The sequence below is a fragment of the Salmo salar genome, chromosome 12, assembly GCF_965601325.2.
Source record: "Salmo salar chromosome 12, fSalSal1, whole genome shotgun sequence".
Lineage (NCBI taxonomy): Eukaryota > Metazoa > Chordata > Actinopteri > Salmoniformes > Salmonidae > Salmo > Salmo salar.
In genome coordinates this window covers 74,844,680-74,971,440 of record NC_138302.1, presented here as the reverse complement: position 1 = coordinate 74,971,440, position 126,761 = coordinate 74,844,680, and the positions used below count along the sequence as shown (strand labels likewise).

Sequence of the window (126,761 nt, the reverse complement as noted above, 5' to 3'; positions counted from 1 at the left end):
TCCCCTCACTGTCCCTGCCATTCAATGAGATGTTGTGTAGTGAGGTGTACAGTATAGGAGTGGGAGTGATAGTTTTATAGTCACAGTAGGCCTATATGGATGTTTAGGTAATGAGTTGTGTTACAGTGTGTACCACGTGAAGCTGTGTGGTGTACATTGTTTTGAGTGATGAGCAGTAGTTCATCAGAAGCCAAGCCGGCTGTAAATTTCCCAGCATTGTATAGTACTGCGAGGATTCAGACTCTGCAATCAGTCAGTCAGCCAGCCAGCCATGCTGTTTTTGACAAACAGAACCACTCCACTTCACTCCACCATTTCATTTCCATCTGTATGCTATCACTGGGCTGTCAGCGGCCGGATTGGCCTGTAGTTCGCAGGATGAAAGGGGGGAGATCCTGTTGAGTGAATAATCTTGCCAGTTTACAGAAGAGAGTGGATGTCGACTTGATAGGCTGTGGGTTGGTTGCACACAGATTTGGGATTCATGGGCAATCCCATAGTCCCTTTAAGTCTGGACGTGTGAATGTGAAATCAATGGTACATCCATACAACAGTTTGTTTGCTGGGCTCTGAGACGCTTTGAGATGAAAATAAAAGTCATGGATCTTCACCTTAAGGCTTGAGGACATGGAAGAGAGAACCTTAACATAGCATTTAAGCATTGAATATTCCGTTCTCTCCAACCATATGTGGAATTTTCCTGTACTATTTAAATCTTTCTGTATTTTATAAAACAATACAATTAAACTAATAATTGTATACTTTTTTTGTTTATGGTTGTTGGCATAAAAGTACATGTAAAGTGGACCTCAGACAATACAACATACAGTGCATTCGGAAAGTATTCAGACCCCTTGACCTTTTCCACATTTTGTTATGCTACAGCCTTATTCTAAAATGGCCCCATAATGACAAAGCGAAAAAAAAAATGTGAAAGTTTTGCTCATTTATAACAAATAAAAAACAGAAATACCTTATTTCCACAAGTATTCAGACCCTTTGCTATGAGACTCGAAATTGAGCTCAGGTGCATCCTGTTTCCATTGATCAACCTTGAGATGTTTCTACAACTTGATTGGAGTCCACCTGTGGTAAATTCAAGTGATTGGACATGTCAATGTGTGTACAGTACAGCCGTCTAGTTTTGCTAAGGCTCCCCATATTATGCTTCTGTTTACTTTATATGCAAAGTAGGTCTGCAGTCTGTTGTGCTCCATGATCCCTGTTTAAAGTACTTTACTCTGAACATAACCCAAAGTGGCAGCAGCAGGATCAAGGCCAGGAGCGAGGTGGCTCTCTGTAATGTATAATACACTTAACTACTCTCCCTATTGATTGTCTGCATTATCTGCAAACAAACAGGAGGCAACGCAAATAGGGATGCTACTTTTCATTACAGTTAAACAGTGACAACATCAGAACAAGTCTTTCATTACTGTGTAAGTGGCCCTCCCATTCACATCAAGGTGTAAGCAGAACAGAATTGATGACTACTTACAGTGGTTATATTATTTTTTGAAACTTAGTTGTACTGCATTTAACTGCAATTGAATATCAATAGAGGTGGGGGGATCAATATACTGAAATCTGACTCATGAAATCTGAATTATGAATATATATGTTGACTGTTAAGACGGATACATTTAACCTTCCACCACACCCTCCACAACACTGCCTTAAGCCCAGTACGGTCCTCTTTCTTCCCAGAGTGCACCAGTGCAGCTCCAGGCCCTCTCCAGCCAGCAGTCCATGCCACAGCAAAGCGCTTGGAGGAGAGCATTATTAAATTGGCTCTGTGTAGGGCCTCCAGGTAGCTCCCAAGACCAGACGCAGAGAGAGTGGGAGGGGGCTGTTTAGTTGCTTATTATTAAGATGGATGGAGACTTAAGCCCCAATACGGAGCTTCAGCTCTTTTCCCAGACAGGGGCCCTATTCCCTTTTCCCCATCTCTCTCTCTCTCTCTCTCTCTCTCTCTCTCTCTCTCTCTCTCTCTCTCTCTCTCTCTCTCTCTCTCTCTCTCTCTCTCTCTCTCTCTGTCTCTATCTCTCTCGCTGTCTCTATCTCTCTCTCTCTCTCTCTCTCTCTCTCTCTCTCTCTCTCTCTTTCTGTCTCTGTCTCTGTCTCTCTCTCTCTCTCTCTCTCTCTCTTTCTGTCTCTGTCTCTGTCTCTCTCTCTCTCTGTCTCTCTCTCTCTCTCTCTCTCTCTCTCTCTGTCTCTCTGTCTCTCTCTCTCTCTCTCTCTTTCTTTCTTTCTCTCTCTCTCTCTCTCTCTCTATCTCTGTCTCTCTGTCTCTGTCTCTCTCTCTCGGTCTCTCTGTCTCTCTCTCTCTCTCTTTCTTTCTCTCTCTCTCTCTCTCTCTCTCTCTCTCTCTCTCTCTGTCTCTCTGTCTCTCTGTCTCTATCTCTGTCTCTCTGTCTCTCTCTCTGTCTGTCTCTCTGTTTCTCGCTTCACCCAGCTCGCAGCAGGCCTATATCAAAACCCTGGCCGCTCACTCACAGACATGCAGCACAAGCCCACATATTCTTTTTTTCACTTGGCTCAGCTTTCGCCATCTCAAAATACAGAGCCTGCATGCTGGAATTCTACAATTTCCTTTATCTTCCGTTATCATCATCAACAAGCCTATTTGTAGTTGGCTGAACCAATAATCAATGATAGTCATTAATAATCATTAATAATCATTACCACTGGAAAGCAGTGTGACAAATTACTAGAAAAACGTTTTGTGTGCGTGCGTGCGTGCTTTTATGTTGCGCATACATATGCGTATCTGCGTCTGTCTGTGAATGTATGTGTGGGCTCAAGTGTGTCCCACCCAAGGTTTAGGAATAAGAGGAAAATGTGCAACAACAAAAGGAGTAATGGTTACACCTCGAGCAGCTCACACACTTTCTCACAGTTGTGTATATTGGAGCCAGCTGTCCCTTGATGACATAACTTCGTCCTCCAGCAGTAATGGTACAGTGACAGTAACATGTGTAGGCTTGCTTTTACACTGACACTGGAACACACAACATCTGCTCTCAACAAAGGAAATGAAATCAGGAAGAAAGACCCACAAACCCCCAAATATCACTTAACTCTGGCTACCAATGTTAACCTCACACCTTTCTGAAACTCTCCACCACCTCAACAGTAGAACATCACAGATGGGACTATTATGAATTGAGCAACTTAACAGGCATTCGTACAAAGGTGCTTTCTATGAGGTGCTACATGCTTTAAAGGTATAGTACCTTCATACTAATCTTGGCACCCAGAACCAAATCTTGTATGCTGACTGGCCAGCTAGTTGATTCATATGTTACGAGAGGCTACCTTTACACTGACAGTACTGGACCTGTAAAAAGTATGTAGGCACCTCAGAGAACGTTCTGTCTCGAAGAATGCCTCTCAACTTTCTTGTTTCAAAATGGTCTCATCTGCCTGTAGGGCTGTGCTGTGTCAAACCCCTGATGTCACAACGGCAAAGCTATACCCACCTGGCATGGCATCACTCCTACTTCTGTCTCAAACATGTGGGAAATACAGAGCTGGCACTGGGCATTGAGAGAGAGAGAGAGCGAGAAAGAGAAAGAGAGAGAGAGAGAGAGAGAGAGAGAGAGAGAGAGAGAGAGAGAGAGAGAGAGAGAGAGAGAGAGAGGCAAGAATGGAGGGAGTAGAGTGGAGAGAGAGGGAGAGAGAGAGAGAGAGGCAAGAATGGAGGGAGTAGAGTGGAGAGAGAGGGAGAGAGAGAGAGAGAGAGAAGAATGGAGGGAGTAGAGTAGAGAGACCCAGCTGTTGTGCTGTCAGAACCCTGGGAAAATCTTCCCTCTCTCTCTCGTCTTGCCATGCAGGTCCAGATACTGTAGTTTTTCATGTATAGTGAACAGTAACACCTCCCTCCTACACCAGCCTGAATACTTCCTAACACCCATGTTAACAGGCGGAGAACAAGGGAGAGGAGGGACATGGCAGTTCTCTCCTCGTTGCCAAAATGGCTATCTCATATAATTGGCAATGGTTGCATGTGAAGTACTGTAATACCACAGATAACTTTTAATGGCCTAGGTAAAATATAAATAAAATAAACAACAACACAATAATATTTATCCATGATTCAATCCAAATGTGTGACATAAGCTTTCAGTTAACTGAAAATTATGGTTTATTGCAATATACTGATAAAAATAATGTTCAATGTTGTAGCATTACAAATCTCTCCTAAGGTTTTCTAAGGTGCAAAGCAGGGGGGGCAAAATATTATATACAGGCTTCTCAATTTCATTAATGTTTCATTGAATAAAACAAACACTCGAGACTACTCGATCTACTTCTGTCCCTAACGTCTGAAATGAGACTTTATGTATCATACCAACAGCATCTCGGTTCCACCAATAATCCTGCAAATGAAATCGATTTCCCCTCTCGCTCTTCCAATTCTGATCACAGCTGGGTTTCCCATATGGTATTAATGGGGTGGAGCAGCCAGCTCTGATCTAAAGCCGGGGTATTCTGGGCACATCACTACATCAAATCCCACTGTAATTACCTTCATGTAAACACAGGGCCCTCTCCTACACAATATAGGTTTGAATAAATGGAATTTGTGGCCATTGTCTTGATGGTAAAATAAATCTTGAAAATAGTTTGATGCAGTTTGTAACATACTGTTGCAATGTGCAATATTCACTTGGATTAAGGTAGACCACCAACCACGATTTGTGCTGGCAAGGCATGCCTTGAGAAAGCTAAAAAAAACAAGCAGTAAAAAATCTTTGTGAGTCCTGTAAATTCCAATTATAGAGATGTAAATGCAATTGGTTTAGTTTTTTGCTGGACATGAAATTCTTCAAATCGGAGGTGAAACTAATTTTCTCCATAAAGATAGGTTAGCCATGGGATCTTTCCAATGAGTTTTTGTGTGTATTTTGAGCCCAATGTTGGCACAGTGAATGAAATGCTTTTTTGTTGTAACATTGGTCAGTTTATATTAGATTAGGCTGGCTAACGTACAACTATTGTTTGAGTGGCCTCAGGCACCAGTGGAGAAAAATCACTAAATATGTGGAGGGTGAGACTATATCCTGTCTTACAGACTTCCACATGTCATCTCTATCCCACCATCCCATCCATCCCATCCATCCCATCCATCCCATCCATCACACCATCCCACCATCCCATCCATCCCACCATCCCACCATCCCATCCATCCCACCATCCCATCCATCCCATCATCCCACCATCCCATCCATCCCATCCACCCCACCATCCCATCCATCCCACCATCCCACCATCCCATCCATCCCACCATCCCATCCACCCCACCATCCCATCCATCCCACCATCCCACCATCCCATCCATCCCATCATCCCACCATCCCATCCATCCCACCATCCCATACATCCCACCATCCCATCCATCCCACCATCCCATCCACCCCACCATCCCATCCATCCCACCATCCCATCCATCCCACCATCCCATCCATCCCATCCATCCCACCATCCCACCATCCCATCCATCACACCATCCCACCATCCCATCCATCCCACCATCCCACCATCCCATCCATCCCACCATCCCATCCACCCCACCATCCCATCCATCCCACCATCCCATACATCCCACCATCCCATCCATCCCACCATCCCATCCATCCCACCATCCCATCCATCCCACCATCCCACCATCCCATCCATCCCACCATCCCATCCACCCCACCATCCCACCATCCCATCCATCCCACCATCCCACCATCCCATCCATCCCATCCATCCCACCATCCCATCCATCCCACCATCCCACCATCCCACCATCCCATCCATCCCATCCATCCCACCATCCCATCCATCACACCATCCCACCATCCCATCCATCCCACCATCCCACCATCCCATCCATCCCACCATCCCATCCATCCCATCCACCCCACCATCCCATCCATCCCACCATCCCATCCATCCCACCATCCCATCCATCCCACCATCCCATCCATCCCACCATCCCACCATCCCATCCATCCCACCATCCCATCCATCCCACCATCCCACCATCCCATCCATCCCATCCATCCCACCATCCCATCCATCCCACCATCCCATCCATCCCACCATCCCATCATCCCACCATCCCATCCATCCCACCATCCCATCCATCCCACCATCCCACCATCCCACCATCCCACCATCCCATCCATCCCATCCATCCCATCCATCCCACCATCCCATCCATCCCATCCATCCCACCATCCCATCCATCCCATCCATCCCACCATCCCATCCATCCCATCCATCCCATCCATCCCACCATCCCATCCATCCCATCCATCCCACCATCCCACCATCCCATCCATCCCACCATCCCATCCATCCCACCATCCCATCCATCCCATCCATCCCATCCACCCCACCATCCCATCCATCCCACCATCCCATCCATCCCACCATCCCACCATCCCATCCATCCCACCATCCCATCCATCCCACCATCCCACCATCCCATCCATCCCATCCATCCCACCATCCCACCATCCCACCATCCCACCATCCCAACCGTCTCTGTCTCTCCAGCAGGTGGGGGTGGTCATGCACTACGCAACAGGACCACGGTGGCTAATCTGCATCTTGAAATTACGACTTCCTCTGTCTGTCACACTAACTTACTGGAAGAGAGATGAGTTGGTTCATTCAGGTACTGTAATTTAAACAAACTGAATAGGCCAAATATTTGAGTCTGAATTATTCAGAAGTCAGAATTATTCAATAGAGTCCTGACCTTTTTTTCATCACTTCCATGGCCATTCTATTCACCATAGGTTAGTGTTTCTGTATTTGAGACGGAAAATATTCTTACGGCTAATGTGAGTGTTGCAGCGAGAGAGATAAAGAGAGAGAGAGTTTGTGCGTGCATGCGTTTCACCTGCAGTATATCTTTGCAGTCTTGTCCGTAGTAAAGTGTCTGACCTGGTCTTCTGCTCCGGGGTCTCAGGTGTGTGTTATCTCTGTCTGAGCCCCTGGGAACAAACCATCCACAGATATGCCTGTCAGTCAGCCCAGCCAGGGTTGAACTGCCTTGTAAATGACTCACTAAACAGCCCTACACTGGATTCTGCATTTGGAGGAAAATCAATTATTTTACACACCCCCATACATTTCACAGTCCATTTGGAGCATGCTAGGCCCAATTACACCCCAGCAGAAAGACCAGTTTTTATACCATTCCCACAATGACCACCATCTAGCAGCGCCAGACGGAGCACTGCTAATGCCCACGTTACTAACCTTTGGGCCAATGAGGAGCGTGCTAATGCCCTGGTTACCAACACTTTAGCCACACAATGGACACAGCAGTGGAGAGCACTGGACAGCGCTGCCTCATGCCGCTCGTCCGCTGTAGTGTCTTGGGGCTGGGAGGTGATCGCCCCGTGTCCAGTGGCGGTGTGCGAACGCCGTTGACGCTTTGACAGGCCTAATGAAAGCTGATTACCAGGAGGCATCTATTAATTTGTCACTAATCATGACAAAGAGAGTTGCTGGCTAACAGCTGTGAAATGGCAGCCGCCGCAAGGAAATGAGGCAGGGGGAAAGGCCGGGGACGAGGGGTTAGGGCCTGCGTCGTCATCACCGCCTGCCATTGTGTGTGCTCGCTCAGAGCTTAGCTACAGGTAACTCAGTAAGCGAACACGCAGGGGACTTTATACCAGGTCTTTGTGAGGGACCATCCTGGAGGATTCTAGACGGCTGGGGAGAGAAAGAGAGGGGATCGGTTTGCATGGCCTGAGTAGGGGCTCTTATGATCCAGGTGAGAAGCTGACTGTAACAGGTTTAAGCCCTCCTCCTTTATCTGCTGAGAGTAAGGGATTTGTCATGGACTCCGTTCTCAACTGAATGTACTGAGGAAGCCAGTCAGTGTGGAGTGTGAGGTAGAAGACTGACCTTTGGGCAGAAGGTTAGAGGGCTACTGTTAACAACCACATGTTGAGTCAAAGCTTCTTATGGGCAATTCATTAACCTCAGAAGAAGATAGGTTTAAATGAATTTCCTAATATCCAGAATTGAATAATGATGTAAATTAGGATTGTGCCTGACAATAAAAAATGTATATCTCGGCCTACATATCCCATGAACGGTATATCTAGACATCACCAAGTGCTAAGTAGCATGTTAATGGAGTTATTCCATTCATACATGCTGAAGTGTGTGTTTAATAAGTCTCCAAGTCTATGCTCGACTCTCCTAGCGACCAGACCACTCATACAGAACATTTTCCCATCCCTCATTCACAGATGCACTGCAGTTTGGTGTTCAGGGGAGGTCTCCTCACATAAGCCTAAATCAGCTGCCTGGCTAGTGGCTAATGTGGTTTATAGGACCGTAGGGAAGCCCTTTTCCATGGCTGTCATTTAAGGCCTGCGATCTTACAACACACAGAGCGTTTAACCAACACTGAGCATTTCTCATTCTCCTCCTGATCTTCTTATTGTGCCTGTTGGCCAAGTAGAGAAGAGTTGGCCAAGCCATTGGCTCCTCTCTCTCTCTCTCTCTCTCACACACACACACACGCACACACACGCACACGCGCACACGCGCACGCGCACACGCACGCACGCGCACGCACGCGCACGCACGCGCACACGCACATACACACACATAAACACACACTCACCGCTAAATACACTCATGGTCCCGGGCACAGCAGAGGGGAGGGGGTGGATATCCCCCCCCGGCAGAGACTGGCAGCCACAGCACAGAGCACAGTTACCTTCCATTATGGGCATAATTAGGGACCTGGGGTGCCAGGCTGCTGAAAAGAGGCTTTTGAAGTTGTCCCCTCTTAGTGTAGCGAGGGAGGGTGGGAATCCAATACCAGGAGGAAATCACTCCCAAGTGCTACAACATCTGAGAGTGTTGGAAACATCCTCCCACATTTAGGTAGAAGTAAGAGATGTGCATAAATAGTATTTAGCCTTGGGAGTTATTTTACTGTAAGGCTACATATTACAGTAACAAAATTATGTTTGAGCCAAAAGGTGTTAATAATTGTATGACCAATCGGCAATCCTTCTATTACGCCACAGTTATCTCTTTCGCTTTGGACAATTACTTGTATGTACCAACATACCTGTAATGGTAACACACCTACAATAAATACCGTTTTTTAAATCGCTTTGGTGCTATTTTCAGTACAAAACTGGTCACAATTCAAAACCTGTCATCGTGCATTCCTTTGGATTGTAAACATCTCTCACCATACAACTATTGATTAAAAATATAAGTTTATTCTTAAATGTTATGAGAACATTGGTTTACTCACCAAAACACAACTTAATTATATATTTTAAATTTAGTAGTTTTAACTACCAGTTCATCCAATAGCAAACAATGCAAGATACGTGTTTCAAATCGCCCTTAGAAGTGCTGAAAGTAATATGCTACAGTACTGTAAATTACAGTAGAGTTTTCACAATACCCAATACACTTACATTACCCAACAAAATGTACAGAAAATCTATAATTTCCGTGATACTGTATCTAACCAATGTGTAATCAAAGGTGTGATCAATGAACACGTCCTCTACAATCATTCATGCAAAAAAAGACATTAGATTTTTCAGATAATTGCTACATAGGTGTACTGTATGTAATCAAATGTAAGAAATTAAATGAAACAAATTAAATCAATGAAAACAAACATAATGTTTAGCATGCATTCATTTGCATCAAGCCTGTCTTGAGCATTTGGCCATACATTTTCATCCACATCACAGTGAATGTCCTCATTCATGCATCACGGGAAAAAGCTTTTGACATGGCGAATCCAAGCTTGACATTGGTCTGCGTTGATGTCATCGCATGCCTCATCCATGGCCAGAAGGAGGGTGGCACGCTCATGGGGATGGCGATATTAGGAGGCAGAAAATAAAATATGGGGGCAGAATCAGGGATGGGCCCGAAACAATGCCTGAACCATCTATGCATGGTGGATGTCATTCCTGGCCCTCATCATTTCCACCAATGCCCAGTCCTGCTGGTTGGTCAGCACACGACCACAGCCACCACCATGGGGTATAATATATCATACTGTAAGAATACTGTAACATGTTTGGTCAAATTGCATGCATTACAAAATGTAATTTACTGTAAATGTAATGGTAAAGCATAGTGCATATTCTTGGCGAAATGTTCTCATGATCGAATTGACATGGTAAACTACGATGGCCTGGACTTCATCAGACAGTTCCCTGCCGTCTGCCTCCCGCTCTCTGATGTCCACTTCTTTGACGGGGCCCGTGCCCACCTCTTTGAACTCTTTGATGGGGCCCATGCCTACCTCTTTGACCTCTCTGACGGGCCCCTTGTCCACAAGCTCTTTGAGTTCTTCCTCTCCCTTGCTGTCTATCCTGCTCCATGTTGAAAGAAATTTCAAGTTTCCACACCCCCCCTTTTATATGGTGACCAATTGTGGTTACCACTATGTGAAATGAATTAGACATTTTTTATTTTATTTTAACCTTTATTTAACTAGGCAAGTCTGTTAAGAACAAATTCTTATTTACAATGACGGCCTACACCGGCCAAAACCTGGGCCAATTGTGGGCCGCCCTATGGGACTCCCAATCACGTCCGGTTGTGATACAGCCTGCTAGTCATAACAAGTAGTCATTATTAATGGTTATCATGTATTATACATGTAATTTAGATTTTTATACTTTACAAACAAACATTTTATTTCTGTAGTTCTCAAAATCCATACACAGTAGACAAACCAGTTTAAATATATAGGTTCACCAGGTTAAACACTGATTAGGTTTAGTGAAAAAAGTTATTGTGATATTTTGTGTGTTGTACTTAGTCAATTGCAAATGTGCTTAAAGTTTTGAAAAAACAGTATTTTTGATGATCTGTTTTTAGTTTTGTATTAAGTATTGTGAACATTTTACCACATACCTATGAAAATAGTACCAAAGCAATAAAAAAAAAAACTGTAATATGACTTTTGTTTTGGATTTAATTTGACAGGTTATTTTGCAAAGTACCTTTATTTGTACTTTTATTCTCTATACTGTATACTGTATCAGCGTACCTTTTATAGAAGGTGTTTGGAGGGCCATACATGGATATGATGGTGTAAGAATATGTAGAAAATAAATACACAACACAGAGACAGAGGACGAGAGGACGAGAGGCTGAGCGTACCTGTATGTTTTACAGAAGGTGTTTGGAGGGCCATACATGGATATGATGGCCAGGCCTGCCCTACAGTATTCCATGCATGTCTGCATGTTAGGCAAGACAGGATGTTGATAATATTCTAACTTAAGTGGGTTATCTGATAATCATATGTTCACGTTAACAATCTCATCCTAATCTCTCCCTGGTAGTATTTCAAATAGTTGCAATTACCAGATAATCTACTCTAAGAAATTATGTTTCCTTCAGTGGTCTTATAACATTCTTCAATTAGCAACTCTTAGGTAGGAGTCTTCTTGATTCATCCTAAACTTGATTTAACAAATTAGTGCTTTCCAGAAATACTTCATGTAGACAGTCGCAGAGCCAGAAAATATGAAATAGCTGGGGAGGAGAGTGCAGAGCTGGGCTGTAATATGACAAACAAGGCAGAACATTTGGTTTGGCGTCATATGAATTAATCAGTCAAAATGGCAGACATGTTGAGCAAACAGTAATTTGAGTCTCTGCTGAGACGCTGATGGGGCCACTGATTTAATTAGAGGGCCCTTAAGACTCAACCAACAGGTCTTCTAGGCTGGGAGGGCCGGGGAGGGGACAACAATATGCAGCTGGCTACCAGGGGAACCTAATGCAGACTGACAGGCGAGGAGCACCATACTGTACGTTCCAGGACACTCGCTGCATATCACTTATTATATGATTGTTGATAGCAGCAGGAGCTGCATATCACTTATTATATGATTGTTGATAGCAGCAGGAGCTGCATATCACTTATTATATGATTGTTGATAGCAGCAGGAGCTGCATATCACTTATTATATGATTGTTGATAGCAGCAGGAGCTGCATATCACTTATTATATGATTGTTGATAGCAGCAGGAGCTGCATATCACTTATTATATGATTGTTGATAGCAGCATGAGCTGCATATCACTTATTATATGATTGTTGATAGCAGCAGGAGCTGCATATCACTTATTATATGATTGTTGATAGCAGCAGGAGCTGCATATCACTTATTATATGATTGTTGATAGCAGCAGGAGCTGCATATCACTTATTATATGATTGTTGATAGCAGCAGGAGCTGCATATCACTTATTATATGATTGTTGATAGCAGCAGGAGCTGCATATCACTTATTATATGATTGTTGATAGCAGCAGGAGCTGCATATCACTTATTATATGATTGTTGATAGCAGCAGGAGCTGCATATCACTTATTATATGATTGTTGATAGCAGCAGGAGCTGCATATGCTTTACCATTTTAAATGAAATAACATTGGGCTTAATTATGAATTCATTACTGGTTCATATCATGAAATTATAAATAAAACACATAATGATGTATTGGTGGATAAAGACTGCCCAGTGTGTACACCAAGTCAATTAAATGTCGAAATGGGGGTAATATTTGGTAGAGAAGTTGATCAATAATATTTCAACCTTTATCAACCCGCTCAAAAAGACAGCCAGAAGTTTGTTGAATTCCCAATGCAACTATGTATGCTTTCAACCATCTACTATAAAAGCACAACCAAAGTGGAAAAACAATGTCTGCTTTTTGGTTTAGCTGTTACCTGAATGTGTTACCACTGCTTTCAACTATTTAAAAGCACAACAAAGTTCAAATGGGAATACAATGTCAGATATGTTGTATTTATACAACAACTTAATGTATTATCACAGTGCTTCATATAATAGCACAACCAAATGACCTGGATTGCGGTTGAGATTACATTAAAAGTACATAGTGCAAGTGATCAATGCCGTTTGAGAGCCGGCACAGATTATTCTAAGAAATTGTGAAGATCTTTGTGAAGCTCTCCACAGACCTGTGACATTTGCATGCTATCTTGAACATGCACTCTTTCTATGATGACATTACAATATGTGTATAGTCACTGTAGGCTAACCTGTGGCCATGGATGTGTTACTCATTTTAAGGTTGAATAAATACTGTGACATTAGTATGTAAAATAGTCTTAACTTTAGGCTATTTACTGTATTACAAAAGTAATATTGAATTGTGTTTGGTTGTCAATTCAACCAAATATAAACATTTAAAGGATATCTAATGCTTGGATAGTTTCATCTGAGCCACTGGCTTAATCCTATTCTTTAACTTTAAAGTTGGTTTAGTTGGAGACTTGAATCCAACCTATCATTTGTTAATAGGCTATTTACTCTATTGCAAAAGTGATATTAAACTGTGTTTGGTTGTCAACGCAACCAAATATCAACATTTGAAGGAGATATATATTTTGTGCCCTTGACTTTAATTCCAGTTTGTCTTCAAAGTAATAATTCATTTTTTATAACCTTTATTTAACTATGCAATTAAGTTAAGAACAAATTCTTATTTTCAATGTCAGCCTAGGAACAGTGAGTTAGCTGCCTTGTTCAGTGGCAGAATGACAGATGACATTGTCAGCTCGGGGATTTGAATGACATTGTCAGCTCGGGGATTTGATCTTGCGACCTTTTGGTTACTAGTCCAATGCTCTAACCACTAGGTTACCTGCCACAAATTTTATCTGAAGTGCATTTCAAGTTTGATTTGATTTAGTCCTATTCTTTAACTTATATTTTTGGTTCAGATGGAGACATGAATCCAAGTTATTAATTATTAACTTGAAAATTAAAAGTATAATCAAACAAAGCTTGAAACCCTAGGCCCATATCTATTGTCCATTTTTAGTTTAATTGGGTTCAATTGAAACAAAAACTGTTGATGACTTTGCAAATGCTATTTAGGCCCAAATAGCATAATTTATGATAGATCACTTATAAGGTATGGTTACATTTCATTTGCTCTGTTAAACATACCCTTAAGAATGATAGCAACAGGGAATATATTTTGTCATATCCGCGGCAAGTAGGGGTGCTGAGGGTGCTGCAGCAAGACTTAACAAGTCACATAATAAGTTGCATGGACTCACTCTGTGTGCAATAATAGTGTTTAACATGATTTTTGAATGACTACCTCATCTCTGTACCGCACACATACAATTCATTATCTGTAAGTTTCCTCAGTCAAGCAGTGAATTTCAAACACAGTTCAACCACAAAGACCAAGGAGGTTTTCCAATACCTCACAAAGGAGGGTAGATGGGTAAACAAAAACAAAAAAACAGACATTGAATATCCCTTAGAGCATGGTAAAGTTATTAATTACACTTTGTGTGGTGTATCAATACATCCAGTCACTACAAAGATGCAGGCGTCCTTCCTAACTTAGTTTCCGGAGAGGAAGGAAACCGTTCAGGGATTTCACAGTTACAGAGTTTAACAGTTACAGAGTTTAATGGCTGTGATAGGAGAAAACTGAGGATGGATCAACAACATTGTAGTTATGCCACAATACTAACTAATTACAGAGTGAAAGGAAGGAAGACAGTACAGAAGACAAGACAATACAAAAAGTCTGGGTAGCCATTTGATTAGCTGTTCAGGAGTCTAATGGCTTGGGGGTAGAAGCTGTTAAGAAGCCTTTTTGGCCTAGACTTGGCACTCTGGTACTGCTTGCCGTGCGGTAGCAGAGAGAACAATCTATGACTGATATTGTACAATCTAGGTGTACAAAGCTCTTAGAGACTTACTCAGAAAGACTCACAGCTGTAATCGCTGCCAAAGGTGATTCTAACATGTATTGACTCAGGGATGTGAATACTTATGTAAATTAGATATTTCTGTACTTCATTGTCAACAAATGTACAAACATTTATAAAAACATGTTTTCACTTTGTCATTATAGGTTATTGTATGTAGATGGGTGAGATTTTTATTTTACATTATCCATTTTGAATTCAGGCTGTAACACATACGTCAAGGGGTGTGAATACTTTCTGAAGGCACTGTGTCTGTGTATTGTCCATTACTTAATTTCTGTTATGTCTCATTGATTATTTCCACATGTCATGTCCACTTTCTTAGCATTTTGACATTATTTCACAGTTTTTATAAGAAAACAATCATGTAATGCAGCTTTGGATAGAGAACTTGATCTGGTGTAACATTTCCCTTTTACTGATGTGGGTAATATTTGTTATCAGATTCTACAATATCTGCATTCTACTATTTTCTGAAAATGTATTCAAATTGCATTCACTAGCTGTGAGGATGTCAAGCGTCCGTCAGAAGATAATATTAACATGGCCTGATGCACCATTTCTCATAAGTGCACCTTAAAAGACTCTTAAGCACCGTTACCATGGCAGCCACACAGCTTTCTCAATGCAGCACTGCTTGTGTAACAGAAGTTGGAGTAGGCATTTAACAGTCTTAATTAGATCATTACAATAGCATACATCCTGGCTGCTGTTAAACACTGGGCCAGGAGGCCTACTTACATAAGTTAATGACAAGTGCACCAGTTTATTGACACATTGTTATAACCTGTGAAGAACAGATTTGGTGATAAAAATGTCACAATACACATCTTAAATAAATCTAAAAAGTGCCTGATGAATCTTTAGTAATAAAGTATTTTGATATACTACATGATGGAGGTAGTTATGTGCCATTTGTAGGTTATATCACTGTGCATATTGACGTTGGATTGTCAAATGATGGAATGTTGTGTGATGAGGTGGGTTGGGGGACATCATCTTTGGGGGGGATTCTCTGGTGCTGCCCTTCTCATTCAAAAGAGGAGGCTCTCCTCCCATGCTAAGTTCGCAGAGTCCAATTTCCAGTTAATATGTAGGTCGTGACAGCGGGTGCACAGGGCCTGGTAGGACATAATGGCTATGGGATTGTAAATATTAGTTTTAGAGAGACACAAATGGGGGGCAGGCGGAGGTAAATTTCCATTGAATATGTGCCGGCATCACTGGAGGCCCCAGTGCAGCGGAATAGATTTTCCATTTTCTAGTGTGTCACATTAGATTTTCAGAGGTGCTTGGTGGCAGGTACATGTCATTAGTAACACTTTAGCGCGGTAATGAACCTTTTATTTATCCGGTGCTTCTCTCATGAATGAATAAGGAACCGCTCTCCAGCTGTGCCCAGTCGGGAGCAGTGAGGAGCAGACAGGGGGAGGCAGAGAGACAGCCAGGGCTGGGAAACCAGAGGAGAGGAGAGGACAGACAGAGGGAGGCAGAGAGACAGCCAGGGCTGGGAAACCAGAGGAGAGGAGAGGACAGACAGAGGGAGGCAGAGAGACAGCCAGGACTGGGAAACCAGAGGAGAGGAGAGGACAGACAGAGGGAGGCAGAGAGACAGCCAGGACTGGGAAACCAGAGGAGAGGAGAGGACAGACAGAGGGAGGCAGAGAGACAGCCAGGGCTGGGAAACCAGAGGAGAGGAGAGGACAGACAGAGGGAGGCAGAGAGACAGCCAGGACTGGGAAACCAGAGGAGAGGAGAGGACAGACAGAGGGAGGCAGAGAGACAGCCAGGACTGGGAAACCAGAGGAGAGGAGAGGACAGACAGAGGGAGGCAGAGAGACAGCCAGGGCTGGGAAACCAGAGGAGAGGAGAGGACAGACAGAGGGAGGCAGAGAGACAGCCAGGACTGGGAAACCAGAGGAGAGGAGAGGACAGACAGAGGGAGGCAGAGAGACAGCCAGGACTGGGAAACCAGAGGAGAGGAGAGGACAGACAGAGGGAGGCAGAGAGACAGCCAGGGCTGGGAAACCAGAGGAGAGGAGAGGACAGACAGAGGGAGGCAGAGAGACAGCCAGGACTGGGAAACCAGAGGAGAGGAGAGGACAGACAGAGGGAGGCAGAGAGACAGCCAGGGCTGGGAAACCAGAGGAGAGGAGAGGACAGACAGAGGGAGGCAGAGAGACAGCCAGGGCTGGGAAACCAGAGGAGAGGAGAGGACAGACAGAGGGGCAGAGGGCTCTTGGGACTGGTGAGGTGGGTTGAACAGTCATTACACACACACACACACACACACACACACACACACACACACACACACACACACACACACACACACACACACTCTCTCCTCCGCTTTGTTCCCTGGGGTGCTGATCTGACACTCTATTTGCACACTTTCCCCCCTCCTTCATGAACCTGACAGCCACTTAGCAATACATTAGTCAGAGGAGCTCAAACCCAGAGGCTGGGTAACCAAACTGTCATCATCGTCTCTGTGTTCATTCACAAAACTGACACATGAAGCACATTCACACTCAAAACAGATAACATACATTTTTATAATTATAACATACAAATTCTTACATTTTGATTTAATGTTTTTTATTTCTTATTATTGTTTATATTACAGACATAGAAAAATAGACATTTTTTGATGCCCAGGAGCTGTGACATTGAGAAGTGATACAGCTACACCTTCACTGATACGGTGGGTCTTTTAAAGCAACACGTCAGTCTAACTCTCAATTAGACCCTGGCTGTGCTGAGTGGGGCTTGTAGCTTTCCACCTTTGGGGTCAGTTTGTCAGTAGCTGGGATTGTAAGTCAGTTCCTTGTCCCTCTAGTGTTTTTTTGCGGGATCAGAGGGCAGTTGGGTGCCAGTGTTTCAGGTGTGTGCCCCTGTACCACTCTCTCTATACACCCTGTCCTGCCCAGTCTAGCTTGGTGAAGAGATCAGAGTGGCGTCCACTGGCGTGGTCAGGGTTCCATGTCACCCCCAGCATCCTCACTGTTCATTTCCCTTCCATCTTGAGTGTGAAATTGCTGCCGGTGCGGCGCTGACCCCAGCATTAAGAGGTCAACTATTTCAATCTGATGTGTGCCTTTCTGGCTGAGGGAGTCTAAGAGATGGAGGGGAAAAGGAGAGATGGATGGAGAAAAAGGTGATCACTGTCTGAGCCTGGACTGGCCAGGGAGGGGAAGGACAGAATTTATTTTGAAGTGAACTTCTCTAGGGCTGGGGTCTTCCACCCTATCCTACAAATAGGGAACAATAGGCTTGATTGACCCCAATGGAGCCATCACTTACTTCCACATCCAAGTAAGTTTGAGAACACATTATAATCTACAGCAACAAGCTAGGAAATAGTTATAGGGGAGAGGAAGGGGGATGAATGAGCCAATTAGAAGCTGGGGATGATTAGGTGGTCATGATGGTCAGATTGGGAATTTAGCCAGAACACCAGGATTAACACCCCTACTCTTACCATAAGTGCAATGGGATCTTTAGTGATCACAGAGTCTGGTCACCCATTTAACATCCCATCTGAAAGACGGCACCCTATACAGGGCAATGTCCCCAATCACTGCACTGGGGCACTGGGATAATTTTTTATACCGGAGGAAAGAGTGCTTCCTACTGGCCCTCCAACACCACTTCCAACAGCATCTGGTCTCCCATCCAGGACCAACCCTAATTAGCTTCTGAGGCAATCCATCAGTGGGATGCAGGGTGGTATGCTGCTGGCTGAAAGATGTACCACAACGGTTTGCAAAAATTAAACCCTGGCTCTCACTACCATCAAAATAATAACACTCAGTCTGCAACATACAATGCCCAGTTGTATAGGGATTTTTTTTACAAATAAAATCATAAACTTTGTTTCTCAACTTCTTAATCTATTCTCAATTGAACGCTCAATCTTTGTATGAATCCTGTAAGAAAGCACTTATATGATACAAACATCATAACAGTCTAAGGTCTTGTCTCATATTTCCCATGGGTTAGACTTTCATCCCCCCCCCCCCTCTCTCTCTCTCTCTCTCTCTCTCTCTCTCTCTATTTTCCTCCCCAGACCACTTCCAGCACCACTGCCCAAATAAGGTGCTTGTTCCATGCAACACCCTCGTCTCTCAAGAATCTCTTGAGTTCAGAATCTACCGAAACTTTGGATCTCAAACACAAAACATATTTTATTCAAAGGGTGTCCGTAATCACAAATAAACAGCATTTGTGGCAATGAACGCAGAGCAGAGCTGGAGGAGAGAGAGAGACAGAGAGAGAGAGAGAGAGGAGCCTATCTCATGCAGGAGCAGATAGCTAGTAGATATGATTCCCTTGATAAGGAGCCGTAATTTGGCTTTTAGAGATAGCTCCGGGGGCCGCTGTGCAGAGCCACACCACTGACTTACTGTGTACCCATGTGTGTATGTTTTTATCTCTGGTGTTGAAGAGCTTTTCATCTCTGATGATTTTCGCTCTTTTTTATGTATTTCCCCCAGAAGGTGAGATCACAAACCCACAGAAGGCAGAGTTGCATGTTTTAAAGCGATGGACAAAATACAAATATTTCAAAATGTATTTCATGGTAATTATGTCAAGTTTCATGGCCCTGGCACAGTACTGAGGCACAGCCTCGATGCCTTAATTTGTATAGAAATTGTAATCATTTGTTCATTTCAAGGTGAAAATTGCATTTTTTAATTTAAATTGTATCCTGCGTGATAGGCTATTATCTAGAAAAATTGTCTCTGTCTATGGCGGTCTGTGCCCAGGCGTCACGCCTGTTAGGAGCCCACTTCTCCTGAGAAAGGACTTATGTATATATCTCCTGACTGAATGAACCGAGTTTGTTCTTTACTTAGGGGCCGCCACTGTCTGCACTCATTTCCATTTTTGTTATTAATATTAATTAGTCTGAGAGCACAGCACAGATTTGAAATGTAAATCAAGCTGGGCTTCACAGTGATTTTATCTCACTCTCTTAGATTTACAACTTCACTTGGCCTTTTTTTCTCCCTCATCTCCCTTTCAAACTCCTTCAGGGGGGAGGTGTGTGTGTGTGTGTGTGTGTGTGTGTGTGTGTGTGTGTGTGTGTGTGTGTGTGTGTGTGTGTGTGTGTGTGTGTGTGTGTGTGTGTGTGTGTGTGTGTGTGTAGGCGGGGGGATCCTAGAGGTGTCGAGCAGAAAGCTGCGGCTCAGGTACACAGCCTATGCTGGAATAATTACAGGATTTGGGGGATTATTATACTGTAAGTGCATTCATGGCGACAGCTGGGAGCTTTTTTAGTCCATATGACACATAAGCTCAAAGAATAAAACCCTGTCTTCCTAAAGCCTGTCTTAATCATTCCTCAGCATGTACATGCACACTGCTTTGAACCCCTGCAGAGAATACTATTAGAATACTATTAGCATATTCCAGATTCATCACTTATCATTGTGGAGTTTTTAAATGCCCCCCAACGTCTTATTACTATATATTTGGATGATGTTTTGATGATTATTTTGGTCCCATAAACTTTTAGAGTTATTACAGGCAGAAGGTTTCCTCATGAGGGAGAACTCTCACTGGTTGTTTCCTTCCTACCTTTCCTCCTCATTCTCCACGCCTCTCAATCGCCCACTCTTCAATTGCAGGTCTTACATTACAGCATGGCCAAGGTCCTCAATAAGATCTGAATCACAGCCTTTATGACTCACTCTGGAAGTGTGTGGCTGGCTGGTTGGCTGTACTGTAGCACTGACTTCTCCATCTGTCCATCCCTGCCTCCTGAGTGATAGGGCCCCTTGGTCTTCTCGCTCCACTCTGAGGCTCAGGAGTTTCATTTCCATCCCTGTGATCTAAACAAACCCATTACCTCCAGCAGCCACGTAGCTCTGCACCAGGCAGAACACAAGCCCTGGGCCCAGGACTGACTCGCTGAATGACTGACACAGCCCAGAGCTAAGCCACCGTGGCACACCGCACAGCCACCTTCAATGGCCCTACGTCCGTATAGGAGAGCTATATAGACAGGCCCTCTGCACTTTATCTAAACCATTCCAGAGAGGCGAGGGGAATCGGCTCTTGTGGGCTCTGTTCATCCCCTGCTCCTGTAGTCAATCAATTAGGGGATCAAAGGAGGAGAAGAGTGAAGTGTCACAAAGCTGCACCCATACACCGCTGGCTGGGGCTGCCACCTCGACCCTCGTCCCTGTCTGAGTGACAGCAGAGGAAAACAACAGTCCCAGGCTGGGGCTTCAGGACCACGTCAGACCAGAGAGGACAACTAGAACACATGCATGGGTTTGATCTGGACATCCACACACACTTTAGAAGGATCTGGTTTACCATGACACACTGAGGAAAGATCCTGATCACAATGCACATTGGAACAATGTCAGGACAAAGCCACAAAGGTCCGTTGGCATATATGACAATTAGGGTTGGTGTCAGTTCTTTTAAAAAATCAACACAAGAATACAGTTTTGTAGTGAATTGCCATGAACAAAAAAAATGAAGTATGGAACAGTCTCAACAGCCAATTATTGCAGAATATCAAAGAACATGCAGTAACAACATCCACCAGTATTTCATTTCTCAAATCATAGCACCATTTTCTCACACAACTCTTTTCAATCCAATTACATTAGATGATTTTAGATTTTAACAAATTCTATCAGATCATTTAAAACATAATTTCCAATTCCTCTACCAATTCCTTCAATTCTCTCACTTCAGAGTCAAACTCTTTTTCTGAAATAGATTTTGAAATGGACAATATTTGGTCCCAATGACATACCGTTATTTATACCTTATTTACTGTGCAGAAATCTCCAAGCTGATACATTGTTAGCGTTTGAAATAATATTTTTTATTGTTTGATGACAACCAAGATATGAAGGATAAGTATGTGTTTTAATTGCAAATAAATAAATAAAATACACAGGATTCCAGCTGAGTATAAATACCTGTAGAATTCCTCAATTCGTCATCCATTGCATCATTCATTTCATGGTTTGCATAAATGACAGTATGATGTATTATAAATAAGTAGGCAATTGTATGCTGTATTTCTAAAAAACAAAATCACTTTGTTAATGTATGATCAGTAGGATGATTTAAGTACACTGCAACTGCTTTACCCAGATGAGATGTTAATGCCTTTGGGAAAAAGTGTAGTGGACAGTTCATTTTCAATCAATATAATAAACGTGTTGTATAGGAGAGTTTGATGTAGTGTTTGCACTGCCAGTTAGAGATCACATATTACCCCGGGAGACAAAGGTTCAATCCCAGAGTTCATCACTTTACTCACTACAGTATGTCCCTCTCATTGCCCCTGTCATTCTTTTCCCATCTGTCTCCATCAATACAACTATATAATACATTACGGTAATGGACTGCTGAAATTTGTAAGTGTTTTAAAATGAATGTATTTCATTGTGGACATACCTAAAGTGCTATCCCCATGCCATTTAACAGTGGGAATGGTAAGAGGAGCTTTGCTACTGTAATATACAGCACAGATGACAGTCCCAATGCCACACTGGACGGATTCCTCAATGCTCTTGGCATACCACTGAGATTTGCTGTGACTGTGTGCAAACATTAACAGACACCATTCCAGAGCACATGGGCCCTAGCCAGACCCAGACAGACAGACAGACAGACAGACAGACAGACAGACAGACAGACAGACAGACAGACAGACAGACAGACAGACAGACAGACAGACAGACAGACAGACAGACAGACAGACAGACAGACAGACAGACAGACAGACAGACAGACAGACAGACAGACAGCTGTAGAGGAGATCATTGCTGGACAATGTACAGAATGAATGACTTCCTACAGCTGTGCTCTGCAACAGTCCTGTGCAGCTCCCCCAGCGTGTACCTCTTTCTGGGACTGCTCAGCTCTCTCTTGCTCTCTCTCTCAGACAATGCTCACTGTGATGGAAACAGACGTGTTCCCTGAAGCTCATAGAATGTAATACACATGTGCGCGTGTCCATTTATGCACACGTGTGTACTACACTACACAGAGCAAGTGGGCATTGTAGGGAAAAGAGAGGTGAAAAGTTCAGATGAATCCCATCAGGCTGAATACTCATGATACACATTTTTCTTACATAAAAAAGGACTATTTTGACTGATACACATTTTTCTTACATAACAAATGACTACTATGACTGATACACATTTTTCTTACATAACAAATGACTACTATGACTGATACACATTTTTCTTACATAACAAATGACTACTATGACTGATTTGGACTCTATGTGGCTTTATACTGTATTATTGTATTTTGATAGGAAACCTCAAAAAGGACAAAGCACAGCGCTGGATCTGTTTTAGAGCTTTAATTGATAACAGTTACGCCAGTGTTACAGTAAACACACCAACAGGCTGAAGGTAGTAAATACCAATACAAGTTCCCACTACTCTAATACTTCATACAGCAGAATAAATTATACCATGGTAATATCCACACATGCGGAACAGGAAGGGAATAAAGAAAAACACAGATGCCATAAAGCAAGTAAATAGGTTAGGGGTCAGAGGGAAGGTGGGGAGAGGAAGAGTCATAATGATTTAAATATCCAAATGTCGATTAACGCAGGTGTTAGAAATGGATTTGATACACTAAAAGCATTTTAAAAAACCTTTTTTTTTTATATACACAATAATGGGGCATTTTTTAAACAGATATTTTAGACCAGCTGGGTTCAGTGCTTCAGAGTCATTACTTTCAGTGAGGCGTTCTCCACTGGAGCCTGGCTGTACACACACATAGCCAGAGAACACACTGGTCGGTCCACCGTTCTATTCTAACCTCTTTCCCAGAAAGGAGAGGTCACCATCCTTCATGGCATCAAAGCTGTGCTGCTGAGCCCCTCGACAATGTTTCACACTGAGAGGTCAGAGGTCAGATAGATATGTATGGTCCATGGTAAGGTCTGCACTCAGATCATGAGTCCATAAGATCAAGTGCTGGAATACACCTTCCAATGCTCCTGGCTGCACAGGTGTGGCATAATAGGCTCCATCTGGTCACCATCAAAACGCATTGGTCCGAGACTCTCTCTCTCTGTCTACTAACTTAAATCCACTCAGTTGAGTTTCAACCTCTTTTATACAATTATTAAATTGAGGAAATTTATTGGAATTTTTTCCTAATTTAATATACAGAATTCCTTACTTAGCTGGGCGCAAACACTGCATTTTGTTGAAAGAAAGCAATACAATATAACACAACCAAAAACAACAGAAGGAAACCAGTAAATCAAAAATACACTGACTTCCGCAGATCTCTTGCCTTAACTACCACTGAACATTGTTCTTGTTTTAGTATAAAACATACTTTTTATAATCAAACAATTCACAATCTACCCGTCTACTGTATCATGTCCATCTATATGCGACTAAGGACCAAATCCTGACTTGAAATATGCATACTTAACTCACTCCAACTTTTGCAAAACAATCACACACTGATGTCAATGGGAGTTATGCACACGTACCTCAAGTTAGAATTCAGCCCCAAATAGATTGTGTCAAAAGTCAACTATGAGTGCTACACAAATGTTTCATATTTGCTATTCTAAAAAAATGGTTTGTTTTAGTACATTTCTGTGAGTGTGTCGGTCAAAGCAGGAGTTGAATGTCCAGGGGACTAGGAGGGGGGCGTATCCAGTCAAAGCCAGAGAGGGGGCCAGCCAGGGCTGTTACCTGTGCCCTTTCACAATTGACTGGATTATTTAATTTGCCAAAGTGCATGTGACTGGCACAGCTTGTGTACTCTTAATCTCATCATGAGCAGAAAAGGAATGTGACTGAGTTATTCAACCATCCTGGAGGAATGTTTCACAGGAATGCGGACTTGGTCCAAACCAAAGTGGTAAACAGCTGCATGTGCCTTTAGAAAATGTCTTAATTACCCTAAGAGAATATAAAAGGTGGCTGGTAATGAGAACGGTAATTTTGAATTAGCTTTGACAGTAAGTTTGTGTCATTTAATCTCCTTTACCCTCTTAAAGTCACATAGAGTTCTGTGGTGGATGGGGTTTGGGGGATAGGGGGTTTAGTCCTCATTGGCATGGTCCATATTTCTAAACAAAAAAACATGAATTTCCCCCAATCCTGTTTTTACAAACAATGCCCTCCTCCCGATGAAGTACAGCTAAGGATGGGATAGATGTTGGGAGGGGGGAAGCCATTGGCCGCCAAACCGCTGCCAATTCCCAGTAGAATCCGCCCAGCCAGACTTCCCACAGAGTGGCCAAGTTCTTTAGGAATGTCAAGTTGTATATGAAAGTGAGAAGGTCAAAACGCTTACTAAGATTAGAGCTCAGGGAACAGGCAGAGGAACAGCAGTCTGGGAAACAATCAGGTATTGTATACTATGATAAAAATACTATAGTATTCACTGTAGGGTTTTTGTGGACTTTACTGTAGCATCTACTGTAACATTTACTGAAGTATACTGTAGGAATTACAGATAACTATAGTACTGTAGTAAGAAAAAAAGTATATACTATATGAATAAATGTTATGTTTTTGGGAACTGTAGTATACTGTATAGTTTAGAAGTGGAAGCTTTCTCCTTGTAGGTAGGTAGGTAGGTAGGTAGATCTGGGGTCTGAGCAGTAGTTCAGAGAGTCTGCTCTCTTCTATAACCTGTAGGGGACATAACATATGTTCTATACTTGGCATGTAGGTTTTCACTTATGGGTGGCACAAATTACGATGTGGGGGGGGGGTGGATGGGCAGGGCATATGCAAATTAAATACTATCGTTTTTACTAAAGTTAAAAAAGTGTAGTGATTTTGCAGACTGTAGTGTTTTTCCTGACATTACTGTAGTATATACTACAATTTTTTTTTAAGATAATACTGTAGTATCTCCAATAGTGTTCTACAGTATACTACAACATTCTATAGTAAGTACTACACATGGTCGAGGGATACTACAGTGTGTAGTATAGTATTCTACAGTATACTACAATTTACTATAGAATTCGTTAGTAAGTACTGTATTATTCTATAGTAAACTGTAGTATTTTCTCATGTGGGAGCTTTTCTCTCTGACTGGGCCGCCACACGCATGAACGTACGCACACACACACACACACACACACACACACACACACACACACACACACACACACACACACACACACACACACACACACACACACACACACACACACACACACACACACACACACACACACACACACACACAGACACACTCTGCACCACACTACACTGTATCCCCTCAGTCATCTGCTAGCATTTCACACTGACACAAAAAAGAGCCATGAAGGGAATAATAAACAAAATCACATGAATCATAATCATAACAGCAATAATAATATAAACAATATTGATATAAAACAAGAGGGATTATCATTTGAATGACATTGGCTTAGTGAACTACTATAAACAACAAGGTCAATGTACATTTGGAAATGGCTCTGAGTGTGGACTGGACTGCAGCCAGGGGGCGTGTTCTCCATGCTGGCTGGAGCCAATGTCTCTGGGATGTCTGGACAGAGCCAATCAGGGGTGAGGATGGCACAGGGGAGGGGCAGAGCCAACGTTTACACAGCCTGACTGCCTGCTGGGGGGAGAGAGAGTGTGCTGGTGCAGTGGTTGGGCTGCAGGGTGGGGAGCAGCAGTAGGGTGGTTCATGTACTGTAGGGGGGTGTTGAGTTTAGACTGGGTGGAGCCAGGCGGAGGCTGGGTGTTTCAGTAGGCCTGTCCCGTCTCCACCTGCAGTAGTCCCAGGACAGCAGAGTGGTCTCCCAGCTTCATCCTCCTCTGGGTGGACAGACTCACGTTCTTAGCCAGGTAGTCAACTGCAGCTGGAGAGAACAGACACACAAAGAGTCACACATTTGCATGTGAGGGATACACACACACACATAAACACACACAACACACGGCCAACCCTTATGTCCTTGTTGGTCACTGTTGTTCATTTCATTTCATCTCTCTGTTTCTGACTCTGTTCTAAATGAGTTCTGACAGAACCAAGTGGAGTAAAATGAGAAATAATTTGAAAACAAAACAATCTCTTTCCCATGCCATGTTTGAGGTTGGCATAGACTTGGCACGGGCATGTGCCACCTCATAGTGTCTCCATGCTGTCACTCAGCATGGTCCCAGGGTGTATTGTGTATGCCAGTCTTCATTACACTTGGCATCTCTGATTTCATGCCCTCCACACTTCCCTTCCCCGATCATTTTCATCAGTAGACAGCAGCTCTCTCTTCTCTCCTCCATTCATTAGCCAGCCACTGTGCTCAATCACTGTCTTAATTAACCACAGATCAGATCACATCCACACGGCCATCAGTCTCTCTGCTCTGCAAGCTGGCTGCAGATAACACTACTGTCACACACCACACACACACACACACACACACACACACACACACACACACACACACACACACACACACACACACACACACACACACACACACATAAACAAACACGCACAGGTATACACATGGGACCAAAGGAGGCTGGCTGGGGAAGTGTGCTACAGTTTACCCCTTATGAAGGGTTGTGACAGCATCAGTCAATAATTATGCTAATCTAATAGATCAGCCTGTTTCCTGCCCCGAGGTGTGTGTGTGTGTGTTTGTGTGTGTGTGTGTGTGTGTGTTAGATAGAAAGAGAGAGAAAGGGGTGGCTAAGAGGACAGTGTGGCCCCTCAGGGTGTGTTAGTGCCTTTGAAGTGGCCCTCTCCTCATTCCCAGCCAAGCAGAGTAGAGCATAGTGTGACTAAGCTAGGTAGCACCGAATGGGAATCAGAGGCCTTTATCAGGAGCACGTGTCTGCTCTGACAGACCAGGAGTCAAAGGTCAAGGGGCAGCCCGACCTGGGAGGTGGTGGTGGCAGCACCATTTCCTCTAACTACCACTGGTCCCATGTAATATGAGATGGAAGACATGCAGGAGACTTGGAAGGAGGTCAGATGGGAAAGGCAAAAGACATCCACTCATATACAAACACACGCACTCACTTTCTCACATTCACACATAAATGCAGATGCAGTACTTACTCTGTCCATACTGGCTGTACTGGTATCCGGCGGTGACGGGGTCCACACTGTAGCTGGTGGCGCTGTAGGTGGGGGGGCAGTAGGACTGGGAGGAAGCCAGGCTGTCCACCCCCTTGATGGAGTCAGAGCGCTGGCTGCAGCTGGCTGAGATGGGGTTGGAGGACTCCAGGCTGCCATGGAGGGGGGAGATGGAGAAGTCATGCTGGGACTGGGAGGGCACCGCGTTGGGGTTACTCAGGATGCTCATCACCTGGGGAGGGAGGGCAGAGGGGAGACAGAGGGGGAGTTAGAAAGGCTGAGGTCCTAAATAACACATGGATGAGATTGAGTGACTGCACTATTGAGTTGTACAGAGGCATCTTAAAAAACAGTCTTTTAACTTTGAAACATGGACCAACAAAAAAAGGGAAAAAAAGGAAAGTGGCGAGGGAGATGTAGATGTAGGGAGATGGGGTGAGAGAGGGAGATGGGGTGAGGGAGGGAGATGGGGTGAGAGAGGGAGATGGGGTGAGAGAGGGAGATGGGGTGAGAGAGGGAGATGGGGTGAGGGAGGGAGATGTAGGGATGTAGGGAGATGGGGTGAGGGAGGGAGATGGGGTGAGAGAGGGAGATGGGGTGAGGGAGGGAGATGTAGGGATGTAGGGAGATGGGGTGAGGGAGGGAGATGGGGTGAGGGAGGGAGATGGGGTGAGAGAGGGAGATGGGGTGAGAGAGGGAGATGGGGTGAGGGAGGGAGATGTAGGGATGTAGGGAGATGGGGTGAGGGAGGGAGATGGGGTGAGAGAGGGAGATGGGGTGAGGGAGGGAGATGGGGTGAGAGAGGGAGATGGGGTGAGAGAGGGAGATGGGGTGAGGGAGGGAGATGTAGGGATGTAGGGAGATGGGGTGAGGGAGGGAGATGGGGTGAGAGAGGGAGATGGGGTGAGGGAGGGAGATGGGGTGAGAGAGGGAGATGGGGTGAGAGAGGGAGATGGGGTGAGAGAGGGAGATGGGGTGAGGGAGGGAGATGTAGGGATGTAGGGAGATGGGGTGAGAGAGGGAGATGGGGTGAGAGAGGGAGATGGGGTGAGGGAGGGAGATGGTGTGAGGGAGGGAGATGGTGTGAGGGAGGGAGATGGGGTGAGAGAGGGAGATGGGGTGAGGGAGGGAGATGGGGTGAGGGAGGGAGATGGGGTGAGGGAGGGCGAAGAGGTGAGGGAGGGAGGGAGGGAGATGGGGTGAGGGAGGGAGATGGGGTGAGGGAGGGAGATGAGGTGAGGGAGGGAGGGAGATGGGGTGAGGGAGGGAGATGAGGTGAGGGAGGGAGATGGGGTGAGGGAGGGAGATGGGGTGAGGGAGGGAGATGGGGTGAGAGAGGGAGATGGGGTGAGGGAGGGAGATGGGGTGAGGGAGGGAGATGAGGTGAGGGAGGGAGGGAGATGGGGTGAGGGAGGGAGATGGGGTGAGGGAGGGAGATGGGGTGAGAGAGGGAGATGGGGTGAGGGAGAGAGATGAGGTGAGGGAGGGAGATGGGGTGAGAGAGGGAGATGGAGTGAGAGAGGGAGATGGGGTGAGGGAGGGAGATGGGGTGAGAGAGGGAGATGGGGTGAGGGAGGGAGATGGGGTGAGAGAGGGAGATGGGGTGAGAGAGGGAGATGGGGTGAGAGAGGGAGATGGGGTGAGGGAGGGAGATGTAGGGATGTAGGGAGATGGGGTGAGAGAGGGAGATGGGGTGAGAGAGGGAGATGGGGTGAGGGAGGGAGATGGTGTGAGGGAGGGAGATGGTGTGAGGGAGGGAGATGGGGTGAGAGAGGGAGATGGGGTGAGGGAGGGAGATGGGGTGAGGGAGGGCGATGAGGTGAGGGAGGGAGGGAGGGAGATGGGGTGAGGGAGGGAGATGGGGTGAGGGAGGGAGATGAGGTGAGGGAGGGAGGGAGATGGGGTGAGGGAGGGAGATGGGGTGAGGGAGGGAGATGGGGTGAGGGAGGGAGATGGGGTGAGGGAGGGAGATGGGGTGAGAGAGGGAGATGGGGTGAGGGAGGGAGATGGGGTGAGGGAGGGAGATGAGGTGAGGGAGGGAGGGAGATGGGGTGAGGGAGGGAGATGGGGTGAGAGAGGGAGATGGGGTGAGGGAGGGAGATGGGGTGAGAGAGGGAGATGGGGTGAGAGAGGGAGATGGGGTGAGAGAGGGAGATGGGGTGAGGGATGGGGATGTAGATGTAGGGAGATGGGGTGAGGGAGGGAGATGGGGTGAGAGAGGGAGATGGGGTGAGGGAGGGAGATGGGGTGAGAGAGGGAGATGGGGTGAGAGAGGGAGATGGGGTGAGGGAGGGAGATGTAGGGATGTAGGGAGATGGGGTGAGAGAGGGAGATGGGGTGAGAGAGGGAGATGGGGTGAGGGAGGGAGATGGGGTGAGGGAGGGAGATGGGGTGAGGGAGGGCGATGAGGTGAGGGAGGGAGGGAGGGAGATGGGGTGAGGGAGGGAGATGGGGTGAGGGAGGGAGATGAGGTGAGGGAGGGAGGGAGATGGGGTGAGGGAGGGAGATGGGGTGAGGGAGGGAGATGGGGTGAGGGAGGGAGATGGGGTGAGGGAGGGAGATGGGGTGAGAGAGGGAGATGGGGTGAGGGAGGGAGATGGGGTGAGGGAGGGAGATGAGGTGAGGGAGGGAGGGAGATGGGGTGAGGGAGGGAGATGGGGTGAGGGAGGGAGATGGGGTGAGAGAGGGAGATGGGGTGAGGGAGAGAGATGAGGTGAGGGAGGGAGATGGGGTGAGAGAGGGAGATGGAGTGAGAGAGGGAGATGGGGTGAGGGAGGGAGATGGGGTGAGAGAGGGAGATGGGGTGAGGGAGGGAGATGGGGTGAGAGAGGGAGATGGGGTGAGAGAGGGAGATGGGGTGAGAGAGGGAGATGGGGTGAGGGAGGGAGATGTAGGGATGTAGGGAGATGGGGTGAGAGAGGGAGATGGGGTGAGAGAGGGAGATGGGGTGAGGGAGGGAGATGGTGTGAGGGAGGGAGATGGTGTGAGGGAGGGAGATGGGGTGAGAGAGGGAGATGGGGTGAGGGAGGGAGATGGGGTGAGGGAGGGAGATGGGGTGAGGGAGGGCGATGAGGTGAGGGAGGGAGGGAGGGAGATGGGGTGAGGGAGGGAGATGGGGTGAGGGAGGGAGATGAGGTGAGGGAGGGAGGGAGATGGGGTGAGGAGGGAGATGGGGTGAGGGAGGGAGATGGGGTGAGGGAGGGAGATGGGGTGAGGGAGGGAGATGGGGTGAGAGGGGAGATGGGGTGAGGGAGGGAGATGGGGTGAGGGAGGGAGATGAGGTGAGGGAGGGAGGGAGATGGGGTGAGGGAGGGAGATGGGGTGAGGGAGGGAGATGGGGTGAGAGAGGGAGATGGGGTGAGGGAGAGAGATGAGGTGAGGGAGGGAGATGGGGTGAGAGAGGGAGATGGAGTGAGAGAGGGAGATGGGGTGAGGGAGGGAGATGGGGTGAGGGAGGGAGATGGGGTGAGAGAGGGAGATGGGGTGAGAGAGAGAGATGGGGTGAGAGAGGGAGATGGGGTGAGGGAGGGGGGAGATGGGGTGAGGGAGGGAGGGAGATGGGGTGAGAGAGGGAGATGGGGTGAGGGAGATGGGGTGAGGGAGGGAGATGGGGTGAGAGAGGGAGATGGGGTGAGGGAGGGAGATGGGGTGAGGGAGGGAGATGGGGTGAGGGAGGGAGATGGGGTGAGGGAGGGAGATGAGGTGAGGGAGGGAGATGGGGTGAGGGAGGGAGATGGGGTGAGAGAGGGAGATGGGGTGAGAGAGGGAGATGGGGTGAGGGAGGGAGATGGGGTGAGGGAGGGAGATGGGGTGAGAGAGGGAGATGGGGTGAGGGAGGGAGATGGGGTGAGGGAGGGAGATGGGGTGAGGGAGGGCGATGGGGTGAGGGAGATGGGGTGAGGGAGGGAGATGGGGTGAGGGAGGGAGATGAGGTGAGGGAGGGAGATGGGGTGAGGGAGGGAGATGGGGTGAGGGAGAGAGATGAGGTGAGGGAGGGAGATGGGGTGAGAGAGGGAGATGGGGTGAGGGAGGGAGGGAGATGGGGTGAGAGAGGGAGATGGGGTGAGAGAGGGAGATGGGGTGAGGGAGAGAGATGAGGTGAGGGAGGGAGATGGGGTGAGAGAGGGAGATGGGGTGAGAGAGAGAGATGGGGTGAGAGAGGGAGATGGGGTGAGGGAGGGAGGGAGATGGGGTGAGGGAGGGAGGGAGATGGGGTGAGAGAGGGAGATGGGGTGAGGGAGATGGGGTGAGGGAGGGAGATGGGGTGAGAGAGGGAGATGGGGTGAGGGAGGGAGATGGGGTGAGGGAGGGAGATGGGGTGAGGGAGGGAGATGGGGTGAGGGAGGGAGATGAGGTGAGGGAGGGAGATGGGGTGAGGGAGGGAGATGGGGTGAGAGAGGGAGATGGGGTGAGAGAGGGAGATGGGGTGAGGGAGGGAGATGGGGTGAGGGAGGGAGATGGGGTGAGAGAGGGAGATGGGGTGAGGGAGGGAGATGGGGTGAGGGAGGGAGATGGGGTGAGGGAGGGCGATGGGGTGAGGGAGATGGGGTGAGGGAGGGAGATGGGGTGAGGGAGGGAGATGAGGTGAGGGAGGGAGATGGGGTGAGGGAGGGAGATGGGGTGAGGGAGGGAGATGGGGTGAGGGAGAGAGATGAGGTGAGGGAGGGAGATGGGGTGAGAGAGGGAGATGGGGTGAGAGAGGGAGATGGAGTGAGGGAGGGAGATGGGGTGAGGGAGGGAGATGGGGTGAGAGAGGGAGATGGGGTGAGAGAGGGAGATGGGGTGAGGGAGGGAGATGAGGTGAGGGAGGGAGATGGGGTGAGGGAGGGAGGGAGATGGGGTGAGGGAGGGAGGGAGATGGGGTGAGAGAGGGAGATGGGGTGAGGGAGGGAGATGGGGTGAGGGAGGGAGATGGGGTGAGAGAGGGAGATGGGGTGAGAGAGGGAGATGGGGTGAGGGAGATGGGGTGAGAGAGGGAGATGGAGTGAGGGAGGGAGATGGGGTGAGGGAGGGAGATGGGGTGAGAGAGGGAGATGGGGTGAGAGAGAGAGATGGGGTGAGAGAGGGAGATGAGGTGAGGGAGGGAGATGGGGTGAGGGGGGGAGGGAGATGGGGTGAGGGAGGGAGGGAGATGGGGTGAGAGAGGGAGATGGGGTGAGGGAGATGGGGTGAGAGAGGGAGATGGGGTGAGAGAGGGAGATGGGGTGAGGGAGATGGGGTGAGGGAGGGAGATGGGGTGAGAGAGGGAGATGGGGTGAAGGAGGGAGATGGGGTGAGAGAGGGAGATGGGGTGAAGGAGGGAGATGGGGTGAGAGAGGGAGATGGGGTGAGGGAGGGAGATGAGGTGAGGGAGGGAGATGGGGTGAGGGAGGGAGGGAGATGGGGTGAGGGAGGGAGGGAGATGGGGTGAGAGAGGGAGATGGGGTGAGGGAGATGGGGTGAGGGAGGGAGATGGGGTGAGAGAGGGAGATGGGGTGAAGGAGGGAGATGGGGTGAGAGAGGGAGGGAGATGGGGTGAGGGAGGGAGGGAGATGGGGTGAGAGAGGGAGATGGGGTGAGAGAGGGAGATGGGGTGAAGGAGGGAGATGGGGTGAGAGAGGGAGGGAGATGGGGTGAGGGAGGGAGGGAGATGGGGTGAGAGAGGGAGGGAGATGGGGTGAGGGAGGGAGGGAGATGGGGTGAGAGAGGGAGAGAGATGGGGTGAGGGAGGGAGGGAGATGGGGTGAGAGAGGGAGATGGGGTGAGAGAGGGAGATGGGGTGAGAGAGGGAGATGGGGTGAGGGAGGGAGGGAGATGGGGTGAGAGAGGGAGATGGGGTGAGAGAGGGAGGGAGATGGGGTGAGGGAGGGAGGGAGATGGGGTGAGAGAGGGAGATGGGGTGAGAGAGGGGAAGAAACAGAAAGACTGTTCTATTAGTGGTGCCAGTGAGTTCAGCGTTAAATGCAGGGACAGTGTGGGGACAGTGTGGGGACAGTTTGGGGACAGTGTGGGGACAGTATGGGGACAGTTTGGGGACAGTGTGGGGACAGTGTTGGGACAGTGTGGGGACAGTATGGGGACAGTGCGGGGACAGTGTGGGGACAGTGTGGGGACAGTATGGGGACAGTGTGGGGACAGTGTGGGGACAGTATGGGGACAGTGTGGGGACAGTGTGGGGACAGTGTTGGGACAGTGTGGGGACAGTATGGGGACAGTGTAGGGACAGTGTGGGGACAGTGTGGGGACAGTGTGGGGACAGAAGGGTCTTAGGGTGATAATAGAGCCACTGACAGACAGACCCTGTTTGTTCCAGAGCCTGGGGGCTGGAGGAGGCCTGAGGCCTACATCACAACAAGCACTGAGGGACTCCCTAATCCCCAGCCCCTAGCCTAGCCATCTCATGAATAGTAATGAAGTTGGAAGTAGTAAACGATCCTCTTAGATCAGATCCCCACAGAAATAGTCTCCACTAGCCTCACTGAAGGGCCTACTGCTAGTATGAGTTAGGGTTATGGCTAGGGTAAGTATTAGGAGTGTTATTTATACAGCATGAGTGCATTTATTTCAATACTCTGTAATCTCATCTAATATACAATGATGAGTTAACAGATAATACACTTGTGGTATGGATATGATTATCTCCATTAGACTGGAGGCACAGACCATCGCCGCAATGCAGATGGAGGTTTCTACTGAGCTTCTGGCCTAAACTGAAATGTTAGAATTGGACTATAATGTCCCTTTTATAAAACTAGAAAGGGCCGGGGAGATTGTGAATGGGGGAGAATGGTCCCACACATGCTTCCTCCCCAACATCAGGTTCACGTTGTGTCTCGTTACGCTGGGCTGGCCTTTGGCGCTTTGGCTGCTAAACCAATTAGCCCATCATGGAGGTGGTTAAACACACACACACACACACACACACACACACACACACACACACACACACACACACACACACACACACACACACACACACACACACACACACACACACACACACACACACACACACACACACACAAAAGGTTTAAACACAGTTCACAGAGCCGATGCTGTGGTGCAAAATATCCTACAGAAGGACAGGGCTCCAGTCAATCTCCAGAGTGGACATCCAAGCAACCTTTATACTGTAGAACCTCTTCACCGCATACATACGGAGCCCTACTGCTCAGCAATACAGCCAGACACACACACCGGATAGGGAAAATGTATCTTATTCCACAAATTAATCCTATTCTGCAGAAACTGTCTCTGAGGAAATATGAAGCACTTGAGGCACATCAGAGACATAAAGGCTGGTTAGTGATTTCCTCATGTTAATTCTATCAGGATGGAAACCCCCACCATCCACCAGCCCCACAACTTATTCAGACAGAACATGTGACATGTATCCATAAGAGGGAGATTTATGGCTCTCTGCATGCAGGACACATGGGACGCTCTCTCCCATATGGATTGGAGCTGGAAAACAGACTCCTTCTCAGTGTGAAACCTCCTATACCCTGCTGTGCTGGGCTGTGCTGTACTGTGCTGTGCTGGGCTGTGTTGTGGTGTACTGTGCTGTGCTGGTCATGTGACTGGGTGTGAGGAAGTGCTAGTTGGGGGTCCAGGGAGACAGCTGGAGGGGGTGGTGCCAGATATAGTCATCAGTTAATTGAAGCTTGATTACATCGCTTCCTTATTTAAACATGAAATAATAAAACGGCCAGCAACCAGGGGCTGTGCTAAATTGAGCCTAATTACTATTCATAGATTTCACCAGTTCCTCAACAGAGATGGCCACTTTTCATGGACAATGTTATAATTTCATTTTTTCCCCAAGATTGCAAAAAAGTTAGTAAAAAAGAAAGTATTGTCTGGAGCGTTGTATCCTTGAGATGCCCTTCCTGAAATGGTTCTGAAGGTTTTGGTTAACTGATGCTGGAGGGGGGAAAGGTAAGCTCCTCGATTGAGCCTGGGTTCATATTAGCTATCTGTAATGTCCTACTGCTTTCACACAGCTAAATAAAAATCAATGCCATTTCACCACTTCCCCCTATTATCTGATGTGGGTGGAGATATGGCTGATGCTGAGTATCAGCTGCAGGGTGTAAAACACACCCTCAACAGGCCTTTAGACCTGCTCTGCTCCAGAACAACACCACTCAATACACACTTAACACCCTCACTCCCTTTCAGAACAGTCCTCCACTACAGCCCTTCCTCCCTCTCCCTCTGTCTCTCCGTACAGCGTCCTCAGTGTTTGTTTGTTGTTTGACTTTGTGCTAGGGCTGTTGGAGGAGATAATGTGAGCCAGGACCAGTTTAAAGGACACTGCTCCAGGGCGTCCCCTGCCTCGCTCTATACAGATAGATTACTTTATAAATAATAATAAAAAACTAATTAATTCTCTCAACTTCTGAGCCCTCCAGCACTGCGGCAGAGTGAACAGGGAACTGTAAGTTGATACAATGTCAATCCTTTCAGAAAAATAAATTGAGCATTTGCAACACAAAAATACATTCTTTTATACCCTGCTAATTTCCTTAACAGTCAAATTATATTTTTTTGTCTACTTAAATGTTTGACGAGCCTTTGCTCTTTGTTGGATTTGCTTCCTGAATAAAATAACTTGACTTACTGTGAGGAAGTTGACTGACTGAGAAAGCGGAAGGCAATATTTTCAAAAATGGAAAAAAGTGCATCATTTTCTTACATACAATACTCGCTAAATTCCCTACAGTGACATATTCAAGCCACAGTTTCAAAGAGATGCCTTACGTCACAATGTTATTTATTAACCTTTATTTTCACTATATATGGTCATGTAATGTGCTATGCTCATCTTAATCCTTGAATGACCACATCAGGTCAGCGTGCACCTCACTGCTCACCCAGTGCCACGCACTAGTGATGGAAATGTTCACTATACGTTTTTTCATGTTCACAAAAATATTTCAGAGACAAAGTTTTTGCATCTGAAAGAAAGTGATACAGCATAAGGAAAATAAAAAAGAGAGTATATAGATATAAAGAGGGGGAAGGAAAGAGGAGCGAGAAGAGAGAAAGAGAGAGTGAGAGTGTGAGAGAGAGGCTTTGGGAAGTACAAAGACTCCTGTAGGACTGAGTTGGCCTGAGGGCCAGCCTGCCTGGAGAGCTGATAGGACAGCCCTGTGTTCCATTCTCGGCGCCAGCGCCCTCGCCAACACACCCCACTCCACAAACACTTCTCTTAATCTGCGCAAGACTGGATTAGCTCCCCTGTCACCGATAGCTCCCGTTCTGCCCAAATCAAATGCCCCCAAGACATACCTTTAAGTTCGGTAGAGGTCACTGGGGCAGAGAGGAGAAAATAAGCACTCCAAATGTCTGGAAGTTATCTGAGCGGCGCAGAATAACATCACGCACCTTGGCAGATCTGCCTGGCTGATACACACCTCACCTGGGAATGACTTAAGATCAGGGATGACGATGACACCAAATTTGGGTAGATGTTTTTTTTTCAATGTCAGTCCTGGGGTGTGATTACAGAGAGTAAATGTTGAATTTACTGACCTATAAGTTAAGAAGTATGAGTACACTGAATGGTATTTCTTGGTTGATTGGAAATAATTCAAACATGCGCAACGGCTAAAATTGGGTGCAATATTCCATATAAAATATTGAATATTTACAAATTATTTCTGAGAACTGATAAAAAAAACATGTGATGCACATATTTCTCAAAATCTAGTAGAAACATTTTACTGATACTGTACATTGAAGAATGCAGGGTAAAATGATTATGCACAAATCAAATAAACAACAGCATCAATTTCTTCATTTTGAAAACAACTAGGAAAGAGAAATAAAAAAGAAAAGATGAAGGAGTTTTTCTAAAGAGTCAATGGAGCAGTGCAACCCCAAGTCCACCCACCCTCCCCTCAGCCCTCCTTCTCACATGAGAGGAACAGCCCAGCGGGCACTAAGGCCCCTCATCTGAGCAGACATAATGACTATTTAAAAATAACAGCGATTGCATAAATTGAATTAGAGCGTTTTGGTCACGGTGGAGGTGATGGCAGTGGTAGGGGAGCTGTGTGGGGCCACGCCGCAGACTGACGTGAGGGTGGCAGGCAGCAGATGACGGGCCCTGGCCTGTGAGTCAGTGCATTAATTGGCCGCGGCACGTTAATCAAAAGTGAAAAGTGTCTTCCGCCACCAATGCTATGGGACGAGGAGAGACAGAGACAGGATGAAGAGAGGGTGAGAGGGAGGATGGGAACTGCAGAGAGAGAAATAGGTTTTTGAAGCATGTGGGTTGTGGGTTGTACGGGCGGAGGGGGGGGGGGGGGGTTAATTGTGTTCAATTAAGTGCCTGATTGGCACTGACAGAATCTGGGCATTGACAAGCTAGGCACAGATGAGGACGATTAGCGGGCATTGGAACAAGCTGTCACTTCTCACAACATGTTAGCCATACTACCACAGTGTCCCCCAGTCTCTCAACTCTGCTCTCTAACACCACTCCCCACAATCACTGAGCTGCACTATTTTATCTAACAGCTAAACTCGAGACCTAAACACACACAATATCAAATGAAATTCCACATGATCTTAAATAAATACTAATTCCGAAATGTTTCATAAAATGTAATTGGAGAATAATAGTTTTGACAAAATGCATTTTCTTCCCTGACTCCTTCCCCGGCCCCCACCCGTCTTCTCTAACCCTGTGTTCAATGGAGCACAGCTGCCTGCTACTAGCCAGAGAAAGGTCTCCCTCCCTCCTAAACATCCAACAGTGCGTGCAGGGCCCCTCACTAAACAGAGGTTAATATGCCGTCTATTGGGCTGCAATTGGAGAACGTGTGGGGAGCAATCCTCTATTCTCTGCTAGTGATATGCTTGAGTTACTGTGGGATGGATTCAGCCACCAGGAACAAGAGCAACCCCCTCCAATACGCAAACACACACACGCACGCACGCACGCACACACACACACACACACACACACACACACACACACACACACACACACACACTCTCACACACACACACACACACACACACACACACACACACACACACACACACACACACACACACACACACACACACACACACACACACACACACACACACACACACACACACACACACACACACACACACACACACACACACACACACACACACACTGCAACTCTCCTCACCTCGCACCACCGTCTCTGCCAAATTAAACGGCAGATTTTCTGATTCCAGCAGAGTGGTTTCAGTGAGGCAGGGCTGTGTGTATGAGGGAGGGTGCAGCTCGGAGAGGACAGAGAGGCGTATCGGGGAGCGGGGAAGTCGGGGGGAGCTGGGGGGGGTTTGTTTGCTAAAAACAGCAGGGGCCAGGCCTAGTGAAAAATGTCAGGTCAAATTGTTCTTGACAGTGTTAATGTTTGCACCTCATAGCCATAATTACATGTAAATAAATAGTGAAATAGCTCTCAGCTGGAGACTGAGAGGAGTGGGCTGCAGCTCCAGACAACCAGCTGGGGACCAAACCACATCACACATTCTCATTTTACTGGCCCACGAGAAAGAGGAAGAGAGAGCAAGGGAGAAAGAGAGGGAGAGGAAGAGCGAGAGAGAGAGCGAGTGAGAGAGAGAGAGAAAGAGAGAGAGTGAGCGAGAGAGAGAGAAACATTCTATGTCATGATTACAGACATATCTTAAGTAACAAAATTATATTTTTGTTTTTAGCTTGAAAAGAATATGCTTTAATGTCCAAGGTTATCAGAACAATGTTCTAAAGATGCTGTAAAATATAACACTGAGCAATACTGGGCTCCATTTCACTTTGGTGGGAAGCTGAGATATGTGGGTGGTGTGTTGGATTAGGTCTATCTCTCCACTGTGCACCATAGGGTTAGACGGGGGGAGGGGGAGGGGAGGGGAGGGGGAGGGGGAGGGGGAGGGGAGCAACAGGGATAGTGTGCCAATGAAGGACTCAGAAAGAGAGAGAGGAAGAAAGAGAAAGAGAGGGAGGGAGAGAGAGAGAGAGATGACCAGAGAGGTATTAATCACGTCCATGCACCTGTCAGAGTGGCATCTGGAACTAACAGGAAACACATGCAGCCAGACAACATCCCAAACCTCCAGACGGACAGCTAGCAGGGCAGGTTGACTGCAGCCCTGCCCTGCTGCGACTCTGCCACCCCCTGACCCCTCCCACAGAGGTCACACTGCGCATGCCTCACACACCACACACTTCACCTGCCTCCTTTCCTGCCCCAACAAATGAGACTGCATAATACTAATAATAAATAATAATAATAATAATAATTATAATAACAAATAAAATATTGATGATGATGATGATGCCGATAATAATAATGATAATCATAATAATCATAATAATAAGTAGAGGAAGCAAAAAACATTGTCAAGCGATGGAAAATAATGCAACAAATCTATGGAATAAAAACGTCTTGAGCATGTTTCACAGTGTACGCCTGTGTGTAATTGGTATTGAAGATAGGATTGATGTATGTGCCTATACTTTAATAAAGGCAATACCATTCTCAATCTTATAGGCATTTTGTCTGCGTGGGACACAGCATGTGAATCAGTCTCAGTCATTTCCTACTTAAATCTTCTAGGATTTACTGAAATGTATATTGGCTGCCTCTGCAAGATAAATGTAAATCGCATTCCCTTATATTTACTATTTATCAGGATGCAGCAGCTCACTTTCTGCAGGAAATATCTTTTACCCGCACACAAACACCATTGCATTTAAATAGCATTTTTATTGTCGCCATAGCCTTTCATCTGGGCGTGGGGAGTAGAGCTGCCTCACCAGGGGGAGAGAGAGTGACGGAGAGAAAGAGAGAGCGAGGGAGAGAGACAGCCAGAGAGCGAGAGAGAGCGAGAGAGAGAGACCTAGTATTAGCAGGAGTTGCAACAAAAAAAAGAAGGGGGACACTTTGGTAGGTGAAAAATAGATAAAAACCACATCCAGAGATATTTATGTTAAACAAGAAGGCAAAGAGTGTATTGGTTTAACTTAGCTGTTCTAGTGGGGTTAGAGGTTGAGCTATAGAGAACACAGGCATGGAACCAACCACAGAGAGCCCACTAACTGGTTAATAAATCTAAAGCCTGTTTAGTAAAAACTTTTGCCCTTGCATAATTTAACATACCCACACTAAAGGCACCTAAAACCCTATTCAATCTTGGCAGACAAAAAAAATACTATTTAAATTAGATACATATAGTCAAAAGCCCCATATTGCCAATGTGTGTATGTTTGTGACACCATCCTTTCCTCTGAGTTCAGAAGTGTTAAACAGACAGCAAGCCCTAATAATCTATGCAGAAACATATAGCCAGTGGATATGATTTACACTCCCTTGATTTTCTTGGCAGCTGCCAAGAGAAGGTCTTATTTGTTGTATTTTTTTTGAAAGCCACTTATATATTTTTTTATACTTGCCAAATTGAAACAGTATTTGTTTTAATGGAAGTTCTAATTAACGTCTATGTATTCCCCCTCTTGCTCTGCGAGAAGCTGAGCTATGAATGCAGGCTATGTGTTCATCCCCTTTGATTAGTTGTCAGTAGAGCTTGCCAGCTGACATGGTGCCCGGTGAGAGGCTTAATGCCCAACTTTTAATAATGTGGGGGACTACATGAATCTCCCTCTCTCATTGGTATTCAGGTGCAGGATGTGTTGTTAGAAGTCAGAGAGGGGGGAGGAATGGAGCCAGAGCCTCTAGATTGTTCCTATATTTTCCCTCTCCCTCTCTCTCCCTCTTTTTGGCAACGACTAGTGTTGGTGTCTTAAATAGAATTCATCCCGTTTTTTAAAGAAGCGTCAGTGCTCGCTAATGGAAGAGAAGAGCGGCAGTGGCAGTTTGGAGTCTCCCCTGGCTTATCTATGTCAGACAGTTGTGGGGAGTCGCTAGCGAAGCGAGCATAGCGTGGTGTCAGCGTGCGTGGTGCGGTGCAGAGCAGCGCGGGTAGCCAGGCAGGCCTGGGGACACGGATCAAAGGGAGGCAGGGGTGAGAGCAGCTCTGCCTGTCTCTGATCCCCTGTGTGTGTGTGTGTGTGTGTGTGTGTGTGTGTGTGTGTGTGTGTGTGTGTGTGTGTGTGTGTGTGTGTGTGTGTGTGTGTGTGTGTGTGTGTGTGTGTGTGTGTGTGTGTGTGTGTGTGTGTGTGTGTGTGTGTGTGTGTGTGTGTGTGTGTGTAGGCCCAGCCCACTTCCACAGCACCACAGGCTCTCCTAACACATGGCATCCATGGTCCCTCGCACTCCAAAACACACATCCCTTCCAGGACAGAGAAAAATGGAGAGCTAACTTACTACCATGATTTATTATCCAACATCCAGCACCAGTCAAAAGTTTGGACACACCTACTCATTCCAAGGTTTTTCTTATTTTCTATTTTCTACATTGTAGAATAATAGTGAAGACATCAAAACTATGAAATAACATATATGTTATAATGTAGTAACCAAAAAGAGTTTAAACAAATCAAAATATATTTTATATTTGAGATTCCTCAAAGTAGCCACCCATTGCCTTGATGACAACTTTGCACACGCTTGGCATTCTCTCAACCAGCTTCATGAGGTAGTCACTTGGAATGCATTTCAGTTAACAGGTGTGCCTTCTTAAAAGTTAATTTGTGCAATTTCTTTCCTTCTTAATGTGTATGAGCCAATCAGTTGTGTTGTGACAAGGTAGGGGTGGTATACAGAATAAACCACATCCATATTATGGCAAGAACAGCTCAAATAAGCAAAGAGAAATGACAGTCCATCATTACTTCATGAAGGTCAGTCAATATGGAAAATGTCAAGAACTTTGAAAGTTTCTTCAAGTGTAGTCGCAAAAACCATCAAGCACTATGATGAAACTGGCTCTCATGAGAACCACGACAGGAAAGAAAGGCCCAGAGTTAACTCTGCTGCAGAGGATAAGTTCATACCAGTCTCAGAAATTGCAGCCCAAGTAACACACACATCTCAACATTAACTGAGTCCAAATTTGGGATTTTTGGTTCCTACCGCTGTGTCTTTGTGAGACGCAGAGTGAACGGATGATCTCCGCATGTGTGGTTCCCACCGTGAAGCAGGGCGGAGGAGGTGTGATAGTGTGGGGGAGCTTTGCTGGTGACACTGTGAGTGATTTATTTAGAATTCAAGGCAGACTTAACAGCATTCGGCAACGATATGCCATCCCATCTGGTTTGCGCTTAGTGGGACTATTATTTGTTTTTCAACAGGACATTGACCCAACACACCTTTAGGCTGTGTAAGGGCTATTTGACCAAAAAGGAGAGCGATGGAGTGCTGCATCAGATGACCTGGCCCCACAATCACCCAACCTCAACCCAAGTGAGATGGTTTGGGATGAGTTGGACCGCAGAATGAAGGAAAAGCAGCCAACAAGTGCTCAGCATATGTGGGAACTCCTTGAAGACTGTTGGATAAGCATTCCAGGTGAAGCTGGTTGAGAGAATGCCAAGAATGTGCAAAGCTGTTATCAAGGCAAAAGGTGGCTACTTTGAATAATCTAAAATATATTTAGATTTGTTTAACACTTTTTTGGTTACTACATGATTCCATATGTGCTATTTCATAGTTCTGATGTCTTCACTATTATTCTACAATGTAGAAAATAGTAAAATAAAGAAAAACCCTGGAATGAGTAGGTGTGTCCAAAACTTTGACTGGTACTGTAGGTTCTTTTTTTCAAGCTATTGCTCAGACTCCTTCCTAACACATAGAAGCCTTGAGTTTTAGGTAATGTTTAATAGTTTTCCTTTGCCCTAATTAGTCCTCTTGTGTGTGGACCTGTTTGATCCATTGCAGGTTTAATCAAAAAGGTCCAATATGTCTATTCATCATTTATTCACAGTAATAATTGTTGGAGGTACAGAAATGTGGTTTTAAGATGTGCTGTGATCAACAGCCCAGTACACCTGAGTGTGGGTGATAGACTGACTTGTAGCAGTATTTTACTACATGGATTTATGTTATTTCACTCCGAGACAATGCATCGTGTCCCTCTGTATGTTATCCTCAACTTCAATATCCCTGGGATTTGTCTAAAAACATTGCAATGTTTGTATTTCATTACAGAGGGCTTCTTCCCTTGTAAGGTTTGAACACAAACTCTAACTCTAGCTCTTGGTACTGCTGGAGCCTCATGAGCAGCAGTTGTTTTCTCCCCTCTCCCAGCAGGTGTCCCTGTCATGCAATAAAGAGGAATTTAGCCAAAACGGCTGCCAAAGAACACATCTCCCAAGAATAACTAGGGCTTCAAAGGCTTATTTGAAGATAGTGGCCATAGAGTTGTATATGACCTGACATTGTTTCTGGGGAGGATGTAGACCACCTCAGCTTTGGATATGTTTCCTTTTACAGTGCTGCTGTTTCACCATGCCATAACCAGGTACAGCAGGCTCTGTAAATACAATGCAACTACCTGTGCTTAAAATGTGTAACAGATAAAAAGTTCGAAATTGGAACAATTAGAACAAATGCAAGGCTACATTTTATTAGGACAAATGTACAATTGTATTTATTGTGCTCTAAGTAATTTCATTTTTAAGGAATGGAGAGCAGAGAGAAGGACGTGTCGAGCTAAATTGTTGTTAATGAGTTCTTCAATCGCATGCCTTAACTATTTGCTCAATTACTTCCTGGTAATTAAGGCACTGTAAAAGGAATCACAACAGAAGCTTTCGTCACAGCATGGAAAACTTGGTTACGGAGACAAAAGCACAGATTTGTATATTTATCTTGAAACAACTAGTTGTTTATATGTCACTATCCAGGTTTCCCTCCAACAGTTTTATGCAAGTAATGTAGATGACAAATAAAAATAATCTTGCCCTTTTTTCCATAATAATAATCTGATCAGGTGCTCTCTAGCCAACAGTGTGCAGATAAAGCTGTTGGCTAGAGTGCACGTGCTAATAGAAGAGTATACACACTTGCTATATAACGCAAAAAAAATTGTGAGTTGAAAATGTGATGGAAACCCATTTAACTTGCATTTTTTATTAGATCCATGGGAATTTAAAGGCAAAAGGTATTATTTGTGCACTTCGTAATCACGAACAGTTTTTCATCTGCTACAATTTAATTTGAGGGAAAATGCTGATTTTTAGATATAAATGATTTAAGAATATTCACCAATTGGATGGAAACCTAGCTATTGTGGGCATTTAGGGTCATTTAGACTTCAAAAATATAATGTTTCAGAAATGATTTTGGGAAATATTTGTTGTGAAAGAAATCCTATCAGGCCTTCAAACCAAAAGAGTGCCAGTTGATTGACACACAAAAATATTTCTCCATCAAAAAAGCAATAATAATGTTTTCAGCCACTGCTGATATTTCTGCTCCCTGCCTCCACCTCATACTCCTGGCCTTTCCTCTATCCAACACCTGCTGTGACACTAGATGAAACAGGACCAACACAACATCTCTGTGCTCATACCTCTAGCCCAGCCAAGCACAGCTTAACCCACCTCCCCACCCCTGATATAGCTAGCGCCTCTCTCTCGCAAACCAACCAAATTTATATCCCACACGACAACAACCCCAGTGCATGTGCGGATGGCTTTTCCAGTGGCTGTAATGGGAAAATGTGCGCTGTCGGGAAAGGTTATGGGATTGGGATGGGTGCGAGGACCTGTCGGCAATGCTGAACGCAGCAGGATTCCATTATAAACTTGGCAGTTGGCCACCGCAGCCCATTTACTGGGAATCACAGAATTTTTGTCAATCTTTACCAGTAACGGGTAGCCCATCAATACCAGACACTAGAGAAAATAGCTCACACATACCAACACACAGGCATATCTCTTCCGGACAGATGCTGTCTGAAAAACCACAATATAAAATTCTCATTTCCATCACGATGGAGAGTCTATTTGTATAGTTTTCCATTACATAGAGGAGAGGAAGACAGGATAGTGAAAACATACAGTATATAAACAACCTAATAAAAAATCACAGTCTCAATCTATGTCAAACTAAATCTATGTCAACAACAAATCTCTAACATTCCAGATGAGTGGATGAACTGGACATCTGTTTAACTACAGATAGATAGAGTTAGACAGGCTGAGTTGTGTGTTTGTATGTGTGTGTGGTGGTAGGTGCGTTTGTTTGTGTGTGAGTGTGTGTATGTGTGTGTGTATGTGTGTGAGCACCTACTACAGCAGCAGGACATTGAGGGAGTGTGAACTCTGATTCCTCTGTCAGAGAACATCCATCTCTCCACAGTGAAAGAGTGATAGAAAAGCCACATGTTTTCCTGTTTTAAACATCACTGCTACATACTATTTACTTTACCACAAATATGACAACTAATACAATATATTAACTCACATTTAGCTTAAAATTAACTACCAAAAAAATATTTTCTTCTGGTTCAATATTTAAAAAAATTCAGATCCACTTTATAGACTAATTGAATATTGAAAATCCTGTTTCTACGATTATCCAAGGTCCTAATCCCCAGTGCTAAACAGGAAACATGTATTATCCAAACACATAGTGGAATGCCTAGGAAGAAAGGGAGAGAGCTGCTGTATCGTCAGCCCGTATTAAGTACTGGAGAGCCATTAATGGAAAAAGCATTCCATGTTCCTGGTGTTTTCTGCAGGTCTGCAGTGAGAGCATTAGCACTTAAAGCCCCTGTGCCATGATTAACAATCAAACACGCTGTGAGCCTCCATGTTATCCTCCGACGCTCCAGCAGGAGAGAAAATCTCTGTTTTGTCACCAAAATCCTTAATTATTTATTCTCTGAAGAAAGAGGGGTAATACCAAGAATGTTTCCAATCTGCTTTGAGAAATATTTGAAGAAGAAAAAAATCCTAATAAAACACGTCTGAACGAGGGGGTAATTGTGGACAAATGCAGCATTGAAATTCATTTTCAACTCTTTACACACCATTTCAATCTTATTTTCTGCTTGTTAACCACATCTTATTGGTGAGGGTGGGCAAGACTGGCCAGTATTGATGGGTAATTGTGCATAATTCACTTCTCAGACACAATTTACATCAATACAAATGTTTTTCCATTCTGTGCTACTTAAGGCTCAACCCCTTCCATAGAGTAGTGTTTTAAATGCTTATTAATGGAGGTGCCCAAAGAGGATAACATGGAATCCCCAGTTTTTCACAAACACACCAAACACACGTTTGTTTTACTATCCTTTTAGGGACAAAACAATTGATTCCCATTAAAAAAATCCTATTTTTACTAACCCCTAACCCTAACCCTAACCCTAAACTTTAACCCTAACCTTAACCGCTAACCGCTAACCTAACTCCTAACCCTAACTCCTAACCCTAACTCCTAACCCCTAAGCCTAAAATTGCCTTTTTCCTTGTGGGGACTGGCGAAATGTGCCCACAAATGTTCCTTGTTTTACTATCTTTGTGAGGATTTCTGGTCCCCACAAGGATATTAAAACCAAACACACACACACACACACACACACACACACACACACACACACAGACACACACACACACACACACACACACACACACACACACACACACACACACACACACACACACACACACACACACACACACACACACACAGGGGCAAAGCAATTGCATTTTATATGACAGAAGAGGATTGCTCGGTTAGAGGGGAATCTAATGCCTCCTATTGATTCAAACCCCAATTAGGACAGCAGCGCATCTAATTACTCTGCCTAATGCTCCACAGTATTTTCACTGTGTGTGGAGGGCCGAGCAGAGAGGAGAGGAGAGGAGGGAAGGGGAAGCAGCATGACTGGGAGGGTTAGGAGGCCATGGAGGGCAGCAGAGTAGCCCTACACAGCCACCCATATATTTACAGCCCCTCCTCTACAAGCCTACTGTAGCTCTGTAGCTACAGATAGACACAGTCCAGGCTGGGAGCTGAAGAACAGTGGTACAAGATGAATGGAATAACATAGTACTAAGACATACCAACTCCAAACAATTACTTGAAGAAGATTAAGCGCCTACATTTCTAAGCTTTAGCTAATTATTTCATTCACATGTGTTTCTCATGTTCTGAGTAAGATTTTGGTGTCCCAGGAAAGAGGAAACTGCTGTTTCGGAGCAGATGTGCCTCTATCAAGATTCATTTTAATTTGTTGATGTTAATCCAATTGTTTTAAAATTGTAGCAATTTACATGAGCCAATGAAAACCCAGAGCTTTAGAAGCTAGAAGAAAAGACCATGGATCGACATACAGTATTACTTATTAGTTGCTTTTGGTTCAGCAAATTGCAATTATATACATAATTTAAACCTTGGGTCATTGAATCATTTAAATGGTCAGATGGTAATACCATGTCTATATCAGATTTTTTGTTGTTGTAAAAATGTAACTTTATGTAGCTTACAGCAAAGCCTCAGGAAGTGAGGGTGCTGAGGGTGCTGCAACACCCCCTGATAAAAATAAAGAAATACAATTTTAAGTGAAAGAATTATGAAAATAACAATATACCACAAAATTTGTGAACTGGGCCTGTATTAGTCCTGTATTAGTGGAGATAAATACTCCTCAGCACCCCAACCCAAAACATCTTCCCACGGCCATGGCTTATGGTACACATCAATTATTGTTTCTGCTTGGATAACCTAAACTACTAAAATGTATGGATTTTTTTCACCCATTATTTTCACACTGCACAGAACACCGGAAGAATTATCAATGTGAATTATCACTATGAATCATTGTAATGTTTGTTTATGTGTCAATTAATCCCGTAAGGGAAGGGTTGCCAACTGCTGATTTTATAGACAAAGAAAATGTAATTCGATCATTCATTCATCAAAAGAGGTGATACGGAAGAAATAGGGAGACGTGCCCTTGGCCTTGAACTGACCTGTGGGGAGAGGCCATTGCTGACGGGGTTCATGTGATTGCTGGCCGCTGATTGGCTCATGAAGCTGTCTGAGTAGCTGGAGAAGCTGTGGCGATTGGACGAGAGGCCGTAGGCGGAGCTGCCGTCAGAGAGTCCTCCCTGGTGCATTGAGGACGGAGGCAGGGGCTGGGGCCGATGCAGCGTACTGCTGCCATCTGAACCAATAACAACAACACTGAGTGAGGATGTGAGCCAAGAGAACCACAACCAAATACACTGCACACATAAAGTTCAGCCTTGTTCACAACCCTGAAAAATGATTTACACACCCCAGCCTTTAGAGACTTATGTCCCAAAACTAACCACTAAAAGAGATACAAATGTTGTATTAGAAAAATGCTCAAAAAAGAATTTAAAATTGTAATGTTTTAGTGGCTTGTGCCTCAGACACCATGTGAATCTTTTTCATGTGCTTTATGTAGGTTAGAAATATTCTGCTCATGTAATTGGTAGCAAACTCCGTCAAAACCTTAGGCTGTTTCCCTGTCATCATGTAACAAAGACTTGGCTGTATGCTTAACAACTGCCTGTATGAATGCTATATGTAGCATATAAATGCTACATGATATAATATTCTGCTAAATGTCTAGCAGATATACCTTAGATATTTGTAGCTCAAGTGCTACCTAGATTAGATGAAAACACAACCATATATACAAACATTTGAGCCTGAAACATAGCCTCTGGAATAAGCAGATGTGGAGGCTTGTGTGTGAGTGTGTGCGAATGTGTGTGTGCATGCGTGTGTACGGGTCTTACCCTGTGACAGTGTAGTGCCGGGGTACGAGGACTCAGGTAGCTGGTAGGTAGGTAGGCTGGGCATCCCTGTGGGCGGGAAGCCTCCAGGTAACAGGTGGTTGAAGGCAGCCAGCTGATTGGCTCCTGCCTGCTTGCGCCATCTGGCCCTTCTGTTGCTGAACCACACCTGGAGGGAAAAACACAGATGAGGACGATGGAGAGGACAAACTACAGAACGAGAAAGAGAGAGAGAGAGAGAGAGAGAGAGAGAGAGAGGTACTTCCCCTCAGGCTTGCTCCTCTATGATAAACCGTCTGTAAGAGCTAAGCACTCTCTCTCAGCAACCCCTAGGTTGTGCATACTAGAATATCCATTCTCTTCCATTCATTCTAACACAATTCATCTATTACCAAATGGATATATGATTCTCAGAATGCTCCAAATGAATTTACTGTGTGGTCCTGCCAGCTGTGATTCATCTGCCTGTTGCTGTGAGAAGTGGTGGTGGTGGTGGTGGAGAAGCTAGCTAGTCCCTGTGGGAGCCAGAGCCAGAGTCGGTATGGAGGCTCAGTGGTCTGTCCCTGTTTTTCTTCTTAAGTGGCTGAAGCTGTGATCTGTGTCAACAGGCTGCCCTAAGCCCTCTTCAGAGGGAAGAAGTCATTAAGGGGTCAGAGGTAGGGGCCACAAGCAGCAGCATCAGACATCTCAAGTATGTTTGTGAACCTATCAGACACTTGGAGGGAGGCCATAAAGAATGCCACTACAACAGTACACACACACTCTTACTCTCTCTCTCTCTCTCTATCTCTGTCTCTTTATCTCTCTCTCTTTTAATCAGATACATGCAATTGCAAATATATACCAAGTGAATTATTTCAATTATATTATAAAAGGTGGATGGATTTAGCAGTTTATTTGTAATCGACAAAAACCATAAATACATATTCCTTTGCACAGTCTAGCATGTAAATAGCTCATCCTGTAGATCTTAGTCTTCTTAAGATATCTAAATCAAATGTAGAATTGTACCGAAATGCACACAAAATGTCCATCCCCATGATCAACTTTCAACCACGAATGCACAATGTCAACTCCCTGAATGGGAGAGACTAAAGAGGCTCCTTTTAAACTGCAGTGATTTACACATTTTAAAAAGGCTTCTGCTTCAACAAAACATGAATATAATCAGGCCTTTTGAAAAGAGCAGCCATACAGCCAGCAACCTGTTCCATTTAACCAAGACAAGGCCTGGGCCCAGTATGTGCTAAAGGTTGAAGGACACTGATCTATGCCTCGCACTGGCAATTCATCAGAGTTTAATACACTGTCAGCGCAGTTCATCTGCTGTTGTGTTTCAAACGGCCTGGCCTATTGTGAAGCCAGATGAAAGGATTGGACAAAAGGGCTTCCATACGCCAGGCAGAACACTGGGCACAAAGAGGGGGCGTCCCTTTTAAACAGCTCTTAAAGAGCCTAACTTTCAAGGGAGTAACACAGGGACACACTCACTGCTATTGGGGCCTCTCCTTCTCCTGAACACAAACATATGCTACACATAAACTCACATACACAGAGATCTCTCAATCACAAAAAGAGAGATCTCGGTTTGAATTGTGTGTTATACTACAGAGTCAACGCACTGTATCTCTTAGGCCTTAATCATGTCTGCATCTAGTTTCAATTTCATCAAGAGCGTCTCATGTGATAAAAAAGTGACTGAGATGTCAAAATACCCCACTGTACAAGCACTCGCAAGAATCAAGCCTCACAACTTCTAACCCTAACCCCAACCAACAGGGAGCCTCTTCTGGAAGCAGATCATTTCCTCACACTTTCCATTCAACAAACAACCTCTTCCAGACCAAATAAAGCACTGCGAGGGCTCAGGGCTCTCCTAGTGCCCCCACTGATATGGCTGCTATTGGGATGTAGTGGAGCGTGGTGCTGGTTCTGAGCTGGAGCTGCTGATTTCCCGCTGGGCCCAGACAAACAGCTGCATGCTTCCCGGGATGGGCATGGGGATACACCCCTTCCTTCCAGAGACGCCCAATCACCTGGCCCTGCATTGCCACCCTCACCTCTGACCTCTGAAGCTCACCCCACCCCTCTTTAAACTTGCTTATTTTTATGTCAGCCAAGCCACAGGCAGGAGGTGTTCCATCATGCCATATACAAAACACACAGAAATGCTTTTGCCACTTTCTCTTGTTCCTTCACTTCACTTTTCTCTTTCTAATACTCTGTTTTGTTCTCTCTTTTCCCATCTTGCTCTCTCACCAAAACACATTACCAAACTCTTGTCATATGAAATCCTCAGATACATAATTCACACAATTTCCTGATAGAATGTCCCTCCCCTCCTCATGTCAGTATATAATGACATAATAGGATGTAGTTCAGAGTGGTGTATGGAGATGTCTCAACATCTCACTCCCTGCCCTGTGGTCTCCATAGCCACCCTTCTACCTTAATGAGAGGGCAGCCTGGGAAGAGCATCTGTCTAAGTGAATTTAATCTGAGGCTTTGAACGAGCCCGCCGCGACGCCGATCTACTCAAGTCAACTAAAATGCCAAAGGCTGCAGCCCTATCGAGTTAAAGCTGGCAAACATTGGGCCCAATGTGCCCAGGTCAATACCGTATTGTTGGGCGAGAAGGGGCCATGCGTCACTGCTGCTTTAGAGGAGATGGAATGTTTTACTTCAGCAGCCATGGGTTTTACAAAGACATTTGGAAGTAAGCATTTAAATATTTCCTATTTGAAAAGACAAGTCGTTAAATATTGGAATGTATTTGAAAAAACTCAAATACACTGACTCAAATATACTCCCATGCATTTAACCCAGGTATTTGAAAATACTCAAATAGTAGACTATTTAAAGACAATTATTTGAAAATACTTCCAATAGAGGTAGTTGATTTGGGCCACATTATTTGAAAATACTCAAATACACAGAAAATGTAGGGACAGATCAACATTGACTGGGGGGGATGGGCTGGTCCAACTCCAGGTGTCATAAAAAATTCAATACAAATTCACATGACCCTCCCCTTGTACTGAAAAATATACACCCTCCCCCATAGAATGAACTCAAAATAATGTTTAGGACCAAAAATAACAATAACTGTAGCGACCATGTGTTTATAAACGTGGATACCGACTTCGCCACTTCAGCATGCTTTTGTGGCACAGTCGCTGTCACGCAGGGCTACGGCCAGAAGGTTGAGGGTTTGCTGACCACAACAGACAAGCTCACTCTCCCTGCCTGTTTCAATACACTACGATCAGAGCCGGCTGCAGACAATGATGAGGTAGGGGGGAATCAGATACTCAACATTTTGATGCTATATTGATAATTATTTCAAATATACGCAACGAATACCCCTCCAACAGGTTTCTGTGCCAAAGCACCACACAACCAATAAACAAAGCATACCAACTTCAGGCCCTTCAATGTCATGGTTTGTGTTTTCAACACCACAATAAATAGACTATGTCAATCTCCACAAACAGAAAATACAACTCTCCCTGCCCTTTAGGCTTCTCCAGTATCAAAGGCTTGGCTTGACAATCTCTGAATGTCATTAAAGTTTTTAGTGTTTTGTAACAGATGTCTCTTTCCATTCATCAATTGGCCGCTGCACAATTTGGATTGATTGATTGATTTTATTTGTCAGTTAAAAAATACATATATACTCAAATCACTTTTTAAGTGACCGGGATTGTACAATAAAGTCAGGGACTTATTTCCATTGTGGCCCCTATTTTTACATAAATACAATTACATAGATACAGACACATTACATAATACAGACACATTACAGATACGAAAAAATGCTCAACCTCCAGATCAGTACGAGGGGAGAGTTTAAGTACAATTCTTACAAGCTTGTTTGGCTGGTAGCTTATTATTTACATGCTGGTGAACCATGATGTGCAGGCATAATCAGAGTGATGCTGGACTAGCACACTACCCAGAGTCTTTAGGGTGTCTATAGCTAGGTTTCCATCCAATTGGTGACAGGTTTTCATGTGAATATCATGTAAACAATATGCCATTTCAGAGTTTCCTTTAGGAAAATTTGGCGCTAGACAACATGACAGGGAAGATTTTAATTTCCCGTACATTTGAGAAATTGAACGGACATCCATATGCATTCAGATCCGACCTGGGGCAACCAGCGCCATCAAAAACGAGGCATGTTGGCCAAATGAGACACATTTACATGTCCTTAAAAACAGCTATAACAAATTACAAAAACACTATTCCTTGTGTGTCGGTGTGTAGCATATGCAAAACTATAGCAAATTTATTTTTTAGTTTTTTATGCTACAATAATTGTCCACCTCACAGTTCAGCTGTAGGAGAGTCGGGAACTGAATGCATCAGGGCATTGCAAGCATAGGCCTATATGGCCTATATGATATGAATATTTTAATATACACTACCGTTCAAAAGTTTGGGGTCATCTAGAAATGTCCTTGTTTTTGAAAGAAAAGCAAATTTTTTGTCCATTAAAATAACATAAAATTGATCAGAAATACAGTGTAGACATTGTTAATGTTGTAAATTACTATTGATGGAATATCTACATAGGCGTACAGCGGCCCATTATCAGCAACCATCACTCCTGTGTTCCAATGGCACGTTGTGTTAGCTAATCCTAATGTATAATTTTAAAAGGCTAATTGATCATTATAAAACCCTTTTGCAATTATGTTAGCACAGCTGAAAACTGTTGTCCTGACTAAATAAGCAATAAAACTGGCCTTCTTTAGACTAGTTGAGTATCTGGAGCATCAGCATTTGTGGATTCGATTACAGGCTCATAATGGCCAGAAACAAAGACCTTTCTTCTGAAAATCGTCAGTCTATATATGTTCTGAGAAATGAAGGCTATTCCATGTGAGAAATTGCCAAGAAACTGAAGATCTCGTACAACGCTGTTTACTACTCCCTTCACAGAACAGCGCAAACTGGCTCTAACCAGAATAGAAAGAGGAGTGTGAGGACCCAGTGCACAACTGAGCAAAAGGACAACTACATTAGAGTGTCTAGTTTGAGAAACAGACGCCTCACAAGTCCTCAACTGGCAGCTTCATTAAATAGTACCCGCAAAACACCAGTCTCAACGTCAACAGTGAAGAGGCGACTCCGGGATGCTGGTCTTCTAGGCAATTTTCTATCTAAATATTTTGTATAAAGATAAGCATTATATTGTCAGATTATAGGAGTAACTCTGGCAGGCCTGAAACATTCTTCCTCACCTCAAGTTGAACTGTCGTAGTCAGTTGTTGCGCTGGGGCGGACTGCCTTCATATCATAGCCATGCAGTAGTTAAAACTTATGAATAGCCACACCATAACAAACCTTCAGAAACATTTTTTAAAACTTTATTAGGGTAATATCAAAAGTAAGTCAGGCCATTGTTTATAGGGAAAATACGAGCAGATGAGTGAATGTAAACCAGGGAAAAATGCACTACCCTCCCCTGTGCCCAATAAAAACCACATGAAATTCCCAAAGCAAAATATTAAGTTTGACAACCCTCCCCTATTTTGGACCACCCTCCCCCCAGTGAATTTAGATCTGTCCCTAAGTATTTAAAAAAAAAATACCAAAATATACATGTATTTCAATCCAGGTCTGTTAGGCAGGCATGCGTCAGACACACACACACACACACACACACACACACACACACACACACACACACACACACACACACACACACACACACACACACACACACACACACACACACACACACACACACACACAGCCTGCAGCTGAGGAGGATTTGAAGCTGTACTCTGGAACCCGATCACAAAGTCACCTTGGATGACAGATTCTCCTCTGCTCTCCCCAATCCGGTTTAATTCCTCTAAACTACAGAGAGAGAGCTTCATCCCTCCTCCATGTCTCCCTCCATATGTACCTCAAAGTCTGCATCTACAGCATCCATGTCAGTCCTGTTTTGTTTTGTCAGTGTAAGAGGTTTGCTGGTTGCCTGGCTTCCTCTATACTGGGGCTAACATGGACTCTATGTGTGAATCCCTGCAAGATACTGGAGGAAGTTGGAGGGTGGGGGAGGGTAGAAAACCTGGGGAATCACCACATCTCCTAGGACTAGAGCTTACTGGAGCCTGGGAGACAAAAAGAGACCCGCTTTAAAGCGGTTGAGCTACTGAGCTGAGCTGAGCACAGACATGGAGGGGCTGGCAGGGACTGTAGTGGGGGCTGGGGGACATGAAGGTTGGAACGAATGTCAGGCAAGTTGAAGGTCCTGAAAACATGTCCCCGGGTCTACTGAAGTGAAGGTGGGGAGGGATAGGTGTTAACAACAGTTGCTTTGATGTGGCATATACATATCCTTTAATATAATATCTTATCTGAGAGAGTGGCATTTGCCTGGGTCTGTATTCCACCGTTGCTCTTGGTCTCACTCAATAATAAACATAACACAATGGAATCTACAGAGCTGAGGATCTGATTCGGTAATCACTGATCCTCGATAACACTAACACAACACTGCATGACATTACATTGCATTCAAACCCTTTCCAAAATGTACTTTGTCTCAAATAGAATCTAAACGTCTTCATTTAATTTCAGACAATCGTGAAGAGCGTTTTTGAAAGGGAGTTATTGTAAGAATGATATGTTTCTTAAGCCAACGGTGCCACATGTACACATTCTACAAAGTGAACAATGCGCCACAAAAACAAGGACCAACCCTCCTTCTCATGTATCTTCAATGGCGCACTCCACAAACACACAACGAACACAGTAGTGCAAAGAGGCGAAACAACATAGAAATCCTCATTGGTTTTATACCACGTACTACCCACCCTCACTAGCTCTTGCTGTTTCTCTCTATGCCTGCCTGCCTCGCTGCCTGCCAGACTGGCACTATGCTAATTAGAGTAGCCGGGAGTGTGAATTTGAGAGGAGAGTGGGATTAGCTCGATAAGTATCAGGAATACAGAGGGACTGAAGGAAAGTCATTTAATTTCTAATAATAAGAAACTGTTAGAACATTCACACAGATGCATTGCAACAATTTCTCCTCCACAATCTACATAACCCCTATTTATTCCTTTATGGAACCGACATAAAACCAGACTGGTGGAAACATGGATGACTGTTGGGTTGGGTGGGCTCTGCCATTGTTACTCCTGAATCCTACTATGCCGTTCTCTCCTGCCATTGGTAATCACCCAGCGGGACAACAACCTAGTAAATCTCTATTTAATCTCTATTTCACATCTCTATAGCATCATTATGTTTATCCTAAACTAAATGAAAGGAATAAACACTCAGTGGCCAGTTAGTGTTAGGTACACCCATCTAGTTCCGGGTCGGACCCTCCTTTGCCTCCAGAACAGCCTGAAATCTTCAGGGCATGGATTCTACAAGGGGTGGTGTTCAAACGTTGATCAATTGGTATCAAGGGACCTAACGTGTGCCAGGAAAACATTCCCCACACCATTACACCACTGCCGTCTCCCTGAACGGCAGGCAGGATGGGGCCATGGACTCATGCTGCTTACGCTAAATCCTGACTCTGTCATCAGCATGACGCAACAGGAACCAGGATTCTTCGGACCAGGCGATGTTTTTCCACTCCTCTGTTGTTCAGTGTTGGTGATCGCCTGCCCACTGGAGCTGCTTCTTCTTGTTTTTAGCTGACAGGAGTTGAACCTGGTGTGGTCATCTGCTGCAATAGCCCATCTGTGACAAGAACCAATGAGTTGTGTGTTCCGAGATGCCGTTCAGCACACCACTGTTATACTGCACCGTTATTTGTCTGTCTGTGGCCCGCCTGTTAGCTTGCACGATTCTTGCCATTCTCCTTCGACCTCTCATCAACGAGCTGTTTTTGCCCACAGAACTGCAGCTGACGAGATGTTTTTTGCTTGTCACGCCATTCTCAGTAAACCCTAGACATTGTCGTGCGTGAAAAGCCCAGCAGGCCGGACGTTTCTGAGATACTGGAACCGGCGCTCCTGGCACCGACGATCATACCACGCTCAAAGTCGCTTAGGTCACCAGTTTGGCCCATTCTAATGTTCAATTGAACAGTAACTGAATGCCTCTATGCCTGTCTGCCTGAGTTATATACTTATATATAAAAGTATGTGGACACCTGCTTGTCGAACATCTCATTCCAAAATCATGGGCATTAATATGGAGTTGGTCCCTTTTTTGCTGCTATAAAGCCTCCACTCTTCTGGGAAGGCTTTCCACTAGATGTTGGAACATTGCTGCGGGGACTTGCTTCCATTAAGCAACAAGAGCATTAGTGAGATTGGGCACTGATGTTGGGCGATTAGGTCTGGCTCCCTGACGGCATTACAATTCATCGCAAAGGTGTTTGATGGGGTTGAGGTCAGGGCCCTCTGCAGGCCAGTCAAATTCTTCCACACCGATCTCTACAAACAATTTCTGTATTGACCTCGCTTTGTGCATGGGGGCACTGTCATGCTGAAATGGGAAAGGGTCTTCCCCAAACTGTTGCCACAAAGTTGGAAGCACAGAATCGTCTGGAATGTCATTGTATGCTATAGAATTAAGATTTCTCTTCACTGGAACTAAGGGGCCTATTCCGAATCATGAAAAACAGCCCAAGACCATTATTACTCCTCCACCAAACTTTACAGTTGGCACTATGCATTGGGGCAGGTAGCGTTCTCCTGGCATCTGCCTAACCCAGAGAATGTTTCCACTGCTCCAGAGTCCAATGGTGGCGAGTTTTACACCACTCCAGCCGACGCTTGGCATTGCACATGGTGATCTTAGGTTTGTGTGTGGCTGTTCTGCCATGAAAACCCATTTCATGAAGCCCCTAATGAACAGTTCTTGTGCTGATGTTGCTTCCAGAGTCAGTTTGGAACTCGGTAGTGAGTGTTGCAACCGACCACAGACGATTTTTATGCGCTACATGTTTCAGCACTTGGCGGTCCCATTCTGTGAGCTTGCGTGGCCTACCACTTCGCAGCTGAGCCGAAGTTGCTCATAGAAGTTGACCGGGGCAGCTCTAACAGGGCAGAAATTTGACAAACTGACTTGTTAGAAAGGTGGCATCCTATGACACTGTCACATTGAAAGTCACTGAGCTCTTCAGTAAGGCCATTCTACTGCCAATGTTTGTCTATGGAGATTGCATGTCTGTGTGCTCGATTTTATACACCTGTCAGCAATGGGTGTGGCTGAAATAGCCAAATCCACAAATTTGAAGGGGTGTCCACATACTTTTGTATATATATAAATAGCACTATAAATTTGGGGCGGCAGCGTAGCCTAGTGGTTAGAGCATTGGACTAGTAACCGAAAGGTTGCAAGTTTCAATCCCCGAGCTGATAAGGTACAAATCTGTCATTCTGCCCCTGAACAAGGCAGTTAACCCACTGTTCCTAGGCCGTCATTGAAAATAAGAATTTGTTCTTAACTGACTTGCCTAGTTAAATAAAGGTAAATATGAGGAAGTGCTGGGATCTCTCCTTTTTTCAGTCTCTCCACAGAGGCCTCAGAGATCAGAGAGAGGGCACCACAGAGACAAACAAAGCAGGATCCTCTTCTCTCTGTGTTGCGGTTGGCATCAGACGCCTACCACACTCTCCAGTTAGAGGAAAACGTCTTGCCAAATTGATTTCTACGCTGCATAAAAGGCTACGCTTATAGCTTATTAGATTCCTCTAACTATAATAGCTACATCTAGAATGTTTATTGGGAATGAAAGGGGATCTATGTGTCAGATTTGCTAAGCGCCGCTCAGATGAGCCTCCTCAGCAGAGGTGGGAACCTCAGCCTAAACAGAAGAGAATGTAATTCATTTCAAGTGTGAGGAGGAGAGGATTTACACTGATATACAGCATTAAGACCCAGCCTCTGACCTCCCTCCCTCTGTTCTCTGCCCTCCCTCCCTCCCTCCCTCCCTCCCTCCCTCCCTCCCTCCCTCCCTCCCTCCCTCCCTCCCTCGCTCAACAGCAAACCCCCCATCCACCTGGCCCATACCTCTGAAGGATAGACACAAGTGACGCTCTTTTCTGTTCTTAATACTCCACTGCCTGGTCCAGTTCGGAATGAGTGTTTTATTTCAGATGCAGAATGGGCAGCACAGAGAGTGGGGCACTCAGATCAAGAGACAGCTAGCTCGCTTTATAGGGACAGGTAGCCTGGAACTAATGGCTGTGAGATATGGATCAGATCCCGTAATTTGTCAGTTGGGGTGATAAAACAGTAGCGGTTCCGGGGGGGCTGCTGGTAGCTGTGTTTTAGGGGGTGGTGGGCCTGATGAAGATGGATGAGATAGTGTGATTCAAGATGGCAGGCAGGGTCGGGGAGAGGAGGGGGTTTGGGTTAGCTGAGTTTATAGGGCAGTGAGTTTGGGCTGTGGAGTCACCAGTAAACCAAACACTTGTCACTTCTCGTTAAACCAGGAGGCCTCTTGAGCACCATTCCACATAATAACTCTCAGCTTGGTGTGGGCCCATATACCCTCACAGCCAATAGCAATTTTACTATGTGTCCCTGCAGTGTAAACCACAAACACTGGTTAACAGATTATTACAATAACAACTAACAGGGTAAGCCGTAATCACAAATCCTACTGAAGAAGAGATGGATCTTTAAGATCCTACAACACTGCCCCTCTGCTTAGGGTTTCTGACTCACCCCTACTGCCTTCTTAGCCTCCTCACTCGCTGACATCTGGAAGATGCGTCATTGCAGCTGTGCTGAAGCAGGTTGGCTCTCGGGCCAAAGGTCCTTCTGTCCAGCCCAGAGATTGGGCATTTGGGCACCTATGTGAAACCCCAGCTGGCTGACATCTTCAAAAAACATGTACACTAAAACTGTCAAGTTCACACAACGAAATCCAGCCTTTGGCCCCGTCTTTTTCAATGTATTGATTCAATTGGGAGCAGTTTTAGAGAAGAGGCTTTACCGTTTCTCTTATATCATCATGTCTGCAGTGGTCAGTGTGGCCAATTAGGATGTGTCTGAGTACTTCAGCAGGGTAAGTCCCTGGTGTGCAGATGCAATGGGGCAGTGCTTTGGCAAAGCCAATGAAAAAACCACACGACTCTTGAAAAAGAAACAATTGTACAATGGGCTCCATAGTCCATCCTAAATCCTCCTCCCAACTCACTTGCCAAACCACTGAGCAACATTGAAGACTGATGTCCATTATTTACTTCCAGAGTCAGTTTCTTGGGGTGACCTTCTCAGAAAATTAAGTTTGAGTTGACCTTAGGAGACTTTAAAAGCGTTTTAGAATTAGATTATGAGGAAAACTGCATTAACAAATTATATCCATGACTCAAATACCTCAGGTTTTCACATGACATAATTTAGCTCTATTATCTTGCAGGAGTTTCCTTTCAGTTTTCAACCATGTATTTTTTCTTTGCGTTTAGACTTCAAATTACCATCAGTTTCCATAAATACTCTATAGGCAAATGCTTGAAGAGATTCTCTCTGAAATTGAAATGTAATTGACCTACAAATATGGCTGTGAAGTGCCTGGAACATGGATAAGACAGAGGACTCTCTGTGCTCTCTAGCCCACATGACACTCTGGCTGCTCAACCAATCAGAGACAGGTTTGCTGGATCTTTTCTTCTACAATCATAATGAGCTTCACAAGGAATTCAGCTCCACTCTACAAGGTCTAATATTGATGCTACATTTAAACAGATTTAACCAAATGGATAGCATTGTAAATACAAAGCATTTTAACCCATCTGTCATAACTCAGAATCTATGAGACATGCATGTATTTTCCAGATGTATTTCATGAGACCGCCATTACACTGTAATGGAGGACAATCTTCAGAAAAAGAGATTCATCAAATAATAACTGAAAGACCTTCCCACTTCCCTTTCCAAGTTTCCCTCATAAGTATATTTGAAACATTCTAAAACGCAATATATCGCAAGAAAATACACATGAAATAAATCTCTCAGCATCATCCTGAGTGCTGCATCAACCATTTTGGCGTACACCTTTCTGTTTTGAGGGTTTGCTAGACAGACAAAGACATGTGTGGAATCAGTTACCCCTAACCGCATGTTAGGAGTGTGAGGAACAGTTAGCGCGCGGGGTGGTTCAGAGTTTGGGAGGTTTAGGGGGAGTGAGCGAGGGGTTGTGGTAAGAGGAGAGGGTTGCCCCTGCCCTTTTTTTACTAACATCTGATTGATTAATGTTGTTGTCAGGGCATGGGGTCCCTGGAGAGGATGAGAGACCCTATGTGATATGCACAGGGTTTTACAGGCAGAGGCATGCTTGAAAGTGATAGGAGAGAGATCCTGGCCAAAGGCCGAAATGAGAAATCCATCAGGAATGCATTTCTTCTCTCTCTCTCTCTCTCTCTCTCTCTCTCTCTCTCTCTCTCTCTCACACACACACACACACACACTCTCTCTCTCTCTCTTTCTTTTCTCCCTCTCTCTTTCTCTTCTAACTCCAGAACAGCTGCCACTATAACTCTACTGTATTTTCCTTCAGTGTTACATAAAACCAAATGGTACACAAGCTGTCAGGCAGGTTCTGGAGTAGAGTCTTGGGTGTGAAGAAAATGGAGAATCCCCTGTCAAGGCCTTCTTAGAACAGATGAGAACTCACAGATAGCAGTGAACTCACAGAGGTGAGGTGAGGGGGTAGAAATATGGGTAAAAAAGAACTGCACTAGGATGAATAAATATATCACCGCCATGGGTGACAAACGGCAGCAGGAGACCAAGAAGAGTATAAATGGAAAAATAAGAATATAAAATAAGGTCCAATTGGGCATGACATGGGTGCATTATATTTGTGCAAATACATTGGCAGCATTTTTTTACTCCAAAATGATGTTATGGCAAATGGATGGCTTTGATTTCAGTGAAGTGGGATGAATTGGAAATCTTTTTAGGGAAAAAAACCCTATCTATCTAAACCACATTATAGTCAGCTGGAAGCATATTGCATTAAGGATGCCAAATACACCTTTCCCGATACAAGTAGTTTGTCTTACATTTGATGAGCTAATAGGGAACATAGCCTACTGATAAACTGTTCCTGAAAAAATTACTTGTAAAGCATTAAGTCCAAACGTATCTAAAATAACTCTGTAAACTCCATTAACTCAGATTTGGTTAGATGTAAAACTATACCAGGATATTATAACTAATATGTCAATGTACAGGTAAACAGTGTTTTACATCAGTGTCATAAACACCTGGATAATTCTCAGCAGCCATGACAGAGTATGTGTTGATTGTTTGTGTGTCTAACTAACCTGTACGCGGGCCTCAGTGAGCTTGGTCCTCTGGGCCAGCTCTTCCCTGGTGTAGATGTCTGGGTAGTGTGTCCTCTCAAAGGCCTTCTCCAGCTCCTCCAGCTGCTCGGCTGTGAAGGTGGTGCGGCTTCGACGCTGCTTCCTCTTCAGGGGAAGGTCCGGCTCCGACTCCACGTCTGAACCCTCGTCTGTACGATTACCTGGGCCAATGGGGAGGGAGGGAGAGGCCAGCTCAGTTAATATTAGGATTACACTTAAATAATACAGTGGAAATTAGCAACAATGAAAAGGAAGTCCATTTTATTGGTTATTCATCTCTTCGGTTGTCTGTGTTACCCACACGCCTCTGTTCAGACAGAAATTAGTCACATAGTTGATTAACCGATGTCATTGAAAAGGCAATAGAAAGTATGAGTGAAACCCTGAAATGGTCCATACAAGCCACGTTCTGTAATTTGGGGGCAGAACCACTCCAGAGGCTATGTCGTTTGCTAGAATCATATTATTGAGGGGGAGAGGCTGCAAAGAGGATTCAAATGACAGCTTTCCCTCTCTCTGAGCACAACAGAGCAAATATTATCTTAATCTGTGGATATTTATACAGAATATAAGAGGCCTGATACCCAATCCTGCCTGAGAGAGAGAGGGAGAGGCCCCAGAGGGCTGCAGAGGGCTGCAGGCGGTAGGGGGGAGGAGGGGGTGCTGGGTGGAAGGGTTAATCTACCCAGGCCACCTTGCGGTTCCTCACCACACTATTCTCTCACAATGGCCCAGGGCACACTGCTGCTCAAAAAAACTGCACAGCCAGAATATACAGAACATAACAACAATATCGCGCCAGAACCATTCAATCCCATATTCTGTGTTTCCATGATGCTGCTGTCAATAAATGAATTACAATATATCTTACAATACTTTTAGGCATTCAACTAAGCTGCTGCATTTTTGCTTGAGGAATATAGATACTGCACAAAGCCATCCAATCCAGGCCAAGAGGAATGTTTCTGACAGTGAATATGTATTACCACAGCGCATTACCATTATAACTGAATTTAGGAAATTGCATCATTTTCACCTCCTCTGCATGTCTATTCAAACTACATGGCCCTTTTCATTTCCTGTTATAAAATTCATATTTTCACAAATGTGCTCAATGAGACATTGACAAGTCAGTGTGACTAGCCAGTGTTGCTCCAGGCCTTGTTGGATTGCATCAGACATGTACAGTCCAGAAGGAGTGAAGGGTAGAGACCAAAACATGAGCGATATAGAAGTAGAGAGTTTGTTAAGAGCTCATTGTCCTTTACAGAAACCCTTTCTACCCATATAATGACAACCATAATGGTCTCCTGAAAGTTAGCCCAGGTGAACCCCCTGCATTAGTTATGGGCACAACTAAACTCAGTTTAACAATGCCCTCTAGAATGTTTCAACATACCACATGGACAAACGGAAGCCAAATAGCCTCAAAATAACAACTGTGAGAATAAAAGAGCAACCAAATCTGTCTGGGTCTCAAGGCCGGCTCTGGAGTTTAATTAAACAAGGAATTATGGGATTATATGGAGACTATCATTACAGGCCACTCGATGAGTCTTCTGAGAACGTCTTTTTGTCGCCCTGAGCTCACGCTCAACGATTCTCTGCGGATTACATGCGGCCGCAGGACATGAGGCCGCATTCATTAAAATCAATTATTTTGTCTTACCCCTTTTAAGAAAGATTGATTCTCCAACACTGGCTACCACTATTGCAGAGAATACCCTTGAACATACAAAGTTGAATATGTACATATATGGCATATCCCTTTGTTGGTTTTCATGAGGATGTGCAGAGCGATTTGCAGCTAACTCGCCATGACAACACTTGAGACCGGCACAGCGGTCCATAGATCACTTTCCAAAGTCACCTCTGTGTCCTACGGGGGGACGAGAGGGGCGAGGGGGGAACAGGGGGACAGAGGGGACGGCTGCTCAACGACGACATAGAATTCTACTTGAGTTATTTTCTTTTGCTCATATTTCTCTTCCTTTGTTTATCTATGTGAGAGGGTTAAGAAGTGCGTGTGTGACATATAGGCTAACCGCTATGTCCAAAATTCCAAAACAAAATCATCCCCCTATATTCCGATGTAAGCATTTTGCAAAGGATTTACAAACAAACTGCATGGCAAACAAGACTAATGAGTATGTACTGCCACCTGTCACTGAGCCCTGGTTACAGTGACATATGTGTCATGGCACACACAGCCAACACGTCTGTTTGTGTGCACGAACTACAAGCAGCAGGCAGCACGCTCTGGGTGAAGGTCAACAGCCCTTTCAGTAATGAGTTTGGGAAACAGGGATGTGAGAAGCAAACCTCATCTCTATCCAGAGCACATTCTGCCGAACGGGATGCCAAGATTCATCAACAACACTGGGGCTCCCACATGTACCAAAATCGGTTGTGACAGAAACAGAATTTCGGTCAAACATACGGTTCCTCTCAGAGTTGCATGGCTGTCTGGTTAACGCATTTTACTGTAACTGCACTTTTGGCCACCCTACGAAACCCTTCAGCAGACAACACTATCTACATACACATATTTTATGACACTGGATGGATTACACAGTATCCAAATCTTTTTATTTAAATGGTTGTTTGATATTTATGGATGCGATGCCTCTCAGCCTAAATTATGGAAGAATAAACACTTACTATCTGTTTCCAAGACAACAAAGCTTTTGAATTTGAATAACACATGTCTTCTTCTTGGTTTACAAATCTGTCAATGTTGATAAAGGACAAAACGGTGGATGATTAGCCTACTACCTTGGAATAAACTCAATCCCTGTGGGCATCGAGGTCAGTTCTCTAACACTTCTCGCTGCTTTGAAACAATAAGGTAAATCCTGATTAGACCTGGGTATAATGCCTCGGCTGTAATTCCATTGGAAGGTTCTGGGGATATTGATAAAGCACTCGTGCCTCGCCTCATCAGTTATAATAGCAATTAGAGACTAATTATGTAGCAAACATCCAGTGGGCATGATTAGACAGCCATGTATCCTCCATCAGGGCCCTCTGAGGGCCTACTCAATATTGATTTAAAAATACAGCTTTGTTTAAACAGAAATTAACCAGGTATTGACCACGTCTTCTAAATTAAAAATGTTTTGTTTACGATTCAAGTAACCTTTATGGACACAAAAAGGAAAACAAGTAAACATATTATACCAAAAGAGCAAATTGTTTTACTAACAGACTTCAATTGAATATCATTACTAATGAATGGAAGCATATGTTTCCTAAAGAGATTGTTTAAGCACTCTGTTACATCTGAGAATCAAAATCATTGCTTTTTCACAAAGCACTGCTATTTCTAATAATATCCAGTCAGACAGAATGTCAACTCAAGTCAGAACACAACCAACAACAGGGGTCTTGTCTCTGAGAAGCTTAGCAGTTGGTTAATAGTTTAGCGGTGAGTTTAGTGTGAGGTTTAAAGACGGTCCTCCCTCTCTCCTGATGCCCCTCATTGCTGACCCCATGGTCAGCTCAGAGCTCAGACTGCAGGCAGATGGAATACTCATTACCCCGACCCCTCCAAACCCCCTCCCCGGCCAGCCCGCCAACCCCATGGACTGTCTTCTTCTCTTCCTCCCATCCTCCTTCTGAGGAGCCCCTACTCTCTCTGTTCTCCCTAGGAGAGAAGCTCAGGTAATATGGCATAGATGGACTGGTGTCCAAGGCTGTAGAGTCAATAAAGACTGCTGGGGTCCAGAGATCCACAAGAACATTGTGCTACAATAATGTCAAGCCCTACAATAGCAGAGACAACATACAATCAGAGTCCAGAAAATGATCACACAAAAAAGCATCTAGGCTACACTCCAACACCATCAGCTCCAACTGATCACCACAACACTACAACACAGGAGGCTACTAGCAACTGATCACCACAACACTACAACACAGGAGGCTACTAGCAACTGATCACCACAACACTACAACACAGGAGGCTACTAGCAACTGATCACCACAACACTACAACACAGGAGGCTACTAGCAACTGATCACCACAACACAGGAGGCTACTAGTAACTGATCACCACAACACTACAACACAGGAGGCTTCTAGCAACTGATCACCACAACACTACAACACAGGAGGCTTCTAGCAACTGATCACCACAACACTATAACACAGGAGGCTACTAGCAACTGATCACCACAACACTACAACACAGGAGGCTTCTAGCAACTGATCACCACAACACTACAACACAGGAGGCTACTTGTAACTGATCACCACAACACTACAACACAGGAGGTTTCTAGCAACTGATCACCACAACACTACAACACAGGAGGCTACTAGCAACTGATCACCACAACACTACAACACAGGAGGTTTCTAGCAACTGATCACCACAACACTACAACACAGGAGGCTACTAGCAACTGATCACCACAACACTACAACACAGGAGGCTACTAGCAACTGATCACCACAACACTACAACACAGGAGGCTACTAGCAACTGATCACCACAACACTATAACACAGGAGACTACTAGCAACTGATCATCACAACACTACAACACAGGAGGCTACTAGCAACTGATCATCACAACACTACAACACAGGAGGCTACAAGCAACGCTTCCACATGATAGCAACAACAAAAAAAACAACGCCAAGATGTCTAATATGGTCAAATATTAACCAATATAATCACATCAATGTGTCAGTAAATATTTAGGTCAAATATAGAAAATATAGATCAGAAATGGATACTTGGACTACGCATATAAAACCTGTGAGGTATTTAAGGATAACAAGTGATAAAGAAGCCTCCATGATGACATGAAGGGAAGCATCATTCCTTGTCTCTCAGATTAACTCTGAGTCAGTATTAGCTCAACAACACTATGGTGTGTATCCCTAACCCTGTCCCATGAAGGCTGTTTTGATACCGGAACCAATGGCCTCAATATCAGCTGTACCTTTGCAAACTACCAAGACAGAGGGACAAAAACAGACAGGGCTCTGGCAGTGAAGCATTAGCTCATAATGGCTCATTTTGAAAAGCATATTAGTTCCAGCATAATTACAATCAGGCCTCACGCTCAGTGTTCTGCAGGCATTCACAGGACCAGCCTCAGAGCACCCAGTCACACCAGTTGACTGTGACTGACAGCACATTTTGTTTATTGATCGTTTTTTTCCTTCATTCCCACAGGACAAAAATAACAGCCCATCTTTTCTTTCTATTTATGTTTACTTGTTTATTTTGTGCATGCCTTTTGTCGTAGTTGATGTTGCAATTATACTTTTTGTCAGTCGGAGGGGAGGAATATCAAAAGGCCTAATTATGCAAACAGGCCCTGTGATAAGCAGCAAACGCCTGGATTGGGATCTGCTATCTCTGACATCCATCTGTCTCTGTGCTGTCTCCTGCTCCAGGCCTGAATTTAAACATCTCTTCCTGTCCCCAGGATTGCATGAGATTCAACCCCACGTACTGGAAAGGGATGTTTTCGGGGGCGGGGATCATGCAGCAACATCAAATAGCTGACAACTTCCCAATTTGCATTTTTCAGAGAATGAGGCGGCATTTGTCTGTGTGTCCCTCAGTGTTTGCCAAGTTAGGAGAGCCATAGGAGATTATTCAGTTGTGTTACTGAAGGATGGATTTAACATAGAAACCTTATAGTACTCCATTAAAATAAACCTTATAGTACTGCATTAAAACAAACCTTATAGTACTCCATTAAAACAAACCTTATAGTACTGCAATAAAACAAACCTTATAGTACTGCATTAAAACAAACCTTATAGTACTGCATTAAAACAAACCTTATAGTACTGCATTAAAACAAATCTTATAGTACTGCATTAAAACACACTATATAGTACTGCATTAAAACAAACCACATAGTACTGCATTAAAACAAACCATATAGTACTGCATTAAAACAAACCTTATAGTACTGCATTAAAACAAACCATATAGTACTGCATTAAAACCAACCATTTAGTACTGCATTAAAACAAACCATATAGTACTGCATTAAAACAAACCTTATTGTACTGCATTAAAACAAACCATATAGTACTGCATTAAAACCAACCATTTAGTACTGCATTAAAACAAACCATATAGTAATCCATGAAAACAAGGGACATGAGTAACTATACACTCAGATAGACAATGAGCCAGAGACTGAAATTAAAACATCAATGTTTAATTTAGCAGAATTCTTCAAAAATAATCTAACCTGTCAGTTACCTAGGTCGCCAACCAAAAAACCTCTTCAACGTGAGAATATGACAAGGAGAATACGATAATATAGCAAGGATGTACCTCCCTAATGTTAATATGCTGAAATCAATTTGAATCATCATCATCTCCCTGGGTACCAGTGACCTTCTCAGAGCCTGGCTTGGCATTTATCACTAACTGAATCTGGAGATGAGCAACCTCTAGTATGGCTACTGTTATCTGCTTGCAATAAACAAAAGTAACTTGTGTCTACTGTAAATGAAAACATTTGAGTCACAGTATTGCACAATTTAGATTATAAATGTGGTTGAGAGTCCACAACAATGGACTCTCAAACAAGCCCTGACTGTATACATTTTCTTAAATTACATCGCATTGAACTTCCCCTCCTCTCTCAAACGTACAAATCAGTTCTGTCCACTGATTAACAGGTGTCTAAGGACCAAAGGCAGTTGTCTCCCGAGAGTCTCACCAGTAAGTATGAAAATAACCACCTCACCAGCGTACATCCCACACCACGTCAGCACTATGATCTAGAGGACCATACACTCTTAGAAAAAAAGGTGTTATCTTTGGCTGTCCTCATAGGAGAACCCTTTTTGGTTCCAGGTATAACACTTTTGGGTTCCATTCAACAGACTGTTCTACATGGAACCCAGAAGGGTTCTACCTGGAACCAAAAAGAGTTTTACATGGAAACAAAAAAGGGCTCTCCTATGGGGACAGCAGAAGAACCCTTTCGGAACCTTTTTGGAGAGACTAAAAAACAGCTTCTACCTCAAGGCCATCAGACTGTTAAATAGCCATCACTAGCTGGCTACCACTCGGTTACTCAACCCTGCACCTTAGAGGCTGCTGCCCCATATACATAGACATGGAATCACTAGTCACTTAAAAATGGAACACTAGTCACTTTAATAAGGTTTACATACTGCTTTACTCATCTCATATGTATATACTGTATTCTACTGTATTTTAGTCAATTTAGATGTGTGTATTGTTGTAAATTGTTAGATACCACTGCACTGCTGTAGCTAGAAACACAAGCAATAACATCTGCTAAATATGTGTATGTGACCAATACAATTTGATTTGATTTCTATGAGTGTAACGTTTCCCTATGACCCCCTCCTCCTTCATTTGGAATTAAACCTGAGCCTCCCATCCAACCAGAAATACAACCTTAGACTGTTTTCTTGTGTCTCATTGCCACTGTCAAAATGAGTCTGTTTTCCCTCTGATCAACGTACCAAAGGACAATTCTGATAGTTTACTTTGCTCTGCTCTGTGATAGAATCACATTCCTGCAAAAGAGGAGAAAAAGGCAAGGGGAGGAAGAAAGATGGGAGGCTCTATAATCTTTGGCTCTCACAACAAACAATTAGCACCCTTTTCTTTATTTGAGGTCGGGCAAGAAATGTCGAAGGGAGGAGAACGAAGAGAAGAGAGGGAGAAGCAGCGAAGAAAAGCGCTACTCTTTTATGGTTCTTGTCATATGGATGAAGGCGCGGCGCGTCCATGAGAGCGCTCGCTCACCTTCAACAACAGGGCGTCCACTGGGCCTCCCGGTCCTTTCAGCAAAGAGAAACAGACTCCTTAGGGGGCCATTAGAGCATGAATAGAGGCCTGACAGCCCTGTGCAGCTCCGCGGGGCATCCATAAACGCTGACATATTGACTCCCCAGGCCTCTGCTCTGCTCTCTCTGCCTGAGTGTGAAACCGTGAAGGGCTTGAAGGGTGGGATTCTTCTTTTTATGCATACATTCTACCGGTTGGACGTGGGATATTACTAACAATATGATTGTATTACTTTCAGAAACAACTTCTTATTGTGTAAGAGAAAATACTGTTACTCAGAGAGCGCGTAAACTGGTATATTCATACCTTTATAAAACGTAAGATTTCACTTTCGTTACATTGTTGCTATTTGTACAAAGGCAAACTTGACAGAAAAAGTTATTGTAGTTGGAGTATTTCTTCACTCTTTGTCAAAACAGGGAAAGCAAAAATGTATATTCTTTCAATTCTGATGGATGTTTTGGAAAGTTTTCACAAACAAGTCTGATTTAAATGATAGAACTTTAACTTAGAACTGACTAATGACTAAAAACTTTAAGTGCCAGGAGTAAAATGCACTCTCCCATTACAGTGGTATCCCTCTCTCTGCCGACTGAGCCCAGCTTCACTTTCCAATGGAAAGTCATTTCCTGGGCTAGGATCCCTGCTAATTGAGGTCACAGTAAAAGTAATGAAATTAAGAAGCAGCGCAGAGCAAATGGAGTCCACAGGGTCCCCGCCAACTGGCAATGGAACTAGAGCCCCAGTCCCCCAACAAAGGCTCCAGAACCTACCCAGGAAATCACACAGTAACTCAGGGCTATGAGTGGAGGTCTCCGCGAGGAACAAATCATTTTCTCAACAAAGCCAAGGAGAGATTACTTTACACAGAATAGGAATGCACAGTGGACACTTTTTCATGCCCCGGGGAAGTTTCCTAATTTTCTGGACAATGCCAGGCCGTAAACATTTTTCATTGTGCAGAAGTTTTTATGGTGCCGGGGACAGCTGAAAGAGTATTTTTGATCACAGTCAATGTGAGTGCAAATTCACCAAACATAATATCCATAATCCATAAACAACGTCCATCATTTTAAAACATGTTGGCAGTCTTGTAGGGTAGTCCCGTGTGGCTCAGTTGGTAGAGCATGGTGTTTGCAATGCCAGGGTTGTGGGTTTGATTCCCACGGGGGACCAGTACGGAGAAAAAAATGTATGAAATGTATGCATTCACTACTGTAAGTCGCTCTGGATAAGAGCGTCTGCTAAATGACTAAAATGTAAATGTAAATGTTGTTTGAGGGACATACCACTACACCACACACCATCAATCTGACCATAACTACCTAATGGTCCCTGGGGGTTAACCCCTATAGTAATGATGATTCTATTACAACACACATGGGACCCAGCAACCCCAAGGCCTAATTAGGATAGATAAACAGTTCATGATGCTGGGCATGATTCTGTCACTAGATTACTGAGGTCATAACCTATGTGGACAAACACGTGAACAAATAAATAAACAAACAAAACAAAAAGGTATTGTTCCAACAGGTAAAAGAGAGATCATCCCAAGGATATTATAAGCAAGAATTAAAGAAGTGAAATTTCTTCTTTCATTCACTCTCTCATTTTCAGATTCAGTGAATTCAAACTGAACACACACTAGTGTATTTCCAAATAGTTCTGATGATCCAAAAATATATTGATATGTTGTGTTTGGAGGGTTGGATGGGGACATCAGTAAGTCGTCACAGTGGTTGATATTAACATCTGAGTTCTGTACTCCATATTGCGGCTTTACAATGTAACGGAGAAGCAAAGCTTTTGAAATGAGAGAACATATTCCCCAAGGAGAGAATGACAGAGGATGCAGAAATAAGCCCATTAGTTGAAAATGGAGGACCAGGCTCCATTTGAAGTTGTTATTTTGCAGGCTGGAACGGCAGCTCCACCCCACCGTTTCAACTCTCCATAACATTTTAACTGGGTGGAAAAAAACACATTTCTGATTTGCAACACTTACCGGAACATGTTTATTGTCTTTGTGCGTGTCAAAAAATGTCCACATGGACAATTAAAACAAATGAAGATTGCAGTTGCAAGGCAGATTAGGAGCATAAAATGGGAAATGTTCTGGCCCTAAGTAGCATAGGCTAATGGTGATTTTTAAACTAGCAGACCATGGTCAATGTCTCTCATTCATCACTAAGAGAGCTGGGCACACTGCTCTAAACGTAATTACTGTTGCACATTATGGAGGCTATTCCTGTATTGTAATAAAATTAGCCAGAAATGCTTGTTGTCTTTTCTAATGCCACTCCGTGGTAACCAGCAGATTGGTGGAATGCAACGCACTGTCCTGATCTGTGTCAGCTGTCAAACACAGACAATTCTGCCAGCCAAGGCGAATCAGAAGAAACAAAGTTTTATGTAAATTCTGAGGAACTGAACATCTACTGAACATTTATCATTTACTGAGGACACAACCAAGGACGACAGATAGCCTGCTGTACTGTATTAATTCATATGTCATATGCATTCATCATTACTCTAGCCACTCTCTCAATTCTACTGTTTGTCAAAATAATAACAGCTTAATCCCCCAGGAAAATGTATTTGTGCCAGTCGTTCCAGTTATTACACTGTTTGTCTTCCTATGTTGTTATGACTATATAGGAAAGGCATGGGAGTCATGTGATGGTCTGCACTACATGTTTTCCTCAGCAGCACAAACCGTCTACATAAACAGTCTACATAAACAGTCTACATAACAGACCACACAGTAGAAACTAAATCCCTCAAAAAACAAGACTCCAAAATTGGTTTAAAATAAAGTTTAAAATAAAAAACAACATATATTTCAATATGTTCAACTGAGTGAGACAATGTATGGACTAGCAGTGAATATAGAGTCAAATGACATGACTCTGAATCACAAACAAACAATAGCAAAACTAGATAAACACAGTAAATATTATCTGAGGTGTAATATATGAGGAGATTTCTAGGTATTCAACAAATCTAGCTCATATTTTAAGAACAAGTATAGATCTATGGATGGCCTTGAGTGGGAAAGTTGAAAGCTGCTTGTTTTACTGGCACAGTCCTGTAATGTATGCACTCTATAAAACACTGGTAACAGCACTGGTAATGGAGCAGAAACCAATAGGAGAGTTACAGAGACAGGTGTTTTGTCTAATGGGATCATAAATACTTAATAGTACTGTCTTTTATCTGATGGAAGCCATCATATGGCTGAAATCAAAGAGGCCATTGCATGCTTAGGCTCGGCTCATGATCTGTAAGGCCGTCATAGACACACTATAAAAACAGAGACTGACAAATTACAATGACTGCGTTTACAGATTCATGGACCATTGGAAAGGTTGCTGGTTCAAATCCTCGAGCCGGCAAGGTGGGAAAAATCTGCTGTTCTGTCCTTGATCAAGGCAGTTAACCCAGTCCCCCCCACCACAGCTCTCTGACTCAGGGGTTATATGCGGAAGACACATTTCATAGGGCAGTGCTACTAGGACTAATATGTCCTCACCAGGGGCTACTCCCCGCTGGTTTGTGATCTCTCAATACCCTGAACGCCTACCACCAGTTTATTGCTAGCTAACTCTATGATGGGTATTCCATGACAACAACCCCCAATGTGTCAGGAGGTCATTGGGTGAGTTAATGTGTGTTTGTTTATTGCTGCCAATGGTGAGGGCTTAGCCAAGGATGTGTTTGCAGCAACTTCCCAAAGAGCTTTTCTCCAGGGGGTTGTTTGTGTTGACTTATCATTACCGCAGGATCAACGAATCGCACCCAACATACACCACAACTACCGGGTCCTCCTGGGAGTTGTGGAGTACATGCTACACACACCACACAGGTATAACAACCCTCTATGTTCTATTTGTTTTTCAAGAGACCTGGAAGAGAGTGTCAAGGGGACATCTCAAACCAAACAATTAAATGAGATTGTTGTCTCTTCCAAAAACAAATACTACAGGTCTCCTACTACTGAAACCTTTCCAACTAATCTCCACCACTGAGGAGAACCCGTGTCTCTTCTGGTGGCATGGCCTAGAATCAGCAGTGAGTGAGAAATAAATGGGCTTTAAAAAACATTGCTTTTCTTGTCAAGACAGATACCCACTCAAGAGCGGCAACAGTCCAAATGTCAACTCATTCCCTTTCCAATCCCTCTCATGTGTTTAAAGCGACACCTCTGTCTCTGTCTAATGAGAGAGAAGGGCTGTGGTCCCCAAGGGCCAGTGGTCCTGTCATCACTGAATGCTGCTTTCCTCTGGACAGCCCAGTGATTGTCCACTATCAGCGTTAATACCCTCCAACCAGGATTCATTACAGCTCTAAATCTATGAATGAACTAGCCACAGGCTGGAGCAAAGCAACCATTAACAAAGCACTGGCCACAAAATAAATAGGTCTCCAAGGACTCCAGACTAAATTGGATTGCCAATACGAACCAAACCACAGACGTTTGAGAAGTTGAGAAAAACAATAGAAGAGAGAGAAATACCCCAGAGCCCATCATGACTCCACTTGGTAAACTAACACAGTATTGATTGTCTCGTTTTTTGTTTGTTTAGAAAAGCCTCATCCCTGCTAATAGCTGTCTGAGAGTTTAATCTCTCCCTTGTCCTCCCCCTCTCCTCTCCTCCCCTCCCCACCCCCTTTATGCGTCTCCTTTCACTGGGCCTCACATAGTTTGGGTTCAGTGTGGCGCTGTGGCTAGAGTACGGGGCATTGGACTGGGGTGCGATTGTGTTGCTAATGTTGACACCTGCCAGATCAGGCCGGGGCTGTTTGGGGCCCTGCGCTCTACGAGCTGGATGCTCCCCCTCTTTAGCCAGATTAAGTATGGGTCGCTGGGGTCACAAATCACAGGACTCCCTCTGATGTTGGGAGGCAGAGAGGCAGAGAGCCAGAGACTGACGGGGCTAAAGAGAAGGGCTGGCCAGAGAAAGAGAGTGAAAGATAGAGAGAGGGATAGAAAGTGACACACCTTTCTCTAATGAAAGGAATGGGAATAACGTGTCTAGATGTATACAACAAGGTTGTTGAGCTATTTCTTCAAATATGACAGTAAATCAAAAGCTCCTCAGTAGTCTATTGTCAACTTTTTATGAACATTAACAGTGTTCCAGACAGAAGATAAACTAAATATTGCTTTCCACCAGAGCAAAGACAGAAAATAAACGTTTTAAACACAGCTAAAACACAGCTAACCAGCGCATTGCTTCCCACTTCGTCTGTCTGAGATAAAACTGCTAGCTGATCTATTTTTTACAGTGGAAATAAGCAAATAAATAAATGTAGCGTATTAGATTGTCTTACCATTACTCTATGTTGCAATTTCCTTACAGAACTGACCGAGGAATGGGAAAATGCACTGGTGTTTTCTCCTGGAAGAAGGACAATCGTCAAATTGTCATATTAAGTTGAATGAATTTTAATAATGTTTTTCTTCATGTCAACTGGCTGTTACGTGTAGTATATCTAAGTGTAGAGGGAGAAAATCACCCTGGCCATGACAGTCAATGCCTGCCCAGATCATTCTCCCCCTGCCTCTTCTCTGCAGATGAACATTAATGCAGGAAAGGAGAGATCTGAGCTGCAGAAGAAGAACCCTCTCCTTTTAAACTGTTGCTGTCCAGCCTGATCGTGTCAGTTTGAAGGCCCCATTCAAAAGTATTCATGCATCTGCCTTTGAGGCACAATGGCAGCTAGTTTATAAACTGTCTGCCCTGGAGCCCAAAGGCTTTAGTTCTTATTGTTTTCAGCCCCTTAATAAACTTTTTGGAGGAGTTCATCAACTCGCCTGAATAGCCTATGCAGCTAGTCTCAAGATAGAAAATAACAGAAGGTTCTTTTCTCCTCCCTCTTCTTTCTCTCTTCCTTCTAGTGGCCATTCGTCTGACAATGGAGAGACTAGGCTGTCAGACATCAGAAGGGGTTTAGTCCCAATAAAAGAAAAAAGGTATTCAATTAAAAGAAAAAATGCTTTCAAAAAGGGCATGGAGACAATTGAATTTCCACTGCTTCTAAACCAAAGAGAGGATGATTTAGTATATTTTTCAATGGAAAAAACACAAAACTATACTCAAAAGACAAACACACATACACAAACGTAGATAATATATTAGTCTCATGGGGCCTGATCAGTCATGAAATAGCCTACACTTGATTTTTTAAATAACAATTTTGTAAACACACAAGGAATAGCAAAACATTTGTTTTTTTAGATACAGTACCAGTCAAACGTTTGGACACACCTACTCATTGCAGGATTTGTCTTTATTTTGACTATTTTCTATATTGTAGAATAACAGTGAAGACATCAAACATATGAAATAACACTTAAGGGATCATGTAGTAACCAAAAAAGTGCCTGCCTGGTACTCAGCCCTCTATTGTTCCTCTAATCACTCTGACATCAATGCAAATGTAATCGAAAATCTAATCAAACACTTCATGAGAGCCCGTGAGCTCATATTGGGCAACATTTCTATAGGCTGTGCAATTACATGAGAAAACAGAGTGATGGCCTCTACTAAAAAGAGAAGGATCCCATCAGTATTCTATAGACGAGGCCTACTATATTTATTTCTCAACTTTCCTAATATTAAGAAAATTCCTTATCTTTACAACAGGAATATAGCCTACCTGGCTGACATGAAAATGAACCACGGGAAAAGCGTCCTCCATTTGCAATTTAAGTGCATAGATGACTTTTTTTTTTTTAACGCTGCCCCTGTTGTGACAGGTGCATGATAATGGTCCATTCTAAATCAAAACAAATTTCACACATACAGCACCAGTCAAAAGTTTGGACACACCTACTCATTCCAGGGTTTTTCTTTATTTTTACTATTTTCTACATTGTAGAATAATAGTGAAGACATCAAAACTATTAAATAACACATATGGAATCATGTAGTAACCAAAAAAGTGTTAAACAAATCAAAATATATGTTATATTAGAGATTCTTTAAAGTAGCCACCCTTTGCCTTGATGACAGCTTTGCACACTCTTGGCATTCTCTCAACCAGCTTCATGAGGTAGTCACCTGGAATGCATTTCAATTAACAGGTGTGTCTTCTTAAAAGTTAATTGGTGGAATTTCTTTCCTTCTTAATGCGTTTGAGCTTATCAGTTGTGTTGTGACAAGGTAAGGTTGGTATACAGAAGATAGCCCTACTTGGTAAAAGACCAAGTGCATATTATGGCAAGAACAGGTCAAATAAGCAAAGAGAAACGACAGTCCATCATCACTTTAAGACATGAAGGTCAGTTAATACAGAAAATGTCAAGAACTTTGAACGTTTCTTCAAGTGCAGTCACAAAAACCATCAGGCGCTCTGATGAAACTGGCTCTCGTGAGGACCGCCACAGGAAAGGAAGACCCAGAGTTACCTCTGCTGCAGAGGATAAGTTAATTAGTGTTACCAGGCTCAGAAATTGCAGCCCAAATAAATGCTTCACAGAGTTCAAGTAACAGACACATCTCAACATCAACTGTTCAGAGGAGACTGCGTGAATCAGGCCTTCGTGGTCGAATTGCTGCAAAGAAACCACTACTAAGGGACACCAATAATTATAAGAGACTTGCTTGGGCCAAGAAACATGAGCAATGGACATTAGATTGATGGAAATCTGTCCTTTGGTTTGATGAGTCCAAATTTGAGATTTTTGGTTCCAACCGCTGTGTCTTTGTGAGACGCAGAGTAGGTGAACAGGTGATCTCAGCATGTGTGATTCCCACCATGAAGCATGGAGGAGGAGGTGTGATGGTGTGGAGGTGACACTGTCTGTGATTAATTTAGAATTCAAGGCACACTTAACCAGCAATGATACCACAGCATTCTGCAGCGATATGTCATCCCATCTGGTTTGCGCTTAGTGGGACTACCATTTGTTTTTCAACAGGACAATGACCCAAAACACACCTCCAGGCTGTGTAAGGGTTATTTTACCAAGAAGGAGAGTGATGGAGTGCTGCATCAGATGACCTGGCCTCCACAATCATCCAACCTCAACCCAATTGAGATGGTTTGGGATGAGTTGGACCACAGAGTGAAGGAAAAGCAGCCAACAAGTGCTCAGCATATGTGGGACTCCTGTTGGAAAGCATTCCAGGTGAAGCTGGTTGAGAGAATGCCAAGAGTGTGCAAAGCTGTCATCAAGGCAAAGGGTGGCTACTTTGAAGAATCTCAAATATAAAATATATTTTGATGTGTTAAACACTTTTCTAGTTACTACATGATTCCGTATGTTTTATTTCATAGTTTTGATGTCTTCACTAATATTCTACAATGTAGAAAATAGTAAAAAAATAAAGAAAAACTCTTGAATGAGTAGGTGTGTCCAAACTTTTGACTGGTACTTTATATTTTTATGTTTAAAAATAGAAAAATTCTATCACAGGTTAGAAAAACGTTTAAACATATGTTTGGGGTTTTAATATCTCTAGGACATCAGTTAGACGGGAAGCAGACATCATGGGGATGCTATAAAATGTAATATTGGCTGTAAGCCATTAACCCACTGTTATACCTTTTAAACTGTGTAAAAAAATTGCTAACTTTAAAGACGTTAATAGATGTCTATTCTAATGAATCTAATACCTAATTAGCACGCTCTGCCAAAGTCCATGCGCCGGCTGCCTTGTATAGCCCGCTGGATGGCCATATAATTGACACAGTAGCGGGAAAAGCCTGGAGAAAAAAGACTCTCCTTCGAGCAATCCAATTCCAAGCGTCCTCATGCTCATCCCCCTCTACGTCTCCTCAAAAAGGCTCGAAAGCCGTATTTGCTGGCCCTGACCAACCACCTACTGTTTCCCACCGATACACTTGAACGTTTAAACGCCCTGATTAGATCTGACAAGTTCAACGAGTTGGTTTCAGAAAAGGAAAAGCTGGTCAAGTTATGATTTCCGAGTCAGACTCACAGGGGATCCCTAGCTTACCCCTGTCAGCCTCGCTCTGTCGCCTCAGTCTCCACCAAACGGAAAGCTAAGAATGTCACAGAGGCATGCAACGACAAATACGATTATTGCTAATTAATAATGGATAACTTTAATCATAATAACAATCATAAAAAAAGAACAACAAGAAGAAGAAGATAAATAATGATAATAACCATAAATAATTCAAACATAATACTGTGAGTTTATGCAATGCATTGCTCAACATTAGCTCAGGAAGAGAAAACGAACCAAATCTTTAGACCAAATATATTTCCTTTTTCCCCCACCCTTTAATATTTCATGGGTAACGTTGCTGAAATCAAACCGTGTTATAACAAGCTGTTATATATTATAAGAATCCGTCATCATAATCACACAACTGCTAAAAACTACAAAAAGCTCAACCTAAATGTAGGCCTTCTTGCACAGCAGCCGATAGGTCAACTGAAACCGGTGCTTTATTACAGAGGAGGCTTTGTTGGAGACAAATTATTGGAAAAGTTTGCTGAAAGAATTAAGATACCTTGAGTACCTGGGGCCCTCTCCCTGGGATACTAAGATGAATTACAGGGGAAACCGCAATGAGTTGGATTTGTAGGGGCCCCTGCACCCGTCAAATACCTGCACAGCGGTGTATAAATCAGCCATGCTGAAGTTAAATGGGGGAAAAAATGTAACTAAAATATGACATGCAGCATTGTGGGGACTAGTTTGGGAAAGTTTGGGATGAGTTACTTGTCGTATAATGTTATAAAATCGATTACTATTTCATTATTGTACTATAAGGAGATGGTCGATAGAGGGTAATCGATGGTCTATATGCCTACGTGTGTAGAATACATGCAGCCCACTTGTTGCAATAGGCAAACTGAAGCGTTACAGGCAATATAGAACAAAGTAACATTTTACGAAAAAATAATTTCTATCTGTTTTCCATTATGTCATAATTATGTTGGAACAATAAGGTATCGATAAAGAATTGCACAAAAATAGGACTTGACTCAATATGTCTGCAGCACCTTATCATCAGCATTGAACATGTGATAGGGTCACCAAACATTCTAGTAAAAAATGGCTAAATACGACACAGACAGAAATGATAAGAACATCCTGCACACTACTGCTATGAGCGGGGGCCTTGAGGGATATACTTTCGTCATAATTTGGACCGTATGTCTTGGCGCGGAAATTGGTTCTGTGACTCCCATGCCCACTAAATACCGTGGTGCTAACAAGACGCCTTCAAAATATTGACCACATTAGGGAAATGGGAAATGAGTTAGTCTACAATAGATTAAACAGATACTCGTCATCATTATCAACAACGACGACGACAACATGCATGGATTAAAACGTCCGGAATTGTTTTAACTATAACACAGTATAGGACAATATTTTAATATTTCTCAAGCATGAAATGTTAACCTTGAAATGATACTATTGTATCCAATAACAATGTATGATCGTAACCCTAAATGAGAGGGGAAATTGAATCCTTTTTAAGTTATTGAGCAGGAAAGGATTATGAACTCGTCTTTATAAATGAGATAAAAAATCCCCATGTCTTCGTCTGTACACTTCTCAACGTCCCCTAAGTAGCTGGAGAGGAAAGATAGTCCCTTATGGAGAATCCCACATTACAAGAGATCGAAAAACCATTATCCTAAGAAGTGTGCGCATGATAGGACGTGTCCCACGTGACAAGCAGTGCTTTAATTAATAGACCGGCAGGCTTGAAAGCGCAGTCTGCAGTGATGAACTCCCCCACTGGGCACAGACGTCAATTTAACGTCTATTCTACGTTAGTTCAACGTAATTGAATTTCAATGACGTGGAAATAACGTTGATTCAACCAGTGGGACCATTGTGTTTGAGCCGTCACAATAATGTTTCTGATAAGCAAAAGGTTGGAATTCCAAAAGCTTCTCCATTTCTTCCAGTTAGCTGCCCTCGCCTAGGCTACGATCTATATTCCCTTGCTCTCTCTTACTTGTCTCTTTTTAACATGACTGCGGAAAACGAAAATCCTGCACACAACACATTCGGGGTCCTCCTCAAATTCACAGGTCGCCAAAAACATTGGGTATAATTGCGCGTTAATGCTCCTCCCGAGGAGAGAACGAATCGAGACCTAATCGTTCAAAGGTTGTCTGTATAAATGGCCATCTATCCGTTTAACGTGTCCCATCGGTTGACTTGTGGTTGTTTGGAAATAATGCCAGGGGCTCTCCAGATGCCATTCCATTCCGCCATTGCTCAGCTTGTTTCAAGTTTCACGAGGGAAGACAAATGCAAACCATGACATAAATCACTATGTGTACAGATACAAATAGGAAGAGTAAAAATAGTGGCGGCTAAATCATTAAAGGGGTCCATGTACTGTTAATTTAGGCTTGTAAACCATGACCCCTGCTAAATTTCGTTCACTGTCGAAGAAATCGGCTTCGGTGCAAACGATTTAACATAAATTAGAAAGGATTGTGTACGTTTTAGAGAGCGCGGATTCTATCTTAGCCTGCCAGTGATTGAACTGATTTACGCGTATTGAGACTCAAAATTCAGTGTCCTGTCAAAATCAAGAAAAAGCTTTCCTAACAACCTGTTAAAATTCCAATTAGGAAAAACGGTGGTTGGTTTGGGTAATTTGATTGCAGTGGAGGCTGCTGAGGGCAGGATGGCTCATAATAATGCCTGGAACGGAGTTAATGGAATGGCATCAAACACATGGTTTCCATTCCAGTAATTTTGCTCCAGCCATTACCACGAGCCGGTCCTCCCCAATTAAGGTGCCACCAACCTCCTGTGTTTGATTGGTTCCAGGATTAAAACATGGTCTTTATCATGATTTTGACTGTCCATTTCCATAAAATAGCAAATTACACGCTACAATAATATACGCTGGTATTAAATTAATTGACATTATTTGACAAGATTTGGTAGGCTATAATTGATTTGAAATATTTTCAAAAGTTTCTAAATAATGCGCTTTCTTATAGGCTACTAGTTGCAATTAATATATTGGTTAGAATCAGAAATTGTTATTATTAGGCCAATTATTAATTATATGATTATTATAATATATTTTGTTATCAATAATATCATAATCGATATTATGATTAGCTGTAGCGAGGGCTTTAAGCTTTTGCCCCCTCTGTGTGCAAGAAATCCACCAATGTAAATTTCAGTGAAATGTGTCGAGAGCGGGCTGCGGGGAAAGGGGAGGTTAATCCGAGTTTAATGCAGTGAAGCACATCGCAGGGTCTGGGCTATGATGGGTATGTTATCTCTGCCCAACATTTGGGTATCCCTCTATTTCAACCCAGCCAAATAGCTGGAAGAAAGTGCAGATGGAGTTACTCTCAATGCCCGAGGAAAAATAATAGCTAAATAACTTCCCCATACTTTCACTAAATCTCTCTCATACGCTAGCCTATTCCAGATGGATTTGTTTGAAGTGGGTTCTCGCTTCATTCCCCTGTCCTTCTCATTCAGCACGGCTTTAGACCCCGAAATATAGCTACATTATATTTCCGTAGACATAGAGTGTGTGTTTGTGTGTGTGTGTGTGTGTGTGTGTGTGTGTGTGTGTGTGTGTGTGTGTGTGTGTGCGTGCGTGCGCGCGCGCGCGCGTGTGTGTGTGTGTGTGTGTGTGTGCGTGCGTGTGTGTGTGTGTGTGTGTGTGTGTGTGTGTGTAGAACACAGTAATTGTAATACTTATTTATTTAGGTCTTTACATATTTTAACTTGTTTTGTTTGTTTGTCATTTCAAAAAGGCTACACATTTTATGTTATCTCATAGACGATGTGATTCTTTTCTGTCCCTTTGTATATAACATCCTTGTTCTTAATCGGCACCCATGGTCATTTAATTGAATATGCACAGAGAAAGCGCGCCCGGAGCCTCGGATTGCCTGACACCACAGTGGCTCTCCGATGCTCTCTCTCATTATCCCTTCCCAACGCCCAGAAAGCCAGTCTGGCCTCTGTTTGATTAGATTGAGAACCTCAGGTAATCCGACGATTTTCTGAAGTGTCCATTGCCTCCACCTCGCCAATTCATGCTGGCTACAGAGGACCGTTTGTTGGTTTAGTAATTGCAGATGGTCCCTTTTAAAAGAACGGTTTCATTCTTTCCCTGGCGGTCTGACCAGTCATCCACAAACAATATATCCAAGGCTGAGAACATGCACGTTTGGCGTTTTGTGGAACCCCTTCACCCCGTTGTTCGCCTATTGAGACTCGGCACCGTCATCGCAGCCCCTCACTATCACTCTGCGTTATCGAAGATGGCAGGTGGATGCTCTTTAATTGTGGAAAGCATATATGGATGGATATTCTTATCAAAATTAGATAATGAGCCTGCGTTCCGTTTACAAACGTGGAAGTGCAGTACAACTTTGTAAAATCTCCACAGACCATGGTGATCTAGCTCCATACCCTTATTTAGCCTTGGCCTATTGCAACTTGCTTGAAATGTTACAGAGAGGAAAAATCTGTGATGTAAAACTAAAATAAATGAATACACAAATAAATAAACAAATAAATACATGTAATACAAGTAAAGATATCTGAAGTAAACCAGAAATCTCATGAATGTGTGCCCAGGGTGAGCCACTGTGAGCCCTGCTCAGAGATGAAAGTGGAAATAAATAAAAGGCTAAATTTAATCTGCTTTAAAACCCTTCAACACAACGTTTGTGCTTCAAACTCAGAGAGTGAGGGGCTGATTGGGGATAAATACATTTCTTACCATGCCTGCAAGCTATTACACCCCACTCCAACACAGCTGCCTATTCAACAGACACCGTTTCCATTAGACCTACTTGCTCTAATAAGTCTTAACGTTATTAAATGCAATTTGGATGGTAAACTGCATTAGAGAGAAGACGAATCTTTGTATGAATTAAAAAGCACATTTGGTGTTCTGAGTTAACCTATTGAGGACAGATCTGACGCGATCAATTCCAACATTCTGATGTGACACTGTTGCAAGCGAAATCATATCTCAGAATGAATATATCAGAATGCAGCCCGATTCAATTGTTCGATGTAAAACGTGGTAAACAGACTCCTGTTTTTTTATTCGTGTGTAAAGCATCGAATAAGAATGATACAAATGATCAGAAAAAATAGCAATAAGATTAAGATTGCACTTAAACATTCGGCAACAGTTCACCTTGGATTGCAACATGATAACATCTCTTCGAAATCAGAGACCGACATTTTACAATGGGTCAATTTGTCTGAAGTTTTAAGCATATCTGTTTACAAACGGAAAGACCAACATTTTTCCATGATTAAGCACACCATACAGAGCTAAAAAACACAATGGTCCGACCTCTAAATGAATAAATGGACACAAGCCATTAAAAAAAGAAAGAACCGTTTTGCACCATCAAATGCGCTTTCTCCTCCAACAGACTATTCCGTAATATTACAAAACTATCTACCAGCGGGGTGTACTGAATAATTCATTTCCCTTTATATCTACCCTGCCCTTTGTCCACACTTTTTTTTTATCTCTCTCTCTTTGCGGGTTTTTGAATGAGAATGGACTGACCCTTTTTGCTGCCCTGCTTTCTAGGATTTACCTTTGTACCTTGGAATCTTCACTTTAGAAAAGCGTCAATGGACGAGAGAGGTTGTGCGACTGAAGTTCATCTTCAAGTTTGCAGAAGTTTGGCAGTGTCTTTTATGGGGAAAAGCTTTTTGTGAACTCTTATCTAAACCCTATTCAAGGATGTTTGATCATCTTAAAGGGCGACCTTTGTCTCTTTCAGGAAAGGTTTGTATAAGCACTGTGATTTCTCTCTCTCCCTACAGGCTACTCAATGTCAGAGAGCGCACTGACAAGTGGCACAATAGCACGAACCTACTAACTGAATGAAATGTTTCATATAGGCTTATATAAAAATTAAAATTAACAATGAATCTGAGTTATCTTAAAAGACTAGCTAAATAAATCAATAATGTCATGCATCCCTATTACCTAATGTTAAAAATAACATATTCACATTAAGAGTTTGTTTGTTTGAAAAATGTGTATTACAAACTAGTTCATGTGTGCATGCCTTAATATAATTGCCATGAGTATTAGAGGAATATGGCTGCAGAGAAGTTTCCCTCTTCGTCTCAGTTTAACTGACAAGAGATGTAGCGCCTCTAACTGACAGTGATTGTCAAATGGGTCAACTGTCAGCTGTCGTTTAGGGGATCGTTAAAAGAGCGCGAGAGGAATTTGTCACATAAATAATTGAGTAATTGAGTAAGGACTGGCTGGGACTTAAAAGCAGGAATGAATGCACCAATCTGTGAGAGGCTCTTCAGATTTACCGTAAATGTATAAGAATTTCCCAAGAAATATATAGGAAAAAACATTTAAATAAATTGTTGACCTAGTTGAAAACGATAAAAGATGATACAAATTAACCTCCAAATAATAATGTAATAATAATTAGTTGTATAATAGGAATAGGATCTACTAAAGTGTAGTAATAATAATAATAACAATAATAATAACAATAATAACAACAATAATAATAATTATCGTTGTTGATAATGTTGGTATTGCAATAATGAATCATGGGCCTAATAGAGAATTATTGTGTGTGTATTGGCTACCGTAGATTGTATTTTTGTTTAATACCACAAATATTAATGACACGATTTAGTCACAATTTATAGCAAAATAAACTGACGTTTTTCTTTGCTGGCCTACCTTTATCGCCGAGAATGCCATCGATGCTATGCTTTGTTTTCTTTTCCCCGTCTTCATCCTTCTTGTCACTGTCGTCGTCGTCATCTTTCTTGCCGAATCGCGCCCTCAGAACTCGGCTGATGGAACTCACTGAAAACAAAACAAGCCTTGGATTACATTGAAGTCCTAGTACTTTTGTGTATACATTAATTATATATTTCTTCAAATGTATAGATTCATGTCAAGACATGGTGAACAATTCTGAAGTCACAAAAATAGAAGTAAAATAAGTAAAAACTGCATTCCAAATGTGCGCATACCAGACTATAGTCTTACAGTAATCACCATAAGAAGGAAAAGTTGCTTACCAGATGAAGCCTCACCTGAAGGAACAGTGCTTCTGTCGCACACCCCGTCCTTCAGCAGCTTGTCCCGAATTTCCCAACTGAACATCCCGGGGTTTTCTCGCTTGTACTCTTCAATCCGCTTCTCCACGTCCGGAGTTGCTACCTGCTGTGGGTTTGAAAATGTACAACGGCCAAACACAGAGAGGGGAAAGTCGAAGCAATTTTTAAGTCACATGAAGAACATGATCTTGTAATGTCTATGGATACAAATACACATAACAAAGCTGATATATAGACTTGTTTCCCTGGGGGGGAGTTTGAAATGGAGGCACATGCCTTCTTTCGACATTACAAACCAAGGCCTATAGACGACTTCCTGATTGTAGGTCTAGTGACTTTTTTGTTATCGAGTTGTAGGCCTATGGTTCATGTCTTCATAGGCTACCTCACAAATCATACCCACACAAAACTGCACGTATTTTACTCTATGCAATACCTATAATCAGAACTTCTAGACTATAGGCCTAACTAATGTTTCTATGTTGAAAATGTTGCCTCATGCATGCAGGTGTGTAAAAGAAGAAGAAGAAGAAGACAGACATACGGATGGAAGGTCAAGGTGTATCTGAAGTTTGTCGATTGTGAAATAATGTAGAGACTAGTCCTCCACTCACCCTGGGCTTGCTGCCTCCTATAGCCCCGGGACGAATCGAACCGGTCTCCTGGTACCGACAGAGGATTTTGGAGACGCAACCATGGGAAACTCGTAGCTGTCGCGAGATTACGCAGGGTCGGATGCCGTGGTGGGCCATCTCTACTATCTTGTGTCGGATATGATTTGGCAGCGGCCTCCCGTTGATGAACACTCCACCGAGCTGGTTCACCCGACCTTGGCCCAGGGGGGTTGATACTGTTCCACAATAAACATATTCAGGTCCTGCATATTGTCCTGATGATATTGATATTGTTAAAGTTTAATGCGAAAGAGATCAAGTTAGACAACAATGCAATGACAAAGAGGGCAACGTGAAAATAGGCTTAGGATAAACAATTAAATATATGAAATTGGTTTGATGCTATATAATTCATTGATATCTTACTGAAAGTTATTTCACATAGACAATAATTAAAATCAAAATTAGCGCGCCAAGGCCTGTATAGTTATTGACAATCAAATGCAATCAATTCAGATAGGCTACTCACATTCGCCTATCATAATGATAATTACAAAATTATAATATTAATAATAATCATTGTCGTCGTCTCAACCATGATAAGAATACATTAGCCTAATAATAATTGTATGGACGTGCCGAATAGCATTGACGTTTATGATAATATACCATAATGTAGGCACTTTCCAAACATATCCCACAGCCCATCCATTCTCACTAGAGAACGCAGACAAACTCATTCCCAGTCAGCCTGGCTGGCAGGATGTATAATTAGAGCCATAGAGCACTTGAGCATCCAATTTCGCATTCAAGAGGCACTAAAGAGTGTGACACTTTCCACCTTGATTATTCCTAGTCATGCTGTACAAATATTGATGTGATCCTTTGAGCCATCTCTTTGCTGTGTATTTTACTTCCATTTGTAGCAGCAGGATACTTCAACAAATCCTGGAGCGTCAGTAACTTGCAAGCTACGTGGTTTTGTGTATTTTCGTTAAAAGCTCTTGAGCACGAACGAACTCGCTGTGACTGGGAACGATTGCCATAAATACATGAAAATACAAATTGCTATTTTTCCGCGCATATGCTAAGATATTTTTTGGTATTTCCTCGCATAGTTTATCATTTAACTGATACAATTATCTTAGCGACAATGTCACCATTGGTTTGGTAACTTTTCAATAAGGAGGATAGGTCTATTACGCATTAAAAATTAAATGAAGTCAAATATTGATCATCCATATTGTCATTGAACATTTGCATAAAGTAACAATTATAAATTATACTTTAAAAGTAGTCCTATACTTCTAAAATCAACATGCAGGCCTGTCAAGCAATGTTAGCCTGTCTACTCTGATATATAAAACAACAATTTCAATGTCCTTGTAGGCGTAAATCAATAGACAAATCGAAAACACAATTGCCTCATATTTCACAAAGATGAGCTACAAAAAAAATTAAAACACAATTCCCTAATATTTCCTAATATTTTACAAAGATGAGCTATAACCTGCCTTCAAGCTGACGAGTTTGTTTTTCTTACAACTCTCTAGAAAGATTTTCCAAATAAGAAAATATGACATACCTTCCAAAGGGAATCCGGTGCGGGGGTAGTTCTGGCCTGGCGCAGGGCGCATCATTCGAGGCACTGTTCCTGGTAAAGTAGCCATTCTAGCTACTGGAGAAACACCTAGTGGGCACTGGTACCAAATTCTTACTCGCGCAAAGTCCAGACAAGAAAATGTAGGTCTTTGCGGATAGGATGCAACGAAATGTCTTCTCTCAAAAGGATAAAAAAATCGAACTATAAATCGTAGTCCCAGACAGAGAAACTCGTAAATACTGAAACCCCTCCAACATAAAAAGTGGTGATGTTAGTCAGAGAAACGCCGGGGTAAAAGAAGACCCCAATAGTGAGGAGGTTTGTGGTGTGTAAAGGGAGGGGATACACCTTGCACTCGAATGTGTAAATGGGCAAAGGTTATTTAAGTCTTTGCCTTGATATACTTAGTGGTCAACAGCTAGTTTTGATAACGTCTGCTTGCTGGTTGAAAGTGTCAGTGGCCAACTTTGGCGCATGTTGTAGGAGGAGACAGAAGAGCCCGCCGATAGGCTCGACGGCCTTTCTTTTATTCATGATGGGAGAGTGGGTATAGCCACGGACCTGCCGACCAATCACACAACGGCATAGGACGTAAAGCACACATTTCGTTTTGAATTCATTGCATCACTACCTTTACTTTACAAAACAAAGAAAGTAAACTAAACAGATGTGATAGTAATCCTTGTACCTGAATAAAAAAACGACTTATTTGCTCTGTCCACACGTGAATCAATCGTTCAGAAGATGTGTGAATGTTATGAATACATATCTACATGTGTGTATGTAGGCTACATCAATATTCATAAAAGCACATTTTATGTTTGTGTATATCTATGTGTGTGTGTGTGTGTGTGTGTGTGTGTGTGTGTGTGTGTGTGTGTGTGTGTGTGTGTGTGTGTTAGGTTGTGTTTGTGTGTGTCTAGAAGACAGACGTTAGTTCCAGAATGAAATGATTTCTTCAGGTCAACTTTTTATAACATCAGACATTGATTTGAGGTGTAACATTATAGGAAAAAGACTACATTTAAAGGGCAAGGAAGGTTAAAGTTCACAAAATATTAGGCCTGCTCCAATAGGCCTATTCCCTCGCGCATCGCTACCCACATTACCATGGGGATGGATTGGATCTTTAAGTTGAGGGACCGAGGTGTCTTAGCAAGCTTGAAGAAATCTGGCACAGCGGGCTATGACGCCGGACCACACCAATAAGCTGCATTCATTTATTGAAAGGGAACTTTGCCCTCATAAATCGTAGAAAGGGGCCCAACAAGCGAAACGTAAGTGGCCTAACTGTGAGTTGCAAAGCATGCAATGACCAATAATCGGGATTAGTGAAGGCCTATCTGGTATATATCTGTTTCAACGACTTTTCAATTGCATATTTAAGTAATTGTAATTTAATGAATTGAAACAATTGTCTGACGGGAAATTGTATGTACAACGCACTCAAACAATACAAATGGAATATAATATAAATAAATATAAATAAATAAAGTCTTCAAAAAAGTGAATTTACAGAGATGTAGGCTATTAGAGGTGATTTCTACTGAAAGTAGCTCACAGGAATGTATAATTCAAAATCATGATCTGACGTACAGCTTACATTTTTAAAGACACGTTTTTGACATTTTTGCAAAGGCTAATTCAATATGATCTACTAGATATCAACGTTCTCTGCTGCAGATGACACCTGTGGCTAGCCTAGGTTCCACGGACATCCGTGGAATTCAATAGCACAATATAGGTTAAGAAATGTCATTTTGGATGTTAACATTTTAACTTTCATTAGGCCTAAAATTGCGTGTCAAGAATGTCAAATCGTTTTAGTAATACGTGCAAGCTTATTGGTATAGCCTACCACCCATTGTGGTAGTATAACAACAGGTAGGCATAAAGAACATTTACAAGAGGGATCTTTCGAATAGCAATAGCTTAAAGCCAATTGTAATAAAATGAATAGGTTAAAACTATTACATTCTTAAGTAAGAAAGATTTGCGTGTGTCAACTCTGTGGGCCTGCCGTGCATAGGAAATTGTGTGACAATCGCCGTGGAAAACACTCCTGGTGGAAGGCAATTTCACAAATAATTTTTGCAACAATTAGGGAGTGTGCAGGGGTGAAATGGCGATTTCACATGCAGATGCGCCGGTGGGGAGGACCTGGTACCCTGCCGAATAGCTACGACTCTCACTCTCCCGCTTTGGTTTGCTTCACATGGGATAAAAAGGCACAAAGAGCCCGCCTCACCCTCCTGGGAAGACTCACCGAGCATTAAGTCAAGCATCAATCACTTGAAAACCAAACAAAGCGTTTTCCAGAAAAACATTCTTTAGATGGAAACTTCGGCAGCGCCTCTACAAGGTCTGGGTATCTCCTCTCTCTCTCTCCCTCTCTCTCTCGATAAAGAGATGTCTGTAAATCAACTTCCCTCAAGTGTGTATTTTGAACCTCTGGATAATGTAAGGCAGCTTCAGTATGTTTTTTACTTAAAGTGTCCTTTCAAGTTTGTGTCTTTGCTTTTTTGAAATTCCTGTAAAATAATATGGAACATTTTAATTGTAGAACTATAAAATCAATAAAATCAACAAAATGTGAACATTCACATTTTGTTCCATCTTCACTTTGGCTTTCTTTAGTGTGGTCCTAAATCAAATGCAAATGCTGATGACAATGATGATAATAACAATGATTCATATTATTTAAAACAATGTTACAGATAATATAGTTTTAACAATGTGAATATCAACACTATCAGGCAATATCTTTTATACAATTGTGTGTTTTGTCTGTTCCACTTGATTTTAGGTTTCCAATAGGGGCTATGTAAAAATTACAGGACTACCCTGCCGAAATAACCAGCCATGCATTATCACTCAATACATTTATTTGCGATCCACAACCACAATTCAGCCACATTACTAAAATTGAGAGTTCTCATAAAATATTATTTTCTAAACTCTTGGCATACAATGACACCAAAAGACTTGAGACTTTTTTTAGGTGAGTGAAAATTAAGCATTGTGCGCTATATCATTTACACAATCGTTGTATTCTCGTTTTGGCTGCATGATCAGTTCAATACTTTTAGGCGCGTGATGGCTCAATGAGGTGCGCTCTGTCCGCTAGTGGGCGACGATGTCGTCACTTTACAACACCTCTCTATGTGCTCTTATATTCACAAGGTAAACGAATGGCTGATGAAAGTACAGCAAACTACTACATGCAGGATCATTTCTGGTGAGCCTTTCTGTCTGAGGGGGATACTGGGTATTTGTCCAGAGAAAGATGTCTCATTGTGACCTTTGACAGTTGATTGACACGGGTCCTCCAGGCTATACGTCATGTTTACCATCAGGGGTATTCACATCCAGCCCCTCTCTCTGCATCTGATTCCAAGAAGGGACTGTCACTTGTTCTTTTTCAAATTCACAAGCCAGAGAACACTTCTCATTTTATCATATTGTCTCCAATCTTATCTTGATCAGTGGTTTGTTCTTCAAACACTTTGCTACATAGCCTCATTATTTGTGACATGGCAATTACCCAAGTTTCTTTTTAGCTCATAGGTGAATACTGCTGTTTCTCTGCAAGGCATCCTATCTCCCTCCTTCATCAACTCATAGTGTGCCTTGTACAATATTTAGCTATTCATGTTGGAAGTACACAAAGAAAACCTTTGGTGAGAGGCATTGCCTATTTAACCATTATCTTTCTGAACAAAGTCAAGTATTGCATGAATAAAGCTTTACTTAATCTTGTGGGGTTACCGTCTGCTAGTATTCATTTCCAAGTGTTACTTCCCTAAGATATGACTATTTTCCCAGTGCAGTTCTCTCTTTCATATAAACGTCTATCTCCAGCACAAATATGGAACGCTTATCATTTTGTTGGTGTGAAAAAGTGTATATTACTGAATTGTAACAAATTGTACACTGTATAGTGTACACTACCCACTGCAAAGGAGAAAAATATATTTGCAACATAAAACAAAATTGGTTACAGACAACCAATTCAACTATTTCCCACTAAGAAAAATTGCAAATCTTGGGTCCTTTACCAATGTCCAAAACTTGAAAAACATAAGATATACTGTTAACCAGTAATCATAGAGCTTCTTGTTATTTTACACTCTCTTATAAGAAAAGACCCCTTCATACTACAAAGCTCTATTTGTTTCTCTCTGGAGTCTCTGACTTCTCACGCAGCTTGTGGGCTCCACTTTGCATGCACTGTTTCTTTAATTTTGAGCTATACTTGATGTATCTGAAAATGATCATGTTGAAGAAAAACACAACAATGTTACTTCTAAAATATTTCATGTTCATATAGAGGTGATAGAACGGTAGAGCGGTCTCTATCTCTCCTCTGTGGCCTGGACTGTGTTCAGACAGGTGTGACTGCTGCAGAGCACTGGCAGGAGACCCAGGCGCAGGAGACCCAGGCGCAGGAGACCCAGGCGCAGGAGACCCAGGCTCAGGAGACCCAGGCGCAGGAGACCCAGGCGCAGGAGACCCAGGCGCAGGAGACCCAGGCACAGGAGACCCAGGCGCAGGAGACCCAGGCGCAGGAGACCCAGGCGCAGGAGACCCAGGCGCAGGAGACCCAGGCGCAGGAGACCCAGGCGCAGGAGACCCAGGCTCAGGAGACGGCCCTCCCACTCCCAGAGAACGTAACGTGGTTCTGCAGCCCTGACACTGTGACGCTGTCTGCTCTGCATGTCCAGTGGAATCTTGTTAACTTGCTGAGGCATGTTCACATCTGCTCGGAATTATCCAAATGTTTTATTGCTTCCTTATGGGAATTATTTGATCAGGATGCGGAGAGAGAGCATATATATAAAACAGTCTTGTAAGAGGGAAGCAGAGCTGCTTTCTAAACTTTGTGCTTTCATTAATCAGAGGGTGCTGCTCAGAGATGCTCATCTCATTAGTACAGACAGACAGACACGGGCTCCAGGGAGACACTGGACAATGTCAAAATCAAAAGCACATCATAAGGGGGAGGGGATGAGGCCCACAAGATAGACATGACCATGACAGATTGGAGTGGAGGGCAGGTGAACTCCATCACTATCCCCCAAGAGGAGAGGAGAGAGAAGTGGGGGAGTGGAGGTGACATCAGTCAGGCAGCAAGTGTCCCCAGCTGGATGGGTGGGTGGGGGATGAAGGGGGTGGAGGGTGATCCATGGCAGCGTGGGTGACATCCTGTCACTGCACATTATTGCATGAATCCTGTTGTCGTATCATAACATAACAAGCTCACTGGATTGGTATACAGTAGACATGTCACTGGTAGTAGACAGAAGCATTGGAGATGAAGAGCCTGCCCAACTAGTTTGATTTAGGCCATTTGAACGTGGGAAATAGTTAGGTGTTCCTATCTGTGTGTGTAAGGTGTGGGAGGTTAACATCCTGCCACTGAGAAAGAGAGGAATAGCTGTCCTTTATTCTCACTAAACAACCTACAGAGGCACAAACAAGCTGATCCTGGCATAGGCAAAAGTCCTTATCGCCTTGTGGCAGAGCCTACCTGTCCTCTTCAGTCAAGCTGCCCTAGTATCGCTCTACTGTCAAATATAACTCCACTTCAAATAGCCCCTCCAGTTAGAGTCTGTGTGTGTTTTGTTTGTATACAGGGCCTTCGGAAAGTGGAGCCTTGGACACTCTTAAAGGGAGTGCTCCTAATCTCAGTTTGTTACCTGTATAAAAGACAGCTGTCCACAGAAGCAATCAATCAATCAAATTCCAAACTCTCCACCATGGCCAAGACCAAATAGCTCTCCAAGGATGTCAGGGACAAGATTGTAGACCTACACAAGGCTGGAATGGGCTACAAGACCATCGTCAAGCAGCTTGGTGAGAAGGTGACAACAGTTGGTGTGATTATTTGCAAATGGAAGAAACACAAAAGAACTGTCAATCTCCCTCGGCCTGGGGCTCCATACAAGATCTCACCTCGTGGAGTTGCAATGATCATGAGAACGGTGAGGAATCAGCCCAGAACTACACGGGAGGATCTTGTCAATGATCTCAAGGCAGCTGGGACCATAGTCACCAAGAAAACAATTGGTAACACACTACGTCGTGAAGGATTGAAATCCCAAAACACCCAAAACAAGACCCAAAACACACGGCCAAGGCAACAAAGGAGTGGCTCAAGAAGAAGCACATTAAGGTCCTGGAGTGGCCTAGCCAGTCTCCAGACCTTAATCCCATAGAAAATCTGTGGAGGGAGCTGAAGGTTCGAGTTGCCAAACGTCAGCCTCGAAACCTTAATGACTTGGAGAAGATCTGCAAAGAGGAGTGGGACAAAATCCCTCCTGAGATGTGTGCAAAACTGGTGGCCAACTACAAGAAACGTCTGACCTCTGTGATTGCCAACAAGGGTTTTGCCACCAAGTACTAAGTCATGTTTTGCAGAGGGGTCAAATACTTATTTCCCTCATGAAAATGCAAATAATTTTATAACATTTTTGACATGCGTTTTTCTGGATTTCTTTGTTGTTATTCTGTCTCTCACTGTTGAAATAAACCTACCATTAAAATTATAGACTGATCCTTTCTTTGTCAGTGGGCAAAAGTACAAAATCAGCAGGGGATCAAATACTTTTTTCCCTCACTGTAACATCTCTGGAGAGACCTGAAAAAAGCTGTGCAGCAACGCTCCCCATCCAACCTGATAGAGCTTGAGAGGATTTGCAGAGAAGAATGAGAGAAACTCCCCAAATATAGTAGTGCCAAGCTTGTAGTGTCATAGCCAAGAAGACTTGAGGCTGTAATTGCATCCAAAGGTGCTAAAACAAAGTACTGAGTAAAGGGTCAGAGTACTTATAAATTAGCCAACAATTCTAAAAACCTGTTTTTGCTTTGTCATTATGGGTTATTGTGCGTAGATTGATGAGGAAATGTTTTTTAATACATTTTAGAATAAGGCTGTAACGTAACGAAACGTGGAAAAAGTCAAGGGGCCTGAATACTTTCCAAATGCATTGTATGTATAGTGTTGTGGAGGTATCATGCCTGTTCCCCATAGATCTGCAAAGCAAGGTATTTTACCATAAACTATTTAATTGCATATATCCAATTATTTGATGATTTGCATCACACCATCACACGAGCATTAAGATAACAGGTAAATGGTGTAAAACAAGTCCTAGCTGCTCCTGCTGTGTGTTGAGTAGGAGGACAGCCTGTAGAGCCATTCAGATAACAACCCAGTTGGTTTGTCTGTCAGAGGAGGACCATGTCAGTCTAAGTGTTTTGTTTGTTGTATCACTGAAAGCCTAATTGAAGATAACTTATGGAAGCATCAAACATTGAGCAGATATTACCTTATTTTAATAGTGACGCAGGTTTGTATATGAGTAAACACTCATTTTATGATTGAAAACACATTCCGGAATCTTGACCTAGACCATATATTGTATATATTTAAAGTGTTATTCCATTATCACCATTTCATTTCTTCTCTAAAGAGGCCATCAATTAATTATAATTGCCAAGTAAGAGTTAGTTTATTAAAGTTATATTACTGCTAAAACACAAAGTAAAGATTAGAGCAAGCATGAGATTTCATTCCGAGAGCATGTGAGCATGAATATTTCAAACAATATTTCTGTGACTAATTTAAGTGGAAATCTAAAACCTATTTGATTAATTTCTCTTGGTTGATGTCTGATAAATTCCACTAAATCCCTTTGCATATTAACACAAGAGATGTATACTCAGTGTACAAAACTTTAGGAACACTTGCCCTTCCATGACATAGACTGACCAGGTGAATCCAGGTGAACGCTATGATCCCTTATTGATGTCACTTGTTAAATCCACTTCAATCAGTGTAGATGAAGGGAGGAGACAGGCTACAACATGTTTGAGCCTTGAGACAGTTGATACATGGATTGTGTCTGTGTGCCATTCAGAGTGTGAATGGGCAAGACAAAATATTGAAGTGCCTTTTAAAGGGGTATGGTAGTAGGTTCCAGGCGCAATGAGTTGAGCCAAGAACTGCAAAGATGCTGGGTTTTTCACACTCAAGCATTGGAGTCAACATGGGCCAGCATCACTGAGGAATGCTTTCAACACCTTGTAGAGTCCATGCCCCAATGAATTGAGGCTGTTCTGAGGGCAGAAGAGGATGCAACTCAGTATTAGGAAGGTGTTCCTAATGTTTTGTAAACTCAGTGTACATCCTGAGTGGTTTTTGTATTAGCTAATTAATACGTTGTATAATTAGAAAATCTAATCAAACTCCACTTCCCTCTCACCACAGTGTGTAACCTGCTGTAGTGGTCAACTAAGCTAATTGTCCACATTGTCCATACCTCTTACGCGTCAGTAAGCTCCAGTATGACAACAGTGATAAACAAGCAACAATCTATAAACCAAAATGATGTGCTCCATGTACCACATTGTGAATATAGTGTACAGTTCAACAAATAGACGTGTGCGTGTGCATGTCTGTGTGTGTCTGTGTAAGTGCATGTGATGTGTGTGTACAATATGTGAAAGAACCCCATGCTGTGGCACCATGCTCTGATGTGCATGCCAAATCCTCTCGTCCTTTCTCAAAATCAACCAGCCTTGCTCCGCAGCCTCCCCTCGTCCAGCAGATATCTGTGGACCCTGGGATGGTGAGCAGGTCATGACCCCTGACCCCTGAGGAGAAGTCACAGTGAGTGGACTGTGTTCCCCAAACATAATCCCTTTAACAAGCTGTGACTATGCAGACCAGCTACTGATCAGCTACTGTCTGCACCACTCCAGACTACAGGCACATCTCAGACTGAAGCAGATTAAACTAAAGGGACCATCATGTTCGTCATAGCCTTCACAAACCAATGGAGCTCTCATTCACCTCCTGGATAATGGAGGTTTCTGTTTTGCCAATGCTCTTTAAAGTGTTATCTGTTCTTTTCATGCCTTTGTGCTTAAGTACATGTTTCTAAAATATTTGTCTGAAAGATGTGCTGCATGTACACCAGAAGACATCAGAAGGCCATGTGACCATGTCCATTTACAAATTGTCTAATAAAGATGTTGATGCTGTTTTAGAGATGGATGCATCCATTTAGCATTATCTGCTCGACAGTCAGAGGCAACAACAAACTCCTAGCAGCATGTGATGGACTAGTCGTGTTTTGCTCTTAATCAGTTAAGGAAGCCTCTCTTTGAAAAGCCAATGGAAGAAAGCAAGTCCTTTGTTTAATGAAGATGAAAGTAACAGCTTCCATTTTGCATGCTGACACAATTAGTCTCACTGAATCCATCTGAGAGATCATTCTGTGGAAAAATACATAATTTGATCCTCAACATGTGAGAGCCAAAGTTCCCCTGTGTCTGTCTCTGTTGGGCCCATGGGTCTGTAGAGGGTGATGGCACCACTGTAGCTGGACAGAGACAATTAAAACAGCAGGGGACTGAGTCAGACTCAAGACTTTGAAATGAACTGATGAGATGGTCTGACATTTATTGATGTGGGGAGTTATTGATTAAACATGTATAGAAGTTCTACAGGGTGGAGGAGTTTTGGTTCTAATGAGACTAACTTAACCTTCAGGTCTCGGCCATATATAGAGAGACATGGATTTGGATCTGAATACTTCTCCAGTAAAGTTATGAAAATATGGAACCTCACAAATTTGACTATGTTCCAAAAGAATAATGATCTATTTCTGTCCTTTTCCGTAGAAGATGATGTCCTGATTCAGTAGTGCACAAACTTAGAGAAAATCTAATGGAATCGTATTGCAAACAGAGCGGCAGGTAGCCTAGTGGTTAAGAGGTTTGGGCCAGTAACCGAAAGCCGACTGGTGAAAATTCTGTTGATGTGCCCTTGAGCAAGGCACTTAAACCCTAATTGCTCATGTAAGTTGCTCTGGATAAGAACGTAAATTACTAAAATGTAACTCTAAAATGTCTTGTAAATCACACTGAAGACAATGTGGTGGTTTCTGTCAAGATGTGAAACGCAAATGTTAGCAGAACAGACAATCTAATTGGCGTCATGGGAGAGTGTGGAGCTTCATCTGGCCTCCTTGGCACCCCCTCTCCTCAATAATCTGCCTGATAAAATGCATATTTGGCAAAGAAATTCTGGTTAAAACATTATCCCATTGAACGTGTGAAACTGGCTTACTGGTCCTACGCGGAGTTCACCCACCTCTCTGTTTTCTGAGTCGGCATGGGCTGTTCACTCTTTATGGGAGACCACTTACTCATGTCTTTTCATCAAGCCCAATGTCTGGTCCAATCCACCGGAGGGGACCTTTCAGTCTTAGCTATATTTTAGCTTGGGTATATTTTACAGTTAACTGCATTTACACACTGTGTTGTTTGCAACCATTATCCGCTTTTAAAACATGATCATCATTTCTTTAGGTGGACAAATTCTATCGCGATATATACATGCATTTAATTTAAGGCCTTGTCTTAAAGTGATCCTTTCTACCTCTTTCCTGGTACATTATCTGGTCATCTGAGCGCCTCTAACTGAACAGTCACAGACGATTATAGCAGGACAACTCGTCTTGGTGTCCAAAGAGCATGGGGTCCTCATGAGAGTCTCAGCTACCAATGGAATCAATGTCAGTGTTCAGTTAATCACGCACTGCAGATTCACCATGTAAGATGCATTTTGCTTGCTCGCAAACTGTGAAAAGTGCCTATTCATTTAAAAAAAATGGCACAGAAAAGTGGTCAGCGTAATTATGACGTTGTTGCCCTGAATACCATCTCTAGTCCTTTAATGGCCGTCTACAACTGCACATGACTGGGCCTCTTGGATTGCAAATGAACTGGTTAACCAAATGATCTAACGTGCATCATTTTGGGTTATGTACTTTAGAAGTACACATTTGTTGAATAATATTCAAACCAAAATGCATGTGTGGTCGTGTCTCATACAATATCTAAATAATAACCAAACAATAACATGCTATCCAGTCACTAGGTGTAAAATAATTATATTAATATGATGGAAATGCACATAAATAAGAGACATTAATAACATTACAACTAAATACAGAATAATCTATTCCACAAAAAGATAATATCCAAAAGCTAATTCAATGGACGACAATGGGTGATTTTGTAGTTTTGTACCGTGTAATGATGATTAGTGGTGGAAAAAGTACCCAATTGTCATACTTGAGTTAAAGTTAAGACACCTTAATAGAAAATGACTCAAGTAAAAGTGAAAGTCACCCAGTAAAATACTACTTGAGTAAAAGTCTAAAAGTGTTTGGTTTTAAATATACTTAAATATCAAAAGAAAATGTAAAAGTATTAATCATTTCAAATTCCTTATATTAAGCAAACCAGAATGCACAATTGTTTGTGTTTTTTTAAATTTAAGGATAGCCAGGGGCGTACGCCAACACTCACACATAATTCAGAAACAAAGCATTTGTGTTCAGTGAGTCGCCAGATCAGAGGCAATAGAGATGACCAGGGATGTTCTCTTGATAAGTGCGTGAATTGGACCATTTTCCTGTCCTGCTAAACATTCAAAATGTAACGAGTACTTGTGGGTGTCAGGGAAAATGTATTGAGTAAAAAGTACATCATTTTCTTTAGGAATATAGTGAAGTAAAAGTTGTCAAAAATATAAACAGTAAAGTAAAGTACAGATACCCCAAAAACGACTTAATTAGTACTTTAAAGCATTTTTACTTCAGTACTTTACACCACTGATGATGACATGATCCCACTGGGAACAGACTTCAGTTCAACGTCTAGTTTTGATTTACATTTGGTTGAGGTCACTAAGGTGAATTCGACATGAAAACAACAAACATTTCACAAAGTTATTGGATTTGTGAAGTTGGGTGAAAAGAAGACAACATTCCCTTACATTGATTACTTTTTGCAAATCCAATCAGTTTCCAGGTTGATTTATTCTCTTCACATTGCGTTTTTTTGTTGGAATGACTTGAGAAAAAAAATACGTTGATTCAACCAGTGTTTGCCAAGTGGGATCGACATGTAGATCTCTCTGTCGAAAATATATCCTCAACATTATTCTATTTTTTTCTATAAATTGTGTATGAAGGATGAGAAAATGACAAACATGTTCACATAAGCAAAACAGTTTTCTTTAAAATTTCTGTGACCGAGTAGGCCACACAGTAATAACGGACCGTATAACAGTACAGGAGTCACTGCTATGTCTTTTGGACATAGAAGTAACTGCCAAAATTAAGGAAACACTTGAGTAAATGATGCTTAGGGTGATGTATAAAAATTCCCAGTTTCCCATTATTTTGGCTACCATGGGTAGAAGAAATCTCAGTTACTTGGAAAGAGGGGTCTCAAAGGATTATAGGGGGTTTAAATGGTGTTTATGTGGTAGGTGATGTCTGTAGCAAATTGAGTTACAAAACAACGATGCATCTGCTAAAATCAACTATAATTCGGAGGACAAAATGTCTAGTTTTTGGTAAAGTGTCTTATTTTAAATACATTTGACATTTTCGCTCGAATTTGGTAAATTTTCACCCCAAATTTTTACTGAAATGCGTCCGGATGAAATCCTCAGCTCACTAGTTGCCTCCTGAGTGGCGCAGTGGTCTAAAGCATCACAGTGCTTGAGGCGTCACTACAGCCCCGGGTTCAATCCCAGGCTGAGGCAGCGCACAATTGGCCCAGCGTCATCCGGGTTAGGGGAGGGTTTGGCCGGCTGAGATTTCCTTGTGGTGGGCCGGGCACCTGCAAACTGACTTCAGTCGCCAGCTGGACAGTGTTTTCTTAGACACATTGGTGTGGCTGGCTTCCAGGTTAAGAAAGCAGTGTGTTAACGAGCAGAACGGCTTGGCAGGGTTGTGTTTCAGAGGACTCTCAACCCTTGCCTCTCCCAAGTCTGTAGGGGAGTTGCAGCAATGGGACAAGACTGCAACTACCACTAGGGTAATAAAAAAAATTGCAGCACACTTAAAAACTATTTATCATTACTTATTTGAATAAAACACAACATATGTTGCTGTAGTTTGTCCATAAATCATGAAAACTGTATCTATACTAATTGAAGTTTACATTAAACTGATATTTATTAAGTACAAACATAGTATCTGTGGACATCTGTCTCATTACTCAATTTCCTGTAAACATTCCAATCAGTTGTTAAATACAATTTTATTCACCCACGATGCAGTTTAGTACATTTAGTACATTTGAGCACAAGTTTAGTAGATTATATGCCTTCAGAATGAGGTTCTTATTCTCAAACACCCCTTTCAACACACTTGGCCTTCTCCTTCCCGAAACAGCTAAAGAGTTCAAATCAAGTCAGATTTAATTTTAAGATAATTGTATAATTTCATTTGAAATATAACATTTTTCAGTGTTATGTTAAACTCAGGCCTTTTCATTAGTAGAGCAAAGTTCAAAAATATTACAAATATAGATTTGTTTATTACGGTTTTGGACTTCGAAAACTGTTACGTAATGAGAATTGTGTGAAAATGTTGCTAAAATGCATAATATCTGATCAATAAACATAATAAAAATTATGAAATCGATTAGTACAGATCCTGATCTCAGTGATTCAAGAGGAAATATTGTGAAAAATAACAATTGAGATGTTTTTTGTTGTTGACAGTTTGGTGAGAATTACGTGTGTGTATCACTGTCACCAGAGGCATATCCCATGAAGCAAGCTAGATCTACTTAGGGTTGTCTAAAGCTAACCAGCTTTAGTTAGCTTCACATTCCAGCTCAGGCTTCATCCATACTACGACGGTGGATATTGAAAGAAAAGTGATCTTGCAAATTCATCAGACTATGGCTGAAATAGGCTTTTAGAGGTGCCGTCAATTTTTATTTTTTTATTTTATTTTTTTACTTATCCTTAAATCCGACTTTGGTGTGCTTATGAATGTACAACCGCAAGCACCTTTCCCCACTCCTGTCGATACAATTATTTTAGTATGTCAAACAAAAGTGTTACTGTGCACATGGCCACCGTAAGATGTTTTAAGGTGTGGGTGCTGAGGAGTATTTTTCTCCGCTCATTCAGGGGTAACTCATTTTATCAGGGGGTGCTGCAACACCACTACATCCTGCTGCTATGACTGCGAATTAAGTTTAAAAGGGATTTCTGTCCTTACTAAATGTATAATGTGATATATTTTAACATTACACATTTTTAACACACAAAAAAACTTTTCATGAATAAAATATTTTATCAGTCATCTTTCTCAAATGAAGGGGATGATGACGCAATCTTTGCAAGAGGGATGGAATCTGATTTCATTGGTCCTCAACTCGTGGCTCAGTATTTAATTCAGGGTAAGTGGAGTTAGCCTGCCTCAGAGCAGGTTAGTTCTGAAGGATTCGCTGCTATAGAAATTTACCTGGCAAAAAGGTGAGCCACTTTCGTATGACTGGTTATCCTGAGTTGAACTCAGAGTTGACCAGAGTTACCTTGCTAACTCCTCAAACCTGCTTAGTAGGATACCCCTCAGATCTCAACCCAATTGAACACTGATGGTAGATTCTGGAGCGGCGCCCAAGGCTGCGTTTTCCACCAGCATCAACAAAACACCAAATTATGGAATTTCTCATGGTTGAACGGTGTCACATCCCTCCAAGAGCTCCAGACACTTGCAGAATCTACGCCAAGGGGCATTGAAGCTGTTCTGGCGGCTCGTAGTTGCCCAACGCCCAATTAAGACTGTTGGTGTTTCCTTTATTTTGGCAGTTACCTGTATGTAGTATCTGTTATCAAATATAACTATGCGTTCATTCAGAGACAAAGGGCTATCTGAGTCTGACCCCTCAGAGAAAACCATGTGTTTGTCACACACACAGGAACAGCATCTCTCCACAACAGGAGTGTGAAATCACCATGTTCCAACAGCGACGGAGTGGGGCTCCCAAAGGGAACAAATATCAGTGCACCCGGTGTACATCATGCAAAGCACTGAACCCTCTATTCATGGGTCACTCTCAGGAAATCAATGTTTCTATCCTGCTGTTGCAGTTGCTGGAACGAGAGTATAACTTGTGTAATCATCTAAAGACATCTAGAATGAGAAGAGATCTACATTGGTCTGACTTTTAAATTAAAATCAAATCGAGGCATTAACCACCTTTTTGAACATCTTTTATAATTGCAATCCATCACAAATAATTACACATACATTTTCCTTTACTCAAATAAATACAGTATACTTTTAGAGTCTCTGTTTCATTTTACCAGACCTGATAGCCTACTACAATTCAACAAATGTATGTATTTTCAATCGTTAATGGCTGAAAAATAACTGAACATTTCATTAGATAGGCAAAATAAATATTTAAATCAATATGTATTGATTTTGATACACATCCTGGGCCATGATGTTTCTATAAAAAATATATTAGACGTTTGTGACTGTATCTTAAATCCATAAAAACTATCATAAGTGTAAAGTGTACAACTTTACATGCAAAAATATCCTTATCCTCGTGTTTATAACGCCCTTCAAGAGCTCGGACAGTGCAGCGTAGTCCACTTGCGCCATCTGGTGGACAGCAACAAAAATGAGAGGAAACGCTTCAAGGAACATCACTTCCTGTTTAAAAATGGCTGTGCAAGTACGGCATTATGTAATATACAAAACGTTATTGAGCTTTTACGTATTTGTTTGACCTCTTTTGCAGCGTATACCGAAACATGGTCCGTCTATGTAAGTATGATCCGGTTGCTATTTAGCTAACACTATCAACATGGGCTAGCTAGTAAGCAGGAGTGGTACTAGTAAGCCTATACGTCAGCTCGATGTTGCTGTAACGTTACTGTGTAGTTAGCTAGGCTAGCCTCAGTGATTGGTATAGCTAACGTTAGATAACACTATGATATTTCTAATAAGTAGCCAAATGTCCCTTTCATGGAATTCAAAACAGATACTTAGCTACATCATAGCTAGGAATTATGTTACGTTATGGGATGGTATGCAAGTCTTTAGGTAGGTAGCTTTCGGTCCAGGGATAGGGTTATAGCTAGCTAATTAGTATTCTCTTGGTTACTTTGACAAAAAAATAATAATTGACGCGCTAATGATTTATTGTCCAGACGTGAAATACTGTTGGATGATTTTCACATTTATTTCTCATGATTAAACCGAGTTCCAGCATGTTTTACCGTGGTTGTTGTGAAGTTATCCAGTTTCGAGTATATTGCAGATACTGATGCGTTGTGCGGCCTGACGTTTGCCATAAACATTTCATGAATCCCTAACTAACCCGCCTAAGCACCTGGTAACGTTCACACTATTTACATGACAAACTGACTGAATTGACGTAAGACGGACCCTAGTGATGAAAATGACTTACCAACCAAACAACCAATGACAGTTTTTCACACTGATTCTTTTTAGAGAAAACATCCCAGTTCAAATGCTGTTCTAAATAAATAAAAAAATCGGGCAATTTAATTGCATATGCATTGTACCTTTTTTATAAAACAATACATTCAGATTTCGTTGTATTATTCTTACAGCATCCTTCCTACTGAAGACATACCATGGAGGACACATTGTCATCAGATTGGCAATGGCTGGCCACAAACAGTCTAACAGACCTTTCTACCGGATTGTGTCAGCTTACAACAAGCGAGCACGAGACAGTAAATACATAGAACAGCTAGGCTCTTATGACCCCCTGCCAAACATCTACAATGAGAAACTGGTCAGTTTCAACTCTGACAGGATCAAGTACTGGATGGGTTGTGGTGCACATCCAACGAAGCCTGTGGCCAAACTTCTAGGTGTGTTCTGTCTACACTCACCCTGAAAACACACACTTTCCAGGTTTATTGAAACAACCAATGTAAGGCCTACATCATGCAAAATACACTAAATCACAGGTTAATAAACTAACTTTTAACTACTCAATACCTCCACTAAAGTCTCAATGCTACCTTGGAATCTATGTGGTCTAAGTTACTGTCATCCCTCCCATCTCTGTTCCTGTAGGACTTGCTGGGTTCTTCCCCCTGCATCCCATGACAGTAACAGAGGCAGAGCGTCGCAGGGCCCTGGCAGAACGAGCAGAACGAGCAGCTCTGGAGGAGGTAGATAAGCAGCAGGAACTATGAGAGCTGCAGTGTTGGAACGTGTGGGATTGTCAAGCGTAGCAGGATGTGGGCAATGTGCACGAAGGACAGCCATATATGCCATTCCCCTCCCAAAAGGCTGACTGTTCCCAGTGAAAGCCTTTGTTCTATGTGTAACTATGAATATTCAGAAGCAGTGCTTTTCCTACAGCTTTTCTTATGTAACCAGTGTGCAGTGTATTCACATCTTTATAGCAATACATTTGTTTAATAAACAGTTTCTTGTGGTTCAAGTTATAAATTACCATTGTGTTTGGGATGTTTCCAAATCATACCTTTTTTAGAGTAACATTTGCTAAATGCCACTTTGCTCAATGAATGTTTTGAATACTGTTTTCAGAAAGTAGGGGATTGTGTAATAGCTCAGTCGCTTATCAATTGATGATCAAAGCAAGTATTTAATTTTTTTTCCGTTTATGGTTTGGCTGTGTTTACAGATATTCCACTACTGACATGTTTCCAAGGTAAAACAAATATGAATGTTGCGTAATGTTAAAAGTCCCTGTGGTAAATCAATAAACTGTTTGATGCAATATTTAAGTTCCTCTAACACAGGAGAGTAATGCAATAGGTGGGTGGGTATGTTGACAGGATCTACAATGATTTAACTTCCTCTCTTTTGTTCAATGTCACATTTATTGTCTTCCATCCCTAGAACTTTCTTGGTGAAACTATCTTAATGGACAGTTCTTGGTGACACTTCAAATACTTTAACACAAGTATTTTAATGCATTACATTCTCAAATGGCAAGAGACTGCTGTTCCAACAAGGAAAGTAAAGCATTTGTATCAAGTTTCAAGTGCTTATTGTCACATGTACAGTGAAATGCTTTTCTTGCTTGCTCTTTCCCAACAATGCAGTAATCGATGTCAGTAGTACAATAAAAAAACAAAGTGAAGTAGAACAAAAATACATGAGAAACAGAAGAACACAAGTAAGTAAGCTATATACAGGGTCAGATTCAATACCATAATTACAATGTGCAGGGAGTGGTAGGGTTAGATATGTATAGGGGTAAGGGGACTAGGCATCGGGATATATGATAAAAAGAGTAGCAGCAGCGTACAGTGCATTCGGAAAGTATTCAGACCCCTTGAATTTTTCAAAATGTTGTTACGTTACGGCCTTATTCTAAAATGGGTTAAATAAAACATTTACCTCATCGATCTACACACAATACCCCATAATGACAAAGCGAAAACAGGTTTTTAGAAATGTTTGTAAAAATATTAAAATACAGAAATACCTTATTTACATAAGTATTCAGACCCTTTGCTTTGAGATTCGCAATTGAGCTCAGGAGCATCCTTTTTCCATTGCTCATCCTTGAGATGTTTATACAACTTGGAGTCCACCTGTGGTACATTTAATTGATTGGACATGATTTGAAAAGGAACACACCTTTATATAAGGTCCCACAGTTGACAGTGCATGTCAGATCAAAAACCAAAGGAGAAGGAATTGTTCGTAGAGCGCAGAGACAGGATTGTGTAGAGGCACAGATCTAGGGAAGGGTACCAAACAATTTCTGCAGCATTGAAGGTCCCCAAGAACACAGTGGCCATCATTCTTAAATGTAAGAAGTTTGGATCCACCAAGACTCTTCTTAGAGCTGGCCGCCCAGCCAAATTGAGCAATCGGGGTAGAAAGGCCTTGGTCAGGGAGGTGACAAAGAACCTGATGGTCACCGACAGAGCTCCAGAGTTCGTCTGTGGAGATGGGAGAAACTTCCAGAAGGACAACCATCTCTGCAGCACTCCACCAATCAGGCCTTTATGGTAGAGCGGCCACTCCTCAGTAAAAGGCACATGACAGCCCGCTTGGAGTTTGCCAAAAGGCACCTAAAGGACTCAGAATATTTGAGAAAAAAGATTCTCTGGTCTGATGAAACCAAGATTGGCCTGAATGCCAAACATCACCTCTGGAGGAAATCTGTCACCATCCCTACGGTGAAGCATGGTGGTGGCAGCATCATGCTGTGGGGATGTTTTTCAGCGGCAGGGACTGGGAGACTAGTCAGGATCGAGGGAAAGATGAACGGAGCAAAGTACAGAGATCCTTGATGAAAACTTGCTCCAAAATCTGCTCCCTAAGCACACAGCCAAGACAAAGCAGGAGTGGCTTTGGGACAAGTCTCTGAATATCCTTGAGTGGTCCAGCCAGAGCCCAGACTTGAACCCGATTGAACATCTCTGGAGAGACCTGAAAATAGCTGTGCAGCAACGCTCCCCATCCAACCTGACAGAGCTTGAGAGGATCTGCAGAGAAGATTTGGAAAAACTCTCCAAATACAGGTGTGCCAAGCTTGTAACGTCATACCCAAGAAGACTCGAGGCTGTAATCGGTGCCAAAGGTGCTTCAACAAGGTACTGAGTAAAGGGTCTGAATACTTATGTAAATTAGCTATTTCTGTAAAAAATGTCTAAACCTGTTTTTGCTTTGTCATTATGGGATATTGTGTGTAGATTGATTAGGGAAAAAAACAATTTCATCCATTTTAGAATAAGGCTTTAACTTAACAAAATGTGTAAAAAGTCAAGGGGTCTGAATACTTTCCGAATGCACTGTACATGATGATTGCATATGAGTGTGTGTGTAGAGTCGGTATGAATATCTGTGTGTGTGAGCAAATGAAGTGTGTGTGTGTTGGAGTGTCAGTGTCCGTAAGTGTGCAGAGTGTGCATAGAGGGAGTGTGTATCGATATCACATAATTGATATTGATCCATAGATAACTGGTGTGTTCATGGTGTACTAAACAGTATGTTGCAAATCTTAAGAACGCACCTGAACAATCACCTGACCATGAAAAGACGAGGAAGTCATTCAGAATTTCAGCGTAACCAAATGTGTTTTTTATTTACTGTGGCAGGTTCATAGCCTCAGTCAGATGTTTGGATGTGTGACTGCTCTTGATCAAGAGATATGCTTGTTTAAACTGGATCAAATTTTATTTGTCACTTGTCGAATACTTACAAGCCCCTAACCAACAATGCAGTGACTATATACAGGGGGGTACCGGTACAGAGTCAATGGGCGGGGGCACCGGTTAGTTGAGGTAATATGTACATGTAGGTAGAGTTATTAAGGTGACTATGCATAGATAATAACAGAGAGTAGCAGCGGCGTAAAAGGGGGGGGGGCAATGCAAATAGTCTGGGTAGCCATTTGATTCGATGTTCAGGAGTCTTATGGCTTGGGGGTAGAAGCTGTTTAGAAGCCTCTTGGACCTAGACTTGGCGCTCCGGTACCGCTTGCCGTGCGGAAGCAGAGAGAACAGTCTATGACTAGGGTGGCTGGAGTCTTTGACAATTTTTAGGGCCTTCCTCTAATACCGCATGGTATAGAGGTCCTGGATGGCAGGAAGCTTGGCCCCAGTGATGTACTGGGCCGTACGCACTACCCTCTGTAGTGCCTTGCTGTCGGAGGCCGAGCAGTTGCTATACCAGGCAGTGATGCAACCAGTCAGGATGCTCTCGATGGTGCAGCTGTAGAACCTTTTGAGGATCTGAGGACCCATGCCAAATCTTTTCAGTCTCCTGAGGGGGAATAGATTTTGTCGTGCCCTCTTCACGACTGTCTTGATGTGCTTGGACCATGTTAGTTTGTTGGTGATGTGGACACCAAGGAACTTGAAGCTCTCAACCTGCTCCACTACAGCCCCGTCGATGAGAATGGGGGCGTGCTCGGTCGTCCTTTTCCTGTAGTCCACAATCATCTCCATTGTCTTGATCACGTTGAGGGAGAGGTTGTTGTCCTGGCACCACACGGCCAGGTCTCTGACCACCTCCCTATAGGCCGTCTCGTTGTTGTCTGTGATCAGGCCTACCACTATTGTGTCATTGGCAAACTTAATGATGGTGTTGTAATCAGTAACTAGATTTCCATCCAATTGGAGACAGATTTCCATGCAAGTATAAAAAAATCAGCATAAAGAAAATATGTACATTTTCCCACTATTGGTGTGCTTCCACCAAACGGACTTGTTGAGTGTGTAATGCCAGTGGTGACCCGTCATTTGCAAACATTTCTGAAAACCTGTTTTTGCTTTGTCATTATGGGGTGTTGTGTGTAGATTGATGACAATGTTTATTTAATACAATGTTTATTTATTTAATACATTTTAGAATAAGGCTCCACATAACAAAATGTGGAAAAAGTCAAGGGGTCTGAATACTTTCTGAATGCACTGTATATCGTAGCTTTGATTGGACTGATGTGTCAACATCATACTTTCAATCTTAGCTAGCAAGCTAGACAAGCAGTCATCATCATGAATCAAGTCGACAATCTACTGGCAAATCCTTGTCATATGAAGAGAAATTATAGATAAAACATATCGGTGCTCATCAGCCATTGGACATAAACATTACACAACAAGTTGGAAATCGCAAATTCAACAAAGAGTGGTTTCGAAGGAATTAGTGGCTAACTATAAGCTTTGCAAAGCAATCACCAGCCTGCTATTCAGTGGAGTGGGTGTGATGTCCAAGTCTGGGTTTAAGGGTCTCTTTTCCAAGCTGAAAGGATAAATATTCACGTCACACCAACATATCGGAATTGGTCGATATTAGTAAAAATGCCAAAATCAGTATCGGCCGATGTCTAAACGCCCCGATGTGCAAAACCGATGTCAAAGCTGACGTGCATACCTATATAATGTAAGTACATGACGTAATGACGCCACATAAAATGTTATGCTATACGTGCAACACAGCATTCCTAAACGTGCCCACGTCTGCTGTGTGGATCGAGCAGTCAAGCAGTCATTTGAAAGAGTAACAAAATTTCATTGAGACAACTCAAAGGCGAAATCCATTAAAGCCAAAATAATGGAATTCATTGCCCTTGACAATCAACTGTTCTCTGTCGTGGGTGACGTTGACTGGTCGAGCACTGGTACACACTACCAAGTGCCTATTTTTCAGATGTTGCTCTACCGGAGTTACACAGTAATAGCGTCACTGCTATTAGCTTCACGACATACATACTATGGAACACCGTTTGAGTCTTTGCGTGTCAAAAAAGATACAGTACCTTGTGGGTAAGTATTAGCTTGGTTGCCACATCTTGTTCACCAATTGAAATTGAACGTCAGTTCATGAAAATAAATAGCTAGCCAGCTATATAACCCTGTTGCCCAAAGCTAATGTTATAAGCAGCCAGCTAGCTTCATCTGTCTAGTGAGACTCGACCTCACTAGCCACAAGTTAGCCAAAATAAGGATTAGGCACAATTGTGGAATTTGCACGTTGCCTTCAAAATAAAAGTATGTTATTGACAGTAATGCAAATGAATACAAATATTAGAATTATGCCATACCTTTATTTTGAAGGCTAACCTCAAAGTCCACTATTGTGGTTAATCCTTATTGTGGCTAGCCTCACATAGATAACTGTTTTATAAATTAGGGTTACTTTAGATGATGACACCTAGCTATATAGTTAGCTAGCTAACTACAGTGAGGGAAAAAAGTATTTGATCCCCTGCTGATTTTGTACGTTTGCCCACTGACAAAGAAATGATCAGTCTATAATTTTAATGGTAGGTTTATTTGAACAGTGAGAGACAGAATAACAACAACAACAAAATCCTGTAACGGTTGTCGTCTGGAATGGAGGACCAAAACGCAGCAGGAATGTGGATGCTCATCTTGTAGTTTATTTTAAACCAAGAAAACACCAAAATAACAAAATGAAGAACAACCGATCAACAAAACAGTCTTGTCAAGCTCACACACGCAAACAAGAAACAATCTCCCACAAACACTAAACCAAACACATACCCATATATAGGACTCCCAATCAGAGGCAACGAGAAAACACCTGCCTCCAATTGAGTCCAACCCCAATAAACCCAGACATAGAAATACAAAAGACCAGAGACCACATAGAAATACAAACATAGAACATTACCCAAAAACCCGGAAATAATAAATCAAACGCCCTACTAAATAAACCACCACCCCGAACCACATAAAACAAATACCCTCTGCCACGTCCTGACCAAACTACAATAACAAATAACCCTTATACTGGTCAGGACGTGACAAATCCAGAAAAATGCATGTCAAAAATGTTAGAAATTGATTAATGATGGTTATAAGTGCATATAGTTAATAGCATACCCACATGCTATATTAAATTCAAGGGAATTAAAAAGTCCCAATAACTTCCGGAACCTTGATACACATTTTGTGTTTACATAGTCACAGCCCTTGTCAATTCAAAGATTATATTTATTTTGTTTGAACAGTTTACAAACATTTAAATACTGATAAGTGACAGTATCGTTCCCTAGCCACCTAACACTGGTAAGTAATACAGGTGATATTTACTTTAGATGGCTTGAAAGCTTTCAAGAGGTTTCAGGTGGAACAAGGCAAATAAATACCAGATATCCCATCCACATTATCGCACAACTATCAGTGATTGTTTTGTGTAGAACTACTGTAAATAAGGCTTTATCAATTCCTTAACATTAGAGCTTGCTCCAAAGGCACACTCTTGGGACTTTTGTTGGTAATTTATAATCCAGCAGGTGTGATAATTTAGTGGATTTTTTGTTTTCAAAGATTGTGCTTTTGGTATACATGATGAATGAAGATTTCTACATTGATCTGGATTTGTGGACTAAGATTTTCAACTTGATTGTTGTCTACACATTAACTGATTTTAACACCAGTGAATACTAAAGCACAGTTAGCAACAGCCTGAGGAATTTCTCAAAGCATACACTTTTGTATAAAAATAAGCGCAAGGAAACAGGGACAATATCCCAAAGGAAAATCTTATTTTGGAAATGGTGTTTGAATTGCCTTTTTGAAAATACTTTTTGAATCTTTAATGAACCCACTTCTCCTCTTTCAAACTATCTAACCCACTGGGCACACAGTGGTGGAATCAAAGTTGTTTCCACATCATTTAATAGACGTTGAATTGACGTCTGTGCCCAGTGGCATTATTCTTAAGTCTCTTTATTGACAAATCTGAATCTGGCCCCCACTCTTTGTACTACCTATACTGACCTTTCTTACGGAAATAGATGTAGAGGGTGTGACTAAATGGCAAGGAGCTCCAAGATGAGGAAGTCCAAGCCAAAACCATTTAAATTTGCTTAGGGTGTGCACTGAATTAATACCTAACTCAGCCAACTACTTGGTAGCCTATTGCTTATGACACTTACAATAGACCTCTAACTGATTTACAAATCAGTGTCAAAACACAACTGCAATACAATTGCAGTGGATAAAACATTACTGCCTGCGTTCAGAGTATTACTGCCTGCGTTCAGAGTATTACTGCCTGCCTTCAGAGTATTACTGCAGCATTGAGATTGAAGCGTTTGGGAAACCCTGTGGGAAATATTTCAAAGGCTCACTTCAAAACTACTCAGGCTTCAAACAATCAACTGGACGGTGGCTGACCTTTTCTAAATATCTCTTGACTGAGAGACTATTACAAGATCGAAAATATGTGGGGCATCCTGAGACACATAGTAGGGAAAAGGCTTTTATCATACTCCATAATCCTTACCATCATAATGATAAGTATATTTGTCACAATAGGTAAGTTCATGCATTTCGAACATGAAAAAATAACTGCTTTACCTTATGAAACAAAATATGAACATTGACAATGCTAATGTGGAGATAAAAAGTAGAGTAATGTAAATATTGAAAATATAAAAAACATTATACTTTGAAAATATGGAATAATCTATCTGAGCCATTCATGCGTATTTTCTATGGCTGCTGCCAGTAACTGACAGAAGTGAAATGTTTATCCTTCGTCAGATTGAAGCCTGTTTTATTTGATGATTTTACATCAAGCATTAATTTAATAGTTATGTTATTACTTCATGTCTAATAATCAATTTGACACAGATCGTTAATATGATGCTTACTGAGCAGTGAACACTACACATACAATTATTTATAACCTGTATGCTGAAAAGAGACAAATATGCAAAATAAATTATCAAAAGAGCACATTATTTAATTAAGAAATTAATTTTCATTAAAGTTACTTTCTCCTAAATACACCGCTCAGCTGAGAATTTAGTTATATTGGTAGGTACAGAGTAAATGCAGTGTTAGTACACATTGCAACAAAATATTAGCTGTTTTTGTCTTTACATATTCATATGCATTAGATTTGTAATTCTGAATTCATAAAGTTTAAATGTTAATTTGGAATATTTAGGAATGTTGATGTCACGAGCGGAATGAACAGTTTAAGGAGTGAGTCAAACGCAGGAGACTGAGGTCCGTTGGAACAATCTTAATTTAATAAATCCACGGGTAAGTTTCACATACGGCTGGGAGCATAACAGTCAGAAAAATGGACAAAAAGAAGCTCCGTTCAAAAGGCAGACGGGGCGCAGCCCGGCAACCCTAATGCCTAGATAATAAAAGTAACACCACACGTAACAACGAACAATCCCGCACAAAATCCTAGCTAAACACAGACAGATTAAATAACCCCCCCACTAATGACAAAACACAAAACAGGTGCAAACAAAAACCAGACATAACTAATAGACACTGAAACACAGATCGGTGGCAGCTAGTAGGCCGGCGACGACGACCGCCGAGCGCCGCTCGACCGAGGAGAGGCGCCCCCTTCTGTGGATGTTGTGACAGTACCCCTCCCCTGACGCGCGGGTCCCACAGCGCGCCGACGCCGGCCTCGAGGACGACCCGGAGGGCGAGGCGCTGGGCGATCCGGGCGGAGGTTGTGGAAATTCCGCAACATGGCTGGATCCAGAATGTCCCTTGCCGGGACCCAGCACCTCTCCTCCGGACCGTATCCCTCCCAGTCCACGAGGTACTGCAGGCCCCCCACCCGACGCCGGGAGTCCAAGATGGCCCGGACTGTGTACGCCGGGGCCCCTTCGATGTCCAGGGGGGGCGGGGGGGCCTCCTGCAACTCAGCGTCCTGCAGCGGACCAGCTACCACCGGCCCGAGGAGAGACACATGAAACGAGGGGTTAATACGGTAATATGTAGGAAGTTGTAACCTATAACACACCTCGTTTATTCTCCTCAGGACTTTGAATGGCCCCACAAATCACGGACCCAGCTTCCGGCAGGGCAGGCGGAGGGGCAGGTTCCGGGTCGAGAGCCAGACTCTATCCCCCGGGTTAAACACGGGGGCTTCACTGCGGTGGCGGTCAGCGCTCTCTTTGTGTCGTTCTCCAGCCTTCTTTATACACTCCTGGACCGCCTGCCAGGTCTCCCTAGAGCGCTGGACCCATTCCTCCACCGCAGGAGCCTCTGTCTGGCTCTGTTGCCATGGCACCAGGACCGGCTGATACCCCAACACGACCTGGAAGGGTGACAGGTTAGTAGAGGAGTGGCGCTGAGAATTCTGGGCCATCTCGGCCCAGGGTACGAACCGCGCCCACTCCCCTGGCCGGTCCTGGCAATATGACCGCAGGAACCTGCCTACATCCTGGTTAATGCGCTCTACCTGCGCATTACTCTCGGGGTGGAAACCCGAGGTCAGGCTGACCGAGACCCCTAGCCTCTCCATAAACGACCTCCACACCCTGGATGTGAACTGGGGACCCCGATCAGATACGATATCTTCGGGCACCCCGTAGTGCCGGAAGACGTGGGTGAATAGGGCCTCCGCGGTCTGTAGGGCCGTAGGAAGACCGGGCAACGGAATCAGACGGCAGGACTTCGAGAACCGATCCACAACAACCAGGATCGTAGTATTTCCCTGAGATGGCGGGAGATCCGTAAGGAAATCCACCGAGAGGTGAGACCAAGGTCGTTGTGGAACGGCGAGGGGCTGTAATTTCCCTCGAGGCAGGTGCCTAGGAGCCTTACACTGGGCGCACACCAAACAGGAAGAGACATAGTGTGTTACATCCTCTACCAAGGTGGGCCACCAGTACTTCCCCCTCAGGCCTCGCACTGTCCGTTCCACCCCAGGGTGACCCGAGGAGGGTAGAGTATGGGCCCATCGGATCAAACGATCGCGAACACCCAGCGGAACGAACTTCTGACCCGCGGGACATTGAGGTGGAGTGGGTTCGAGCCGACCCGCCCGCTCGATGTCCGCATCCACCTCCCACACCACCGGCGCCACCAGACAGGACGCAGGGAGTATGGGAGTGGGATCGATGGTCCGCTCCTCGGTGTCGTAGAGACGTGACAGTGCGTCGGCCTTCCGGTTCCGAGAACCCGGGATGTACGAAAGGGTGAACTGAAACCTCATAAAGAACATGGCCCACCTGGCTTGACGAGGATTAAGTCTCCTCGCGCCCGGATGTACTCCAGGTTACGGTGGTCGGTCCAGATGAGAAAAGGATGACGTGCCCCCTGAAGCCAATGTCTCCACACTGTCAAAGCCTTGACCACGGCTAACAACTCCCTGTCCCCCACATCATAGTTGCGCTCCGCCGGGCTCAGCTTCTTAGAAAATAAAGCGCAGGGGCGGAGCTTCGGAGGAGCGCCCGAACGCTGCGAAAGCACAGCTCCCACCCCAGCCTCGGACGTGTCCACCTCCACTATGAATGGCAAAGAGGGATCCGGATGCGCCAGCACCGGAGCGTTGGTAAACAGAACCTTCAGACGACGGAAGGCTCTGTCCGCCTCTGCCGACCACAGCGATTGCACCGGACCCCCCTTCATCAGTGAGGTAATGGGAGCTGCCACCTGGCCAAAACCCCGGATAAACCTCCGGTAATAATTGGCGAACCCCAAGAACCGCTGCACCTCCTTCACAGTGGTAGGGGTCGGCCAATTACACACAGCCGTAACGCGGTCATCTTCCATCACCACCCCTGTGGTGGAAATGCGATATCCCAGAAAAGAAACGGCTTGTTGGAAGAACTCACATTTCTCAGCCTTGACGTATAGGTCATGCTCCAGCAGCCGCCCAAGCACTTTACGCACCAGAGCCACATGCGCGGTGCGAGTGGCGGAGTAGATCAAGATGTCATCAATGTACACCACCACCCCCTGCCCGAGCATGTCCCTGAGAACCTCGTCCACAAAGGATTGGAAGACAGCGGGAGCATTCTTTAACCCATATGGCATGACGAGGTACTCATAATGGCCCGATGTGGTACTAAATGCGGTCTTCCACTCGTCTCCATCTCGGATACGCACCAAGTTATAAGCGCTCCTGAGATCTAATTTGGTGAAAAAGCGCGCCCCGTGAAATGACTCCACGGCCGTAGCAATGAGAGGTAGTGGGTAACTGAACCCCACTGTGATAGAATTTAGACCTCTATAGTCAATGCACGGGCGCAGGCCTCCCCCCTTCTTCTTCACAAAAAAGAAACTCGAGGAGACGGTGATTTAGATGGCCGAATGTATCCCTGTCTCAAGGATTCAGTGACGTATGTCTCCATTGCCACTGTCTCCTCCTGCGACAGAGGATACACGTGACTTCTAGGAAGGGCCGCGCCAGCCTGGAGGTTTATCACACAATCCCCTTGTCGATGGGGTGGTAATTGAGTCGCCTTCATTTTACTGAAGGCGATAGCCAAATCGGCATATTCAGAGGGAATGTGTACAGTGGAGACTTGGTCTGGACTATCCACCGTGGTTGCACCGATGGAAACTCCTATACACCTACCTGAGCACTCCCTCGACCACCCCTTAAGAGCCCTCTGCCCCCACGAAATCAGAGGATTGTGAGAGGCTAGCCAGGGAAGTCCCAGCACCACCGGAAACGCCGGGGAATCAATAAGGAACAGGCTGATACGTTCCTCATGACCCCCCTGCGTTACCATGACCAGTGGCACTGTTTCCTCCCTCACTTGGCCAGACCCTAGTGGTCGACTATCTAACGCGTGCACGGGGAAGGGTTTGTCCAGTTTAACCAGGGGGATCCCTAACTTATCAGCAACACTTCGGTCCATGAAACTCCCAGCTGCGCCTGAATCGACTAGTGCCTTATACTGGGAGTGAGGGGAAAAACCAGGGAAGAAAACAGAGACATACATGTGGTCGACAGGGGGGTCTGGGTGAGACTGGTGCGGACTCACCTGGGGGGTCGATGGAGTGCTCTGCCTGCCCTCTGAGTTCCCGGGAGAACCTCTCCAGCACCGGTCCGCAGTGTGTCCTCTACGGCCACAGTGGGTGCAGGAGAGGCCCCCCCCTCCGGTCCTCCTAGCAGCGGTCCCTCCAAGCTCCATGGGCGTTGGAGCAGGAGGGATGGGAGGTGGAATGAATAGGCCCCGATCGGAACGTCCCCGGGCAGTTAGCAGGTTGTCCAGCCTGATGGACAAATCAATCAACTGGTCCAGAGTGATGGTATGGTCCCGGCAAGCCAGTTCCCGGCGGACGTCCTCACGTAGACTACACCTGTAGTGGTCAATCAGGGCCCGCTCATTCCACCCCGATCCGGCGGCTAGAGTCCGAAACTCCAGCGCAAAGTCCTGAGCGCTCCTCGTCTCCTGCCTCAGATGAAATAATCGCTCGCCCGCCGCCTTGCCCTCCGGGGGATGATCGAATACCGCCCGGAAGCGGCGAGCGAACTCTGGGTAGTTGTCCTTTGCTGAGTCTGGGCCCTCCCAGACGGCGTTGGCCCATTCCAGGGCTCTACCCGTGAGGCACGAGACGAGGACGCTCACCCTCTCTTCATCGGAGGGAGAGGGCCGGACGGTCGCCAGGTACAGGTCCAACTGGAGCAAAAACCCCTTGCACCCAGCGGCCGTCCCATCGAACTCCCTGGGAGCCATTATCCGTATCCCGCTTGTACTGGGTTCGGTTGGATTCGGTAGGGGCGCAGGGCGATGAATTGGTCCTGGTGGGGGTGATGGAGCGACTCGCTCCCAGCTCTCCAGTCGGGTCAGCACCTGGTCCATGGCCGTGCCAGTCGCTGGAGGAGACTGGCATGTTGGCCGACTTGTTCCTCCATTGACAATGTTCCTGTCCCTGCTGACTCCATAATTGGTGCGGGATTCTGTCACGAGCGGAATGAACAGTTTAAGGAGTGAGTCAAACGCAGGAGACTGAGGTCCGTTGGAACAATCTTAATTTAATAAATCCACGGGTAAGTTTCACATACGGCTGGGAGCATAACAGTCAGAAAAATGGACAAAAAGAAGCTCCGTTCAAAAGGCAGACGGGGCGCAGCCCGGCAACCCTAATGCCTAGATAATAAAAGTAACACCACACGTAACAACGAACAATCCCGCACAAAATCCTAGCTAAACACAGACAGACTAAATAACCCCCCCACTAATGACAAAACACAAAACAGGTGCAAACAAAAACCAGATATAACTAATAGACACTGAAACACAGATCGGTGGCAGCTAGTAGGCCGGCGACGACGACCGCCGAGCGCCGCTCGACCGAGGAGAGGCGCCCCCTTCTGTGGATGTTGTGACAGTTGAAATGTAACAAATGTAAAAATTCTACAGAGAAATTGTGAAAACATGTTTTCTTTACATTTTTTACCAGATCAATATTCAAAAAGACAAGCTCACTCAGATTCCACAGGGAAGAATCTTGGGACATTTGGAAAAAAGAATGGAACGAAACAGTCTAGAAATAATTTTACAATCATTGGGAATGAATTATCTCGTTCTATAAACCTTTCAAAAAAAAAATCAAATCAACCTAAAATGTATAATCACCGGAAATATCCTTCAATACCATCAACAACTGCAAACCCCAATGAATCGGAAGTGACAAGTGAATTGGAAACATCCCCCTCTACTGTTATTACACAACAAGATGTAACTCCAACACAAACCCAAAGCACGCCAATTCCTACCTCAATTGAGTCTGGACAATCCACGGTGGACAATTCTTCAAAGAACACAACTACTAAACATGGTTCCACAAGATCAAGCCAATCTTCAGAGGAAAGTACAAATGCGTCCCTAGCGTCATCATTCACAGCTACAAAATCTACAAAGATAACTGAATCAGTGACAAAGAACACTGAGTTTTCCACAACAGAGGAGCGGCCATCACCAACATTTACCATTTCAACCTCCAACACAAACCTTATCACCTCCGCATTAACCAATGAATCAAACATGTCTAGAATGACAGCAAGTCCTCAAGACACTTCAAAAGATGTAAGTGAGGAAATGACAGAAAGGACAGTCCAAGTCACACACTCCACATCTTCTGGAGACCTCTTGTCAACAACAATGCCACCCACAAGTGACGTGACACAATCAGAGGTTTCACTGAACACTCAAGAAACATTTTTAACATCAAAAAACATTGAACTTGGCTCCACCAGAGGTCAGGAAATCATAACTGCAATACCAACAAAAAGCACTTCAGTCCCTGACTCGATGGAGTTTCATACAACTAAACAAATGAGTTCAACCACCAACATATTGTCAACATCAGGTATGTCACAATCCACCTTGAAAATATATTCAATTCAGAGGACCACAAAAGAACATGGTTCCACAAGCCATCCTTCAATGGAAAGTACAGCTGTGGTCTCAACTGCAGAAGATCATATTTCTACACCATTCACAACTACAAACTCTCCGAAGACAACTGAATCATTGAAGTCCCCCTCCACTACACATATAACATCCTCCCCTGTTATTACAGAACAAGACGCAACTGTAAATCAAACCCAAAGCACATCAATCCCTACCTCAATGGAGTCTCAAACAACTGAGTACAACAGTCCAACCACCAACATATTGTCAACATTGGGTATGTCACAATCCACTTTGGAAATGTCTTCAACTGAGATGGCTACTGGAGAACACGGGTCAACAAGAACAAGCCAATTGTCATTGGAAAGTACTGCTTTGGTCTCATCTGCAGAAGAAAATCTTTCCACATCATTCACAACTTCAAATTCTACAAAGACAATGGAATCAGTGACGTCCTCCTCCACTGCAGACATAACATTCCAACCTCTTATTACAACAGAAAACGGAACTGCAACGCAAACCCGAAGCACATCAATCCCCACCTCAATGGAGTCTCACAGGACTCAACATACGAGTCCAAACAACAATAGATTGTCAACATCAAGTATGTCACGATCAACTTTGGAAATATCTTCAACAGAGATGACAAGTGAAGACATTGGGTCCACAAGTACAAGGCAAACTTCAATGGATATTACAAATATGGTCTCAACCCCAGAAGGTAATCTGTCCACACCATTCACAACTACAAACTCTCCGAAGACAACTGAATCATTGAAGTCCCCCTCCACTACACATATAACATCCTCCCCTGTTATTACAGAACAAGACGTAACTGTAAATCAAACCCAAAGCACATCAATCCCTACCTCAATGGCGTCTCAAACAACTCAAGACACCAGTCCAGCAACCAACAAATTGTCATCTTCAGGAATGTCACAATCCACTTCGGAGATGTCTTCAATTGAGATGTCTACTAAAGAACATGGTTCCACAAGCCATCCTTCAATGGAAAGTACAGCTGTGGTCTCAACTGCAGAAGATCATATTTCTACACCATTCACAACTACAAACTCTCCAAAGACAACTGAATCATTGAAGTCACCCTCCACTACACATATAACATCCTTACCTGTTATTACAAGACAAGACGTAACTGTAAATCCAACCCAAAGCACAAACATCACTAGCCCAATGGAGTCTCAAACAACTGAGTACAACAGTCCAACCACCAACATATTGTCAACATTGGGTATGTCACAATCCACTTTGGAAATGTCTTCAACTGAGATGGCTACTGGAGAACACGGGTCAACAAGAACAAGCCAATCGTCAATGGAAAGTACAGCTTTGGTTTCAACTGCAGAAGAAAACCTTTCTACATCATTCACAAATACAAATTCTACAAAGACAATGGAATCAGTGACGTCCTCCTCCACTACAGACATAACATTCCAATCTCTTATTACAACAGAAAACGGAACTGCAACGCAAACCCGAAGCACATCAATCCCCACCTCAATGGAGTCTCACAGGACTCAACATACGAGTCCAAACAACAATAGATTGTCAACATCAAGTATGTCACGATCAACTTTGGAAATATCTTCAACAGAGATGACAAGTGAAGACATTGGGTCCACAAGTACAAGGCAAACTTCAATGGATATTACAGAAATGGTCTCAACCCCAGAAGGTAATCTGTCCACACCATTCACAACTACAAACTCTCCGAAGACAACTGAATCATTGAAGTCCCCCTCCACTACACATATAACATCCTCCCCTGTTATTACAGAACAAGACGTAACTGTAAATCAAACCCAAAGCACATCAATCCCTACCTCAATGGCGTCTCAAACAACTCAAGACACCAGTCCAGCAACCAACAAATTGTCAACTTCAGGAATGTCACAATCCACTTCGGAGATGTCTTCAATTGAGATGTCTACTAAAGAACATGGTTCCACAAGCCATCCTTCAATGGAAAGTACAGCTGTGGTCTCAACTGCAGAAGATCATATTTCTACACCATTCACAACTACAAACTCTCCAAAGACAACTGACTCATTGAAGTCACCCTCCACTACACATATAACATCCTTACCTGTTATTACAAAACAAGACGTAACTGTAAATCAAACCCAAAGCACAAACATCACTAGCCCAATGGAGTCTCAAACAACTGAGTACAACAGTCCAACCACCAACATATTGTCAACATTGGGTATGTCACAATCCACTTTGGAAATGTCTTCAACTGAGATGGCTACTGGAGAACACGGGTCAACAAGAAGTGCAAGCCAATCGTCATTGGAAAGTACTGCTTTGGTCTCATCTGCAGAAGAAAATCTTTCCACATCATTCACAACTTCAAATTCTACAAAGACAATGGAATCAGTGACGTCCTCCTCCACTTCAGACATAACATTCCAATCTCTTATTACAACAGAAAACGGAACTGCAACGCAAACCCAAAGCACATCAATCCCCACCTCAATGGAGTCTCACAGGACTCAACATACGAGTCCAAACAACAATAGATTGTCAACATCAAGTATGTCACGATCAACTTTGGAAATATCTTCAACAGAGATGACAAGTGAAGACATTGGGTCCACAAGTACAAGGCAAACTTCAATGGATATTACAGATATGGTCTCAACCCCAGAAGGTAATCTGTCCACACCATTCACAACTACAAACTCTCCGAAGACAACTGAATCATTGAAGTCCCCCTCCACTACACATATAACATCCTCCCCTGTTATTACAGAACAAGACGTAACTGTAAATCAAACCCAAAGCACATCAATCCCTACCTCAATGGCGTCTCAAACAACTCAAGACACCAGTCCAGCAACCAACAAATTGTCATCTTCAGGAATGTCACAATCCACTTCGGAGATGTCTTCAATTGAGATGTCTAATAAAGAACATGGTTCCACAAGCCATCCTTCAATGGAAAGTACAGCTGTGGTCTCAACTGCAGAAGATCATATTTCTACACCATTCACAACTACAAACTCTCCAAAGACAACTGACTCATTGAAGTCACCCTCCACTACACATATAACATCCTTACCTGTTATTACAAGACAAGACGTAACTGTAAATCAAACCCAAAGCACAAACATCACTAGCCCAATGGAGTCTCAAACAACTGAGTACAACAGTCCAACCACCAACATATTGTCAACATTGGGTATGTCACAATCCACTTTGGAAATGTCTTCAACTGAGATGGCTACTGGAGAACACGGGTCAACAAGAACAAGCCAATCGTCAATGGAAAGTACAGCTTTGGTTTCAACTGCAGAAGAAAACCTTTCTACATCATTCACAAATACAAATTCTACAAAGACAATGGAATCAGTGACGTCCTCCTCCACTACAGACATAACATTCCAATCTCTTATTACAACAGAAAACGGAACTGCAACGCAAACCCAAAGCACATCAATCCCCACCTCAATGGAGTCTCACAGGACTCAACATACGAGTCCAAACAACAATAGATTGTCAACATCAAGTATGTCACGATCAACTTTGGAAATATCTTCAACAGAGATGACAAGTGAAGACATTGGGTCCACAAGTACAAGGCAAACTTCAATGGATATTACAGATATGGTATCAACCCCAGAAGGTAATCTGTCCACACCATTCACAACTACAAACTCTCCGAAGACAACTGAATCATTGAAGTCCCCCTCCACTACACATATAACATCCTCCCCTGTTATTACAGAACAAGACGTAACTGTAAATCAAACCCAAAGCACATCAATCCCTACCTCAATGGCGTCTCAAACAACTCAAGACACCAGTCCAGCAACCAACAAATTGTCAACTTCAGGAATGTCACAATCCACTTCGGAGATGTCTTCAATTGAGATGTCTACTAAAGAACATGGTTCCACAAGCCATCCTTCAATGGAAAGTACAGCTGTGGTCTCAACTGCAGAAGATCATATTTCTACACCATTCACAACTACAAACTCTCCAAAGACAACTGAATCATTGAAGTCACCCTCCACTACACATATAACATCCTTACCTGTTATTACAAGACAAGACGTAACTGTAAATCAAACCCAAAGCACAAACATCACTAGCCCAATGGAGTCTCAAACAACTGAGTACAACAGTCCAACCACCAACATATTGTCAACATTGGGTATGTCACAATCCACTTTGGAAATGTCTTCAACTGAGATGGCTACTGGAGAACACGGGTCAACAAGAACAAGCCAATCGTCAATGGAAAGTACAGCTTTGGTTTCAACTGCAGAAGAAAACCTTTCTACATCATTCACAAATACAAATTCTACAAAGACAATGGAATCAGTGACGTCCTCCTCCACTACAGACATAACATTCCAATCTCTTATTACAACAGAAAACGGAACTGCAACGCAAACCCAAAGCACATCAATCCCCACCTCAATGGAGTCTCACAGGACTCAACATACGAGTCCAAACAACAATAGATTGTCAACATCAAGTATGTCACGATCAACTTTGGAAATATCTTCAACAGAGATGACAAGTGAAGACATTGGGTCCACAAGTACAAGGCAAACTTCAATGGATATTACAGATATGGTATCAACCCCAGAAGGTAATCTGTCCACACCATTCACAACTACAAACTCTCCGAAGACAACTGAATCATTGAAGTCCCCCTCCACTACACATATAACATCCTCCCCTGTTATTACAGAACAAGACGTAACTGTAAATCAAACCCAAAGCACATCAATCCCTACCTCAATGGCGTCTCAAACAACTCAAGACACCAGTCCAGCAACCAACAAATTGTCAACTTCAGGAATGTCACAATCCACTTCGGAGATGTCTTCAATTGAGATGTCTACTAAAGAACATGGTTCCACAAGCCATCCTTCAATGGAAAGTACAGCTGTGGTCTCAACTGCAGAAGATCATATTTCTACACCATTCACAACTACAAACTCTCCAAAGACAACTGAATCATTGAAGTCACCCTCCACTACACATATAACATCCTTACCTGTTATTACAAGACAAGACGTAACTGTAAATCAAACCCAAAGCACAAACATCACTAGCCCAATGGAGTCTCAAACAACTGAGTACAACAGTCCAACCACCAACATATTGTCAACATTGGGTATGTCACAATCCACTTTGGAAATGTCTTCAACTGAGATGGCTACTGGAGAACACGGGTCAACAAGAACAAGCCAATCGTCAATGGAAAGTACAGCTTTGGTTTCAACTGCAGAAGAAAACCTTTCTACATCATTCACAAATACAAATTCTACAAAGACAATGGAATCAGGGACGTCCTCCTCCACTGCAGACATAACATTCCAACCTCTTATTACAACAGAAAACGGAACTGCAACGCAAACCCGAAGCACATCAATCCCCACCTCAATGGAGTCTCACAGGACTCAACATACGAGTCCAAACAACAATAGATTGTCAACATCAAGTATGTCACGATCAACTTTGGAAATATCTTCAACAGAGATGACAAGTGAAGACATTGGGTCCACAAGTACAAGGCAAACTTCAATGGATATTACAGAAATGGTCTCAACCCCAGAAGGTAATCTGTCCACACCATTCACAACTACAAACTCTCCGAAGACAACTGAATCATTGAAGTCCCCCTCCACTACACATATAACATCCTCCCCTGTTATTACAGAACAAGACGTAACTGTAAATCAAACCCAAAGCACATCAATCCCTACCTCAATGGCGTCTCAAACAACTCAAGACACCAGTCCAGCAACCAACAAATTGTCAACTTCAGGAATGTCACAATCCACTTCGGAGATGTCTTCAATTGAGATGTCTACTAAAGAACATGGTTCCACAAGCCATCCTTCAATGGAAAGTACAGCTGTGGTCTCAACTGCAGAAGATCATATTTCTACACCATTCACAACTACAAACTCTCCAAAGACAACTGACTCATTGAAGTCACCCTCCACTACACATATAACATCCTTACCTGTTATTACAAAACAAGACGTAACTGTAAATCAAACCCAAAGCACAAACATCACTAGCCCAATGGAGTCTCAAACAACTGAGTACAACAGTCCAACCACCAACATATTGTCAACATTGGGTATGTCACAATCCACTTTGGAAATGTCTTCAACTGAGATGGCTACTGGAGAACACGGGTCAACAAGAACAAGCCAATCGTCATTGGAAAGTACTGCTTTGGTCTCATCTGCAGAAGAAAATCTTTCCACATCATTCACAACTTCAAATTCTACAAAGACAATGGAATCAGTGACGTCCTCCTCCACTTCAGACATAACATTCCAATCTCTTA

At 43.4% G+C, this 126,761-nt stretch overlaps 2 protein-coding genes across 9 annotated transcripts; one reads left to right on the top strand and one right to left on the bottom strand.

Moving 5' to 3' along the window:
• Positions 1-23,128: 23,128 nt before the first annotated feature.
• On the bottom strand, positions 23,129-89,429 carry pax7a (paired box 7a). 8 transcript variants are annotated; one of them, XM_014133075.3, is made up of 9 exons: positions 88,922-89,429; positions 87,337-87,611; positions 86,684-86,828; positions 86,337-86,465; positions 62,797-62,984; positions 49,535-49,700; positions 48,737-48,930; positions 27,859-28,108; positions 23,129-26,650 (listed from the first exon to the last, which is right to left on the bottom strand). In XM_014133075.3, the coding sequence occupies exons 1-9, from the start codon at positions 89,004-89,006 to the stop codon at positions 26,535-26,537; spliced, it is 1,548 nt and encodes a 515-aa protein (XP_013988550.1). In that variant the 5' UTR covers positions 89,007-89,429; the 3' UTR covers positions 23,129-26,534.
• Positions 89,430-104,453: 15,024 nt separating this feature from the next.
• On the top strand, positions 104,454-106,569 carry mrps16 (mitochondrial ribosomal protein S16). The gene is made up of 3 exons (XM_014133614.3): positions 104,454-104,607; positions 105,420-105,686; positions 105,895-106,569. The coding sequence occupies exons 1-3, from the start codon at positions 104,595-104,597 to the stop codon at positions 106,014-106,016; spliced, it is 402 nt and encodes a 133-aa protein (XP_013989089.1). The 5' UTR covers positions 104,454-104,594; the 3' UTR covers positions 106,017-106,569.
• The last annotated feature ends 20,192 nt before the right edge of the window (positions 106,570-126,761 follow it).

What these genes read in the sequence shown, in the direction of transcription:
- pax7a (XM_014133075.3), bottom strand. Translation starts at nt 89,006, where the DNA reads ATGGCTACTTTACCAGGAACAGTGCCTCGAATGATGCGCCCTGCGCCA. An exon ending in CACCGGATTCCCTTTGGAAG is followed by an intron (nt 87,612 to 88,921) that starts GTATGTCATATT and finishes CAATATCATCAG; the next exon opens with GACAATATGCAGGACCTGAA. An exon ending in GCAATGGCCTCTCCCCACAG is followed by an intron (nt 28,109 to 48,736) that starts GTCAGTTCAAGG and finishes CTCCCTCCCCAG; the next exon opens with GTGATGAGCATCCTGAGTAA.
- mrps16 (XM_014133614.3), top strand. An exon ending in GCCTGTGGCCAAACTTCTAG is followed by an intron (nt 105,687 to 105,894) that starts GTGTGTTCTGTC and finishes CTGTTCCTGTAG; the next exon opens with GACTTGCTGGGTTCTTCCCC.